The sequence below is a fragment of the Juglans regia genome, chromosome 2, assembly GCF_001411555.2.
Source record: "Juglans regia cultivar Chandler chromosome 2, Walnut 2.0, whole genome shotgun sequence".
Lineage (NCBI taxonomy): Eukaryota > Viridiplantae > Streptophyta > Magnoliopsida > Fagales > Juglandaceae > Juglans > Juglans regia.
The window spans coordinates 21,640,490-21,784,668 of NC_049902.1; the positions used below are offsets into that span (position 1 = coordinate 21,640,490).

General features: G+C 36.1%; 3 protein-coding genes across 4 annotated transcripts; all 3 read left to right on the forward strand.

The window, feature by feature from the left end:
• Positions 1-27,741: 27,741 nt before the first annotated feature.
• LOC108985436 (ABC transporter E family member 2-like) lies at positions 27,742-64,077 on the forward strand. 2 transcript variants are annotated; one of them, XM_035687014.1, is made up of 13 exons: positions 27,742-27,885; positions 27,958-28,077; positions 37,536-37,621; positions 37,721-37,818; positions 37,898-38,015; positions 38,094-38,183; positions 51,543-51,847; positions 59,880-60,075; positions 60,153-60,338; positions 60,443-60,712; positions 62,692-62,937; positions 63,355-63,490; positions 63,592-64,077. In XM_035687014.1, the coding sequence occupies exons 2-12, from the start codon at positions 27,975-27,977 to the stop codon at positions 63,472-63,474; spliced, it is 1,818 nt and encodes a 605-aa protein (XP_035542907.1). In that variant the 5' UTR covers positions 27,742-27,885; positions 27,958-27,974; the 3' UTR covers positions 63,475-63,490; positions 63,592-64,077. The 2 variants fall into 2 exon arrangements, with proteins under 2 accessions (XP_035542907.1, XP_035542909.1); XM_035687016.1 differs by having other exon boundaries at positions 27,744-27,885; positions 27,967-28,077.
• Positions 64,078-66,578: 2,501 nt separating this feature from the next.
• On the forward strand, positions 66,579-104,883 carry LOC118347680. Its single transcript, XM_035687700.1, has 5 exons — positions 66,579-69,551; positions 70,068-70,196; positions 102,137-102,304; positions 104,111-104,375; positions 104,801-104,883. Exons 1-5 carry the CDS (start codon positions 66,579-66,581, stop codon positions 104,881-104,883), a joined length of 3,618 nt encoding a protein of 1,205 aa, XP_035543593.1.
• Positions 104,884-131,790: 26,907 nt separating this feature from the next.
• On the forward strand, positions 131,791-134,264 carry LOC108984444 (abscisic acid 8'-hydroxylase CYP707A2-like). Its single transcript, XM_018956414.2, has 7 exons — positions 131,791-132,072; positions 132,165-132,483; positions 132,614-133,000; positions 133,119-133,293; positions 133,375-133,481; positions 133,573-133,691; positions 133,832-134,264. The coding sequence occupies exons 1-7, from the start codon at positions 131,870-131,872 to the stop codon at positions 133,941-133,943; spliced, it is 1,422 nt and encodes a 473-aa protein (XP_018811959.1). The 5' UTR covers positions 131,791-131,869; the 3' UTR covers positions 133,944-134,264.
• Positions 134,265-144,179: the final 9,915 nt, after the last annotated feature.

Genomic DNA, 144,179 nt, shown 5'->3' on the forward strand with positions numbered 1-144,179 from the left:
AAATTGCAAGCATTCAGAACAAAGAATAAACACTCAATCATGAAAATATTGAAAATAAAATAATTTAGAATATAAATTGTGTGTTCAATGCTAGACTATATCAAAACTCTAGAAAATAAAATTAGTTCATAATAAAATTGAAAAGAAAAAAGATAAAACTAGTGTTCTTTGTTGGAGTCGGTTGATGAAGCTTGCGGCTCTTGCCTCTGCTCTCCAGATCCGCCTCCTTGAAAGAAACTTAAAGAATAAATTCTGGAATATTTTACTCTAAAACTCAGAGTCTCTATTCTTAATTTCGTGCCAATGATATGTTTATATAGGGCACAAAAGAAACCCTAATATTTTCACAATTTCCGCCTAAAAAATAGCCTAACTTTTAGGACTAATTTTTTGCAGCCTCACATGCACTCTAGGAGTCAGAATTTAGAAATTCTTATTGGAGATAAAACTGTAGCACTTTAAATCAGCTTTCCAACCCATCCAAAATCGCATCTATCAGATATATGAGTAGAAAGTTATGATCAAAACACTCAAGCATGTCTAGGCTATCTCCCAGTGTGTTCTAAACTTGGACTTCTTGTGGATTCCTTCTGTGATTTCTTTCTCTTTTTCTTGATAAAAATTACTTTCAAGCCCTTTACTAGTTGTTACTCATGATGTTGTTTAGGATGATCTTTTAAGTTGATCGGTTAGACCGATCGCCCAATCTAACCGCACAAAGGCTTGTCGCCAGGTCTTCTCGCCTAAATCTTTTCGGCTCTCTTCAAATCTCGTCACCTCTCATCGGTCTGGATCTGTAGTCTCTAATTTTTTACAAAAATGCTGTCATTTCGCACTAAATCTTCTCATTACTTCAAATCCAATAAAATAAAGAAAAATATATAGAAATAAAATAAAATCAATAGAATTGAAGGAAAACGGATACTATTCATACTTAAAAGTATGGGTGTAACCGGTCCGGTCCGGTCCGATTTTGGATAAAATTTAGGACCGAACCGGTATGTACCGGTTTTGTATTTTTCAAAACCGATTACGCACCGATTACCCTCCTAAACCGGTACTTCCGGTTTTACCAGTTTCCGGTCCGGTCCGGTCCGATTTTTCAGTTTTTTTAAAATGTAAATTTCACAATTTGTCATTAAAAATTTGTTTATAAAAAAAAAAAAAATTTGATTTAAAAAAAACTGTTTTATACTTTTATTAATATATTAGACTATTGGTATAGTTATAAGTTATATATTAGTATTAGTTATAAACTTTTAATGATTTAGTATTAACATTTTATGTAATAATTTATAAATTATAATAAGAAATTATTTCATATATGAATATATATGTTATATATAAAATTTCACATAAAAATTTAAAATTATACATTATATATAAAACTTATATATATTAATATTTAATATATATAAAATATTTTGTATAAAACTTATATATAAAAATATTATTTTTTATTTTTTTTTAATCAACCGGTCCGGTCCGGTCCAAAAAATCCCGAAACCGGAACCGGACCAGAACCGACCGGTTTTTACGTTTTAAAAACCGGTTCCGGACTGGACCGGTTCAAAACCGATAAAACCGGTACGGTTCGGTCCAGACCGGTCCAGTTTTTCAGTTTTTCGGTTTGAATTTACGCCCCTACTTAAAAGAGTAATAAAAATCACACTTATCAACACTCCTATTCTACATCTCTTTTAGAGTAGAATATCATTTATAATTTCAAAGCCCATTAACTATTCCTCTAATGTCGTTTCTATGTCTTAGTTATAAAAAAAAGAGACAAGTCAACAACGACATATTAGGGTACTAAACATATAAACAATTTAATTTAGAGAATGTTTGGATCTGCGTTAAGAGTGTTAAAAAGTGAATAAATAATCTTAAAAGTTGTTTAACAATAAAATTAACTTATTTGGTTGTTACTTATTAAAATTCGCATTTTCCAAAGCGATGAAGGGGTTGAATTTGCAAGTAGATCATTTGCAGCATATCTTCAACAACATGGCATTCACCATCAGTCTGCCTGTCCAAAGACTCCTGAACAAAATGGCAAAGTTGAGCACATGCATCGTAGCATTACAGAACTTGGTTTAGCAATGATGTTTCATGCACAACTTCCATCTCGCTTTTGGCTTGATTGCTTCTCCACTGCTGTTTTCCTCTTAAACAGGTTGCCATCACTCAATCTTGGTATGGATTCTCCATACTCTCGGTTATATGGCAAGACACCTGACTATGAAACTTTTCGAGTTCTTGGCTCTCGGTGCTTTCCTTATCTTGGTGCATATCATAGCAATAAACTGGAACCAAAATCTTTGTCTTGTGTTTTTATTGGTTATAGCACCAAACATAAAGGGTACAAATGCTTATATCCACCTACTGGCTGTATCTTTATTTCACGACATGTTGTGTTTGATGAATCTCTGCTGCCATACTCCAAACCAACAGCTTTGTATGGTCAAACTCATGTTGAAGGGGAGTTCTGCACTTTTGCTGAACATAATGATGTACTACCTCCTTCAGCTTTTGCTTCACCATCAAACTTTTGTGACTCGACCTCAGTTCATCTCAGTTTACCCTCTCAACCTGCTACTGCATCAAAAATATTTCATGAGACTTCTCAAAGTACATTTAAGAAAAAATATCATTTTGATGCTCTTCCTAAAACGTGTTGTTTCGAAAAGTGCAGAATGCAGTTTTAATTTTAAAGAAAACTGTCAATGAGTGAAAATATCCAAACAAATTTCAATTAATTAAAAGCTTTGCCCTTTTCTCTTTTTACATGCACAAATCTACTATATATCATCACACCTCCTTCAGATAACTCCGTCCAACGTTTCCTTCATTCATCGACAGGTCTCTTAAATTTCACTGACATCATCTCTCCCAATCCTACATATCTTCTTCCAGCTCAACATCTCCTCCCTTGAGTAGTCTCCCACCTCCTTCACACGCTTGCCTTGGAAATTCCACCAGTAAGTTGTTCAGAAGAGTGATGGTCCTGAGCAATGGCAGGGATCGTCACTCTGATGCCTAAGTTCATCCTTTGTTGCATTGTAAGTTCTAAAAGAGAGCTAGAGAAAGACTTTGTACCTTCCTTGCTCATTTTCTTGGTATATGTACCTAGTTTGGAGGTTGATGTAGTTTCTCTTGCTCCGAGTGGCCTAACAACTCCTACCTCAGAGAAAGCACGTCATAACATTTAATGCGGTAACTCGTTTGGACTTTTGGATCAGCATGGTCTAACATAGGCATGTTCCATGAGAGGGCAATTTGTAGCATTTAATGCAGTAACCCCCTCTTAATTGAGGTATGGAGGGCCATTCTTACTTGACTTTCTAGTGACTTAGCTAGTCAGAGTATGTCGGGCAGTTTTGAAAGTGTTCATTCCCCTTGTGGTGCCCCACCAGGACGCGATTGAATGACCATCTCGATATGCTATTTCTCCCTTGATGGGCTGGTTCTCGCCCACAATAGAAGGTCCCTTTGGGGCCCGCCCTTACTCTCTTTTTCACGCATATGGTAACTAATCTAAGCAAGTTGAATCCACAGTGGGGCTAGGTCATTTCTCTATGGTAGAAATCAGGCCTAACAATTACCTCAAAAATTCCTATCGCATGCATGCGACGGTAATTACATCCCTTTTCTCTTCCCCTCTCTTTTTTGTACCTCATTGGCGGTCGATTCAAATTCTATAGCCAATATCGGTTTTCCTCATGTTCAAGTGATGACTGCTGCTTCACCTTCCTCATGTTCCCTCATGTAGCGCAATTTGTGGGATCCATGCATCATTTTTCAGATGTGCAGACCCTCATTGTCATTCCTTTAACGCTTCGTGTCTCTTTTGTACATATCACTTTTTTGACTTCTCTAGAGTTTTCTTACTGCATATGCTTCCCTTCTCCTTGGACCCTTTTTATTCCGCCATCCAATTGGCAAATCCCCAAATGGGTCCAACAATGTAAGCTCCCCATAGGTTGAGAGGTTCAAAGGAAGCTAATAGTCCGCAACTACTACTTCGGCAGAGTTCGACTCAAAGAGGGACCTATATGGGATCCTGGACTCAACTGGCCTGATTTCTCCTAGCGCCCATTGTGGCGCAGTCGACTCAGGTAGGGGTGATAAACAGTCCGGTCGGACCGAACGGACCGACCGTTTCAGTCCGGACCGGACCGAACCGAGACTTAGACCGGTCCGGTCCGGTCCATATTTTAGAGGACCGAAAACATTCGGTCCGGTCCACGGTCCACGGTTTTTTCGGACCGGACCGGACCGAATGAAAAATAAAAAATATATATATTTTTTTTATATATATTTTATATATAATAATTGTACAATTAACAATATAAATTTTTAAATATATTATTAATACTTGTTAATATTCTATAAATTAACAATATTTTATATATATCTTCATCTAACCTATCACTATTAATAATATAAAATTTTAAATATACTATTAACACTTGTTAATATTCTATGAATTAATAAATATATAATATCAATTAGTTAATTATATAGTAATTATATAAATTAATAATATAATTTTCATCTAATTTATTATCATTGACCATATAAAATATTTTTTTATTGAGTTTGTTACATAATCCACATTAATAAGTCACTTAATTTAATTTAGTATTTTAAATAAATTTTTTTATTAATTATTTAAAAAATTAAAAAATTAAAAAAAAAAAGGCGGACCGACTGGACTGGACCGGACCGGACCGGACCGATAGCTTCCGGTCCCTTTGGGTGTTCAGTCCGGTCCGGTCCGGAAAAATGATGGACCGAAAATTTTCGATCTATCGTCGGACTGGACCGAACCGGACCGGACCGGACCGTTTGCAACCCTAGACTCAGGGGGATTTGTAGAGCATGTGGCCCTATACTTCAGCATATTTTTTATGGGGTTACAACTCCCTTTTTGTCGCCCTGTTCATGAGGTCCAAGACTCCCTAGGGTTGGCTTTCACAATTTTTCCTAATGCTTGGAGAATTTTACTTTCTTGTTGTGTGGTGCGGCGTTCAATGTTAGAGCTCACATGTGATGAGTACCCAGATCTTATAGCCCGCGCGTTTGTCTATACACATGACATCTGACCTTTAGAGGGGACCCAATGCAGTTTTCGCTTACGGATGGGTTCCCGGGTGGTGCTTTTGGAGTCTCGCTTTTCCCACTCTAAGGACTGGCATAATAAGTTTTTATTCGTGCCTAATTTTGGTTGGGATTATCCTATGAACAAGGCCAGCCACCGTGAATTTCTAGTCTGATCCATATGGGGTCGCATTCCAAAAAACTAAGATTTCAATGTGACCCTCTCTAGGAGGGAAGAGGGTCGCTTAGATTTTGTCTATTCGTGGATTATGGGGAATCTAGAGGGGACTTAGTTTGACGCACTCCTTACCAAGAGAGCATAGACAGCTTCCTAGTCTCCCAGGAATAGTCGCGGCTTATCAGCCACCCTTCCTTCGACATGGACAAAACTTCTCCACTTCGTGGTCAAAAGAGGCTCACTGTGGTTCCTTTTGAGCAGAAAGCAAAGAAAGCACGTTGACCCTCATGACCAAGGTAAGGTTCGCGGCAGGTCGCGCCTTGGCTACAGTAACATTGTTCCAAATGATGGTTCTAGTCGTCTCGGTTTAGGCTCTGTTGCCCTTCTTCAATTGTTTGACAAATATCCTTAATTGAGGGAAGGGGACATTAACATGGTTTTGGGCCCCTGTGCTGCTAGTGCTCATGATTCTAAAGACGTTCAGGGCAGGTTGTTTACCGATCATGACACCATCAGCCAAAAGGGGCACTTTACTTCACTACAACTGTGTTTCTCGGCCTACCCCAGCACCTGGGTGCAGGCCCAACCCTCTCCATTGAGGTTTGGCCACTTTGGAAAGATCTTCAAGCAGGGTCAAGAGGACATCTATCTGTCTCTAGGCCCTAAGTGTTTTGCACCCATCTCAAACAAGTCCCTGGCCCACATGTGAGGGTGGTGTTTAAGGGATTCAAGACCCCCGCCATCAGCATCGAGTGACCCTGCAAAGGTGCAGGGAGGTGGTGAGAAAGCACATTCTCCTCCAGTTCACCGTTCCTTCTCTGGAGGTTTCAAGGCTACGACTATCATCCCTTCTTTGGTCTCGCCTACGCTTCCTTGGGGCAAGATGTTCCTCTGGGGTCCTAGTTCCTTCTCACGAACGATCCTCTGAGCCTCAGGGCCCAACAGGGGAAAAAATTATTATTTCCCCTTGTCCATCCGATATCCCTCTAGAGGCAAGGGGTTTGCTCATCACCTTACTTTGAGGAGACCTCTTTTCTCGCATCACGTCCTAGCGAGGTCGTAGGGAATGATGCTAGAAGAACGAAGGGTTAGGCCATAACTACGACATGAGTGATTTTTGCAATCCTTTCCCTTATTACCCTGTCAGGTCATCTTGGAGGGGCAAGCAGTCTCTTGCCAAGTTTTGTAGGTGAGGGACCCAGTTCTTCAAAAATGAAAGGTTATTCCTAACCGGACCCTTCAGCGTCTACCCCACTAGTTGATGACTATAAAGATCTGACTTTGCATCAGACCACTGTTGACCTTGAGTGTTTCCTTTCCACAATATGTCCCTTTACTTCTCTGTGTGTTCTTTCTAATAATATTGCTTAATAGCCCTTTGGGCATTGTAGGGGGTTCGCTCATTAGCAGCTTGGGTCATTTGTCTCCAAGCCTAACAGGAAGAGTAGGTTCATTCCTTTTATTCCATTATGGAGAGGGCTAAGGTCGAGTGGGAGAAATCGGAAGCTGCCTATTCTGAGTTGGTCACCCTCTATTAGCAAGAAATGGAGTTAGACAACTCCATTGAGAGTTGGTGGATGAGTGGGAGAAATCAGAGATATACTTTCTTGAAACCAGTTGGCTGAGGGGAGAGCGGGACTCTGAATGTGATCTTGGCAATAGGTTAGAGGAGGAGTTGAAGAGGGCGAGGGCTAGTGGCATTAGGTATACGGAGAGAGCCTTAAAACCTGAAGTTTCCTACCATGAGCTCTACTTGGAGTTCGACGCCCACTGTGGTGAGGTGGGCCGAATGGAGGCCTGGCTTGAGGCCATTAAGGATGAGCTTAAATTTCACATGAGGAATAGTCCTGCCATGACGGCATTATGGCAAATCTGCAAAGGAAGCTCGATGAATCCAGGCAGGAGGTCGAGAGGTTGGAGGCCGAGCTGGTGTCTTTGAGGGAAGAGGTTGTGCACCTCTTCCCTCAGATCGTAGCTACTTGTGACATCCATGACCGAGTGTGTGGGGCAGGCTTCACTCGTGACATCCTGAACTTGAGGGACCTTTTGCTGAAACAACCTGGGATGGATCTAAATGCCTTATAGTTGAGTACTGTGTGCCTCAACTGCAACATTTACCAATTGTTAGATTCCTTGGGTGATGATGTGATGCCAAACTCCCTTCTCCCGGTGGACAATCTTGAGTCTTGATTATGGGCATCTGTTTCTGTCCCTTTTTGTACAAAGGCTATGTCATGTCCTCTGTCTTCTCTTTGGACAACTTTGTTGGTCTTTCTTAACTTGGTCAGTTTTCTTTCGTTTGGTGGATTTTCTTCACGCTTCAATTTTATGCCTCCGATTGATTTTACCTAGCTGTGCTGAATGTTGGATCACCCATCGAGTTGGGTTAACCCTGATTGCATGCGCTTTGTTAGCCATCGACGCTTGTATGAGTGTAAGTGTTAACCCCTATCGCATGTACTCGACTTTGCTAAGGCACTGGAGATTGCCTTAACTGCTCATTAAGGTAGGCTAACCTCGATTGCATGTGCATTGTTATTCATCATCTCCCGAATAAGGGCGAGTAATAGCCTTGATCGCATGCGTGTTGCTAAAACCAAGCTTAGTTGAATTCTTGATCGCCGATCGAACTAGGCTAATCCCGATCGCATGTGCGTTGTTAGCCGTCATCTCCCGGACAAGTGCGAATGTTAGCCCTAATTGCATGCGCTTTGCTAACACCCGAGTTTGCTAAATTCTGGATCACCCATTGGACTAGGCTAACCTCGATTGCATGTGCTTTGTTAGCAATTGTTGCCTGTATGGGTGCAGATGTTAGCCCTGATTGCATGTGTATTACTAACACCCGACTTTGCTGAGGCGTGAGAGATTCACTCAACCCCTCATCAAGCTAAGCTAACCATGACTGAATGCGTGTTGTTAGCCGTCATCACCCGAATGGCTACAAGTGTTAGCCCCAATCGCATGCGCATTGCAAATACCCAGCTTTACTAAGGCGCGAGAGATATGCTCAACCACTCATTAGGCTAGGATAACCCTGATCAGATGCACGTTGTTAACCATCATTGCCTAGATGGATGCGATGTTAGCCTGAATCACATGCGTGTTGCTAACACCCGGCTTTGCTAAACTATTGATCGCCTATCAGACTAGTCTAATCCTGATCGCATGAGTGTTGTTTGCCATTGTCGCTTGGATGGCAGCGAGTGTTAGCCTCTATCGCATGCGCGTTGCTAACACTAGCTTTGCTGAATTTTAAGTTGTCCATCGGACTAGGCGTTATCCATTGCATGCGCATTGTTAGCCGTCTTTGCCTAAACGAGTTCGAGTGTTAGCCTAGATCCCATGCCCATTGCTAACACCCAACTTTGTTGAATTCTCGATCACCTATCGAACTAGGCTAACCCCAATGCCATGCGCATTATTAGCTATCATAGGTGCGAGTGTTACCCCTATTGCATGTGCATTGCTAACACCCAGCTTTCCTAAAGTGTGGGAGATCTGTTCGACCACTCATTAGTCTAGCTAACCCTGATCACATGTGTGTTGTTAGCTATTGTTGCTCATATAGGTGCGAGTGTTAGCCCTGATTGCATGCTCATTGTTAACCATCATCTCCCTTATGGATGCAAGTGTTAGCATGGATTGTACGCTCGTGGCTAACACCCAACTTTGTTGAATTCTCGATTGTCTATAGGACTAGGCTAACCCCATTCACACCTACATTGTCAGTCGTCGTAGTTGGGATGGGTGCAAGTATTAGGCCCAATTGCATACGCATTGCCAACACCCAACTTTGCTGAATTTTGGGTCGCCCATCGGACTAGGCTAACATCGATCGCATGTGCGTTGTTAGCTATGGTCACCTGGATGGGTGCGAGTGTTAGCCCCTATTGCATGAGTGTTGCTAACACCCGACTTTGGTGAATTCTAGATCACCCATCAGACTAAGCCAACCTCGATTGCATGCACATTGTTAGTCGTTGCCACCCGTATAGGCACTAGTGTTAGCCTTGATCACATGCGCATTACTATAACCTAGTTTTAAGGCATTGGAGATCTGCTTGACCGTTCATCAGGCTAGACTAAATCTGATTGCATCTACGTTGTTAGTCGTTGTCGCCTAGATGGGGGCGAGTGTTAGCCATGATAGCATGCGCATTACTAACACCCAGCATTACTGAGGCGTGAGAGGTTTGCTCGACTGCTCATCAGGTAAGGCTAACCCCGATCACGTGCACATTGTTAGCGGTCGTCGTCTAGGTGGGTGTGAGTATTAGACTCGATCACATGTGTTTGAGGCGGTATGACCCTAGTCTTTGGCTGGCTTTGACTACAGATTGTCCTTCCCATCAGGGACTGAGCTTTTCTTCTCATTGTGTCATCACTCTCGTTTCCTTAAGCAATAAGTCCCCTACCTAGAATGACTTGGGTCTGACTCTCTTATTAAAGTAATGCTTGGTCCTCCTCTTGTAAGTTGTATCCCTGATCTTCTTCCCTTCTTTCATATAGTAGATCGAGACTTTTCTCTAGCCCTTATAATTCGCTTCTTCTCTATACCACTGAACACAGTGGCTCCCTATACCAATTTCCACAAGTATAACTGCCTTGCTCCCATACGTCATTGCGAAATGGGTTTCCCCAACTGCGATTTTGACCATAGTCATGTACGCCCACAAGATCTGTGGAAGCTCTTCAGCCCAAGCCCCCTTCTTGTTATCTAGCCGATTATTTAGGATGTTGAGTATAGTCTTGTTGGTCACCTCAATTTACCTGTTAGCCTGGGGTGGCCCGATAAGGAGTATCTAGTTTGGATTCCTAACTTTGTGCACCAGTCGCAATCGAATTGGCGCCTGTTATCCTAGATTATGGTCTTGGGTATGATGAATCGACATACCATAGTCTTCTAGAGAAATTTGGTAATGACGTTAATGGTAATTGTGGCCAGCGCTTCATCCTCTACCCACTTCGTAAAGTAATCAACTACTACAACGGCGAATTTCACCCCTCATTTGCCCAACGACATGTGTCCTACGATGTCTACTCTCCACTACACGAAGGGCCATGGTGCAGTGATTGAAGACAACTTTTCTGAAGGGCGGTGAGGCACGACCACATGAGATTGGCATTTTGCACACTTCCTGACAAATACCTCTGCATGCTTCAACGTGTGTGCCCAATAATATGCCACCCTTAGAACCTTTCACACCAGGACCTTCCTGTCGAAATAGTTTCCGCACACTCCTTCATGTACTCTACCATTACATATTGCACCTCTTACAATGAGATACACCTCAAGAGTGGGCCGGAGAAGCCCTGTTTATACAATATCCATTCCACAAGAGTGAACCTGGCAACCTTATTTTTCACTTTCCTCTCTTCTCACTTCTCATCAAGAAGTTCTTTGGTTGTGAGGTACTTGATCATATCATGTGCCCACTCAAGAGCTCCTGACTTTATCTTCGATACCTTAAGCATGACCGAGGACATTTCTAGCACTTTTATCATCACATCCCATGGCAGAAGCACATCATCCATTCCTGACACTACCGAAGATAACTTATCTCCCTTCCACTTTTGAAAAAGGTCGTGTCACTCCCATACTTGTTGCAGGTATTTTTTAAGTTTTTCTCCTTTTGCCAGATATTCCCCCTTACCTGGTTCACAACTACCTGGGAATCAATGTACACATCGACTTCTTTCACACCTAGCCTTTCAGATACTACGAGTTCTGCCAGCAATGCCTCGTACTCGGCTTCATTATTTATGGTTTTGAACGTGAGTTGTATCACATAGTAGAGTTTGTCTCTAGTCTCGGTTATAAGGCGATGCGAACCAAGATGAACTTGGTTTTAAAGATCCTTTGCAAGTTTCAGATGGACCAATTACAAGGTCATGAGCCAAGAAGATTAAGGAGAAGAATGCAAGGATTGGTGCAATCCACTTAGGATGGGTCTAGTAAGAGCCCAACATTCAAGATGGGCTTGAAGGATGAAGATCTAGTTTTGATTCATTTGATACAAGCTATGGAAGAGGGCAACAACATGACTTAAAAGTTTTGGGCACTTGAAGGCTTTCAACTTGTTTAATTCATTTAAATGACTTATTTTATTAGTTTAAAATAATTGATTTTATTATAAGAAAGACTTAAGAGGGGCGCCTATTCAAGGCCATGTTGGGAAAGTTATTATTTTGTTGAATTAGGGTTTTTGGGAAGGCCTTGTATTTTGGCCAATGGCTTATTTAGAAACTTAGTTTTTAGGACCTAGGGTTTAAAGAGGTACTGTAGCGAGTTAATGTAGCTGCAGTACTGTACTCGTGGCACTATTCATCTAGGGGTATTTTTGGAAGAAAGGGCTTTATTTTGGCTAGGATTTTAATTTGGTTTTGGTTTAAATATTCTTTGTAGCCCCGTTTTAAGAAGTTTATAAAATTTGATGAATTTATTCATTGTGAGTTGAGTTTACTCCTCTTATTCTTGATTGAACTTTTGAACTTATCAAAGGTAAATCACAACCTTTGTGGCGTTCCTCATTGTAATATGTGTTTTTGAGACAGGTTCTTCGACGAGTCTAAATTTTAATATAATCTAAGTTCTTGAAACGAGTTCTTAACAGATCTAGGTTCTCCATTCATTGACTTGATTTTTACTTTCTTGGGTGAGTTTTCAAATTGATTATGAGTTCAAGGGATTCCATTCCCATGGGTTCATCTCATTTGGTATTCAGAGCAAGGTTTCCAATCAGGTCTGATTCTATTTTTTAATTCTTGCATTTTTAAATTTAATTATAGGGTTTCATTGTTCTAGGGTTGCAAACAAATAATAATAATAAAAAATAAAAAGAAACAAAAAGTAGGCTGCTGAAATTCTTAGGGTTTTTGATTTGGCTGAAAATTGCATCACTTAGGGTTTAAAAATTCTAGAGTTTCTTGCATCTCTAAATTTGTCAATTGCTTTGAGTGCCATTTCATTATTTCTCTTCTACTTTATTGTCAATTCTTGTATGCTTGAATTTAATTGCTTGATTTTCACAATTGAATATTGTTGTTTGTGATTGAATTAGAGAAAATAAAAAAAGTCGAAAAAAAGAAAGAAAAGAGAAGATAGCATATTCAAAAGTTGCTACGTAGTTATAACAAAAAGAAATAAATATATTTGTTGATTGAATTTTATCATCAAAGGGGCTGATTACATTTTTCTAATTGGTATCTTGTTTTATAATTACTCTTTCCCTAGTATAAATTCCTTGAGTCTCGTGTCAATTATTCCTTCCTTATTTCTTGTTATTGTTTCTTGGATATATATTATTGGTTGGAATAAAACAAAGTTGTATTGTTTTGATTTAGTTTAACTAGTTCTTAAAGAATTTGAGCAGAAAAAACTCTTGAGGTAAAAGGCAAGATAGTGTGAGACTATTAGCGAAAAAAAGCCAACCAAGAAGGGAACATAAGAAAGTGTGTGAGGTTTTCCACTAACATTCTTTTTGTGCAGCACATTACGATATCTCATTGGAGTGACTTATCACCAAAGAGGAGGACATATAACTCATCCTTTGTGTTGCAAGCCATGCAACAACAGTTTGATCGGTTGAAGTTTGTATTGGGTGAAGTGAGGGATAAGATGGATCATCAAGAAGCAATGATTAGAAATTTGCAAGGTATGAGAGATAGAAGAAGGCGTGAGTCAAATATTGAATATAAGTGTAAGAATGAAGAGTATGGTGAGTCTCTTGTTGAATATAAGTGTAAGAATGAAGAGTATGGTGAGTCTCTTGTTGACAGGCGTGCTCTCAATGTACAAATTAGGATGGATGAAACAAAGCAGTGGAGAGAGAACTTTTTTCATACTATATGCCACATCAACAACAAGGTATGTAGTATGATCATTGATGAGAGAAGTTGTATTAATTTGGCTAGCACTACTTTAGTTGATAAATTGAGTTTACCTACCTTAAAACACCCTAGACCATACAAGTTGCAGTGGTTGAGTGATTGTGGGGATATTAGGGTAAATAAGCAAGTACTAGTTTCTTTTTCAATTAGAAAATACCAGAATGTGGTGCTTTATAATATAGTACCTATGCATACTGATCATATTTTGGTTAGGAAGCGGAGACATTATGATAGGAAAGTGGTCCGTGATTGGTTAAGAAACATTTATAGTTTTGAAAATAATGGAAAAACAATCAAACTTGCTCCTTTAACTCCAACACAGGTCCATGAGGACCAACCAAAGCTGAAAAGTGAGATTAATAAAAAAAGATGGAGTACAAGTGTGGATGAGATTGAGGAAAAACGAAATAGTGAGACTGAAAGGGAGAGAGAAAGGAGAAAATGAGAGAGAAAAAAGATGAGAGTGAGGCTGAAACCTCAAGAAAAAGAGAGAATGGGTTAAAAAAAAATTGTGAGGCCGGGAGTTCAAAAAAAGATGAGAGTGAAAGAAAAAAAGAAAGTGAAAAAGAAAAAGAGATAGAGAGAATAAAAGAGAATGAGGCCGAAACATCAAGAGAAAGAGAGAGTGAAAAATAAAATAGAGAGGTAGCTGAAAGTCAAGAAAAAAAGAGTAGAGCCACGAGAGGGAAAAGAAAGAGAGATTGCAGAGAGAAATAGAAAGACAAAAGTGAGTTTTTATGCTAAGGGAAGCTTTTATATTAACGAATTTAACGACTATTTGCCTAGTGCTGTTTTTTTAGTTGCAGATATATAAGGTCATGATTCCTAGCGGTATGTTTAGTGGATTGCCACCTATTAGGGAGAGAACACTATATTGATTTTGTGTCAGGTGCGACAATTCCTACCCGACCTTTCTTTGAAGAACATGAGTTATTGACGCACTTGAAGGGACAAGGTAAGTTGAATAAAATGCATGCCAAGTGGGTGCAATTTATTGAGACCTTTCCTTGTGTAACCAGAGACCTTTTCGTATGTAACCAAATACACACAAGGTAAGGAAAATTTTATGGCTGATGCTTTAGTAAGAAGATATGTCCATGCCTTCATTTTAGATGCAAACTCATTAAGATTTGAATATGATAAGGAATTGTATGCAAATGATGATGATTTTGCTAGTGTGTATGAAACATATGAGAAAACATCGTTTGGTAAGTTCTATAAACTAGATTGGTACTTGTTTAGAGAGAATAGACTTTGTGTGCCTACTAGTTTTATGCGTAAGTTGCTTATGTGTGATAGACATGGTGGTTTGTTGGGTAATTTTGGTGTAAGGAAGACTTTAGAAGTGTTGCATGAACGTTTGTGGGAGTATCATGTCATTCATTGACATGTTGCATGAACATTTGTGGGAGTATCATTTATCATTCATTAACGTGTTGCATGAGCGTTTATGAGAGTATTACTTGCCATTCATTGGGTTTGCATATAATTGGAGTGATCATTTTAGTATAAGGAAAACTATAGATGTGTTTCATGAACGTTTGTAAAAGTATCATTTGTCATTCATTGAATTGTTACATGGACGTTTGCTGGAGTATCATTTACTCTTATTAGAGTGTGCATATAATAAAATCTTACATACTACTATTTCTTATTTTCATTTTGAAATTGTTTATGGTTTTAATCCACTTACTTCTCTAGCTTTGATACTTTTGCTTGTTGATGACATGAGTAGCTTGAATAGACCTTTTCAAATTTTTGAGAAAATTAATGATAATGCATATAAAGTGGATCTTTCGGGTAAGTATCATGTTTCTGCTATTTTCAATGTTACTAACCTTTTTCCCTTTGATGCAGGTGGAGATTCGATGTCAAATCCTTTTGAGGAGAGGGAGAATGATGGGCACCAAGATAAACCTAATTTTAAAGATCATTTGCAAGTTCCAGATGGACCAATTACAAGGTCAAGAGTCTAGAAGATCAAGAAGATAATGAAAGGATTGGTGCAATTCACTTGGGACGAGTCTAGCAATAGCCCAACATTCAAGATGGGCTTCAATGATGAAAATCCAGTTTTGATTCATTTGATACAAGCTATGGAAGAGAGCAACAACATGACTTAAAACTTTGGGCACTTGAAAAGTTTCAACTTGATTAATTCTTTTAAATGACTTATTTTATTAGTTTAGAATAATTGGGTTTATTATGAGGACTTAAGGGGGTAGCCTATTCAAGGGCATATTAGGAAACTTATTTTTTTGTTGAACTAGAGATTTTGGGAAGGCCTTGTATTTTGGCCAATAGCTTATTAGGAAAGTTACTTTTTAGGACCTAGGGTTTAAAGAGGTACTGTAGCGAGTTACTGTAGCAATGGTACAGTATCCGCAACACTATTCATCTAGGGGTATTTTTGGAAGAAAGGGTTTTATTTTGACTAAGGTTTTAATTAGGTTTTGGTTTAAATACTCTTTGTAGTCCCATTTTAATAAGTTTATAAAATTTGATGAATTTATTCATTGTGAGTTGAGTTTACTCCTCTTGTTCTTGATTGAACTTTTGAACTTATCAAAGGTAAATCACAATTTTTGTGGCGTTCCTCCTTGTAATTTGGGTTCTTGAGATAGGTTGTTCAATGCGTCTAGATTTTAATATAATCTAGGTTCTTAAAACGAGTTCTCAACAGGTCTAGATTCTCCATCCATTGACTTGATTTTGACTTTCTTGTGTGGGTTTTCAAATTGATTGTGGGTTCAAGGAATTCCATTCCCACGGGTTCTTATCATAAGGTGTACTCCTACCCCACCTCCAATGAGGCACATGGAGCCTTCGACATAAACCTGCTAGAGGTTTGTTATGGGTCCCAACTTGATTTCATTTCGGAAGTCGGTGAATTCGATGATGAAGTTCGTCAATACCTGCCCTTTCATAACGCTTCGAGGGAGGTAATCACTATCAAATTCGCTCATCTCAATTGACCAGTTCACTAGGCAACCAGATGTATCAGGTTTTTGTAATATCTTCTTTAAAGGTGCTTCGCTTAGGACTATTATCGGGTATGCCTGAAAGTAAGGTTGTAGTTGTCAGGGCACTATTACCAATGTAATAACCCGTATTTTTTACTATATTGTTCTTTTTAGTGAATGATTATTTTAATTAATTTAAATATTGTTTTAAAATTTATCGAATTTTCTCGTTGGATTTATTTTATAATTTTTAAGTTGTGAAATTTACTTTGATGTGCTTTCTTGATATTAATCAGTGTTTATATTTAAATTTACTCTTTGCTTTAATGAATAATTTTATTGTTAGACATTTATTACTTTATTTTATTAATATTGAGTTGTAGTGTTTTTAATTGGCTTTTATTTATTTTTATTATGTTTTTTTCTTTTGTTGGACTTTTCTTTTTTCGAACTGGGCCTATTTAAGTGTCTTTTAGTTTCTTTTGGGTCCCAAATCATTTAGCGTACCTTACCCGTGGGCCGAAATGCATGGAATGGACCGGTAAGCCCAGCCCGACGCCACCAGGAAGCAATTTCACTTCCATATCGCATGCACGTACGTGATCTTCTAGGGTTTTAATCAACTATAAATGCATGTTTTTCTCTCTAAAGAAGTGGCTGCAGCAACCCGTGCAGAGATGCACTCCACCCTACCGTCAACAACTACACTGACCTTCACCCCGCACCGTGCACTTTTGCAGTGCACCAACCAAGGCCAGCACAAGTCAAACTCGACCATGAGCACTAAGATCATGGCAAGAGACCCTTCCACCGAGAGCCACTCCATGAAAGCCAATCACGCATAGGTCCACCGCACGGAGCCACCCTGCCCAAACCTCTCAACCACCACCGAAGCTCTTCCACGCCGCAACCCACACGACAAGCCCACTGCACGAAGGAAGACGCTGTTTCACTACCACCGAGCGACCCCTGTTTTTAATACCTGAAACAGAGCATTTGACATACCGCAACTCCTCCACGCCGGTTGCCTTAGCCTCAAGCATCATCAGTGCCCAGCCATCAAGCTCACCACTGTCGACCTTCGCCTAGCCTTTTTTTGTCTGCCACGCGCCACCTCAGGCTCACGGTGAGCTTCACTCTCTCTCTCCGTCTCTCTCTCTTTTCTACGTAAGGTTCCTCTCTCTCTCTCTCTCTAGATGGTCTCTCTCTCTAACCAGTGTGTTGCCGACGCCCCCACCTCCGTAAGCAACTGCCCAGCTCGCTGCCTTCGTGCCTCCATCGCGTACGTAGCTGCTGTGTTATTCAAAAAAATTAGCTTTTACGTAAGTGTATTTCATGCTTCTAAGCTAATTTTATTTAATTACTCTTTTACCCTTTGATCTGCAACTTATGCCATGCCAAGTGTTTTAAAATTTGTATCATGTGTTAATAAACTTTTTTTTATTATGATTACAGAAAATCATTTAAGTATTTTAACATGTTATCAAGTAAATATTTATTTTAAGAGTAAATAATATTGGTGTAATGTTGTTTTTACACTTTAGATATGATTTAGTCTATTCAAAAATAGTTATGGTTTATTTTAAAATATTTTGGGATAATTATATTATCTAGTATTAAACTTTATAGTTTGTTTTCATTAATAAATAGGTCAACTTTTAAATGTTTTAGTCAAGGTTATTAAATCAATATTGATGATTTTAGAAAGCGATGTTTTATAATTCGAGATTATGAGATTTTAGGTTTTGAGGAATTAAATAGGTTATTTTAGGAGTTTAGGCTTATATATTGTAATACGTGATTAATTGAAAATTTACGAGAATTACGTGGTTATTTTATAGGTGATGCTTAATTATTGTTCGACATCTTTGAGGAAAATTCTGAAAAAGCTAAGAGGTCCAGGTAAGCGGAGTTCCTATGCTAGACTTTGCATTAAATAAAATGAATTGAGGTCCTTTTTTAAAAATGTGCATGTTTTGCTATGAAAAGAAATCTGAAAACAACCTCAGATATTTGTTCTACATTATTCATGAGATTCTGTTTAAGAAGAAAGTATTTTCTGTCATGACTGGTGTAGACATGAGCTTATTTATGACATTTTGTTTCTAAACTTTAAAAAAATGAGAGCGAATATGAAATTTTGTGCATAAAATATGTTTTATGATTTGATTATGTTCTGTTCTGAAAATGTTTTGTACTTTGGTATATGATGTAGCATCTGAAAAACCTTTGGCATGACTTTCTGATTCTGTTCTGACTTTGATTTTGATTCTAATATGGTGATTATGATTCTGTTTTGCTCTGATATGTGGCCCTGTCATGGGATACAACAGTGACTTCTGGCCTAGTTACGAGATATAATAGTGACCTCTGGCCCTGTCACGGGATACAATAGTGACCTCTGGCCCTGTCACGGGAGATAATAGTGACCTCTAGCCCGCCACGGGATATAATAGTGGTTTTCTGTTCTGAGTGCAATCGCTTTGGTAATATGGTGATTTATGTTCTGCTTGGCTTTCCGCAGGATGCACAAGCCTACCACGGGGGTTAAACATGATCTCTGTTATGATATGATGCTTTGATATGATATGATATGATAAGACGAAGATGTTCAGTCATGTTGTGCCAAATGAGTCTTTGAATATGAAAAGTTGGTTTCTGAATATGAAATATTTGAAAAGTCGCTCTGATTTTCTGATAATATGTATTTTTTTGAGATTTGCATATTGATACTGAAATGTTTTGTTTCTGCATTCTAAACTCTGTGAAAATGCTCATGTTTACACACTAGTATATGTCATCTGCTTACTGAGTTGTTGATAACTCACCCCTTATCTCCAATTATTTTTCAGATGATTTTTTAATAGACCAGCTAAGGATCAGGATTATGGAGCATCGGTGAGATGATTATTTATGCATAGTAGATTACTCATAGAAGATTTCTGAGAAGTGGCAGATTTTATTAAGAGACTTTGTAGTATTCTAATGACGTTATATTTTGGAGTTTATAAATATATTGATGAATTGTGAGTTTTAAGTTATAGGGAGTAGCTCTTCAATCCCTGCGGGACCGGGGCATTACAACCAAGGTGAACGCCAGTAACTCCATACATGGGTAGCAGGTTTCGGCTCTCATTAGGGCACAACCTGTATAATAAACTGACTCTTGTACCCATTCCTCTTCTCTTATCAAGACGGCGGATACCACATCTGGCATGACCGACATGTACAAGTACAAGATTTCCCTTAATGTCGTTTGGCTTAGGGGAGGGGGGTTAGACAAGTACGCCTTGAGTTGCTCGAACGCCCTATCGCATTATTCATTCTAGGCATGGATCTTTCTAAGTACTTGGAAGAACGGGAGACACTTGATCACTCTAATCCATTTGAATTTGATTATAGCCAAAGTATGCGCCCATTAAGCTTAACATCCGGTGGCCTGCTGTGGAATCGACTATCAAATGGATGCAAGGTAAGGAAAGCTATATTTTGGGCATGTCTTTTTTGGGTCAGTGACATTCACGCACATTCTCCATTTACCATTAGGCTTCTTCACTAGCACGACATTTGAGAGTCACTCTGGATAATGGGCTTATCAGATGGAGCACATATCCAAGAGGCGTTTAACTTCCTCCACGATCGCAACCTATTTTGACATGTTGAAACTCCTTAGTTTTTGTTGGATCTTCTTGGCCTCGAGGTCTACACAAATGTTTTTCGTTACTTTGGCATAGATGTCGAGTATATCATCATGGCTCCAAGCAAATACGTCCTTGTGATCATTCAAGAGCTATTACAGCTACTGCTTGATCTTGGGCATCATTCAAATCCCAATTTGTGACGTCATTCCTGGCTAGTCTTGATCCTAGACTATCAACTCTAAACGCTTGTCGGCTTCTCCCTACTTCAGGTGTTGCTCATCTCGCGCTTCAATCCCTTGCTCGATACATCCTTTCCCCCACCCTTGAGTTCTACTGGGGTGTTTCTAGTGCGCATACATCATTTCCACTATCCTTGAGTTCTTACACAACATTCCCTTGCCAGCACCTGCTCGCCATAAGCCTCCATGTAGCCCGCCTCCGTACGGAATTTCATCTTCAGATGATAGGTAGAGGTGACAATGTGCAATCTATTCAGGGTCGAGTGATGCACGACATTGTCCCAGTGGACAGTGGTAATGCGATATCATTGACAGGTTGTACTATCTCCCCTGAGAAACCCTTCAATGGCGTCGACGATAGCATAACTTTCCCTAGTTGATTCTCATCCTTACAAAAGCATCCCAAAACAGGATGTCAGTCGAACTCCCAGTATCTATCAAAATCTTTAGGTGGTTTAGTTGGTGATCAATAGTGTTACTACCAAAGCATTATCGTGCAGGTATTTCACGCCTTTACAATCTTTGTCACTAAAAGAGAGAGTGGTGGCCGCCCGAGTTCTCATCCCGCTTAGGTAACTTCCCTATTGCGAAGATTTTCCCATACCTCGCCTTTGTGGTATAGGCTTTTCTACTAGAGGAGGCAGAGTAGCCTCCGAAGCCTTTTGCTATGGGTCGGATTTCACCTAGGGGCGCATTTGTCCTAGTTGGGCTGCGGCTAGGGCTTTCCCTGGTGTCATCTTGCATGATCCTCCTCTACCTTAGGCTCTCACCATCTATTGGATGACTACCTTTCAAATGAGGTAGTTTGAAAGGGATCCAATATGTGCTGCGAGATGTCAACATGAACTCTGAAATGCACATGAACTCTGAAACGGATCCAATATGTGCCCTCCCAGTACTAAACGGATTCAATATGCGCCCTAAGTTTGTGTGATTTAAAAGATCTACATATATCGCAAAAATTGCAAATCCAAAATCTGATTTTTTAACGTAAACACATGGGCAAATTGGATTATTTTCAAATCTTTCTTTTATTAGATATTCATAGAGACAATTATACCACGTGTCTAGCTTGCTTTAACTCATATAAAGACTTTTGTAATTTGATAGAATAAATACTTTAAGATTTTGAATTATACGCTTTAGACATTTTATATCTTTAGAGATTTTCATATATATATATATATATATATATATATAATTATCCTGTGATATATATATATATATATATATGTTGTAACAACATACACTAATTGCATATCCAAACTTTTTGAGACTACCAAGTTAATAAAAAAAATCTGAACATAATTGCTTCCGCTACAGAGAAATATATTTATTCTTTATCAATACTAAGTTTCTGCGAGAAGCCTTGTGCAACAAGTAATGTCTTGTATCTTATAATTTCATTTTTCTCATTACTTTTACGTACAAATACTCACTTATATTCGACAAGTATTACATCCTAAGGTATTTGGACCACTAGTCTAAATACTTCATGTTTTGCTAGTGACATTAATTCTACTTGAATTGTTTCTTTCTATTTTGACTAATTATTTCCAAGTTGACATTCTTCAACATTTTTTTGTTTATTTTCATCATCACTTCTAGTGATATCTATAACAACTTTAAATGAAAATATGTTATCTACAACAATTTATGTCTATCAAATAATTCTCCCGTACTTACGTAATGTATCGAGATATCATTATTTTCAGGTACATTTTCATCTTCAGGGGATAACTTTTAAGGAGTTTTAACTTTAGGGATTCTATTTTGGAAGAATTTTATACAAAAAAATTGGATTGATCTATTACTCGTATTGCCTATTTTGTGAGTATTGCTTCTTCAGAATCATAATTTTTTTTTATTTATGTTTTTTCTTCTAGTGAGTTTTATCCTTTGCATCAATAGGTTTTTTATGCTTCAAACATGTCTTAGACTTATTAATTGTTGTATTATTCTATTGTCCTACATGGACATAAAATCTTTGTTAGAGTATTAGCAGCCGAAATGTGAAACTTCACTATATTTTTTATTATCAGTAAATGTATATGATAATTGATTAGTAATAGCTTGCAAATGAATAATCATCTGAACTTCTAGTTCACATTGACTTCTAAGAGAGTCGAGATGAAATAGCATCAAAGTATTCCATGTTATTTCTTTTTGTGCTTTTGCCAACTTTTCTCCTCCTAATGGTGGGAAGATTATTTCATCAAAATGATAATTTTCAATATGTGTCTTAAATATATCCTTATTTAAAGGTTTTAGGTGTGTAATGATGGAAGGAGAGTCAAAACCAATAAAATTCCAAGTCTATGTTGGATACTCATCTTAGTGTGTTCGGATAGTGTAATCGGAACATACACATCACAAACAAAACTACAAAACTGAAAAATATTTGGTGGTTAACCAAATGCAAGTTGCAATAAGGAATATTTATTATAGATATTTAGTCTTACTTGAACCAATGATATAGTACGCAAAATTTTATGTCTCCAAGTAGAGTTAGATAGTTTTATTTTCAAAAGTAATGGTCTGACAATTATTTGCAGACATTTAATAAATTATTCAACTAAACCATTATGAGTATGTATATAAGTAACATGATATTCGACATTAATCCTAACTGACATATAATAATCATAAAATGTTTTGGATGTATATTCTCCTACATTATCTAATCGAATAGACTGAATTAAATAATTGGAAAATTGAGCCCGCTATCTAATAATTTGTGTAAGAAATCTAGAAAATGTAACATTTCGAGTAGAGAGTATACAAACTTGTGACAATCTAATTTATGCATATATTAATACCATAAAATATCTACATGACTCATATGGTGGATGTATAAGTTCACATATATCTCTATGAATTATTTGTAGAAATGAAGGAGATTTAATAATTACATTGGAAGATGATGACTTGATAATTAGCTTTTATTTGAAATATGCTACATATGGATAATCACTTGGTAAAAGAATCTTCTGATTCTTTCAGAGATGTTCATATGAATTCTCGATTATTCGAAACATTACGATCAAGCCAAAACATAAAGATATTTGGATCAAAGCACTTTTAGTACACCACAACATGTGATTCAATTATTTTAATTGTTATATAATATAACTTAGAAGAGAAATGTAACAGTTTTTCTAATACGAGCTTGTAGCCCAAATTTATTGTTGTAATGTAAAAATATTCATCACTGCCTTCATTAGCTTCAACATGATAGCAATTACAACGAATATCTTTAAAACTGAATAAATTCCTTCTAGATTTTGAAGAATACAAAGTATTATCAATATAAAATTGTGATAAAATGATATTGGATTTTTTAATCAAGTTCAATGACCGAGATATTGTATTGGCGTTGACACTATTTAATGATAAATATTGAAAATATTCTTGAAAATATTCTTGATCTTTAATAATTGTGTGTGTTGTACAACTGTTTGCCAAACACATATCTTCACTAATCATCTTGAAATTGGTCAATTCATCAATAGAATCCATATCTTCTTATAATATACATATAATTTTATTAATGCAAATGAAAGTTTAACAAGATGTATCAAAAGATAACAACTCAAATATAATGTGATTACATAATAAACAAAGATAATTAATTTTTATGGCCATATGCATACTAATTAAAAGACCATTGTCTTCGTTAAGATCCACATAGAAATTAGAAATATCAAGATGAGTTAGGTCCATCCCAATTAGATTATCAAAATAAGTTAAATGATCTTCTGAATTCTTGCGGTTCGACGAAACTCTTTTTGGCCAATTTGTTTCCTTCATAGATGCTTGATATATGTTCATTAAATATTTAGACGTAAGACAAGTACGTGACCGTTGTCCTTTTATACTACATCTGTGATATTTATTTTTATATTTCTTTACAGGCTTATTATGCAAGCATTTGTTTTCATTTTGTTTTATCATGGTGTGGTTCTATTTCTAGTGTTATGTAGTATTTTTTTTTGAAAAACTTTGAGTACGTTTTCATTGATTTCAATGGTTTTTCTATTCGTCCACGACCATAATTTCCTTTATTATAATGAAATGAGTTTCCATTCGTTTTAGAGAATGAAGTAGAACGAGTTGGACTATAGATGATTTTTCATTAATAGTTCATCGTTTTGTTCAACTATTAGAAAACAAAATATTAGTTTAGAATATCTAGTGAACTTTCCCTTTTGATATTGCTACTGCAGGAGCACATTTGAGACATGAATATGTTATATGTTTCATTTCAAACATATCCTCATTAATGGTTTTCCTTTATACAATTTCAATTGTGAACCTTTTTTTTTTTTTTTTAAAGTGCAGAGTTGTATGCATTAATAATATTGCAACTTTCGGTGCGTCCAATCATAATGAGCTTTTGGGAGGATCACGGCTTTTTGGTACTCGCATCTCTCCCTTAAACAATTATGAGATACTTAGGCCTTGTTTGTTTTCTAAAAATATCTCATCTCATCTTATCTCATCTCACTTCATCATTACAACTTTCCCAAATCCCCACACAAAATAAAATAAACAATTCAACTTTTTCAAATCCCAAAACAACAATAATATTAAAAAATATATTCTAACAATATTTTATTTAACTTTTTAACTTTAATCTCAACTCATCTCATCTCATCTCTGAAAACAAACGAGCCCTTAGTTTTCGATTTTTCATACATATTGAAAAGGTTCTGTAAAACCACAACACAATAATGGGTGGCAAATGTTTCCATTGATATATATTGGTTACAAGAGATGTATAAGGTAACAAATAAATGAAGGGAAACAATTACAAATTCTGCAAATGTAATCTCCTCCAATCAAGGGTCTAACTATGTCTATTATGGAGGATGCTGAAAATCCGGTGCAGACTTGCTGGAGGTGGATTTCCAGTTATCCTCAACACCCCTCGCAAGCGGAGCGTGGGATGAGAACACACACGAAGCTTGGACCTGAAAAGAGAAAAGAGAGGCCGAGAGACACTTTTGGTGAAAATGTTGGCAATCTGAAGATTGGAAGGAACATGTTGGGTCCAAAGCTTCCTAGCAACAACAAGCTCGCGAATGAAATGGTAATCAAGGTCGACAGCTTGGTGCGCTTGTGTGAGACAGGATTGGAGCTTAGAAAGATAGCACTTTTGTTGTCGCAGAGTAAAAGAGGCTGGCGGGAAAGAGGAACGTTGAGATCAGGCAAAATATGAGTTAACCAAATGACTTTGGTAGCAGTAAGTGCAAGAGCGCGATATTCTGACTCACAACTGGAGTGCTAAACAATCGGTTGCTTTTAGGCACTCCAAGAGACAAGATTGTCACCAAGGATAGAGTAGTCGGAAGTAGAGCGATGAATGTCAAGGCAACCCGCCCAGTCAGCATCTAAGAAGGCCATAAGACCAGATGAAGAGGAGGGTGTGAAGGCCAAACCAAAATCAATAGTGCCCTTGACATAGCGGAGAATCCGCTTAACGACCTGAAAGTGAGCAGCAGTAGGAGCATGTAAGAACTGACTGACAGAGTTTACAGTATGAGAATGTTTGGTCTCGTGATGGTTAAATATTGCAGAGCACCCACAAGCGATCGATAGTGTGGGATCAGAAAATGGCTCCCCTTCTAAGGACATATGATGAGAGACAACCATGGGCGTATCGATGGGTTTGCTATCAAGAAGTTGAGCCCGAGAAAGAATGTCCCTAGCATACTTTGTCTGACTGAGAAAGAGACCATCATTAGAGGGAGTTACCTCGAGGTCAAGGAAGTAGCTAAGAGAACCCAAGTCCTTGGTGGCAAATTTTGAGTGAAGCTTCTTGATAAATATATGAAGAAGAGAGGAATTATTGCCAGTAATGCTAATGTCATCCACATAGAGAAGAAGATAAATTAGATCATGATTGCTGCTGTAGACAAAAAGAGAAGTGTCAGCACGGCTATAAGAGAACCCAAAATGCAAGAGAAAAGTGTTGAACTGCTCAAACCAAGCGCGAGGGGCTTGTTTTAGGCCATAGAGTGCTTTGTTTAACTTGCAAACATGATGAGAAAAACGAGGATCAACATAGCTAGGAGGTTGCTCCATGTAGACTTTTTCATGAAGGATGTCGTTGAGAAAGGCATTTTTAACGTCAAGTTGATGTAGAGACCATTTGTTGGTGACAGAAAGAGAGAGAACCACACGAACAATGGAGGCCTTAACCACAAGACTAAAAGTATCTGTGTAGTCGAGATCAGGAAACTGAGTATAGCTTTTTGCAACGAGGCAGGCTTTGAGATGATCAATAGACACATCAAACATATACTTAGTGCGGAACACCCATTAAGAGCTCACAATATTGGTGTTGGATGGTCGAGGAACATGATCCCATGTGTGATTGGTGCGAAGAGCTATAACTTCTTCATCCATAGCGGCAAACATGCAGGATTTTTGGCCGCGGATTTAAAACCTTTGGGCTAAGAATGAGTAAGTAGAGCATGAAGGAGGCTTGTAGAGTGAGTACTGAGAAGAGCTTGACACTCAAGAAGAGGAAGAAGCTGACTTTTCCAGAGAAGATAATTGATGGAGGAAAGTTTAATAGTAACCATGTGAATCATGGCGTTGAAAGACAGGGAATAAGTGTTTGAGGTCATAGGATCGATGGGAGGTTAAGCCACGAATGACTTTGATCTCATGAAAAGGTTCTGTAAACCACCACACAATAATGGGTGGCAGATGTTTTCATTGATATATATTAGTTACAAGAGATGTACAAGGTAACAAATAAATGAAAGGAAATAATCACAAATTCTGCAAATGTAATCTCCTACAATCGTGTGATCTCCTACAATCAAGGGTCAACTATGTCTATTATGGAGGATGCTAAAAATCCGGTGCTGACTTGCTGGAGGTGGATTTCCAATTATCCTCAACACATATGATGACAAAGGAAAATCATTGCTTTAGCGCAATTATGCAGGGATGCTTCATCTCCTTTCTTAATTGTATCTCCAAAACTCATTGCATCAAGATAAATCTCATCTTCAAGGATCTATGATAAGTAATTGTTGCCAGAAATATCGAGGGCACAAAATTTGAGTTTTGTAAAATTTGACATATTCTATAACAAATATATCAAGTATTGAAAGAGGAAAAAGAATTTAAAATCAAATTAACATATAAAATATAAAAATATTCATTGCATTGATATGATAACATTATACTTTATATAATATCACACAGATTAGACCAAGATTTTATAAAATGGTTTATATCACACTAAACAAATATCAATATTTATAGAAGAGAAATTTATTGTGGTTGGGAAATATTACGCAAGTATCTTGTCCAAGATTGAAAAAAAAAACAATAGTTGACTAGAGTCTCGTGTTGATAATGTAACCAAGACCTAGTTTGTTCAATGAATAAGGAATGTTTTGAAATATTTTTCATCTAATCTTATTCATCTCATTTCCTTCTCAAACATTATTTAAAAATAAATATTTTCAAATTTCAATTTTTTTAAATCTCAAAATAAAAGTATATTAAAAATTTATATTCTAATAATATTAAATTTTATTATATTTTTTATTTAACTTTTTTTTTTATTATTTCTCAAAATTTAAAAAATATTTAACTCAAATTATTTTATTATAATTCATAAATTATTTTATTACCGTTCGTAAAATTTTGATGTCTATCTCATTTTCTAAGATCCATTGGAGGGGACTCGGTTTCAATTTGGGACCGAAAGATAAGTAACACGTCTCTATTAGGGAGCCCTAGTTGTTTCTTCTGTTCGTGACAACACAAAAGCGCTCCGGAACACGTCTCTCTACTCTCTCTTCCTCCGTCTCTCCACTTCTCGGCAAATCAAAGAAAAGAAGGTATCATCAGTTCAAATCTGTTTACTAGTTTGTGGTTTTTTTTTGTATCGTAATCATTTACCGTGAAAAAAGAGAAAGAAGAAAGAGAGATGGCGGAGCGGTTGACGCGTATAGCCATTGTGAGCTCGGACAGGTGCAAGCCGAAGAAGTGCCGTCAGGAATGCAAAAAGAGCTGCCCTGTTGTCAAAACCGGTACGCTCTGATTCTTTATTTTTTATTTTTTATTTTTTATTTCAATTTCTATATGATTGATCCTGTTCGGCAAAAATCCTGTCGGCTTTTAACCAGTTCCCTTTACTCTTTGCAAATTATCGATTGTAAATCTTCTGTGAATCAATTGAGTTTGGTTGAAAGATTAACCGATTTAGAATATTAGTTTAGATGAGGGGTTTACCAATCTTTTTAATTAGTTGTTTGGGCTGTTTTCTATGGTTTCTGTGATTAAAAGGTTTTAATATTCTTCCTAAAATTCAAGATTTTTGCAACTTAAGGTTTTGGAAGAAACCAAGCTTTAGCTGAAGAGAAAAAAACCTACGGTTGATGAAAGAATATTTCCGTTTTTTAACTGAAGTAAGTTTTGCAGTGTTACTCATCGTTGGTGAATAAAGTGATAAATATATACCGTTTCTTGGATTTTAAATATAGGTTGGAGCTATCTGACTTAGCTGGCTTTGTTTTTTGCTTGGCTTTAAGAGGGCTTATTTTCTGCTTGTTCTCGAACTTAAGCGTTGCAATAATCTTTCATAGGTTTTACCTATATAAAAAAAAAAAAAAAATCTTTGATAGGTTTTTTAATAGTTTCTAAAATCGAAATTCATTTTAATTGTCTTGCACTCTTAGGAGATTTCTTAGTTTCAGAGGCTTACTAGGTGTCTCTGTATAGATATCAGAATTTGCATGCTTTTATGTACCATCATTGTATCTTGAAAAACTGATCATTAGCGGAAGTATCTGAAGAAACATAAGAAGAAGGCTTTGTAATCCTTAATCATTCAAATTGAAACCAAAGATATTTTACGGAATAGATTTTGAATTAATACAGCAACTAGAATGGTGAAGCCCCACAGATCGCTACCAAGCCAATAGTGCACAAAAAATTTCAATAGATCTATCTATATATGAGATTGGATTCATCTAAATTTGGTCATGCTAGGTTACCAAGATGAAAAGCCGCTGTTTCAATTTGGAGTATAGAAAATTGAATTCTTAGTTATTGCCAAGGATGATACTAAACTCTTGGTCTTTTAAAGAGCAAATGGGGGAAATTTCATTTTTCTCCCCCAAATTGCCATCCAATTTTCAATTGCACCCCAAACTACCATAAGCATAACCAAAAAAATTGTTACCCTTATGACTGAACCCTAAAACCTCTGAGTGAAATGTCTAAGAAGAGGTTTGGATACAAAAAACCTTTTAACTCATCTCATCTAATAATTACAACTTTTTCAAATCCTAAAACAATAATAATATTAAAAAAATAATATTCTAACAATATTTTATTCAATTTTCAACTTTCATCTCAATTCACTATCCAAACCTCCCATAAATGTCTCTCTTCGATCCCACATTGGGAAAAAAAGAATGACTCATATATAGTGGGCAAGTTAATAGGTGAAATTGTTACTTTGTAGTTGAAATTGAGCTTTATAAGTAATTTTAGAGAACTTTCAAATTGCATCTACCATCCAATTGTTTTGTTAAGCATGACCAATCCCTAAAACCATCGAGTGAATTGTGTAATGTAACTTGCTAGTCCAACATTGGGAAAAAAGGAACGACTCACATATAATGAGTAAGTTATAAAGGTTTCCATTGATGTTAAGTCCCGCATTTGGTACTTAAGAGGTGAAATTGAGCATTATTAGTATTTCAGGGAAGCTTAAAACTATCGTACTGTCCAATTGATCTGTTAAATATGAGTTGACCTTAAAATCATAGGGTGGATTGTCTAAGGGGAGGTTTGGATAGTGAGTTGAGATGAGATGAGTTGAGATGAAAGTTGAATAAAATATTGTTAGAATATTATTTTTTAATATTGGTTTTGTCTTGGGATTTGAAAAAGTTGAATTGTTTATTGTATTTTGTTTGAGAATTTGGGATAGTTTTAATGATTATATAAGATGAAATGAGATGAGATAAGTTGAGATGATTTTGGTATCCAAACCTCCCCTAAATGTAAAGCGTCAATAACCCCTAAGGGTTGGCTCAAGTGGTAAAGGCCTTGGGTTTAGGGGTATGCTCTCCCTAGGTCTAAGGTTCAAATCCCCTTGGGTGTAAACAATCTCTAGGGGCCATCGGACTGAGGGATTTTTTCCTTAAATTACCCGAGGTGCACTTGCGGGAAACTCCTTGCCGAGGGCATGTGCACCCCCGAGATTAATTGGGATGTTGTTCTGGACACCCGGTGCCAATAAAAAAAAACATGTAAAGCGTTAGTCCCACATTGTGAAAATGAATGACTCGAGTTTAGTGGGTTAGTTATAAAGTAGTTATGGTTGCTAAGTTCCACATTGGGTATTGGCTAAGTGAAATTGAGCTTTGCAGTCTTTTTGAGGTTATATTGTTAATGTGGCTAGCGCGTTTCATGCGTCGTTACATATGGCATCAAAGCCAGGTTGCAAGGCCGAACATGTGATACAAGAGCAATGTGTGACATTGTCTTGACAAGGACATCAAGAATTAAGAGGACAGGTAACACCCAATCCCACATCGGAGAGAGGAATAATTCGCAGTGTAAGTAAATTATAAAAGTGGTCATGGATACTATGTCCTACATTGGCTACTTGATGAAACTAGGCTTTGTAAGTGATTCTAGAGATGCTTCAACTTGACTACTATTTTTGGGATTTAAGCGCAAATATGACTAGCTCTTTCCCTGAATTGTTACACTAAAGTACCCCCTCCCCCCATATATTAAATTACCTAACTACCTTTTTTACATTAAAGTGATAATAAATAAATAATAATAAGTTTAAAATTACAAAAAAACATTGGGCCATCCCTTGTGAGTGGCCACCACTAGGGGTAGCCCACCCACAAGGGGTGGCTTGAAGGTTGCCACCTATTGGGTGGCTTGATAGGGGTCACCCAAGCCCTAGGGGTGGCCAACCCCTTGGGTGCACAAGATGGCTCAAGACAGAGCCACCCACTTGTGGCCGTCCTTTCTCTTTCTTTTTTCTTTCACTATATATATTTTGTGGGAATTTCACATGGAGGATGTGAAGACCAATTTAAAGAACTAATCACTACGATTGAGGTAAACCGCGCGCTTGAAACGAAATCAAGTTTCAAGAAAAACAGGGAGTTATAGCGTCTTCATTGGGCAATCAATTACGACGCTAAGGGTGGTAGCTTAACTAGAGGGAAGTCTAAAGGGAGGGCATTGTGAAGTTTTAGTTCTAAAGGAGGAAATAAGAGGTTGGGGTTAGGTTTTCTGGTAGCGTTTTAGTTCTACGGGAAACAAGGGGTTGGGGTTGGGGTCGGGCTTAGTGTATTTGGGGTTGTTTTTCTTGGTTTTTTTGGGGTCATTTGGGTCAATGGGCAAGGTGTTTTCTTGTATACATCAGTGTACTTGGTTATTCCTTTTTGATATATATAATATTTTTACTTATAAAAAAAAATATTTTTTATGGATATATTTAGGGCTGGCAATGTATGACATGACCTGCACAATTGATATAGACTTACACAAAATAATAGAGTTTGAATTTGATATAATTGGGTTTGGGTCGATCTAAATTTGATGCGATTATAATTGGGTCATATTTGGGTCGACTTGCTATGAGAGTTGACCTGCTTGACCTGATTAGTCTTACCATTGAAAAAAAGACACAATATCGCTTTAAAGCAAAGTTCAAGAATCTATAAGTGTACTATTATTTTTATCTCATTTTATCGATCAAAAAGTAAGCACACTAAACTATGAAATAGTAGCTGCCTAGCTGGATTGGAATTTGTTTCTTTAAGTAAAGATCAAGCATCTTTAATATCTGACTTGGGTGAATTGACCGGATTAACTATCTAAGTGCATGTCAAGTTAAAATACAAAAGTACAAAAGTAAAAAATGGTGAAAGTCTTGCAAATTTGCATGTGGTGGTACACTCCATCAAGAAACTATCATCTAAATCATGAATATTATATGTAGATTCTAGCTCTTTGTTTTGGCATTTTTTTGGGCCAAACGGGTCACGTCGTGTTGGGTCAACCACCAAACATGGATAATTAAATATGTCAAATGGGTTTTTTAGGTAAACCCATAAATGAGCATGTTGTGGTCAAGTTGTGGTAACTAAACATAATGCTAATAATTTGATATGAATTCGACACAACACGACCTGTTTGACAGATATATTTAAAATATTAAACATACTTTGTATCCTCAAACTAGCAGTGGTTTTGCACTTTGTATCCCGAATTGCCAAAATTGATACATTGCACCCTCAACAACAGAAAACTCACACTTTGTAGCCTCCATTTCGACCATCAAAATCATGCCTCACCACCTATTTTAAGGAAGGTATCTTGGCTTACCATTGGGTGCTCCCCTGCCAATCTCATTTTATCGATCAAAATATAAGCACACTAAACTATGAAATAGTAGCTGCCTAGCTGGATTGGAATTTGGTTTTTTTAAGTAAAGATCAATCATCTTTAGTATCCGACTTGGGTGAATTGGCTAGACCCATTTAACTATCTAAGTGCATGTCAAGTTAAAATACAAAAGTAAAAAATGGTGAAAGTCTTGCAAATTCATATGCAGTGGTACACTCCATCAAGAAACTATCATTTAAATCGTGAATATTATATGTATCTTGGCTTATCTCATTTTATCGATCAGAAAATAAGCACACTAAACTATGAAATAGTAGCTGCCTAGTTGGGTTGGAATTTGTTTCTTTAAGTAAAGATCAAGCATCTTTAATATTCGACTTGGTCTATTGACCACAAGAGGAGTCAAATAAACCGACCGGAGAGCCATACCAAGATAGCAAATCGAACTGTAGAGATGTAAAACTCTACCCATTTATGCCATTCTCCCCAAAGCCACATCTTGCAAGTAAATAATTTAGGAACTTCCAGTAGACGTGATCATAGGCTTTCTCCATTTCTAATTTGCGAAGTAACCCGGGTTCTCTAGATTTAAGTTGTCCATCCAAAACTTCATTTACAATTAAGACTGAATCTAGGATTTGTCTACCTTTGCCAAATGTGTTTTGCAGCTTCGAAATTACCTTTTCTATCATCGTACTCAATCGATTTGCTAACACTTTAGAGAGGATCCTGTAAACCCCATTAACAAGGCTAATGGGGCGATAGTCTCTAACATCCATAGACCCCATCTTTTTGGGAATGAGTACTGAGAAAGTAGCATTAATGCTTTTTTCAAAGCTGGCATTAGGATGAAAATCTTGAAAGACACGCATAAAATCTCCCTTGATCACTTCCCAACAAGCTTGGAAGAAACCCATAGTAAAAACCGTCAGGGCCTGGAGCCTTGTCACTAGCCATGCCACAAATTACTTTACCCACTTCTTCCTCCTCAAAAGGCCTATCTAGCTATCTTGCGCACTGCTGATCTAATGCTGAGTAAGTCAAACCATCCACTTTTTGTCGCCAAGTGTGTTGTTCAGATAGGAGGTGTTGGTAATACTGCTCAATGGGATTCTTGATGACTAATTGATCCGATGACACTGAACCATCTACCGTCAACATATCAATAACGTTATTTCTCCTATGAGAATTAGCCACCCTATGGAAGAACTTAGTGCACTTATCTCCTTCCTTGAGCCATAGCATCCTTGATTTTTGTTGCCAAGAGATCTCCTCCAGCAATGTTACTCTTTCAAGTTCTATGGCTACCTGGCTCTTGCGGGTTCTCTCATATTCAGAGAGAGTTTTTGCCTCCTCTTCCTCTAGTCCCTGTAGCTTCTCCAAAAGAGAGCGCCTCTATTGCATCACATTGCCAAAAACTTGTTCATTCAATTGCTTCATATCCTATTTTAGCGCTTTTAACTTTCTTGCCATTTTGAAGCTCGGAGAGCCTTGGAAATTGTAAGAGGTCCACCATTGTTTAACCCTGTCTACAAAACCGTCAGATTTAAGCCACATATTCTCAAAATTTGAAATACCTTCTACCCACTTGAATGCTTCCACAATCTAGGATCATGGGGAAGTGATCAGAGTATAATCTGGATAATCTCCTTTGAGTTACGTCTGGATATTGTAACTCCCAGTTAGGAGTTAACAAAAACCTATCAATCCTCGACGAAGATGGGAATTCTCAGTTGTTGAACCAAGTAAACGTACCTTCAGTTAATGGAATATCCATAAGCTCATGTTTTGAGATGAAATAAAAAAACTCTCTCATGGCCGGAGTGATGTGGGACACACTCGATCTTTCACTCGAGAAGCGAGTTACATTGAAGTCACCCCCTATGCAGCTTGGTAACTCCCACCAAGAAGTCTCGCCAATTCTTCCCACAATGACCTTCTCTCTGGATCAACATTAGGGCCATAAATTCATTGGAAACCGTCTTCTATTTTTATAAAAGAGCAAGTCACAGTGAACTCAACCACACATTCCTCCACCCTTTTATCGAACATAATTGGAACACCACTGGATGCACCTTTCGATAGCAAGTACAACCACCCTACATGTAGACCTCTCCATAAACTCCTAACTAATTCCCTTGTGATGAATTCCAATTTGGTCTCCTGTAAACAAATTATATCACCCTTCCATTGACGAAGTAAGTTTTTGACTTGGAGCCATTTATTATACTCATCTAGTCCCTTTATATTCCATGATATTATTTTTGGCTTCATAAAGCAGCCATCTTACCTCTCCCCTTGAGACACCGCCAGTTAGAGCTCTTCTCCCACCTTCATCTTTCATGGCCAACTTAAGTCGCTTGAGTTCTCTTTATCTTTTCTTAGCCGAGTTAAGGGATTGATCAGGTTTGGATTGTGCATATTCAGCCTCAATAGTTGTGAGTAATGCTATAAATTCATTTTCAAAAACCTCACATGTAATCCCCATCCAATGCTTAATCTCCATAGCTTTCGGAATGACCCAATCTGATACATTGGGGTGAAATGAGTTTAAAGGAATAGGTTCTTCCCCCTCAAGAGAAGTCTTGCCCCTCCCTTCGCTTTCCCCTCCTTTATTATACTAGAAAACAACCAGAGTTTCATTTGTTGAATCCTCTCTCACTAAATCTGCCCTCCCAGATTCGTCAGACAACACTTTTTCAGCTACCAGCATCAGAACAGTGACCTGCGCGACGTGGTGGTCAATCGTTGACACTGAAGTTGCCGGCGCAACTTTCTGTGGCATCCCATAGTGTTCAAGACCTCCCAACAGCAGATCCATCCCCTCGTCTACAGGCATCTCGAAAGGAGTAAGATTTACGATGCTAGGGTTGCAGCGGTGTCGGGAGACGACCTAGAAACCTCCAGCGCACAAGTCTGTGTCACCCTCGACCACGGTGGCCCTCTCGGTGGTTTGCAATGTCGCATTGATAGCCCCATCAACGTTAACTCTTCAGTCGCAGCTGTTGTCGACAAAGGTTCTCCATCGCAGATTATGCTAGAAACTTTCCCAGGCGTTGTCAGCGCAGCAAACCCCTGTCTGGTGTTGTACTGGCGTCGCTGCTATGCCGAGATTGGATGTAGAGCCCTTTTCAAAAGTAGGCCCACGTTTTAGCCTCCATTTCATTATGGTTGGGCTAGTTAGACGATTCTGGCTCAGGCCCACCTTCTTTTGCCTTTAATTATTTTTCCTTTATCGGGCCTAAAGGAATTGGGCCCATTCTAGACGAACCCATTTTCTAAACAACCCTTTAGAGATACTCGTATTTTGTAGGCCTTGGCCTAGGCCCAAGCTCATATCCACTTTGCTTATGAGTTCGTCCACCGCCTTTTTTAGTAAAGAAAATTCATCTTTCAAACAAAAAAGGGATCTTAACTCCACACTTTCCACTGTGCAAGCATAGTACAGACCTCCACCCCCTGTTTCTGGTTTGGTGCCTTGACCAACCTTCTCTGCAGCAATGGTGCTCTTTGCATGTCCCCTATTGTCCTTATCTTTTAGCTGTAGCGCCGAGAGGTGACCCTTACCACCCAACATTGCCGCCCTTTTCCCCCACCCATTACAACCTCTACATAAGATTGAACCTACTTCCCCTTCTCCTTCCCCTTATCTGTTGTTCTGTCCAGTTTTGGAGCCAACACTAGTGTCTTGTTTGCCGGGATAGGCATGGACCAAACGTGCTTCATCTCCATGGAAAGGCTCTTCCACCCCCCTTCCATGCCTGCCGGGATCGCTAGAAGACCTTGCCGCCCGCTGCCACCGTAGTCTGTAACTTCTAAGAATCGTCCAAAATTGTTAGAACGCCGGTGAGCAAACAGTGCCTTAGCACCATTGCAATATTTATGCAAAACTCTTTTTTTCCCTCCTAGAATGAACATTCTTCCACTGTATTCGCAAGCCAGCAAACGCTGGCAAAGCTGAGGATCAACTCCTTAGTAAACTTCCTATTCTTCTCAGTGATACGCCCTCCAATGATAAAACAAAAACTTGTCTCTATTAATAAATGTTTAATCAAGCCCATTGCCACTGATGAATAACTCAAAAAGCAGCTACAGAAAATTATTTCCAGCAACGGTCACTGGAGAAGATCACCCATCGTGACAATGGAGAAAACATGTACGGAAAGAAAAAGTGTATGGAGAGAAAATAGGGAAGGAATGTACTTATTAGGAAAAGTTTATGTGTGAGCATTTTAGGCAATTCCTACAAGATTTAGAGTTCCTTGACATTGAATATCTCAATTGTATGGAGGGTGCAAATTGAAAGAAATTGGTAGTATGGGCTCTGGGGTACCAAATTGTTGGTTTTGGTAGTTTGGAGTGCAATTTGAAAAGTGGGTGGAGGTTTGGAGGTGCAAAATTTTTTGGAGGGGGATCTTCAACTTGATGCTTGTGTCAATGAGGAAGGGAGATGATCAAGTGGGAATGAGGCCTCGTTTGGTTGCACAAATCATCTCATCTCATCTTATCTAATCATTACAACTTTCTCAAATTCTCACACAAAATACAATAAGTAATTCAACTTTTTCAAATCTTAAAACAAAATTAATATGAAAAAATTATATTCTAACAATATTTTATTCAATTTTCAACTCTCATTTCATCTCATCTGTGTAACCAAACGAGGCCTAAGTGAATAGGTCTAGGAGAGGTCTACAACAACATGGGTATAAGTAACAAAGATGAATATGATGAAGGGATAGATGTTAGAGACTATATTTATGTATGATCGAGTGATAAGAAGTGATATATTATATATATATATATATATATTTTGATAAGTAAATGCCTCAATTAGTTCATTAAAGTTTCTTGCTGAACATAATTAGTTGAGATTAAGGTGGAGCTTATGAATAAAATTATCAAGAATTGTGACTTTTGTATATATTGGTGAGAGAATGGCTAGCAGAAGGAGCTTCTGATTTTTTCTGCTTACATTTCTCTTGTTATTGTGCTAGTGAAGAGTGTAATTTTTCTACAACATGGAACCTATTGTATAGATTCACGTATTTTGATGTAAATATATTAGTTTTCTTAATTTTTTGTCATCTATTTTCAGGTAAATTGTGTATTGAAGTTACCCCTGCATCTAAGATCGCTTATATCTCTGAGGAATTGTGTATTGGATGTGGTATCTGTGTTAAGGTATGCATGATGAAGTTGGAATCGGTTCTTTGTTTGTTCTCTTGTTTAATTTTATTTAACAGGATGTAATTGATACGACTTAGTGATCTGCTGATGCAGAAATGCCCGTTTGAAGCTATTCAGATCATCAATTTGCCAAAAGATCTGGACAAAGATACAACCCATCGCTATGGCCCCAACACTTTTAAATTGCACAGGTTCGTTTGCACTGCTTTCTCCTGGAAAAAGGGTGACTTCTTTATCTGCAGTTTGAGAGTCAGTATATTACATTTACAGGTTACCAGTCCCAAGACCTGGCCAAGTTCTTGGCTTGGTTGGAACTAATGGCATTGGGAAGTCTACTGCTCTTAAAGTTTTGTCTGGAAAATTGAAACCAAACTTGGGCCGTTTCAATGTAATATTCTAAACTTTCATTCTGTTAATTTCCTCTTGATGGATTTATGTCGATTACTTCATGACCTTTTTTCCCTAGAATCCTCCGGATTGGCAGGAAATCTTGACATACTTCCGAGGATCTGAGCTGCAAAATTACTTTACTCGTATTCTTGAAGATGATTTGAAGGTACGGTTTTTTTTCCTCTGACACGTCCTTTTACACTTATGATCTGACTTCTTGAATGAGGAAACATTTAGTTTTATATAGAACTATCTCGCAGTATAATTATTGATGTTGGTCTTCATTAAGCAAATTACCGATGGAGGTTTTAAATATTTTGGCTCCATTTGGGTAGTTGAGTGCTACTACTTATTATTTTATCATTACTTTTCACTATTTTTTATTACTATTGACTACTATTTAATATTTGATCTTTACTTTTCATCTCCCGTTACCAAATTTAATGTGATATGAGAACTTCCCCCAACCCTTGTGAATTTCCACTCTCCAACATTGTGAGACCCTCCAATCCATGAGAGCATCGTCCTCCCCTCATTACTATACCTATCTTCTATCATTGAACGCCATAACACCTCCCTTTCATGACAAAGCACCATTTCCATTTCCTAGTAGAGCACATTGAACACCTAAAAATTTCTAATCCCCAACCGTCTTGAGGGGATCAGAGTGGAAATCTTGGTCCAATTGAGAAGATGAATGTTGGCTACGCCCCCAATACTAGTCCACAACAAATTCCTCTTAAGCTTCTCTATGCAATTTGCCACACTCACTGGAATAGTGAACATTGACAAGTACTTATCAAAAGATTACTATATTTGATATGTAGCTTTTGATTAAGGTTAGTCGGCCACCTTTCAACTGGTAGAATAGCTTCCACCCATCCAATCTATGCTTCATCTCCACTATAGTGTTGTCCTAAATTGTTTTAGCTTTAAATGATGTCCCAAATGTAGTCTTAAGTATTTATAGGCAAGGTTGCCACTCTTGTCCTAAGACTGCTGGCTAGACTACCTATATCTGCATTGTCCCCTGCAGAAACTAATACATATTTGGGTAGATTAATCTTGGAACCTAAAATAGTTTTGAAACATAGGAAAAGTTATTGTGAGTGGCTGTAACACCCCCTTCCTGTAGGATAGAAATGTTACTAACATTCATAACATAATGCCCGGTAAAGAGATTCATATCTTGAAATACCTCATTTATTGAAAAGCATCAAAATATTAAAGCTAAACTGAACATAACTGTTTTTGAAACATGAAACTGAAAACATAAAGTAAAAACATAAACTAAACTAATTCTTGTGTAAATATCACATTCCTTTCTAAGCCTCAATTTAGACGTGGATAGAAGATTATTGTGAGATGAGCTAGCAGGAGTTCACTGTTGGTGGGAGCTTTCTTGATGTGTTGGGGGTGATTTCAATGTTGTTAGGTTCCAAAGTGAAAGCTTCGGAAATAGAAGATTGAGGCCAGCAAGCTTGGAGTTCTCAGAGTGTATCTTTGACTTGAACTTGATAGACCTACCACTTGCAGGGGGCCCTACCACATGGTCGAATAATCAGACCTGGACTCGCTTGGATCGTTTCTTAATTTCACTTGAGTGGGAAAGCCATTTTTCAGGACGTATGGCAAAAGTGTTTGGTACATTTAGCTTCGGATCATTGGCCTCTCTTGCTTGATTGTGGAGGCATTCAGAGTGGTAGACAGTTTTTTAAGTTTGAGAATATGTGGTTGAAATCAGAAGGTTTTGTGGAGAGGGTCAAACAATGGTGGATTTTGTATCAGTTTGAGGGTACACCCAGCTTCATTTTTGCAAATAAATTGAAAGCCTTAAAAAGAGACCTAAATGAATGGAATAAACAATTTTTCGGTAATGTAGAGGAGAACAAAAATACCAAGTGGATGGATATACAAGATTTAGAGAGACTACAAGAGGGGAGGCCTCTTATTGAGGAAGAGCAAGCACAAAAAACTTTGCTGGTTGCAGATCTCGAGAGGATAATCTTGCAAGAGGAAATGTCTTGGCGTCAGAAGTCAAGAACACTATGGTTAAAGGAAGGGGATCGAAGTACGAAGTTTTCCATAGAATTGCAAACTCTCATAGAAGAAATAATAACATTGAGGTGTTGAAAATTAAAGGGGTGGAGTGCAGAGAAGAAGAGACTATTAAAGATCATGTGGTTGATTTCTTTTGAGAAGATCTTTACTAGTAGGTGGGGTGGAGGCCTACTCTTGATGGATTGGTTTTCGACATTATTGAACCGGAGGATGTTGCTAGGATTGAGAGGGCTTTCGAGGAGGAAGAAATATTTGATGTATTAAGGAAAATGGTAAAAGATAAGGTTCCCGGACCTAATGATTTCTCAATAGACTTCTTCCAAGAATGTTGGGAGGTGATTAAGGCTACGTATGGGTAGTGAGAATACCTGTGAAGTGTTGAGAATGTTTGTGAATAGTTATGAGTATAGATTGATGTGGGTTTGTGGGTCCCATTGAGAGTATTTTGAGTTGTTTGGATGTATGAAGTATGTGGAGTTGTTGACTTTTGGATAAATAATTGAAAAAGGTGTGAGTCCTATCAATGATTGATTTTTTTTAATGATGATTTTATTTATATATAATAGTGATAAATATTATAGTGATTTTATTTATTTATTTATATATAATAGTGATAAATATTATAATGATTTTATTTTTTATTTATATATATTTATCTTTATATATAATAGGGATAAATATTATAGTGATTTTATTTTTTATTTATATATAATAATGATAAATATTATAGTGATTTTTGGAGACACTTTGGTACGAAGATGGTTCACTGTGTTTGGCATGTGGAGTATTTTCATCCGTATGAGAATACTTGGAAAGTGTTGAGATATCTTCGCTACCCAAACGTAGCCTAAAGATCTTTTGAAGGTGTTTCAGAAGTTGTTCTCGTTTGGAAAATTTGAGAAAAGCCTTAACACCATTTTCCTTGCTTTAATACCTAAAAAGCTTGGGGCTATTGAGATCACAAATTTTTGGCCTATTAGTTTAGTGAATGGAGTTTACAAGATTATTTCAAAAGTACTTGCTAATCGCTTAAGTGAGGTTTTGGGGAAGATTGTGACTAAGCTCCAAAATGCTTTTGTTAAGGGTAGACAAATCCTTGATGCGGTTCTAATTGCCAATGAATGTTTAGACAGTAGATTGAAGGTTGATAGCTCAGGAATTATGTGTAAGTTAGATATGGAAAAAGCGTATGACCATGTTAATTTGGATTTCCTTTTATATCTACTAGGTAGGTGTGGTTTTGGTGAAATGTGGAGGTCTTGGATTAGCTGGTGTATATCCACGGTAAGGTTCTCTGTGTTGATTAATGGCAGCCCAGAGGGTTTCTTCTAGAGTTTTCGTGGTTTGAGACAAGGGGATCCGTTATCTCTACTCTTTGTTATTGTTATGGAGGCACTAAGCAGGATGATCTCGGCTTTGTTGGCTAATGAGTTTGTTAGTGGTTTCTAGATTAGATCTTCGAGCAGGGGTATTACTACTATTTCTCACTTGCTGTTTGCAGATGATACGCTTATTATATGCGAAGCTGATTGAGACCAGTTGCGGGTTGTGAATGCATGTTTGCTTTGTTTTGAAGCAGTGTCTGGTTTAAAAGTGAACTATGATAAATCCGAGTTGGTGTCGGTTGGAGAGGTTCAGAATATTAGGGAGTTGGTTGACTCGTTGGTTTGCTAGATAGCGTCTCTTCCTATGACATACCTGGGACTACTGTTGGGTATAGCTTCGAAGGCGTGCTTGATTTGGGATACACTGATTGAAAAAATAGAGAGGAGACTGGCAGGGTGGAAGAGAATGTACTTGTTATAAGGGAAGCCGGGTTAAATTGATCAAACGTGGCGGGTCATCTTGAAAAGTTACAAAGAGATTTTTTGTGGGATGACTTAGGAGAAGAGTTTAAATTTCATCTTATCAAGTGGGAGATGGTGTGCCGTCCTATCTCTAGTGGCGGTTTGGGTATTAGAAATTTAAGGTTGTTTAGTCGGGCGTTACTTGGCAAATGGTTATAGCGATATATCAAGGAACCAGAAGCCTTACAGAAAACTGTGATCGAGAATAAATATAGTGGTTTAGGGGAGAGTTGTTGTACTAGAGAAGTTAGAGGGACCCATGGAATGGGGCTATGAAAGCATATTAGAAAAGAGTGAGAGGTCTTTCATCATCACACTAGGTTTCAGTTGGGTATAGGCTCCATGATCAGATTTTGGAAGGATGCTTTGTATGATAACAGTGCTCTCCAAGATTTGTTTCCTATACTATTCCTGATAGCAAGTGCCAAAGATGCCACAGTGGCAGAGGTTATGGGAATCTTAAGAGGGAGTATTCATTGGAATATCAATTTCAATCGGGTGGCACAGGATTGGGAGATGCCGTGTTTTGTAGATTTTTAGTCTCTTGTATTCTTGTTGTCCAAATATTCAACATGAAGATGCTCTGTGGTGGATTCCTGCAGGGAGGGGTATTCACTGTTCGTTTCGTTTATAAGGTCTTCACACAAGTGCCGGAGATACAGTTTCCCTGGAGAAGGCTTTGGCGACACAAGGCTCCTCCTAAAGCTTATTTCTTTGTGTGGACAACGTCATTAGGCAAGATTTTCACTACAGATAATCTAAGAAAGATGAGGATAATCATTGTATACTGGTGTTGTATGTGTAAAAGAGAGGGTGAGTCGGTGAATCATTTACTTTTATATTATGAGGTAGGCAGTACTCTCTGGAATGAGTGTTTAAAAGGATGGAACTAGCGTGGGCTATGTCGGAATCCGTGGTGGATATATTGGCGTGTTGGACCTCTATTCGAGATGTGCATCAGATCAAAGCGATTTGGAAGATGATCCCTATTTGTATTATGTGGTGCTTGTGGCAAGAGTGCAATGAAAGGACGTTTGAAGACAGAGAGATCTATGGCGGAGCTGAAAGTTTTATTTTTTAGGATTTTTTGTACTTGGGCCATTGCTGTGGACTTTAATGGCATGGATCTTCATGATTTCTTAGTTTCTACTGCGCCTCCGTAGATAGGGCATACTGACTTTGTAATTGGCAGTTGTTGCCCATTCTTGGATTAATAATACTTGTTATACTTATATAAAAAAAAAAAAAACAGTCTTTACACTAGATCTATTCCTGGCCCTCTAGCTCTGCGTCCTCATACTCATCATCTGTGACAGTTAAACATAGAATAAAATAGAGAAACAAACAAAAATCAGTCGAATACTCAGTAAATAGCACATCATACCGTAAAAGCATAGACTTAATTTCTGAAGACTCTTCATCATTTACATACATCATCACAAATTTACAATCATACTGCACACAACTTAATTTAACATAGGCTTAATTTTGAAAAAGTTTACATACATACATATATCGTCACAAATTCACATGGCATATCTATTCATCATTAACATGAGCGGAATAATACATAATCATGGCAAACATGTAATGTGAATGCATAAATGACTGACTTCATGCATTTTCTAACAAACATATAGACTTGTTTATCTTGTCTTTCACTTATCATATGGTGACCCACGCTTGCGTCTGTGGCACATCATAACTTAACTAGTGGTGAACAGGCTTAAGTCCGTGTTTCACTTAACATATGGTGAACCACGCTTAGATCCGTGACACCGTCTTAACATAACTTATGGTGAACACGCTTAGGTCCGTCCGTGTTACCCTTAACATCTTATCTTTCTTAATGCATGAGAAGTTTGTTGGACTTCATGAACTTTTCTAGCCTAACATATACTTGTAGATAGCATAACATAATATGACATGGCATAATGTGATCTGAACATAAACATTCTATAGCATACATGATCTGAGAACTACATGAACATTTCACTACTTATATGATCTAAATACTTCAAGACATTACATAACATGGCATACATGTGATTTTCATGGCATATCATCCATCAAATCACAATCCATAATAGCATAACATACATAAGCTCACTTACATGCATATCATTATAATTCATCGAAGATCATGAAAGAGATCTAACCTTTACTTAGCTTGTAGCGTAGCGTAGACAAACATCACATTTTTATATAAAATTAGAACATTTATAGTGCACATGCAATTATATAATCATACTAATTACCTCTTGGCGCCGCTTCTTGATTCCCACTTTGTAGCGTGCTACCTATACGAGGTACTGAACGTTACTAATTTATAGGTTACATAGTATATTTTAAAAATATACTTTAAAATCCCTTAAATACTTTTTATAAAAATTGTCTTTGGGTTCATAATTATTCATATAAAACTTTGGGCTAGCTTAAATTCTGGCCCAGCTCCTATTAAAGAAAATAGCCGAATTAAAATCATTAAGACGTCGTTTTTTTGTAAAACACCACCAGCCCACTTTAAAACAATAAAACAATTTCTGTCAACTCAAAATTAACCCACTTAAATTATTATAGTTTCTGAAATAAGCCCAACAAGTTCATTTAAAAAAACTAGGCCCAATACCAACTCAAGGAAGCACTAGCCGAATGGGCTTAAGGCCCAAGGTCCACTGTAATTTCAAGGGTAAAAGCCCTTTGAGGAAGATTAGCCTCCTATAAGGCTTCTGGCCGAATGGGCTTAAGGCCCATGGCCCACTTTAATATCAAAAGCAGAATACACAAGTCTGAGAGACATTTGTGAGGGGGAAGGTGTCGTGTGATACTCACCGAGGGGGGAATCAGCTGCGACAATGGCTCTGGGTGGCTGGGAGTTTCCGGTGGCTCTACTGGGAGGTCCCTATGGTGCGACACCGAGAGAGGGAGAGAGAGAGTTTAGAGAGAGGAACTATCAAAATCAACAAAAATAGAGGGAGGGGAGGGTGGCAGACGACAGTGGCTTATCGAAAGGAGTGGGCACGACCGGGTTGGGTTGGTCGGTGATCTCTGTGGCCGTCGGGAGGTTGTCCGACGTTCCCTGATGTGGTTTACGATGGTTGGGAAGAATGCAGGGGATGTTTTATTCTCGGTGGGGAGGAAAGCAAAGACGCAGAGGACTTATGGGTCACGCACGCAGTGGAGGAAGGAAGGCTCACTGTCGGCATGCTCAGTGGTGGTTTCCGGTGAGGTAGGTGTCTTATTTGGTGAGTTTTATTTGTCTGCCAAGGCTGCTATGGTGGCTAGTGTGTAAAAGTTTCATGGTTTTTGTTGAGGGGTCTCACGGGTTTTATAGAGAGGGAAGTGGCGTGGCCGCGTGAGTCCTCAGGAGATATGCTAGTGTTCGAAGTTGGCTACACTTAGGAAACTATTCCTACGAGGATACAAACACTAAGAGGATTTTTGAAGAGTTTGAGTTGAAGTTAGTTTCAAACTAGGAACCTATTCCAATATGGGAACCTAATGGATGACTATACGAAGATTTTGATAGGGAAAGACTTTGTTTTAATTTATCTGTTAGCATATTTCCTAAAATAATGATAAAAATAATAATTAAAATTACACTTTTGGGGTCTGGATGTTACAGTGGTAGAAGTATATTGTTAGATGATAAATAATACATTTAATCAAATAACTATTTTTATCTAAAAATAGTAGTTTTAAGTTTTCATAACGCATTAGTTTTTGTTTCTCAATTTACGTGTTTTTTGTTTCTTTAGCACGTTTTTTTTTTTTTTTTATTTTTTTTTTATGATAGGGGAACTAGGGCTGAGCTCCGACTCTGATGGAGTCAGAGTTTTCGTTTCCGAACTCTGACTCCGAGTCCGACTCTGAACGGAATTGGAGTCCGACTCCGATCGGAGGTCAGAGCTCCGACCGTCTATTGGGCTAAATGAATTTCCTTTTTCGACTTTTGGGCTCAACAAAGCCCAAGTCTGAACCTGTAACAAGAAAATACTGAAAAGATAAAAAAAAAAATTTAAATACAATAGTTTAAAAACTAAATAAAGATAGAAAATGAAGATAGAAATGAAATGAAGATAGAAAATTGCAATCAATAAATGAAAAAAATTGATAATAAAAAATTGAACATGGTAAAAGTAGAATTTGATTCTTACCAAGAAAGGGGGTTCTCTCAACTCCATCCCAACTCTCAAGGGGCGTCCGTCTCAGACTCTCAGTCATCGGCAATTATATTAGGCTTCACAATTAGGTCTATAAAATCATAAAAAGTAGAAGTTAGAAACATTAAAAATAATTAAATAATCATTGAAAAGCATATAAAGTTACCTGATTCAGGCCTATAGCTCTCAGCATCAACGCCAACGGTATCTAGTCCAATGAGCGTTTCACTTATCCAATTCTGTGTGCAAACGAGGGCCTCCACGGTTGACGGTGACAACGAACTTCGATAAGCATCTAACACGCGATTTCCAGTGCTGAACGCCGACTCTGAGACAACCGTAGTGACAGGAATGACTAGCACATCTTGGGCTATACGGGAAAAGATTGGATACTTGGTGGAATTATCCTTCCACCATGTTAATAATTGAAATACAGTACTAGTTGCCTCGATAGCTTCCATAAAATATCGTTCAACCTTAGATGTACACCGCATAATATTCCTCGATGCAATGAGTTGATGATACTGCTGCATAATACGATGACTTGTAACCCCTACGGATGGGTTAGTATCGTCTAAGGAAGTTGTCGACCCTGTCGGCCTCGAATGTGATGAGCTACCAGTTTCTGATGAAGGCTGACAACTATTGCTATAGTGACTATATAGGTCATCAATATCACTTTTTAGCATTCTAATTAACTCTGCAGCCTTCACTGCCCTGAGGATGGAATTTACTCAAAATTCTAGAACGGCCAACTTATATTGGGGGTCAAGGATCACAGTCACAAATAGTAATCTATTATCTTCTCAATATTCTCCCAATATTTATCATATTTGGTCTTCATCCTTGTTGCCATAGCAGATAACAATTCCCTAGAGTCAGCACAATTATTTTCCAAGTGGAAGTGAAGTTCCGAGAGCTTGTTGAAGTACAAATTTGCAGTCGTATATTTGGATCTAGATATCCGCATTGTTATGTCATAAAATTTTTTTAAAAATTGAACAAAGTACTTCACACTAGTCCAATCATGTGCGTCTGACGCACCGAGTCCCTGTCCTGTTGGCTCCAACAAAGCATACCTCAGGGCCCCATCCTCGACCTCCATCCGCTCGAACGCTCTTTGGTACTTCTGTGCTACGTCCCACATAATTTATATAGAGTTCTATCGAGTTGGAATGTCAAAGCACAACATACTAGAAAATTCAATCTGAAGATCTTTTGCTATTGCCTTAAATTTGGTAATCCTTTGGGAGAACTTCTCACATATCGCACAATGTTGCGGGCTCGGGTAATGGAATCATCAACCTCTTTTAACCCCTCAACAACTATGAGGTTGATGATATGAGCATAACATTGTACATGAATAAACTCGTTGGCCCAAATGACATTATCTTTCACCGCCGTGTTCCACTTAAACCAATCAATTGCTGTTTCATTGGCACTGGCATTGTCAACTGTAATACATAGCACTTTTTGAATTTCTCAGTCCTTTAAATAATCATCCATCTTTGCCCCAATGGATGCACCTTCATTATCTACAATTTCTTTGAAGCCAATAATTCTTTTATGCAAAATCCACTCATTGTCAATGTAGTGTGCTGTGATACACATGTAGCAAACGTTCTATATGAACGTTCATGTGTCAATCGTAAATGACACTCTCTAGCCATTGTTAATAAACATCTTCCTCATCTCCGCCTTGTGCTTCGCATACCTCTTCATATAATCTTGCATCATCGTATACCTTGATGGAATGAGAAATCGTGGCTCAACAAAGTTTAGAAACTTTCGAAAGCCTCTTTTCTCGACTATCGTAAAGGGCAACTCATCAGTAATTATCATCTCTGCAAGCATGTCCCTCAAGATCTTCTCACTGTATTGAGGGATGACCAATTTCTTAGTCTGTGTACCATCAGTGGCTGTAGAAGTTTGGTAACTGTGGTTGGTCTGATCAGTGGCTACCAATCTCTTCGCGATCTTATATCGTTGGCAACCATTTAAATGTGCTATTAACACACTGGTGCCTTACTTTTTCTAATGTCATCCACAAAGTTGCCCACAGTGAAGGCATCTTGCTACCGGGTTCGCAATATCTATAGGAATTTTGGTGAAATGCTCCCATGTCCATGACTTTTTTTTAGAAGGCCGTGGTGGTTGATCTTGCTCAATGAGCATCTTCTCCTCTTCGTTGAACATATCCTCATCCTCTATATCTACTGGGAGTGGGAGTCGACTACTAGTACAAGATGTAGCTGCTTTAGATGTAGCTGTCATAGATGTGGCTCTAGGGGTGGAAGTACCCACCGGTGTAGGAGTTGTAGCATTGGCATCCGCCACATCCCTTGTGGACGATCGTCTCCATTAGATATAGGATCCATATCACAGTCAGAGAAGTTGCAAAAATAAATTAGAAGCAAAAAATTAGTTTAAAAATAACTAGACTATATTAAAAATTTAAAAGGCATCAACTCATTTAAGATGGAGAAAAATCCAAAGGTTCACTTCAGATATGATAAATATATGTCTAGATTAAAAAATTATAATACACCAGATCAGCATGGCAAATCAGGCTGCCGGCTACCAGTACTTCTATATTATAAAAGTCGTGCATGCGTTATCCATGTAAGAGAAAATTCTACAAGCTAGCTAGTTATTTCAAGGAAAGTTTATCATTATACATTCAATTACTGGTTGTTTCGATATTTAGGATTGACCCAAGGTTCTACTTCCCCCAATCTGTTCAGGCTTGTGCTAATAATTAATTCTCATGCAATATGAAGAATCAAGCATGTATAGGCTTGTGCTAATAATCAGGCTTGTCCTCCACAATATTATTTAATAAAATGTGATTCGTAATTCAAACGAAAGACTTGGTGAGGACTCACATAACTCATTTAATTTCTATTATTATTTTTTTTAAAGGAAATCTCTTCTCACATTTCATTAAATCAAAGATGAGATACATGGAAGAGACTCCTCCATTGTTACAATGAAATTAGAAATGGAAAGAGCATTTTTTGCTAACAAATCATGTGCTATGATATAACCATTTGATCTCCTAACATAAAAAATTTCACACTTAGCATAATGTCTTAACAAGACGCTAGCCTCAGTACTCACAAACATGTTTGCACTATTGGACAACATTATATTACATTAACTAAGACAACAATAAGATTAATTAAGACACTAAATGAAAACCTAATTAATAATGGAAAATACGGTCTGTATAATTGTAAGTCCAAGCAATAAGATAGCCGCCAAGACTGAAAGCAAAACCCAAGGACTATGGAAATAATTGTGCCTTAATGTTTCCATCCATAAATTCATCATCACCCAACCAATTTTCGATAATTTCATTTTGAAATCATCCATAAAATCCCTAAATACATTTCATATAATATATTCTCCTCATTTATCCCTAAATACATTTCGAAATCATCCATAAAATCTCATACACATTTTATCAAACACATTACATGCATACTCGTTTGCACAGTCTGTTGCCATCAACGATATTCAATTTTTGCTACATTTCCTTACAACAACACAACTTCACAAGAATCACAACAATTAATCCCAAAACAACTAATTCTAGGCAACCCAACAACATGGAAAAAAAAATAAAATTAAATCAATTTTAGGGCTTGAACTCGGAAACTTACCAGAGGCTACGGAGGCTGGCCTTAGAAGTGAAGGGGAACAGAGTGTTGCGCACTATGGAGGCGCAAAGAGGAACGACGGCAACAAAGAGGTAACGAGGCGGCGACTGGTGAGGTTCACTGGTTCAGACTTCAGAGAAAAGAAAGAGGAGAAGGAAGAAGGAAGAAGGTCCTGCGTTTTGGACCCCACCGTGTGATGAAATGACACCGTTCCACATTAAGTGGAACAACATCGTTTAATATTTTTTAAAAAATCGGAGTCGGAGTTCGGGAGCTCCGAACTCTGACTCCGACTCCGACTCCGACTCCGACTCCGACTCCGACTCCTTATTCGGAGTTACTCCGAACTCCGACTCCATCGGAGTCGGAATCGGAGCGGACGTCGGGCAGAGTCAAAATTTTCAGAAGTTTGCCCAGCCCTAGGGGGAACGACCCCATGGCAGAGCCTTTAGGACTCACCCATGGAACCTAAACCCCCGGGGAGACTAGCACAACAACCCACCGCCATGACCTCACACTTAAATCTTAGTTTGATTCCGGGAAGAATCGAACCTGTGACATGGGGCACATGCACACAAGTTCACCCTTAACACTTGGGCTACCCATGGGTGGTTGTCTCTTTAGCACGCTATATAAATAACTATTGGTCCCTTTCTTCACTGAAGCAAAGTTTGAAAGGTTTTTAATCACTTGTATGGGAAAAAGCAGACCAAAGGGATAAAAGATGAAGCTGTTGATCAAAAACTAAGATTGAGACTCTTTTAAGGGTTCAATTTATCTTATATTGCCTGAAAACATGTTAACATTGTAAAGTATTTTTTATTCGATAAATTTAGTCATTCTTGCAGGCTAGACTAGTAGATTATAATTGTGGTGCATATCATCCTAAGTTTACACGAAGTCAACAACTTATTAAGTGATTCTTTAACCGAAATTTTCATTTGTAAACAAAGTACACAAGATGTATAGAAGAAAGACACATATTTAAGAAAGAGAAAAAGATGCAAATAATCATTAGCCCATTAAAGTCTGTTGTGGTTATCCAAAGGAAAATAGGATTGAAAAAGTTTTGTGCCACGGCATGAGCTGTTCTCAGTTGTCAAAGATTCTATCATTCGTTTCCTTAAGATAAACCAAATGAGCCAAGCAGAAAACATCTTCACGCTGTTGCAATTTGCGGGCTACTGCCTAACCCACTTTAGAAACAAAATAGGTCCTCAATTCAATTTAACGTGAGCCAAGCCAATCAACTTGACTGAAGAAGTCACTCCACAGTACAGGCAATTATGTAATAATGATCAACTTCCCAACCACTTATCTTAGATATGCAACGCCAATCTATTACAACATGCATCCTTTTCTCAAATTAGCGGTGGTGAGAATTTTCCATAGGGTGGTTGTTCAAGCAAAAAATGCAGCTCTCAATTTGATCTAAACCCTTAATTGATTTGGGGGAGAAAGTTTTGCGTGTCTAATGTTACAGTTGCATTAATCTGGATAATTTTGTATCTGTTCACTTTCTATACCAAGCCCTTGGGCTTTATGAAGCTCCAAAAAGTATTGATTTATTATTTCATGGATGAAAATAATAATAACGAGACCAAGTTTGAGTGGTAAGATGCACAATGGAGTAGGGGATGTCATATTTATCAGTTTGTTTTTCAATTTAAAGTTTTGTGCAATGATCTTGTGATTTTGATCGTTCTATGAGTTGTCTTGGGGTTAGATATAGCCTATACCTTTGTTTAACAATTTTGTCTCTGCTGAGAGAATGCACATTTCTGTTTATTAGGCTATTATAAAGCCCCAGTATGTTGATCACATTCCGAAAGCAGTTCAAGGCAATGTAGGACAGGTGCTGGACCAAAAGGATGAGAGAGACATGAAGTCAGAACTTTGCATAGATCTTGAGCTGAACCAGGTTATAGATCGTAATGTAGGGGATTTATCAGGAGGGGAACTTCAGAGATTTGCCATTGCTGTTGTTGCTGTACAGAATGCAGAGATATATATGTTTGACGAGCCTTCAAGTTATCTTGATGTGAGACAGAGGCTAAAAGCTGCTCAAGTTGTCCGATCTCTGCTCAGGCCTCATAGGTTATGGTTTCTCTAGCCTTTCGTTATACATAATCTTCAATTTTTTTCTTATTTACCTTGTTGCATGTGTTCATTTCAGCTAGGTTGGTTGTGTCAGGTAATCACATTAAAGCGTAGTGTCCATTTGATTGTATAGTAGTTAAAAATTGATATTGTATGCATATGTTTTGTTTCTTGTGCTTGAAGTATTTGGTGAATGTTTTTTTGATACAAACCCATATTACCCTTAATATATTTGGTGAATGTTATATCCCTGATAATTCATTCCCTTTCTTTTGAGTTTGTAAAGATTAAGGGTAATATGGGTTTGTTGGTTCCAATTATTGTTGAGTCGAAACTTTGGGTTCTTGGTTGATGAGGGTATCGCTGTAGTTAGGATCAACGAGAGAATAAGGGTGGTCTACATGCGATTTTGTTGGAAAGGCTAATTGTTGAGTGGCTGCTTTCTATATGGCATGTGTCTATAAGAAATGAGGAGTTCAATGAAGCCCATTGTCACTCTAATAACTATGGTAAATGCTTGGCCATTGAAGAGTATTGTAGAGTTAGTAAGAAGGGGCTTAACAGCAATACCAGAAGGTCACGTATGTAAGGGGTGGATAGCTTTCAAGGTGGAATTATGCATAGGGCTGTAATCGAGCTGAGTTCAAGCAAGCATATGCTGTACAAGCTTGGCTTGTTTACAAATGTGGCGAGCTTGGGCTTGGCTCGTTTATAAGCCGAGTCCAGAATTTTGTTCAAGCTCGGTCAATTAAAGAGCCGATCCGAGTCAAGCGGCTTGAGATGATGGATTTTTTTTCAAAATAAATTACAAAATTAAATAAATTAGAAAATATACTGATACACTAAATTAAAAAATACAAAATAAAGAATTAACACAATACAAAATAATACGCTAAGACATAAGTTATAACTTATAACCTGATAGACTAATAAGGAATTAACAAAAAATAGAAAGTAAAAAATAAGAATTAACACAATTACACAAGAATAAGATATAACATGACATTCGACTTGCCCCCAAATTCCCAATAACTGGCCTCTCAAAGAACTAACACAAGTATCGACAGGTGCTTTATTAGTAATGCAGATACAAAATAAGGAACTAACAAGTACATGATCAAGCCTTTAGGTGGAGTGCTTAGAAAAAAAAAGCCTTCAAGTGGAGTAAACCATAAAAAGGTGGAGTATCGAATGTAGCCAGATTTCTTCAGCAAATAGCAAGTGTCCCATTCAGCCCTCTTGACACTAAGGTCTCGTTTGTTTTCACAACTCCTCTCAACTCATCTCATAATTACAGCATTCCCAAATTTTCACACAAAATAAAATAAACAATTCAACTTTTTCAAATCCCAAAACAAAAATAATATTAAAAAATATATTATAACAATATTTTATTAAACTTTTAACTTAATCTCAACTCATCTCATATGCAAAAACAAACGAGGCAAGTCACCAACCCGCATATACAGATGCACTAAAAAAAATTAAGCTAATTTTTAATCCCTTACATGATTACTCAAGTACTTTAAACTTAGTAATATTATCAAGGGATGTTTGACAGGAATGCTAAATTTAATTTGTCTCAACAATCAATGTGATATCTCTAACACAATACAAGAAATCTGAGAAATAAAATAACCATCAAACTTCAGCATGATAGGAAGTTACCAATCTTGAACAAGATGACCATGACAACAAGCTAGTAAGCTACCAAACCTCAACAAAATAACCATGACAGCAGCATAGAAATCTTGACAAAATCATTGTGACAGCAAGTTACCATGATAGTAAGTTAGAAAACTTGAACAAAATCACAATGACAACAAGTTACCAACTTGAACAAAATCACCATGACAACAACCTGCATACATTGATACACTAAATAAACATTAAGCTAATTTTTAATCCCTTGCATGATTACTCAAGTATTTTTAACTTAATAATACTGTCAAGGGATGTTTTCAAGACTGCACAATTTAATTTGCCATTCACAAAATTTAATCGACTGAATGGTGAGGAGTTAGAAATTACATTAACTGTCATCATTCAACAAAATCATCTTAATCCACCAAACTTTGCAAACATAGAAAAGTAAATATAGACTGTCAATTAGATAACACAATACAAATTGTGAAAATTTAAATAATGATTGGCCACTTTGCATGCTTCTCCCAGCACTGGAGGAACCGCTAAACATGTCCCTACACTCTTTGTGTCTCAATTGTAGAATTGTATTCCTTAACATACTCATCATACAACTCATGCAACACTTGAGAGACATGCTCAACATTCTTGGAAGCTTCCGACTCTTGATAAATTAAAGGGAAACAAAACTGGATTAGCACCATCTTAAATCTAGGGTCTAACGTTGCTGCAATTGCCATTAATAAATTACATTCCCCAAAAAAAAAAAAAAAAAAGAAAATTTTTTTCGAACTTAGAACTCCCCCCAAAAAAAAAAAAATTTTTTTTTCGAACTTAGAACTCATTTTTCTGACCATTGATCTCATGTAGTCATTCTCATCCCTAGACTTCTTACCCAAGATGTCCTTCATTCTACATACTTCAGAAAGAAATATGTTTGCTGTTGGGTAATCACTTCCTGATACAATATTGGTTACTTCATTGAAAATAGAAGTAGTTGACAAACATTTTCAACTTGCCCCCTATCATCAACACTTGGAACCCATTCAAAATTGCTATCTCTATCACCATATTTGGAAAACACTTCTTTGAATTGACCTGCAGCTTTCAACATTAAATATGTTGTTCCATCTTGTAGGCACATCTAAAATCAGTTTCTTTTAGGGCAATTGCAATTGTTTTGCAATTTCACTAAATTGTTTTAGCTTACTCTTTGATGCTACTAGATATTTTATACCATCTCTCACACTATCAACAATGTCCATAATCTCCCCAAGTCCATACTGCACAAGCAATTTGTTATATGCGCACAACAATGTACATGAAACAAATTCCCTCCAACTTACAATGTTTTCTTCAATCTAAAATCATCTTTCAAAATCTTAATGGCAACAGTATTAGAACTTGCATTGTCAATAGTAATTGAACTAATTTTATTCTCAATTCCTCAATCTTGAAAACACTTTTGTAAAGCATCAGCAATAAGAAGACCAGTATGTGGAGATGGTACATTACAAAAGTTCAACACACGCCTCTGAAGATTCCAATCAGTATCTATAAAATGACATGTCACTACCATATATAAAAGTTTTTTTACAAGAAGTCCACATGTCAGTTGTAATATGAACTTTGTTAACAGCTTTAAGCAAAGCCTTTAACTTCGCCTTTTCCGTCTCATAAGTTCTCATGCATTCCTCTTTTGCAATAGCTCGAGACATTTTCTCCCAATATGGAGTGTTTGCACTCATAAACTTATTAAACACGATATGTTCCTTGAAAGAGAATGAATATTCGTAGTAAAATATCATATGAGAGGCAAGCTCTCTTACCCTATTACGATCATAGGTAAAGTTTGACACAGTGAAGCCACCGTTTGCCTCCCTAGTCCCAATTGCTAAAACTTTCTGCTTTTGTTTTAGTCCCTATGTATGCCAAACAAGTTAGCAAATGTCTACATAGTGTTGTCGTAGAACTAGATTGAGATGCTTTGAACACAGTGTTACACCATTTGCATTGTGGTTGTTTAGTACCATCTTGTTCAATTTCAATAAAATCCTTCCATACAATAGAAGTCCTCTCTCTCTTTTTTCTTTCATAGGCTACTGTTTGCACTTTTGTTGGGCCCTCATTATGACTATATTAGGGGCCTCTGTATTTGCAGTATCTCCATCATCATCAGATATAGGCTCTATTAAGCTAATCCTAATGGAGTTTTCATTTTTATACTTCTCCACTGTATCAAGTTCATTCATATGATTACCATTTTCTAAAATAAATATTTTGTAAACACAAAACTAGAAACATAAAATAAGCATATAAACATTGGCCATACCGTTTATATTAATTAACTAAAATAAAAACAAACTTGCCTTGATGACTCAAGGTGCCTCCAGAAGCAAGGATATACTAAATGATGTTAAAGTCAAACAAATTGGACTTGAATCATTTTGTTATACAGCCTTGCCTTGATGGCTTAATGTGCCTCCAGAAGGCAAGGTTGATATAGTTGATATGATCAACTAAAAGATGTTAAAGTCAAACAACTTTGACTCGAACAGTTTCAATATACAGCCTTGCCTTGATGGCTCGGTGTGCTTGTAGAAGCAAGACATCTCAACAACATAAACATAGAACAGATTGGATAAGATTTATCAATCAAAACATGTTAAACAAAACACCATTTCATACTTGAAGCAAGACAATAAACATAGAACATATTGGATAAGATTTATCAAGCAAAACATGATAAACAAAGCACGATTTCATACTTGAAGCAAGAAAATATTTTATAGAACATATTGGATAAGATTTATCAACCAAAACATGTTAAACATGACACCATTTCATACTTGAAGCAAAAACATAAACATAGAATAGATTGGAAAAGATTTATCAACCAAAACATGTTAAACAAAACACCATTTGATACTTGAAGCAAGACAATAAACATAGAATAGATTGGATAAGATATATCAACCAAAACATGATAAACACAACCATGTTGACAACAAACACAGCCACAGACTACATAGCACCTCCAGAAACTTCAAATCTCTACACTCCAGTTAACAATATACACAAACAACCAGAGAGAACTCAAAGAATCAAATGAAAATTTTAAAATCTATAGTAAAAAAATATAAACATATAATAGAGGAATAAGTTAAACTCATTGTGCTGTGGACTGAAAATTTTGCTTCAAGCACAGATCTATAAGTTCTTTCTTCAGAAGGTTTTTCCCTCAAAATTTTCAGTATGAATAATATAAATCTTGAAACAGATAATATAGTGCTAGTGCAATGTGCAAACAATAGCAAGATCAAGATAGGAAAAGAGTCAAAAGCCCATACTCTGCCATTAAAAGTAAAAAATCCATTTTCATACAACAGATTGGAGTGATAGACAGAGACAATCACAACAACATGCATATATCATATATGTCGTGATTGTTGATGTATGGCAAGATAGTGTCACTGTCTCACCACTTCGGCGTACAAATCTTACTAACATGAATCACATGATTAGATCTACAATACTAGAATTTAGAAAGAGTTAGGAGAGAACTAGAGGTTCGCAATACTTAGATAACTAAATAAGTGATTCCAAATCTCCAAAGTTCCCAACGAAATGGTTAGAAACTGGAAAAGAACCTGGCTAATCGACTGATGGATGTAGGAAACATAGAACTAGAGAACCACGAACCACAAAATCAGGGATTCCGCTTGTTGGGAGTCATAAATGCTAGCATATAATGACCCATCTGTCAAGGCCCGATTGCCATCTCTGAGACTGAGATTGTAGTCACGGCTCCTCAAAAATCCAGTTGCTGGCTGCATCTGCTAGGGTTTTTTGCAGTCACAACCGGTATCGCAAGATTCACAACAGAAGCCCCTTGGGTTCTTGAATCTTGATGGCTGCAAGCCTTCAAGAATCAAGAATCAATTCAAGGCTTCATTCCATGGAAATCGAGGTAAGTGACGAAGCGTAGGAGGCTAGGGTTTCGCAATGGCTTTGAGAGAATAAGTGAGGAAGTGTGAAATGGCTGAAGGAGAAATGAGATGCAACTTGCAAGTGGGCAGGGGCGGCTAGGGTTTCATTATGAATCAACAGCTCAGATTTGGATATAAAGATCCAAGGGCCTCAATAACTCCTAATGTCACACGGGCAAGCTCTCTAACACATTACAAATGTTATATGCTATAAAACTAGATTAATATGTAACACATGTTATATACTATAAACCTATATGCATTATATACTATAAAGTTATATGTATTATATACTATAAAACTATATATATATACTGTATACATATATAAGTTTATAACATTGTCTAACTTTATATTTTATCAAACATTATAATTTATTACTCATAATATAATGTTATAGTTATATTATATACTATGATACTATTATACTAATATGATAAGGAGATTGTGTAATTTGTAAATTTATAATGTTATATATTTATTGTACTCATGTATTCATCATAACTTCTAGTTCTATAAGACTAGAAGTTAATATTATAAATTTATATATAGTATATGTAGTGGACTATAAGTCTATATACATAATTATGTATATTATAAATTATATATATATATATATATCTAACTTATGTATATTATATATATATATTGTATTATATATGTATAAATATATACGAGTCGAGCTGATGAGTCGAGTCGAGCTTCATACGAGTTTGTTCACGAACATTAATCGAGCCGGTCGAGCTTTATACGAGTTTGTATCGTTTAATAATTGAGCCTAATTCTGTGTTTGTGAACGGTCCATTTAATATTCGATTTGATTCGAACTCGAGTTTAATCGAGCTGAGTTTGAGCTGTCTGTCGAGTAGCCTTTTCATTTTACAGCCCTAATTGTGCAGGGTTGCAAAGTTTTTCCAGTCTTTTCTTGGCTTGGGCAACACTTATGTCCAACCACGGAAGAATCATAGAGGAAATCTTACGATGGTGATGGAAGCTCAAAGAGTGATGCTCTGGACATGCTCATGTGTTGAGGCGATGAAAGGGAGTAGGCCAAGCTCAGCACCTGAAGCTTTGAGCAAGGATGGAAGGAGTTATCATAAGGTTTGCAAGTCTGTTAGTGTAGAAATACAAGGAGTATGAGGAGCTATAGACACACGGGTAGAGATGTTCAAAAGCAATGTAGGTCAACTTGAGGCAGCATATATTGAGAATCCTGATGTCGTAAAAGTTTACAGAACCATGCTTTCGGTCAAATACCAAATGGAGAAGGTCATGCTTGGGCTCAAAGACTAGATGAAGATGATGTTGTGGGGTAAGGAGGACGTGGTAAAAAAGTTCAAAGAGGGCTTAGAGCCCATGGGTTGCAAAATGGCCATTAGCCTGTTTGTTCCCCTACCCAAAAATAGTGGGGTGTGCAAAAATAGTACAGGGGCCTGAGGAAAAGGCTGCAAGAGAATTTGGGCTTTATTAAATATATGGGCCTTGAATGCAAGTCTGTTAGTGTAGAAATACAAGGAGTATTAAACACGGCTAGGAGCCATTGGTTCCGAGTCAAGGCCAAACATGTGTCAGTGGTCAGAAACAAAATCTATCTACTCCGCAGGTATACGAGTCAAGACTGGGTTTGGTTCTCCAAAGCTGAGATACGATGGAGAAGAGTAGCAAATCTCTGGCCCATGGTTGACTGCATCTAGGTCAGAAAACTTAAGAGGTGATGGTTTTCGAGGGTCCAATGAATGTGAATATAGATTTGACGAGCAATGTAATGATGTTAGAGAAGTAACTTAGGGGGAAGTAGGGATGGGGGAAGGCAACTGCCGGAGGGAGGTGATTACTGAAAATTTCGAAGAGCTTGCTTTGTTAGTAGAGCCCAGAAAACAAACATCCTCTGCTGATTGAATTTTCGTTAATGGCAACGAGTTGATTCTGAGTTTTTGGATAGTTGGTCCCTTCCTTGATGGGAGGACGTGGCCACAATGCTTCTAAATTTTCTTCTTTTGTAGATTTAATAAATCTTTTGTACAAATGGTCACCCCTGTTCATGACACTTCTAAATCTTCTTCTTTTGTATATTTAATAAATTCTTGTTGGTATCACTAAACTAGCGTGCATAGGAGGTGCTCTTGTATAGGTCCTGTATACTCGGGCATTGTCTATTTTATGATCAATAAAATTTTGTTTATTGACAAAAAAAGGATTTAATAAATTCTTGTTCTCTTTCCCATTCTTAAATAGTTCTCCTATGTATGCTTCTAGTGTACTTGGGTGCATCCTTTTATTCTTTTATGAAATTTAGTATTGTTACTTGTAAAAAAAAATAAAATAAGTGTTTTCTTATTTGTGTTAGTCAGGACTTTTAAGAATGATAATCACACTGCTTAAACTTTGTAATTCAGCTATGTAATTGTGGTGGAGCATGATCTTAGTGTCCTGGATTATTTATCGGACTTCATTTGCTGTTTATATGGGAAACCGGGAGCATATGGGGTTGTAACTCTTCCCTTTTCAGTCAGAGAAGGAATCAATATCTTCTTGGCAGGATTTGTTCCAACGGAAAATTTACGGTTTCGGGATGAATCTCTTACCTTTAAGGTGAACTGTTAGTTTTGTCAATTTCTTGTCCTTTGCATGTAGCTTTACACTTGTATTTACTTTGTTGCCTGCACCAGGTTGCTGAGACTCCACAAGAAAGTGCTGAGGAAATCGAGACATATGCGCGATACAAATATCCAACTATGACCAAAACTCAAGGAAATTTCAAGCTTCGTGTTGTCGAGGGCGAATTTACTGATTCTCAGATTGTTGTGATGCTGGGTGAGAATGGGACAGGGAAAACAACATTTATCCGGATGCTGGTATTACTTGTCATCGTTTTTGTGTTCTTTGTCAACTTTAACGATTTAAGTTATTATATATAACCTGATTCTTAAGATGAGTCATCCTATTGGCTAAACTGCAGGCTGGTTTATTGAAACCTGATACTATAGAAGGTTCTGATGTGGAGATACCTGAGTTTAACGTTTCTTACAAACCCCAGAAGATCAGTCCGAAATTTGAATCCTCTGTCAGGCACTTGCTACATCAAAAAATACGTGATTCATATATGCATCCTCAATTTGTGTCAGATGTGATGAAGCCTCTTCTCATTGAACAACTGATGGATCAAAAAGTCGTGAATCTTTCAGGTGGAGAGTTGCAAAGAGTTGCATTATGTCTATGCCTAGGGAAGGTAATCATTTTAGTTGCTTCTATTGAATGTGGCAAAATGTATGAAACTAGGTAGTTTTGAATTTTGATAGCTTTATATTATCTCATTGGCATATTCCTTATGAATATTTCATTTTTGAAGAATGCAATGCATATTTCATTTTTGAAGAATGCAATGCATATTTATGGTGTTTTGGTTAATTAGTATTAATATTAATATTATGTGAGTAAATTCATGGTATGGACGATAGGGAGTTCTTTTGGGAAGGGTGTCCGCAGACAGGATTATCCTTTGATTAAGGTTCTATGTGTGATTAAGCTTGCGTTTGAATATTGAACTGAACTCAGTTGAATTGAGTTCTTTATGAATAGTTATAAATTGAGTAGTAAAGATAATTATGTGGAACCCATCTAAACTGAATTTAAAATATGTTTAGATGTTAAGATGAGTTTAGTACTTTTTATGGAAAATTGAAAAATGTTGTGGGTCTTACGTATAAAGATGTTTTAAGTTGAAAAAGGTTGTGGGTCCCATGTGTAAGAAGGTTTTGAGTTGGGATGAGTTTAGTAATTTAAGAGTTTGAGTGTTTGGATGTTAGACTCAGTTTAAAATTAGACTCAGTTGAGTGCAGTAACCAAACGAAGCCTAAATGGTCCAATTGGTTATTCATTTAGGATTGGTTTGGAGAGTGAGATGAGAATTTTTGGTTTTAGATTAAAGTTTAAAATATTAATTTAAAATATTATTTTTGTTTTGGGATTGTTTTGAGATTTGAAAAAATTGAATTGGAATTTGAAAAAGTTGAATTGTTTATTATATTTTGTGTGGGAGTTTGAGAAAGTTGTAATGATGAGATGAGATGAGACTTATTTGTTCTGTTTCAAATTTATGATTTATTTTTTTCTTTGTTGATGGGTTGCATAGAGAGTCAAGTTCTGAGTTGATTATTGATGTGATGATATATTCCATTCTTCCTAGTTCTGTGGAATTTGTTGCTTATTTTATTTTTTTCATTTTGTTTTTTATAGATTGTTAGGGGAAACATAAGAGAAAGTTCAGTAGAATTAGTTTAGAAGTTGTTCGTCGCATGCTAAATTAGATTGTTTGGGCCTTTTCCATCTCTAGGGGTCAGATTCTTGTGTTTGATTTCTACGTAGCTAATAGACATTTAACTTCATCTGCACCCTCAATTTAGTTTTGTACTATTTCTTGAGAATCTCATGGGCCGGGCTTCATTCCTTTGTGTCTAATGGATGCTAGGTTTTAAGGCCTGGTGCTGCATGGGTCACATGTAAGTCCTTCATTTTGCTGTTTTTTGGTCTTTTTGGGGGGATAAAAGACTAAAATTGTGTTTTGTTCATAGGGTTGGCAGATGCCTTGTATGTCTTGATTTCTTTCACTGTTTTTGTGACTATTTTCAAAGGGGTTATAGTTTTTATTTCTATGAGTAGATATAGAACGATGAGCCTCTGGGATTTGTTGAAGCTTTGTGTTATTGTTTGAAGATTGAAGATTGTTTTCTCTCTTCCTTATGCACTCCACAGATTCCCCTGTACATATACTTGCACAATAAAAGATGTATATGGTTTTTTATTTAATTTACTGTTATTGCTTTTGTAATTGAGCATATATTTTTTTAATGCTGGTGCTCTTGTATTTATTTGAAAACATTTAGAGTTCATATTTTGCTCTTCGCAATTTTTTTCTGTGTTTGTTTTTTATTCATTTGTTATAGTCTAATCTACGTGTACCTATTGCTAACTTAGTTCTTAAGGCACATGAACTGTTTCCAACATTTTTAACTATATTAATTTGATTGCTCAAAATGGTCATTTGTGTGGTATGAATTCCCTATGGTGGTCATTTGTTGGGATTCGGTTTCCAGTAAACAATGTAACTTTTATGCTAGCGATCTCTCATGTATGTTGACATTACAAAAACTTCTGTTTTCTCATGATTTTTTTGAATAGTTCTAATATACTCTGCTTTACTTGATTCAGCCTGCAGACATTTATCTGATTGATGAACCAAGTGCATATCTTGATTCCGAGCAGCGTATAGTTGCTTCAAAAGTCATAAAGAGATTTATCCTTCATGCAAAGAAAACTGCTTTTGTTGTTGAGCATGACTTTATAATGGCAACTTATCTGGCAGACAGAGTCATTGTGTATGAGGGCAAGCCGTCAATTGATTGTGCTGCAAATTCTCCTCAGTCATTATTGACTGGGATGAATCTCTTCTTATCTGTAAGTGTCACAACTGTTTTGTTCTCTCTCTCTCTCTATTTTACTTGCTCTATTTGGTCTTTGAGCAAAATATGCATGTGTTCGAGAGAGTGAGAGGCCTTTTTTTGGGATTTTTTTTTTTTTTTGGGGGGGGGGGGGGTGTTCGGTCTTAACTGCTCAGGCAAGCTATTTCTCTCAATGATGTGCATCCTTTGATCACTTAAGGTGTCTGGTTCAGTTGTATTTTGCATAAAACAATCCAATTCTGATTCACGCTTCCAATGTTTGCTGTACCTCCACCGTCATATTAGTTCTCTCCCAGCATACGTAAAATCCTAGAGAATTGTGGCAAGAAAACTAATACATTAAAAGATATTACTGTTCTGTGTGTGTGTTCACTATAATTCTTATCGATGCTTCATTGTGCATTTCATTCAGCATCTGGATATCACATTTAGAAGGGACCCAACAAATTACCGCCCAAGAATCAACAAACTGGAATCAACCAAAGACAGGGAGCAGAAATCTGCTGGTTCCTACTATTACCTGGATGGTTGACATAAATTTAGATGGGGTTTGTTCTTTCATATCTTGCTTTCAATCACAAGTCATGTTTAAGCAATAGCTCTTTTGGCACCTAGATAGACTTAAGCTGGGATTTTTGTTGACACGCAGTTGCCTTCGCAATATTTTAAGGGCATCAGTACGAGCAGTGGGATGTCAGCCAAGTTACTGTGTTCACAAATGAAAAGAGGTCCTTAGCTCGTCCAACGGGGCACTTAGTTGGTTATAATGAGTTTAAAGGCCATGTTATCTCTATTGATGTCAGTTAAGTATATTTTCCACTTGCTTACTGTTCACCAGTTATGTGTGACGTGAGGTGAGTGAATATATATTCTACTTGGGTCTTTATAACCCAAATTTTTGTAGTTTACTAGGTGACGAACAGCAAAACTGATGTTAATACTGAGTTATTGAGTTTACATGTTTTAGTTTTCTAGTTTCCGGGTTATCACAAGACAATTCCAGTATTAATTTGTTGTATAATTAGTTAAAACTTCCAGTGGAGATAACGAGTCTCTCGGTTCTACATCTCTAATGGGGTATTAATCCGTGGTGACTGTTGCCAGAGTTACTTTATATATTGGCCTCTTTTTTCCCCCATATAGTTTTCGGTTTGTGAGTGATCTGTATGTGATTAGTTTCATTATTCTGTACGACCATGCATGTTGCTATAGAAATGCAAGTCAATAGAAATCTCTAACTCGACGTGGTTACTCTTGTTCGACTAGTTGGTTCTAACCGTGGCGTGGAAGGAGAAAGTTGAATGTTACTCTCTTTTTACTCCCATTTCTATACGTTTGGTACGACATTATCTATCAACTTTTGATTTTTTTTTTTTTTAGTCTAAAAATTGATTAATGGTAGAAAGAGACCTGGTCTACTGCATATCGTGACATGGAGAATAGAACAAGTACCTAATGATTAGAAGAGCTACCCGTTCGGTTTCTAGAAAGAGAAGTTCCTCCCCTCTAGAAAAACCTCAATCTTCCTAATGAGTCTGTCGGCTACACGTGCTGCACTAGTAGATTCCTCACCTTAAGATCTTTTAGATTTGCTTCACCCCATCTCACAATCACCGGTGCGTGGTCTACATGCGCCACCACAGGTGCGCATGAAGAAAGTTGGCTCATCGCAGTCCAATCCATTTGATGCCGGTCTCTCTTTTATGTTTTTGTTTTTTCTAACTAATGATTTTGAAGAAGGGAATACGAATCTCTCAAAGAAACATCTCAAGACGACAAATCACAGTGCACATTTAGCTTCCACTACCTTCAATGGTGACTATAGTTTGAATAGCTGTGCGAACTATAAAAAACCATCTTTTAAGAAGGCATCTTCTTTGCAAGGCATGTGTGGGGGCCAAGTATATGGTTCTAAGACCCTTTTTTTTTTTTCCTTCACTTTTGTGCTGTAGTTGTTGTAAAGAGGTGTTTGTTGAGAAACCCTAACCCCTCATGCATCTTGTTTAGGGGAAAAAAAGTACCTATTGATTAGTGGTATTTTGCTCACCCTAAAAAAAAAAAAAAAACAAAACCAAAAAACAAAATTGTGCTGACTTGGTACCTCTTTCCATTATTGCATCCCCTTCTGTATGTAGTTAGGAATCCTTTCACTTTGCATACATAATATTTACATGGTACGTGCCAAATTCAGTGTGAAAATGGATTGTGATGACGATTTTAGGGAAAGGAAAATGATAAAGTCATCGACATTTTCTGTCGAGGCTTTCTACGGATTCGTATTTTTTACTTTTTTTAATTAATATTAAGGAAGTTTTTTTTTAATGAGTTTGTGATTTTTTAAAAAAAAATGTTTAAAAAAATGTAAATAAAAAAGTAAAGTGCAAAATGCACTATAAGTAGAAAACCTTGGCTTTAGGGAAAACAATATATAAATCTGGTTCAAACTCACTCAGTTTACCATTACTTTTTAAACAACTAATACTGCCAACCACCGTCCAAACTATAATAATAATAATAATAATAATAATAATCTATACCATCCGTAAAATGTCGACATAAACACTTGATAAAAAGAAATAAAAAATTAAAAAATTTTGGAAAAGTTAAATCGAAAACATAAAAATTGAAAAATAATTTTCTTAAAAAAACAGAATTAAAAAAATGAACAACCTTTTTATAAAAATTAAAAAATACAAAATGAAAAAAAGTAATAGCTTTTAAAAAAAAAAGATAATTCACAAATAGTCATTTTTTTCTCTTTTTCTACAAACATATAACTATTTTTTACATTCTATAAAATATTTTTTCAAAAAATTAATTTTTTTAATTTAATAGGGTATGTCTTTTTTCATATAAGGGTTTATTTTGTTCAAGGAAAAATGGGTACGATACATTCTTTAGGTAGTTTGAAACTTTGGGGGTAATTGTTGAAATGTAAACAGTTCCTCTTTGGAACGGTGTATCCTATAAGGGGGTTTATGTTACACGACAGCTAGGGACAATGAGGTGAAGAGGAGAAGTGCAGTTGCGAAGGGGCATACGAAGTGATGAGGAACGTGATGAAGACTTGTGAGAAATTGGGAAAGAATAAATCGACCAAGCCCTAGAATGTTCAAGTGATGTTATGGACTTCATGGGCCAATGGAAAGAAGAGTATTGGGCTTCAAGTTACAAGGGACGTGGCTGGAAGCTTCACCGACTGTGCCTTTGTTATTTGTTTTATTTGATGTCTAATGTAATAGCTACAGCCCATTATGTGTTAAGGGCAGTTTAGTCATTTCCTGCTTTCAGTACTATTTAGTTCTGTCACTATGGTAGAGTTAGTTATGCAAAAACAATCCAGAATATTCTCTACTCAGAAATTGGAGGAGCCTCCCTCGAAGCAGGCCTTTTTCATCTCTATCAATATACAAATTCTCATTTTCCAGTATTCAATCTCATTCATCCACTACAATTAATTTGTTACAAGTGGTATCCAGAGCCCTCGGTCCTCTTCTTACAATGGCTAAAGGTACTCGTTTCGCACAGCTACAGGAAGGATTTAACTCCTTCAAGAACTCGACTGAAGCACATATGAAGTAGACCGAATCTCAGTTTAACATGATTGGAGTAGAAATGCAAGCCGTACGTCGGCAAATGGAGGCCATGATGAAGCAGTTTACTGCTATGGCTTCAGACCTGCAAAACGTGAATAACCAAAAATCAACAAACTCAAATCCGGGTGGAGGTTCAAATCAGAATGAACAGATGGTGCTGCATACAGGGGAAGTGTACCCGAGAGCTATAAGATTGGATTTCCCAACCTTCAATGGAGGTGATCCACATGGATGGCTCTACAAGGTGAACCAGTTCTTTTCTTTTCATAATACGTTACCTCAACATCGTTTGAGACTTGCTTCTTTTCATATGGAGGGCAAGACCCTCGTATGGTTCCAAGATCTTGATGAGTCGGGGGTCTTAACATCTTGGGATGAGTTTGTTAAAGTCCTATTGCTTAGATTTGGGCCAAGTAGCTATGATGATCCCATGGAGCAATTAACTAGGCTCCGACAAGTAGGATCTGTTGAGGAATATAAAGCTCAGTTTGAGTCATTATCAAACAGATTACGAGGGCTCTCAGAACAGTACAAACTAAGCTGTTTTTTGAGTGGTCTACGTGATGATATAAGGTTGACAGTCCGCATGTTTAACCCACACAACCTTCTCTTAACATATGGCCTTGCAAAAATTCAAGAGGAGAAAACTACCTTACACAAGAAATTCATTCCCAGAACCAGTAACCATCACCACTTTGAACTAGCCACCTTAAAAATCAATCCCACCCAACCTGATAGCCAGAAACACAATCCAAAAGCTTTTGTACCTGTCCACAAGATTAGTCCAGCCCAAATGAGGGAGAGGCGAGAGAAGGGCCTTTGCTATAATTGTGACTCCAAATGGCACCCAGGGCATAGGTGCCAAAGTCCTAAACTCTATCTCATTGAGGAGATGTTGGAGGATGACACTTTAATAGAAGAACCACCAGACAGTTTGCCCTCACAATCTATTTGTTCAAATCTGCCCAGACTAGAAAAAGAGCCAGAAATCTCACTACATGCCATTATTGGCTCTCCTAATCCTAAAACCATGAGGGTTAGAGGGAAAATTGGCAGCCAAGGTGTCACTATTGTAATTGATTCAAGAAGTACACATAACTTCCCAGATACTGCCATTATCTCACGTATTCCATTGTCAGTTTTATATGAGCACAAAGTTAAAGTTAAAGTGGCTAATGGAGATCAGCTTGAGAGTGAAGGGAAGGTGATGGGGGTCAATATCAGCATCCAAGGGGAGGTGTTCCAGGTCAACATGTATTTGCTGGACTTAGCTGGTTGTGACATGGTTTTAGGCATCCAATGGCTGCAAGCATTGGGATCCATCCTGTGGAACTTCAAAGATTTGACCATGCAATTCCAACACAATGGCAAGGCTGTAATACTGAAAGGGTTGAATGCTCATCACTTGCTTGAGGAGGGGTCAATGCAGCGAACTAATCATATGGAGACTAAAGGACTTTTATTGCAGTTGATTGAAGAATCCACAACAAATCCACCACATTCTCTACCTGAACCAATTCAGCACCTACTCAACAATTACCAAGACATCTTCTGCACCCCAAAAGGCCTTCCCCCTAGCCGTACACATGACCATTCTATCACACTACAACCAGGAACAAAACCAATCTCTGTGAGGCCATATTGCTACCCCTATTTTCAGAAGGAAGAAATTGAAAAGATTGTGCAGGAACTCATGGAATCAGGGGTTATACGACCATCTCAAAGCCCTTACTCATCTCCATGCCTTTTGGTGAGAAAGGCCGATGGGACTTGGCGATTATGTGTGGATTACAGGGCGCTGAACAGTGTCACTATTAAGGATAAATATCCTATTCCGGTGGTGGATGAGCTAATGGATGAACTCTATGGAGCTAAAATTTTTTCTAAGCTTGATTTGAGGTCGAGTTACCATCAAATCAGGGTGCATCCGAAGGATGTTCCTAAAACTGCTTTTAGGACACATGAAGGTCACTACGAGTTCCTAGTTATGCCTTTTGGCTTAACTAATGCGCCCTCAACATTTCAAAGCTTAATGAACCAGGTTTTTAAGCCCTATCTCTGTCACTTTATTTTGGTATTTTTTGATGATATACTAATCTATAGTAGTGATGTTGAGATGCACTTATCACACTTGAAACTCACTTTTGAATTACCAAGACAACATCAATTATTTGCCAAGTTGAGTAAGTGTTGTTTTGGGCAAGAAGAAATTGCCTATTTGGGCCATCTCATTTCGGGCCAAGGCATTAGAGTTGATCTGGATAAATTGAAAGCCATGAAGAATTGGCCTGTTCCAAGATCTATCAAGGCCTTGAGAGGATTTTTGGGGCTAATGGGTTACTATCGACGATTTGTAAAAAGATATGGGGCAATTGCAGTAAAGCTAACTAAACTGTTAAAAAAAGACAGTTTCAAGTGGAATGAGACAGCCCTAACTGCTTTTGAACAACTTAAACAGGCCATGAGTCAACCACCAGTTTTGGCCTTACCTAATTTTCAATTACCTTTTGTAATTGAATGTGATGCCTCCGGGGAAGCTATTGGGGCTGTGCTAATGCAAGAGGGAAGACCACTAGCTTTTTTCAGTCAAGTTCTTAAAGGCCGAGCACTAGCTATGTCAACATACGAAAAGGAACTAATGGCACTAGTTTCAGCTGTACAGAAATGGCGACCCTACTTGTTGGGCCACTCTTTCGTAGTGAAAACGGACCACCAAAGTCTCAAATTTTTACTAGATCAGAGAGTGGGCACTCCAATGCAGCAAAAATGGATATTGAAGCTCATGGGGTATGATTTTTTGGTGGAATACAAAAAGGGGAGAGAGAATGTGGTAGCGGATGCCTTATCTAGGCAAGAGTTAGAAAATGAAGTGACGGTGGCTCTAATTACACTTTCTAGCTGGGATTGGCTCACTGAAATTAAAAGCCTCTATGATTTCGATGCAGAAGTAACATCATTGTTTCAAAAACACCAAGAAAACAGGTTGCCTCCTCAATATGTGGTCAAAGATGGGGTCTTATTTTATAAAAACAGAATCTATATTCCAGCCCACTCAGACCTCATTGACAAAATCCTACACTTGGTGCATAGCAGTCCCATAGGAGGACATTTGGGATTTGATAAGACCCTGCATAGACTCACTAAAGATTTCTTTTGGCCTGGTTTAAAAAGAGATTTAAAATTTTTTCTACGGAATTGCGACACGTGTCAAACAGTGAAGGTGGATAACACACTACCTAGTGGACTCCTACAACCTCTTCCAATACCATCCAACCCTTGGACAGATATCTCCATGGACTTTGTAGAGGGTCTACCCCATTCTCAAGGTTTTAATGCCTTATGGGTAGTGGTGGACAGATTTACAAAGTATGCCCACTTCATACCCATTTCACATCCCTACACAGCTAAGGTGGTGGCTCAACTGTTTGTTAAGCATATCTTTAAGCTACATGGAATGTCCCATTCCATTGTCTCAGATAGAGATCCCACATTCACAAGCAAATTTTGGAAATAATTGTTCTCATTGCAGGGTGTGCAACTGGCTTTCAGCACTGCCTACCATCCTCAAACCGATGGTCAAACAGAGGCAGTGAATAAGTGGGTCGAGAACTACCTAAGGAGTTATGTCAGTGACAATCCTAAGGATTGGTCTAATTGGGTTGCCTTGGCTGAATGGTGTTATAATTCAACCCAACATGCCTCAACCAAAATTACTCCCTTTGAGGCACTTTATGGCTACGTACCACCTAAACTGACTAGTTACCTACCAAACACAGCAAGGATAGTAGAGGTCGAAATTACCTTGCAGCAGAGGGATCAAATTTGGCACTTGTTAAGACAAAATATTGTTAGGGCTTAGGAAAGGATGAAGAAATATGCGGATAAACACAAGAAAGAACAACAATACCAGGCAGGGGATTGGGTCTATTTAAGACTACAACCATATCGTCAGTCTTCAATTCATCACAGACAAAATTTTAAACTGTCCCCTCGTTACTATGGCCCCTTCCAGATCCAAGAAAAAATTGGTGAAGTGGCTTACAAACTCCAGCTACCTAGCACTACACAGATACACAACGTATTTCATGTGTCTCAACTAAAGCCAACCCTAGCTCACAATGTGAACCCACTTCCTACCCTACCACCAGTTAACTCAAAGGGGATTTTGAAGCCAGAACCGGAAGAAATAATTTCAAGGAGGATGAGAAAAGTAAAGAACCTACCTTTAGTCGAAGTGCTAGTTCGTTGGCAAGGGCAGCCCGTGGAGGAAGCTTCTTGGGAACCTTATCGACATCTCTGTGGGGACTTCCCTCACCTTGTGGGCAAGGTTCTCTAAGGGAGAGGGATTTGTTACACGACGGCTAGGGACAATGAGATGAAGAGGAGAAGTGCAGTTGCGAAGGGGCGTACGAAGTGATGAGGAACGTTATGAAGACTTGTGAGAAATTGGGGAAGAATAGATCGACCAAGCCCTAGAATGTTCAAGTGATGTTATGGACTTCATGGGCCAATGGAAAGAAGAGTATCGGGCTTCAAGTTACAAAGGACATGGCTGGAAGCTTCACTGACTGGGCCTTTGTTATTTGTTTTATTTGATGTCTAATGTAATAGCTACAGCCCATTATGTGTTAAGGGCAGTTTAGTCATTTCTTGCTTTCAGTACTATTTAGGTCTGTCACTATGGCAGAGTTAGTTATGCAAAAACAATCCAGAATATTCTCTACTCAGAAATTGGAGGAGCCTCCCTCGAAGTAGGCCTTTTTCATCTCTATCAATATACAAATTCTCATTTTCCAGTATTCAATCTCATTCATCCACTACAATTAATTTGTTACAGTTTATCAGAGACTAATAGCAAAATGACACATCAGCTGAGCACATGGTTTCACCTGAACCTGGCCGCACCATAGAAATGGGAAAATCCCCTTTACAGCAAGGTCAGAATTGTTTGGATGAATTACATCCCTTCGAACGCAAGCACCTAGCTGCACGCTTTACAGAAGGTCGAGGATTGGAAAAGTTAGGAGGTAGTTATTTTTCCTTTACTCTTTTGTGCCATCCTTATATATCTATAATATATATAACTTTTCAAGTTGGAGTTTTGTTCCTATTAAGTAACATAATCCAATTTGCTATTATATTTAAATTTTAAATTTTAGAAAAGTTGTGATAAAAAAAGGGTTCTTAGCATTTTATTATTACTTTTTTAATAAGGAAGAAAATGTAGTTCATCTTATTTTGGTACTCATCCTTTTGACTACCCCACCTCTTATATTTTAAACAACTGATGTATGACAATCAAATGACAGGACTTATATTTTATATAAGGTTTTACTATATATCAGCTACTATTCATCCCTACACCCTACACTTGACATTTTTTTTTCATAAGGCATGGAATATGGGGTACTAAATAGTGGCTGATGAGAAGAATTATTATTTTATATATAATAACTTTCTTTCTTTATGGTGTTAGCTTTTTTTTCTTTTTTTTTTTCCCCATCTTGTGATATTTATAATGGCTTTATACTCGTTTTTGTAAAAAGACAAATAAGATGTTATTAAAATGTGTACATATTTGCTTTTGTCTTTACATGAGGACTCTCAAATCTTTGAATTATAAATTTTACCGTGGATATATTTTTTGAGTTTTGCTATGTACAAGTAAGTTTGCGTACTAATCTGCGTACTAATATTGTTGCCTTCATATTCTAAATTCAAATTAGCACTATTTTCAATAAAATCTACTTTTTGACCAAGCATATAAAATGGGTACGTGTATTAGTATGCATAATCGCTTACAATTAGATTTTTCCATGTTTTTTGGATGTCATACGCCAATGGTATAATCGAATGACTCAGGGCTCATGACCCACGGTAGTAATTAGTCAGTTATGCGTTGTTGGGAGTGCATGTCCATGGCTTCAACAGTAAATAAAGTGCGAGAAATGTAAAAGAGAGATAGAGAACACATGAATTTACATAATTCGACTTCCATAGTTTGTTAAGCTCAATGATACAATGAGAATGAAGGTAAGGAAGAAAAAGAAGAAGACGGAAGAATATGGACAGGTTTAGAAAATAATATTGTATTTCATCTAAAAATTTCTCATAAATCTCTTTAAGGTACTCAAAAGTAAAAGGAAAATGTTACTCCCACCAAGAGTGCGTACCGAGAAACACCACTGAATGACGTGGCGTCTGCTACTTGGCTAGTAAAAAAAATGAACCAATAGTTTTTTCTCCCTCTCATTTTAAACATCTCTCTCTCTTTTTGAGTCCGAACCCTCGCCGCTCGCCTCCATCCTTCCCCTTCTTCTAATTTTAAACCCTAAAACCTAACCCTCGCCCCTCTCAAATGAAACATCTCCCTGAGCTGAACCCTCGCCTCAGCTCCCATCGCCACTCTCCTCCATGCCCCCTCCCTCTAATTTTAAACCCTAAAACCGAACCCTAAAGCCTCTCTTGAGTGATTTGAAAACCCTTTCTTCAAATATAGAAAACCCTAAAGCTTGTCTCCCTCTCGAAGCCACTTGCCTCCCTCCCATTTGAAGCCCTACACTTTCGAAGCAATCTTAGAGTTCCACATTCATTTTCGACAAAAACCGAGCGATAAGGCATCATTTTCGACGTGGCCTAGGTTCCTGATAAAGTGTTAAAATTGTATGATTAAGTTGCTTAAGTGAATAAATTGTTTAAAAAAATTGAGTTAAACACTTAATTATGTAGTAGATTACAGTACTTGAGTAAATTGATAATTCCTAATATTTGGCACTTAAAAGATTTATAATGCAGCTAGTTGTATCAAGGATACACATGACACTTATATTGTTAAGTCACATCAGGTTTAATATTTCAAATTTACACTTATAGTGCTGAGCACTTAATCATATTTGCTGTGGGGCATTTTTGGAAGAGAGGCTACCAATTGAAGTAATACTCTTTTTAGAAGACTCACTTGTGTGCCTAATGGAAGATGCTTGCGACTGGAAAAAGTGAGTGGTCCCTAGGAGCGATACAGAATGTGCACATGAGACAAGCTAAGGAGTAATGGATGGGTGAAGGAACCAAACACGGGAGAGAGAAGTAGAGCACCAGAGGAGACACGAAAAAATATGGTTGGAATGCAATAAGTGGTCCCTGGGAGAACACACGAAATTGGGGCTGGAATGAAAGAGTATTTTCATGCAAGGGCCTTGGGATATACATGGGTTTTTCTTGGGAGGAAGAAGGTGGGTTTTGCTGGGAGTATTTCGGGTGTGGTCCCTAGGAGAAAAAAAAGGGTAGTGCAGTAAAAAGGGCTTTGTGCCTGGAGAAAAAGAAAAAGAGGAGTGGTAGAGAGGAATTTTGGCTAGAGGCTCCTGGGGAAAGAAAGACGAAATCGCGAGAGAGAGTTTGGGGGCTTTCGGCGGAAAATTGTCCTATGTGAGCCATGGCTCTTTTCTTGTTTCTAGTTTCATTTTCTGAAAAGATGATGCAAGGCTAATTTGGTAGCTTGGGTTGTGGGATGGGATTTGATTGGTTTTGAGTTTTAGGTTAATGAAATTTATGTTGGTTTAAACGTTATTTTTACTCTATTGCAAGCCATAAATTGATTTGAAACTAGATAGAAGCTCTTGTTCTTGCTTTGTTGTAGACGTAAGGCACAACAAAGGCTTTAGAATTTATCAAGGCTCTTTTCAATTAGATGTTATTATGGGTTGGCTGGCAATGCAGTGAAGATTTTAAAGAAATGGTGCAAATCTGAACGTGAACTCTCCATCTTCCGATTATCAATTCCTTGACTGGATTGATAGTTGAGAAAATTAAGTAAGAACCAAATAAAAAGGAGACCCATTTGCAGCACAAGTGTTTGATAAATTGCTTCTTAGGTTTTATTTCCTTTTGAAATCATAAGTATTTTCTGACTTCATTTTCATACATTTAGTTTCATACTTTTTTTTTTTTTTTATCTTATTTTCAAGGTTCTTTACATGTTAAGTAATAGGAATGAACTTGATACTTCATCATTTTGATTTGGACTCAAACGTGGATATGCTTACAACTTGCTTTTGTAATTAGATTACATAAATCCGTTGATACACTTTCTTTATACATAAACAATAAGATTTTACATATCATTTTCAAGGTTGTTTTAATACTCTTTTGTCCATGTGAAATACAATCCTGGATTTATCCTTGATACAACTTGACACTTCTAGACTTGGAAGAACACATTTGGAACAACGTCAAGTTTTTGGCGCCGTTGTCAGGGACAATTGGTGTTCATTGAAGCAATTTTGGTTGAGGGAGTTGAGGTTTATGATGTTGTGAACCTCTTCACAGTTTGGTGATACCTAAAATTTTATTTTTTTGTTTTCAGTTGATTGTTCTCTTTATTTTACAGATTTGTTTTTTATTATTTTTTATTTTTACTGTTGTATATGTCTAGTTGGGCTCGAAATCATTATGGTCATCTTATTAGAAATTTTAACAGCACACACTCTGATTTAACATCTTTTGATTCAGCATCTGATTTAGCATTTGTATCCCTTGAGTTCACATCTGAAACTCAAAGCAATATAGGTGAAAATGAGCATGTCGAGAGGGAGATTGTGAATCCTAATAGGACTTTTAGGGAATACCTGCACCCCATTCAAACTAGTGCACCTTCATGCATCATCCAACCTCTAAATGCCAACAATTTCAATTTCAAATCTAGAATGATACCTCTGCTTCCAAGGAATTTGACAGACAAACCCAGGATGGAGTCTGAAATCCTTATTTACATATCAAGGAATTTGAGGAAGTATGTGCTATATTTTTGGATTGTACATGCACAGAAGAAGTCATTAGGCTTAAGTTGTTCCCATTTTTTTTTAAAAGATAAAGCTAAAACATGGTTGAACTCACTTAGATCTCGATCCATAGGCACTTGGCAGGAGATGTAAACAGAATTTTTGAAAAAGCTTTTTCCAATACATAGGACAAATGCTTTGAAAAAACAAATCATGAATATTTCTCAAAAAGATTTTGAAACGTTTTATCAATGCTGGGAAAGGTTCAAAGATCTATTAAATTCATGCCCACACCATGGTTATGAGCATTTGATGTGTTTAGTTTCTTTTACGAGAGTTTGACACCCAAAATGTGCCAATTTGTTAAAACCATATGTAATGTGAAATTTTTCAATAAAGAACTTGAAGTAGCATTTGAATATTTTCATTATTTAGCTGAAAATGCCCAATCTTGGGATATTGTCGATGCTTATGATAGATCTAAGTGTGTTGAGTCTAGTGGTGGCAAGTTTAATTTGAAGAGGATGATGATATGCGTACTAGAATAACATTATTGTCCAAAAAATTGATGTTATTGAAATGAAAAAAGTTAATGAGGTGCAAGTTATTCCTAGAGTGCCTGAAAAATGTGAAATTTATGAAGAGTTAGGATAGTCCACTAATGAATTCCCCACTATTCCTACTTTTAAAGAGGTGCTATTAGACCAAACAAATGCTGTGAATTTGATTTCTAAACCATATGTTGAGCCTTATTATAACACTTATAACGTAGGTTGGAGAAACCATCCAAACTTCAGTTGGAAGAGTGAATAAAATGCTCCTCAAGGACCTACATTTCAAGGGGCATCTCAATACACAGGCCAACATGCCCCAATTCAAAAAAGGGGACTTGAAGAATCTGTCCAGTAGATGGCTAATACACTGCAGCAGTTCATGCAAGGACAAGCCACAATTAATAATTAGAATTCTCAAGCTATAAACGACATGAGGAGCACACTCACAAAGCTGACTACCACATTGAGCATTCAAGAGAAAGGAAAATTTCCTTTACAGCCACAACTGAACCCTCAAGCTCAAGCTCAACAAGATCAAGAAGCAATAGAGTGTTCCAACATCAAACCAGTGAAGGCCATCATAACCTTAGTGGACAAGTGGTAGACATTCATGCTCAAGGGGCAGACAAGGTAAATAAGGCTGGTAAGGTTTCTAACTCAACTCAAATTGCTGATGGAGAAAAAGAAATTGATGTAGAGGTAAATCTCTGCCCTGTTTCATCCCCTTTCCCTCAAAGACTTGTTCCTTTGCATAAAGATAAAAATCATTCTGAAATTTTGGAAATCTTTAAGCAAGTTAGGATCAACATTCCTTTGTTAAATGTCATTCAACAAATTCTTGCATATGCTAAGTTCTTAAAGGACTTGTGCACTGTTAAGAGGAAACTAAATGTCCAAAAAAAAGCTTTCTTAACTGAACAGGTCAGCGCCATTATACAAAATAATACCCTACCAAACTATAAAGATCTGGGGTCTCCCACAATTGCTTGTGTAATAGGTAGCTCAAAAATTGGTCAAGCACTTTTAGACTTAGGTTCAAGTGTGAATTTATTGCCTTATACCATATATGAACAACTAGGATTGAGAGAATTTAAACTAGCCTCAATTATTTTGCAATTGGCTGACCGTTCCATTAAGATGCCTCGAGGTATTATTGAGGATGTTTTAGTTTAGATTGATAAATTTTTTTATCTGATGGATTTTGTGGTGCTTGATGTTCATTTGACAAGTCCTTTTCAAGCACAGTATTCCTTGGAAGACCTTTTCTTGCAACATCCAATGCATTGATTAATTGTAGAAGTGGTGTTTTGAAATTGAGTTTTGAAAACATGACATTGTAACTAATCATTTTTAACACTTGCAGGTAGCCACATGACTTGGAGGAGGTTCAAGAAGTAAATTGTTGGAGGCTATTCTTGATGAAGAAACTTATTTGGAGGTTGTTAGTGAATTTTCTAGCAACAACTCTGACCAATTTAATGTTTCTTTCATAGGGAATCAAAAGGAGACATGCTGGAGGCAAAAATTCGAGCAACTTCCATCCCTAGTAGCAGCATTGAGGCCCTCTTCAGATGAGACCCCAAAGTTGGACTCAAAATCACTGCTAGCAGTTCTTAAATATATATTTTTTGGGCCCCAGTAGCACTTTTCTAGTGGTGGTTTCTTCCTTGCTCACTGAAACACAAGAGAGGAGGCTAGTTGAAGTGTTGAGGCAGCATAAGGGAGATATTGGTTGGACTATAGCAGATATTAAAGGTATAAGTCCCCTTATTTGTACTCATAGGATTTATTTAGAAGAAAATGAAAAAACTTCTAGGGAAATGCAAAGGCGATTGAACCCTACCATGAAAGAAGTTGTTCAAAATGAAGTTTTGAAATTAGTTGATGTTGATATCATTTACCCTATCTCAGATAGCAGGTGGGTGAGCCCAACTCAAGTAGTTCCAAAAAAATATAGTTTGACAGTTATGAAAAATGATCATGATGAGTTGATTCCTATGAGAATGACCATTGGTTGGCATATGTGTATTGATTATAAAAAGTTAAATGCAGCCACTAGGAAAGATCATTTTCCCTTGCCTTTTTCTTGATCAAATTTTGGAAAGAGTTGCGAATCATTCTTTTTATTATTTCTTAAATGGTTTTTCAGACTACTGCCAAATTGAAATAGCCTAAGAGGACCAAGAAAAGACCACTTTCATATGTCCTCTTGGCACTTTTGCATTTAGACGAATGCCCTTTGATTTATGTAATGCACCGCTACTTTCCAACGATGCATGTTAAGTATTTTCAGTGATATGGTTGAAAACATTTTGGAAGTATTTATGGATGATTTTATTGTTTTTGGCAGTACCTTTGATAATTGTGTTGCTAACTTACAAGCTATGTTGGGTAGGTGTGAAGAAAAAAATATGCTCCTTAACTAGGAGAAATGTCACTTCATGGTTCAAAAATGGACAGTCCTTGGGCATATCATTTCAGCTAGGGGAATTGAGGTTGATAGGTCTAAGATTGACCTGATTTCTAAGCTTCCTGCACCTAAAACATTAAAGGATGTTAGGTCATTCTTAGGTAATGCCGGTTTTTATAGGAGATTTATCAAAGGTTTTAGCTCCATTTCTAAACCTTTGTGTCTTTTACTCATGCATGCCACTGTTTTTAATTGGATAGCTGAACACCAAAATGCTTTTGACCAACTTAAAAAATTTGCTCACCACAGCCCCTATCATGCAACACCTTGATTGGTCCCTCCCTTTTGAAATTATGTATGACGCCAGTGATTTTGCCATAGGGTTGTGCTTAGACAGCGGTGGGATAATCGTCCTTTTGTCATATATTATGCAAGTAAAACTTTAAATGGAGCCCAAAATAACTATTTCACAACTGAAAAAGAGTTACTTCTTGTTGTTTTTGCCATGGAAAAATTTTGGACTTACATACTTGGCTCTCCTATGATAATTTTCACTGACCATGCAGCTTTGAAATACCTCTTGACAAAGAAAGATGCTAAACAATGTCTCATCCGATGGATCATTCTCCTTCAAGAGTTTGACATCACCATTAAGGACAAAAAGGGTGTAGAGAATGTGGTTGTTGATCATCTCTCCCGACTCCAATTCACAGAAATTGAACCCTCTTCTTCTATATCTGATTCTTTTCTTGACGATCAACTCTTGTCTATTAATGTTTTACCATGATATGCTGACATTGTAAACTTTTTGGTGACAAATCAGACTCGACCACATTGGATTGCTCAAGACTTGAAACGACTCAAAACTGAGTGACAATGGCACCCATTTTTGCAACAAACCATTTGATGCCCTCTTACACAAGTATGGCATTTACCATAATGTTTCTAACCCATATCACTCTCAAACAAATAGTCAAGCTGAACTTCCTACTAGGAAAATTAAGACCATTTTGAAAAAAAAAACTGTGAATCCTAACTGTAAGGATTGGACTTTGAGATTAACAGATGCATTGTGGGCGTATAGGACTGCATATAAAACTATTCTTGGTATTTCCCCTTATCGATTAGTCAATGGTAAGGCCTGTCACATTCCTGTTGAACTTGAACACTGCGCCTTTTGGGCCATCAAGAAATTTAATTTTGATCTTGACGAGGCTGGATCTTTAAGGAAGTTATACCTTTCTGAATTAGAGGAACTTAGGAGGGATGCTTACGATAACTCTAAGCTGTCCAAGGAATGCATGAAGTCTTTACATGATAAGCATATTCAAAGAAAATCATTTGAACCTAATCAACAAGTTTTACTTTACAATTCTCGACTTCATTTGTTTCCTGGCAAGTTAAGATCCCGATGGAGTGGCCCTTATCTGATTAAAATAGTTTTTTTCTCATGGTGTTGTTGAGGTTGTCGATCCTCAAAATGGAAATGCTTTCAAGGTAAATGGCCAAAGACTCAAACCTTTTCTGAAAAATTTTTCATCTGAGGCCACCAGCAGTTTTTTGCAAGATCCTACTTACCCTGCTACTGCTTAATACTTCTCTTTGTTTTATTTTTTTTTCTTTCTTTTATGTTTTGCTTAGTTTTTTTTTGTTTTGCAAATTTTTGGTTTTATATTTCTTTTCCCTTTTACTGTCATTATCCTACAGCTCATTCTGGTAACCCTCCTCCACTTTTCAAGCCTGATTCTTTCAGTTTTTACTCATTGAGGACAATGCTAATTTCTAGTTGGGGGGTGGGAGCATAAGTAATTTTTTTTATGGTTTTTTTGGTACTAGCATGCTTTATGTGAAACATTTTTTATTTAACCTCCAAGAACATTTGAAAGGAACTGATTTTTTTTTTTATGACTCAACAGGTTTTAGAATTACTATTTTTCAAACTTTTATACCTATGAAAAGATCTATTGGAATTATGAGCTACTTTAGTATTTAAGGATTCAGATTTTAGCTCAAAATAGAAGTTTATCCAATTTTTAGTTGATTAGGCCAGAGGTGATTTGCTAAAAACTCTACACATACACTCAAAATATCTTAGTTGACACTACTATACCATGAATTGGAGATCAACATTGCAGCTGTATGGAATTTTGATGAACCATATACTAATGGCTTAGGAAGAAACTCCATTTTGCTTTAAAGTGAAAAACGAAAAGAAAAAAAAGAAGTATGAAAAGGGAGAATGAAAGCATGAAAAACAAATGAGAAAATGGACAAGCTAGGAATCAAGAGAAGTGGTGTGTGATGGAAAAATGCTACCTATTACTGGGGTTCCTACCAAAAAAACAAAATGGGCCTTTTAAAGTGTAATAGGGTGAAAGTCACCATTACAATGGTTTTGAATTAGAGTAAGACCAGTTGGTCTTTCTTGATTAGATGCTGATGTTGGAACCTTTAAATGGATTTTGGTAATCAAACTTGAAAATCTGACCACACACTTGCGTACTCAGGATTAAGCATGCTTTTTGCATTTTTCTCCTTTGGATGATTAGCTGGATAATGTATAAATTTTTGTGGAGAACTAATGTTTGATTTACATTAGCTCTAATGCTCTAAAGTCAAATAATTTGACCTATGGCACAGATTTTGGGATTGAGTAATTTTGAAGTAAAGTGAATCTACTTGCTCTTTTGACCGTTCAATTTGCTAGAGACTAGCAAAAAGCTAGTTTGGAGGTGTGATAAAATGTTAAAATTGCATGATTAAGTTGCTTACGTGAATAAATTGTTTAATCAAAACTGAGTTAAACACTTAATTATGAAGTAGATTGCAGTACTTGAATAAATTGATAATTCCTGATATTTGGCACTTAAAAAAATTTATAATGTAGTTGGTTGCATCAAGGATACACGTGACACTTACATTGTTAAGCCACATCAGGTTTAATATTCCAGTTTTACACTTATAGTGCTGAGCACTTAATCATATTTACTGTAGGGCATTTTTGGAAGAGAGGCTACCAATTGAAGTAATAATACTCTTTTTGGAAGACTTACTCATGTGCCTAGTAGATGCTAGTGGCTGGAAAAAGTGAATGGTACCTGGGAAAGGTACAGAATGTGCGCACGAGACAAGCCAAAGAGTAGTGGATGGGCGAGGTTCCTTGTATGTCATGGGTTGGATGAATTTGGCATAGTAGTTGATTGATTCTTGAAGGTCATATATGGATTTAGAACATGGAAAATATGATTGTTTGAACCCTTTTGATTGTGAACATCTTCCTTAATTTTACAATTTCTAACTTAGAATAATTTTTATTATAGCCGCACCATTTTCCCAAGTAGCCGAAAAGTTTGTAAGTTAGCTTCTAACTTACTCTTAAGTAATTTATTTATGATTCTTGTATAAACGCACATTTATATTAAATGTCATTTTGAGCATGAAACATCATATGATACATCATTGAGCATTTAATTACTTGCTTACATGACATGTGAAATTTCTCAACATTTTAACATATTGCATATAAATGTCATTTTCACATGAAGCTCTCTACTTATGCACATGTCATTAAATGCATTTTCAAGTATAGCATGAAAATAAATTTTGTTATGACCCCAAAGGCTAGGATGTTGAATTATCCTTGTGGAACTCCTCTATCTACTCTGGAGTTAGTAAAAATGGACTAGTAACCCTTAGGTTGACAAAGAACCGTCAACGGGCTTTGAATGGATTCTTTTTAAAGAATGTCAAAGCGAAGTAATTTATAGTGCCTAATGCTAGTATGTGCATACGTTATGATGTTATGTTATAATGATGATATGTTATGATACCAATGCATTGGGTAACGAATCTGCAAACAACGTAGTTTTAACGTGAGTTGTACTACTATTACCGGCAGGTACTCATAGTGCATATAGGGGAGCTGTGATGATACCATACATTATGTTATGTTAAATATGGCTTTAATAACAATGAACTATTATGTTTTTGAAAAGATGAAGTGAAAAATGTTCTCTGTAAGAAAATGTGCAACAAAGTGTTTTCGAAAATGTTGAGGAATTTCGATTGGAGACAAATACTAATTTCATGTTTATCATTTATCATGCATATCTTATCTATGTACATGTTTTTTATTTAACTTACTGAGATTTCAAGTAATCTCACTGTGGTAGTCCCACTACCATTCCCTTTAGAATAGTAAAAGTTGTGTCAAAACCGGCATACGACGAGCAGGATGGACTGCTGGCTTTAGATTGTTGAGGATGAGCCTGATCCTAAGAAGAAGCTGGATTTGATCTTAGGGTTTATAACGATGGCTCTATACACCATAAAGCCGATGAGAGAGTTGATCTGGCTATGTAGTATCTGTATTAAGGAGATTCTATCTCCCACTTTATGTCCAAACTTATGTGAACCTCCTAAGTGAGGCAGTATCTATTTATAGTTAATTAATCATTTGGGATGTTTAAGTTCATTTTGACATAAAATTTATTTTTAGTCACCCTTATTCCGTTGTGATTATTGCATACTATTAGTTATACACTAGGATGCATTGCATATTAACTCTAATGAACGGGGGTATGTAATCATGTGTTGCATGTCTCAACACTCCAAGACTTCGTTACATCCTAAGTGGTGACTTTGGGGCATCACAGAGGGCTACCACACCAGCCAGAGTTCTTGCACTTACTCTAGGAGATGCTAAAACATCTAATAATGTGGTTACAAGTACCCTTCTATTATTTTCTAGTTATGCTACAGTCTTGTTTGATTCGGGTGCCACACACTATTTTATATCATGTACCTATGCTTGTTTGGATGTAAGAGCACCAAAGAGTCTTGATTGTTCACTATCTGTTGCTACACCCACCGGTGAACACATAGTTTACGACACTATATTTAGGAATTCCCCCCATGGAAATTCATGGGAGGCATCTCCTAGTAGACTTGGTGATATTTGAGATGTTGAAGTTCGATGTAATCTTGGGGTTGGACTGGTTATCTCAAAACCATGCATGTGTAGACTACTTTAAAAAGGAAGAAGTGGTTTTCAAACCCCCAAGCAAAGAGGACTTCAGTTTTTGCTCAAAGCTAGGGAACACCTCACCTCGGTTGATCTCGGCCTTGCAGGCGACCAAACTACTAAGACAAGGATGTTCAGGGTTCCTAGCTAGTTTTATAGCACCACCTACAGAGGGACCTAAAATTGAAGATATTTCCATTGTCAAAGAATTTCAAGATGTGTTCCCAAACGATCCTCAAGGATTGCCTCCTGTCGAGAGACCAACTTCTTGATTGACCTTCTGCTAGGGACTACACCCATATCGAAGGCACCATATCGTATGGCCCCAGTAGAGCTAAAAAAGCGTAAGGAGAAATTGTAGGAGCTTTTGGATAAGGGTTTTAATTGCCCTAGTGTGTCACTATAGGGTGCTCCAATTCCTTTTGCGAAAAAGAAGGATGGTTCGATGTGACTTTGTATTGATTATCAAGAATTGAACCGGGTGACAGTAAAGAACAAGTATCCACTACCAAGAATCAACGATTTGTTTGATCAGTTACAGGGGCCCAAGTTTTCTCCAAGATTGATCTACGTTCCGGTTACCATCATATTAAGATCAAGTCTAAAGATATTTCGAAGAAGACATTCAAAACAAAATACCGACATTACGAGTTTCATGTCATGCCATTTGGTTTGACGAACGCACCCGCTGTAACGCCCCATTCCCGAAGGTCCGGAGAGTTAACTCTTAATACCTAAAATCAACTTAAATAATACAACCATAAAGTCCAGAAAATTCCATAAAACATTAATCCAGTTAATTAAACCAAATATCTAAGTTCCTCCATAGGGACAATAAAGAAAACCTCAATAACATAAACTAAAAACTCTCTAAAACTCGAAATTATCCTTAACTCATCAGATCAAAATGACCGAAAAATAAAATCAGTTTACTAACAACGACTCTCAAATAAGCACTTGTACCCTCAAGTACTTATTCCACTTCGATCATCACACCTTGCTAAAACTTCCTACTCTTGTTCTCCAACTGAACCATCAAAATTATCTGAAAAATATATGGAGATAAGGGGTGAGTTATCGACAACTCAGTAAGCAGAGAACATATATCAGTGTATAAACATGAGCATTTACAGAAATCAGAATGCAGAACAAAACATTTTCATTTTTAGAGTGCAGAAGTAGAACATGTTATCAAAATATCAGAGCGAAGATTTAGAAATAATTTCATTCAAAATATTCTTTGGCATAACATAAAAGATCATCATCATCATCCGAACATCATATCAGAACAGAGGCCATGTATAATCCATGTGGTAGGGTTGTGCATCTGCGGATAGCCAAGCAGAACATGAAACACTCTGTCATCAAGGTGTGCACTTAAAACAGAGACCACTACTATAACCCGTGGCAGGGCCGTATCCACTATTATTACCCGTGGTTGGGCCGTATCCACTATTGTAACCCGTGGTTGAGCCGTATCCACTATTGTAACTCGTGGTCGGGCCGTATGCCACTATTATCACCCGTGGCAGGGCTGTAACTGAACAAAACCGAAACAGAATCAAATTTAGAATCAGAGAGTCATGCCAAAAGTTTTCAGAAATCAAGTCTTATCCAAACAGAGTACTGAACAAAAATCTTCGGAACAGAACAAAATCATATCACAACATAATTTATGCACAAATTTCATATTCGCTTTCATTTTCAAAGTTTAGAAACAGAATGTCAAAAATAAGCTCATGTCTACACCAGTCATGACAGAAAATATTTTCTTCTTAAACAGAATCTCACGAGTAATGTAGAACAAATAACTGAGGTAGTTCAAATTTCTTTTTATAACAAAACATGCATATTTTCCAAAACAGACCTCAGTTTATTTTATTTAATGCAAAGTCTAGCATAGGAACCCCGCTTACCTGAACTTCTTAGCTTTTCAGAATTTTTCTCAAAATGTCGAACAATTAACAATCGTCACCTATCAAATAATCAAGTAATTCCCGTAAATTTCCAATCAATCACGTATTTCAGTATTTAAGCATAGGCTTATAAAATAACCTATTTTAATTTCTCAAAACCTAAAACCCTTAAAAGCCCAAAATATATCATCCCTTTCTAAAATTGCCAATGTCCATTTAATAACTTCGACTAAAAATATTTAAAAGTCTAACTTATTTACTATTGAAGTGTAATTATAAAATCTAATACTAGCTAATGTAATTACACTAAAATATTTTAAATTATAGAGCGATCATATAATAAACTAAGTCATAGTAAAAATACAACATTACCGATTATTCCTTTGAATGGAATAACAAATTTAAAGCATTTAAGAGACATTTTTGACTAACATAATAAAAGACTTATCTGCCATAAAAAAAAAACCTTCGTAACAGCCAACCCAACCCAACCGAAAAATATATAACTCAAACCACCTAATGCTTGCCACGAAAACTCACTAAAATTGGAAAAACTTTAAGCCAACTAAACGCTAACGACACTATCGGGGTCCACTAAAACTGGAACTTGCTTTCAAATTTGAAAAAGAAGGGTGCAGCGACGAGGCTCACCGAGGAAGGAAATGTGTGACGGCGTAGGGACAGGCTGAGGCCGACGATGGTGAGGGCGGTGCCTGGCAGTTACAAATGATAGAGAGAGAGAGTGAGATAGAGAAACACGGTGAGAGAGGGACAAATTCATGCAATAGAGAGTGATACACGGCGTGTGCATGGAGGTGTTACCGAGAGAGAGGGTGGTGGTTTGAGTCGGCGGCAGTGTAGCAAGGTCCGTATCCACTATTGTTACCCGTGGTTGGGCCGTATCCACTATTATTACCCGTGGTTGGGCCGTATCCACTATTATAACCCGTGATTGGGCCGTATCCACTATTGTAACCCGTGGTTGGGCCGTATGCCACTATTATCACCCGTGGCAGGGCCGTAACTGAACAGAATGGAAACAGAATCAAATTCATAATCAGAAAGTCATGCCAAAGGTTTTCAGAAATCAAGTCTTATCCAAACAGAGTACTGAACAAAAATCTTCGGAAGAACAGAACAAAATCATATCACAACATAATTTATGCACAAATCTCATATTCGCTCTCATTTTCAAAGTTTAGAAACAGAATGTAAAAAATAAGCTCATGTCTACACCAGTCATGACAGAAAATATTTTCTTCTTAACATAATCTCACGAGTAATGTAGAACAAATAACTGAGGTAGTTCAAATTTCTTTTCATAACAAAACATGCATATTTTCCAAAACGGACCTCAGTTCATTTTATTTAATGCAAAGTCTAGCATAGGAACCCCGCTTACCTGAACTTCTTAGCTTTTCAGAATTTTTCTCAAAATGTCGAACAATTAACAATCGTCACCTATCAAATAATCAAGTAATTCCCGTAAATTTCCAATCAATCACGTATTTCAGTATTTAAGCCTAGGCTTATAAAATAACCTATTTTAATTTCTCAAAACCTAAAACCCTTAAAAGTCCAAAATATATCATCCCTTTCTAAAATTGCCAATGTCCATTTAATAACTTCGACTAAAAACATTTAAAAGTCTAACTTATTTACTATTGAAGTGTAATTATAAAATCTAATACTAGCTAATATAATTACACTAAAATATTTTAAATTATAGAGCGATCATATAATAAACTAAGTCATAGTAAAAATACAACATTACCGATTATTCCTTTGATTGAAATAACAAATTTAAAGCATTTAAGAGACATTTTTGACTAACATAATAAAAGACTTATCTGCCATAAAAAAAAAACCTTCGTAACAGCCAACCCAACCCAACCGAAAAATATATAACTCAAACCACCTAATGCTTGCCACGAAAACTCACTAAAACTAGAAAAACTTTAAGCCAACTAAACACTAACGGCACTATCGGGGTCCACTAAAACTAGAACTTGCTTTCAAATTTGAAAAAGAAGGGTGCAGCGACGAGGCTCACCGAGGAAGGAAATGTGTGACGGTGTAGGGACTGGCTGAGGTAGACGGTGGTGAGGGCAGTGCCTGGCAGTTACAAATGATAGAGAGAGAGAGTGAGATAGAGAAACACGGTGAGAGAGGGACAAATTCATGCAATAGAGAGTGATACACGGCGTGTGCATGGAGGTGTTACCGAGAGAGAGGGTGGTGGTTTGAGTCGGCGGCAGTGTAGCAAGGTTCGTATCCACTATTATTACCCGTGGTTAGGCCGTATCCACTATTATAACCCGTGGTTGAGCCGTATCCACTATTGTAACCCGTGGTTGGGCCGTATGCCACTATTATCACCCGTGGCAGAGTCGTAACTGAACAGAACGGAATTAAATAAATAATTCATAGTCCAACTATACCAATATTGGGTCCGGGTGTTACACCCGCAGCTTTCATGGACATGATGACTAGAGTTTTCAGGGTCTGTATCGATCGATTTGTTGTTGTTTTCATCGACGATATCCTTATTTACTCCAAAAGCCAAGTTAAACATGAGGAGCATTTGAGGACTGTGTTACCGAATTTGAGAGAACAATAGTTGTTCGTGAAATTCAAAAAATGTGATTTTTGGTTGCAAGAGATTACCTTTTTGGGGCATGTTGAGTTGAAAGAAGGAGTTTCAGTATACCAGGCCAAAATTGAAGCAATTGTGAAATGGGCCGAGCCAACCAATGTAAATGAACTAAGAAGCTTCTTAGGTCTTGAGGGGTACTACAGGAGGTTTGTTAAAGGATTCTCTAGCATTGCATCCCCAATGACTCATCTAACGAGTTACTAAAGAATGTGAAAGGAGTTTCCAAGAGCTAAAAAATAGATCAATGGCAGCACCAGTGCTCATCGTTCTCGGAAGTAATACATGATTTGTTATTTACAATGATGCTCTCTGAAGGGATTGGGTTGTGTTTTGATGCAACATGGAAAGGTTATTGCTTATGCTTCTCGGCAACTCAAGAGTTACAAGCAAAATTATCTAACATATGATTTAGAGCTTGCAGCAATTGTCTTTGAGTTGAAATTGTGGAGGCACCATATCTATTGGGAAACATGTGAAATCTATACAGATCATAAGAGCCTGAAGTATTTCTTTACACAGAAAGAGTTGAATATGAGGCAACGCAGATGGTTAGAACTTTTGAAAGATTATGACTAACTACCAACTTGGGTAAGGCTAATGTAGTGGCAGATGCTCTTAGTCGAAAATCGTCCTCTGGTACCCTTGCTACTATGTACACAGAGACATATTTTATTGCATATGGATTGAGCAGGGATTGAGATGATTATGGATGCACAGACCTGATTAAGTAGCTTGACTTTGGGTTCGTCGTTGATAGACCGGATCAAGGCTGCCCAAACCAGTGATCCAAATCTATTGAAGATCAAGGGAGAGGTACAAGAAGGCAAAAGGCTCGAATTTGCAGTATCTGATAATGGCACTTAAAGGTTCAAGGGAAGAATAGTGCAAATCCATTTTATTTAGTTGCTAAACCAAGATAAAGATGTCAAAAGCTTTGCTAAAACACACACAACACATGCCCAGAATGCTTAGAAAGACTACATTGGGTCATTATTTGTTGATTTACACTTCGATTATTTGAGACTCTAATGAACCATATCCTAATGGCTTAGGAAGAAATCTAAAGTGAATTAAATGAGAAAATGGACAAGCCAGGGATCAAATCAAAAGTTGATAAAAAAAATAGAAACAAAGATAAAAAGAAAGAAAAGAAGTGAAATAAGAAAGTTTTTATACATGCTTTACATTTGTGTATTGGAAAAGGCTTCCTATTACCAGGGTCCTTACTAAATAAGAAAGTAGGTGTCTTTTAAAATATAATAGCGTAAAATCCGCCACTACAATAGTTTTTAATTAGAGTAAGACCATGTGGTTATCTTAGATTAGTTGCTGTGATTGAAACTATTAATGCCTCTTGGTAGTCGATCTTGGAATTCTAATCTTATTCCCATGCACTTGAAGGAAAGCAAACTTTGTTACATGTAATTCTCTTGGTTGATTAACTAAATGGTGTATAAATCTCTCAGTTGATACTAAAATTCAGATTAATCTATCTCCAGTGTTCTTAAACTCAACAAGTTTATTTTATGGCATGAGATTTTCAGATTTTCTAGAATTGTAGTTGGTAACCTCCCCTTTGTATGATTTCATTCACTTTATTTGCTAGAGACTAGCAAAAAGTTAGTTGGGATGTATGATAAATGGATAATTATGTTGTTTTTATTACTCTTAATATAGTGGGTTAAGTGAACTTTATTCATTAAAATAATAGTATTGATCAAGCAATGTGCATTAGCTCTTCCTGGCTTGTGAAATGACCGTTTACACCTTAAGTAGATATAAACTTCATGTTCTCCTATCAAAAGCACTTAACTAACATGTACATGGTCTAAATGTTATTTCTATCAACTATTGGGCTGGCTAGTGTTTAATTACAACTTATATGAGCCATGGCCCATTATAGGAGTGAGGCCCATAAGTAATCTAAGTAAAGGAAAAGAAAGGGGGAGCACGTATGTTGGAACCGAAGGCAAGCAGAGTAATGAAAGGGAGAGAATCAGTTACGTGTGTGGAGGAGAGGAAGTCTGTGGTGATGAGAGAGCAGAATAGCAGAGGATTCGGGTATAAAAGGTATGGAAGATTCGAACCAAGGGAGTTAGTTAATTTCTGACGTTGCTGTGTATTTTTACTAGGGAGAGGGCATTTTTCGTGGGGTTCTAGGGTTTTTCATTTGGGTGTAATTTTGAGTTACAATGGTGATGTTCGGCTAATTCAAAAGCCTGGGTTGCGGTAAAGCTTTCTATTGTTCTTCATTGCTTGCTGGATTTTCTGTAGTTTCGATTGCATGCCTTACTTTGTCTGAAATTGAATTCTGGAGAGGGAAGTTTGATGAAATCTCTTGCTCTTGTTCTTGCTCTGTTGTAGACACAAGGCACATCAGAACCTTGAATTAATCAAGGATTCCATCATATGCATGTTATAGTAATTTCGATGGATGCTTAGTGAGGATATTTTGTTTTAGGTACTGGCATATTTACTTTGAGCTTATATTTCTCACATTCTGTTTTATTAACACCTTCATTGGGTTAGTAAGAGGAGAGTAATGCCCAGAAAACCTTGTAAATGGTGGAAACAAAGGATGTCTTAAACCGTAACCCAAGTGTTTGTCAAATTGATTCTGTGAACTTGTCGATTTTAGCTATTGATTAGTAATTTTGTTGTGTCTTGATAAAACTAAAATTATATTTTAACATTTTTGGAACCATTCAATTTTTAGAAATCAAATTGTGCATGATTTAATTCATATTTTAGAGCAAAGTCATAGATTTGGGATCCTCCAAGCTCCACCATACATTCCATTGGCAACAAATCCTTTACTGTGTATAAACTACTTTTTATCTTTCCAAACTGTTTTAATAAACATAAAAATCCAAAAAGAATTTTACATAGCATTTTACATCACCATATTTTTACAATAAGCCTTTACAAATACTTTGAAAATCATTTGTCCCTATGGACTACAATCCTGGACTTATCTTTAATACAACTTGACACTTTTACACTTGGAAACACATTTAAGACCACGTCAATTTGCCTCTATTTTCCAAGACTACATGTGATCTGGTTGTTCACTGAATTAATGTTTACCTCTTAACTCATTATCTACATATAATCTACATATGATTTTGTACAATAATACTCTCTCTAAGGATGGATGCCACATTTGATGAAGATCCCTTCTTCACCACCCTATTGGAAAGTGGTGAACAAGGTATCTCCAACACCCAAATGGGTAGCAATCATGATAATGTTGTACTCCAACCAACACGACTGGAAGGTGAAAAAAGGCCACCTAGTAAGAAATTTGCACGAGGTGTGTCTTTCACCGTACAAGAGGACAACCTGTCGAGTTGGTTCAACATTAGCATTGATTCTATTTGAGGAACTGACCAAAAATCTACACAAATGTGGGATAGAATTTTGGATTATTACAATGAGTATAAGAAACCTAGCAATCCAGAGCATTCTGTTGTGTCACTAACCAATCAATGGTCGGTGATCCAAAAATGCACAAATAAATTTTGTGCTAATATAGCTTTAGTAGAATCATTGCATCCAAGCGGTGCAACTGAATAAGACAAGGTATAAATTTTGAACTGTTTCAAATATGCAAATTATTTAGAGAATTTACATTTTTACATTCTCCCTTAGCATATTTAGATTAAAAGGGCCAAGATCATGTATAGAGAGGTTGAGAAATCCAGCTACACCATCAAGGAACACTATTGGTGTCTATTGAGACAACAACCAAAATGGCAGTAACATATGTCAATGTTGTCAATAAGAAGGAAATCACCTAGGAAATGTTCAGCTATTGCGGACTCGACTCCAGTAGGAGACAATGCAGTAGGTGAGAACGTTTAGGTCATTATTGAGAGACCTCTAGGCAGGAAGACTGAGAAAGAAAGGGAGAGAATAAGGAAGGCTAGAGAAGCTTCGAACTCTGAATTCCATGCCACCTTAACTCGGATGCATGAGGATAGAGCCATGTGCATGCTAGAAAGAAGACAAGAGGCCAGCAATGCAAACTTTGATAGGTCTGAATTAATAGCCCAAAAGAAGAGAAAGATTGATATGGAGATAATGAAATTGGATCTTACTGGCATGAATGCAATGCAACAAGAGTATTTTCAAAATCTTCAAAAAGAAATTTTTGAGGAATCTAAGAGGCAATTTTCATCTTCATCTCCATCTCAACCTTTTGCGGGTGTGTAGCCATTTCTTGTCTATATTTTGGGCTGTTGTTATCTATTTAATATGGTAATACTACATGTTTTGGCTTGTTTTAGTGGCTAGGTAGCCACATGTGTTGGAAATACATGGGTAGCCACTATGTGCAAAGGAAGAGCTATATTTTGGGCGATAATGTGGGCACTGTTGTTGTTATATTTTGCATATTGCTATAATGTGGGCCTCATGGGTACTGCTGCTGATATATTTTGTGGGTAACTATTATATGTGAAAGAAACTTCTTGGTTTTGTGTTAATTTTTGTAAATTTTGGGCAGTAACTATATGCTTCTGTTGTTATATTTCCTGGATTGTTGTATGTGGTCAGCAACTATGAGTTGTTTTATGCTTCTTTTTGAGCTGCTAATTCTTTTTCTCTCTTTGTAAAGCTTGTGATTTGATTTGTAGTTGTCTTGAGAAGTTTTGTTTGTAGTTGTGATTTTATTTTATCTGTAAGTTTTGGGCAACAATTGTGTAAGTGCTGAAAGTATAGATTGTTGGATTGTGAACAATAGTGGTAGTGTTTAAATGATAGTAGTAGTAGCATAATTTGTTGTTCAACTAGAAATGCTTGTGGCGGAGAGTTGTGAAAATAAAAAAGAAAATAATTATTGTGGTTTGTTGGGGAGAGTTAGAGATTATGAAAATAAAAATTAATTAAATTGTATTAAAAAATATATTTTAAAAATAATAATATTTTTTATTATAGAGAATGAAATGACTAATTCAATGATGAGTGGGACTTTTGAGTCATTAATCAAAAGTCAAATGGTCATCATATTAGCTAGATTTTGACTTAGAGATAACTAATCCAATGTGAATGCTATTACTTCTTTAAATTAGAGATGAGCTTTTGGGCCTTTAGCCATTGGGGCCAGATGAGCAGACCATCACCTTGATGCCCTCTAATGTTTAAGTGGGTTAATTTTCTTGTGGGATTTAACTTTTAATTGGGTTGACCTCTTTTTGGGTGATTTTTATGTTGAGTTGGACTTACTTTTAAATTAGATAAAGATATTAGCCCAAAAACTATTATTATTACAAAATATATGGAAGTGACTAAAATATAGGTTATAAGTATTAAATTAAGATTTTATTATAGTAATAGCCTATACAAGATTTTAATATTGTTAAGCTTATTTTGTGAACCGCATGTTTAAACTATTATTTTTGTAGACTTAAATAAAAATATATATTCCATATTTAATGATATTTGAAAGATTAGAAGTTATATTAGCATTTAAATAAATATATGATATTAGTAGTTATTAATTTTAGTATATAAACAAATATTTTACTAGATTAATTCCCTTGGCATGCGATTAATTAAGTCAAATGCCACGACACATTTTCTAGAATCGTAGTGACAATTAGTGTTTCGTATAGGTAACGAACTAGGAAATGAGATTCAAGAAGCAAACTAAGAGGCAAGTAGCGTGATCATATATAAATTTATGTGTGCTGTAAATATTTTGTTTTTGCATAAAAATTTTGATGTTTACCTATGGCTACGAGCCAATCCAAGATTAGCCCATTTTCATGAACCTCGATGAATTACGATGATATGCTTGTGAATGAGACTATGTATGCTATGCTAATATGGATTGTTGTTAGAATGGATGATATGTCATGAAAATCACACGTATGCCATGTAATATTCATGTATTGCTTAGATCATGTTATGCCATATCTATGCTATGCTATGTTGCATAAGACTCATGTTAAATATGCCATGTTTAATGTTATTCCATACACAAGAGTATGCCATGCCAAGTAAATTCATGAAGTCAACATGTTCACATGCATTATGAAAGTTAGTAAGAAGACACATGAATGACAAGCAAGCTTTAAGATTGGTCTTATGTTATGGGTGGATGTGCAGGCCATGGACTTAAGCGTGATTCACCACACGTAAGCTATGATATTTTGAGGTAACACGGATCCAAGCGTGTTTCACCACATGCTATGATATGTAATGTAGTGCCACAGACTTAAGTGTGATTCACCATATGTTATGTGATGAGAAGGACTCAAGCGTGTGTTTCATTACATGTTATGATACGTTATATGGTGCCACGGACCCAAGCGCGGTTGGTGATTAAGTGAAACAATTGTTGTAGGTGAGTATTTAAGTTAAGACTTTTGACCTGAAAATCACTACAAATACTCACTTACACATCACTTTTTACTAAAGGGACAGTCTGAAGTCAATAAGAAGGGATAAAGGGGTAATATGGTCATTTTACACTCAAGATACCCATTACACATTCGCACTACACTTAGGATAGTTTCAGCTGCTCTATTACTCGAATCCTAACTCTCTGCGTTGTGCTTACAGATTCTACACTAGAAGGAACCAGATGGAATTGGAAAGGATTCAGTTGAGGGCGCAACAAAGGATGGGAAGAGTGAGAATAAAAGGCAAAGGAAGGGGAATCAGTTTGGGGTCGTGGTTTTTGGTACGAGAGAAAAATAGGAAAAAATTTAGTGTTTATTTTCTTTCTTGAGTTTTCTTTAGGAATGCTGTTCATTTTTATTTTGGTTGAACTTGGGAATCCTAAGATGAAGGGGAAGTAATATCTGAACCCTAAGTCAAGGGAAAGTTTTTAAGGGTTTTGATTCCCAGATTATGGTGATTTGTTTTTTTTTTCATTAAGTTTGTTTATCATTCTCAAATCAAGTCAAGGTTTGGAGTTCTTTTCACCCTTTTTTTTTATCCTTCATTGATTGAGAGCACGTTTGATGCTTGAAAGGTGAAATTCACATTTCTCTGAATGTATTAATTGAAACTGGGATGATATAAATTTATTGAGAATATCTTTTATTATTTCCCTTGCTGTGCATACATTATTTCCATTATCCAAATGCTTTATCCTAGACTGGTTTAACATTTGCAGAAGACTGTAGGATAATGAAATTCTTTAGATTATTCATTGTGAGAGGGTTCTCCGAGACTTAGGTTTATTTTTCCATATAATCAAATTTCTTGTTTGTTCATTTAATCTGTTTGAGTCTGTTCGACACAAGTTTTATTTTAGTTTCTTTAGTGATTCGATTTAGTAGAAGAGTAGGCCAATCTTACTTCACACCTATTGAATCTTTGGGAAGCTGGGAAAAGAGCAACTCTATCAAAGAACTGCCTCTTGGTTAACACAATGACCAAAAGGCCCGGGGTGTTCTTAGATAGATACATCCACCATTTCTTTTCTTTTTAGTCCTGAAGTATAAGTTGTCTTAATTCTAGTGAAATCAACATTGGGACCTTCACTACACATCAACACAGCACCTCTTGTACTTGAGAGGTAATAAAATTAGAGAACCAGTTGGTTTACCATATGTTATGATATATTATATATGGTCAACGACATTTAGACCAATACATACATGTTATGATGGCCACTAAATATGTGAAAGACAAGATGAATAAGTTATATACGAATGATAGGAAATGCATGGAGTCAGTTAAGCATGCATCATGTTACACATATTGCCATTATTATGTTAATTCCGCCTATGTAACTAATGAATAGTCTAAATGTAGTATGTATGTATGTCTATGCTTGAATGTTTTCTAAATTAAGCCTAATGTTAAGCTAAGTTAAGTTTACAGTACAATGTGCTATTACCGAGTCTTCGACTCGTTTGTTTATATGTTTTTATGTTTTAATATCCCAAATGTTAATTGCATGAATGCCGAGCTGGAGTGCCAAGAGTAGATTAATTTCAGAGACTTATACTTGAATAAGTATTATTTTCACAAGGATTTAGCTTATAATTAAGACATTTGCACAAGGGATTACCATAGAGAACTAGCTTATGCCATTTTCATTATGTTTCAGTTTTTATGTTATAAAAGATTGCCATGCTAAGTCAGTTTGATGATTCAATAAATGAGATATTTTTATAATCTCGAATCTCTTTACCAGGCATTATGTTATGAATGTACGTGACAATTATTACCTGCGGGAAGGGGTGTTACACAGCTGGATATGTATATAATTATTTTTGGAATGAAGTGACTTGTGGATATTGTAAGAATATATATAGTTTTTAGACTTCTGGTACTATAGTGTTTAGCCTTCATGCTAAAACCTTGCTTTTCCTCTGAAAACCAAATATCTATTTTCTTACATGTGCACTTCCTAGTTAACATTGTAGACCTAGCTAACCCAATTTGAATCTTGATCAGTACCGTGTTACTAATCGGTTGGCACCTTTGACACCACATATTCTCGCCAAGTCCTTTACCATAGATGGGGGTGCCACAACTCAAATCTAACCCATGCACAGCTTGTTTTTGGTTCTCATATAGGAATCGAACATTAATGATTCCTGGGCCGCTAAACTGCGTACACAGCTAGCTCCTTTGTTTTATGCAAATAGATTTTTTTAATTATTTATTTCAGGATTTAAATTCATTTTTGTCTGATTTTGTTTATTGGCAATCATGGTTACTCGATCTCCACCCAAATTATAATTAGAAGCTAGCTAGGTTGCAATTAATAGTACTACTCATCATGCATGTGTACGTATTGCAAACTTTACTTTAGTTAAGCCAGTTAGGACCATTAATGATTATCATTCACTTAAAATATAGGCCTCTAATGCTACTAGCTACTTGTTCCAATAAAAAATTTAGTAATCATGATCTAATTTTTTACAGACAATAAAATTAAATAGTTCTTGAGCAATTGCTTAGACATGCGTTAGAAACCCGTACGTACATCATACTTTTAAGTATTATAGATATCTCGAAATCACATAATTAATTAATTAATTAATTAAGCACATGATATATTAATGTTATTGTATCCAGCAATGTCAAGGAAGTTTAATTTATAATCATGTTGGGGTCCAATGCCCTTGCACTTGATCCTAGGACACGTACGTATAGTTCAATTAATTCCAAATTTGTTTGTACTTTCCTACGTCCATACATATATATATATAATACTCATTATTCTTCCTAAACACCTCCCCCTTGTCATTGATTAGGTAGCATAGATGTAATTCTTAAGCAAATATTTCGGGAATCATGAGCAATCGATGAGTCAGAATATGGAGGGATATGCTTAATTAATTTGATGTTTTCGGTTTTTTTAAAGCTTGAATTTCTCAACTCCACCCTAGCTAGTCAAACGGCCTGACCCAAACGACTTTGTATACAAGTCAACCAATAAGGTATCCAATCATATCGTTTATTGTTTAGTTAATTATTGTTAAAAAAAATACATAATTCAAGTAAAATATAAAATTTTATAATGTTATTCAAGCTGCATGCATGATCAAATAAATAATTACTTTATATATATATATATATTATATCCAACTGGCTTTGTCTGGTTTTGACCTAATTAATTAATAATCTATATATATATATATATATATATATGCAGCTGATCCGAGCAATTAAGCATGGAAGGTTCATTGAAAGCCAGCTACTCCTGTACGTAGTGTGATCCTGCGTATAAATTTGTTTCTGGTAATCAGCTGCTTCCAACGATGTAGCTCTCATTGATTGCAGAGCCAGAGATCGATGCTACCAGCTACGTGCATGTATACTGAAAATCAAAAGCAAGCACGTGTCTACAGTTGCATGGGTTAGCACACCAAATTAATATTCTAATGGTCAAATCGGGTTTATAAAACTGTTAGATTATGACAGATCATGAGCCACATTAGGCATCCACGAAACCATTTTCAATCTGCATTATTCTCTCAGTACTACTACTCATCGGTTTGTCTTCATCTGAAAGTGATCTCTTTAATTAAAGCATGCCCCGGAGCACTTCGAGAACAGCCACTTCTTATCTGTAAAGACAGATAATGACTTGAAGTACAGGAACAGGAGGAGGAACGTGGATTATATATATTGTCTATTAAAATAAAAGAAATTTTATCAAATTAAATTTATAAATTGAAAAAAAAAATCTTATATTTATTTTATAATTTAATATATCATATTAAATTATGTTCATTCATAAATTTATTCATATTATTTTCTCATAAACTAAGCATTTTATTTATATAAAAATTCTATAAATACGCACGATCGAAGTACTCATAAATATTTGAGCAGCAAGCTAGCTAGCCAGCATGCAGCACTTGATCGGCGGCCAGCCTCCATGGTTTGAGAACATCATGATCGAGAATTTGTAGTTTTTAATTAGGAGTGGTTTCCAGTACTCCAGAAAGTTGCAAAGCACCAGATTAAGAATTGATCAGTCTACTTGTGGGGAAGGTGATGTTGATTGGTATTTTGTCTGATCCACTGCTCGTACTGTCTTATTCACTAAGAATAATGAATATATTATATATAGATCCAAAACCCTATAAATAGGCGACTAGAGGTGGCTGGTGTGGACATCTAAATTATAAATAAAATGTGAAAAGCAGGTGTGCATTATTTATAAGCAAAAATAGACCATTTTTTTGTTTAAGGGGGGATTACATGAGTACGTCGGCACCACATGTATGGGGGACGTTCCCCATTTTAGGCGTCAAAAAGTTAAAACTTATCTGGTATCAACCAACTCTCCGGCTCACAAGTTGCAATAATAAATAGAGATTGATGGCCTTTGATTCCTTTATATATAGATATTCTCCAAGTGGTTTTCCGCAAACTGGGGCTGACCCTGGTTTTGTTTCAGGCCCATGGTATAGGCCAGATTTGAATTCATGCATTTTGAATTCTTTACGCATAATGCATGGATGGGTCGTCACGTACGAATGTACAAGTACCATGACTAATTGCACACGTCAAAGACAGCTCGTTTGGCCCTACGAAAATCATTGCATGTTTTGTAGGGTCGTATTTCAACATCATCATTTTATATCTAGATCGACAATAATTTTTTGCAAAGAAAAATATCGTTTCTTCTTTCGGATAATTACAAATTACAAATTGTCTTGAACTGTGTTTTCACATGCAATATATATATATACTACAAAAAAAATTATTTAGTTATTTTTTTGTTAAAATAAATCTGTAAATAGTCATTCTCGTTGTATATAATCGTTACAAATGATCATTTTTTTATATATATTATATATATATCTATCCTCCATATATATCAAACTCAGTGTAGTATATAGTAGTCCAGTTGAAAAAAATAGCATCTAGTGATTAAGATAATTACAGTACTACTAGAGAGGTTATGATTTGGATTAGTGACGGAATTGATTAGTATTATAATTTTGCTCTGTTAGCTAGCTGGGAAATTTGACATCATGATCATATTCTTTTGCATACAAGTAAAGGTTGCAATATTTGCAATGATGAATATGATCAAAATGTACAGGATCATGTAAAGACAATTGATCTGATCTCAGACTGAGCTTTAATTCATGATATATATAATATATTTGTTGGCAGCACCTGGCAAGGTAGAAGTCGTGAAAATTATTTGAGTAGAGTACTTTGTTTGTGGGATTTGCCTGGCCATTCCAATAATGGGCCAATGGCCGCTTGCAACACAGACTACTCTTTTCTTTTTTTTCATACGAAAAAGGTAATTAGCGATGATGATGACGATGACAATCGATACCAGATCTAGCGAGGATGGGACTTTTTTGTCTAGCTGCGATCGATTCACGGTCTATATATTAAGAAGCGATATTAAAGGATCTTGTTTGCGATCCTAATCTTAAGCTTTATATCATACTACGTAAATCAGCTTGAAAGCCTACAGATGATCAGTACTGATCAAAACCCTACAACTTTTTTGCTAGGCATATCAAGGTGAATATATATATATAAAAAGCCACGTCAGTACGTACGTACAAGTGCTCTCTCTCTCTCTCAGCTCTCTCTCTCTCTGCATAAATATATAAATAAATGATATATAGCTGGAACCAAGTAGGTTTGAAAAGGCGAGATGTAACAATCCAATTCTAAAGACTCAAAATTGACTTCCACAGTCCAACTTTTGTTTATTTAAACGTCTAGAAAACGATAAATATGTACATATGGTGGCTATAGCTAGACGTTGAACTATGGGTCGACAAAAGATCTGTTGAGGAATAATCCCATATTGGTTGTGGATAAGGTCTTGGGCATGTTTATAAGCAATGAGCAATCCTCTCTTATACAACCGGTTTTATGAGATGAGTTAGGCCCATGAATTTCATCATGGTATCAGAGCCTGCCACAGGACGAGTGTGGGCCCACACTACTTACCCCGTGACAAGGACCAGAAAAAATACTGGCCTGCACGTGAGGGAGGGTGTTGAGGAATAATCCCACATTGGTTGTGGATAAGGTCTTGGGCATGTTTATAAGCAATGAGCAATCCTCTCTTATACAACCGGTTTTATGAGATGAGTTAGGCCCATGAATTTCATCAAGATCATTTTAGTGCCACTTAGAAAACATGTGTAGGGGCCACTAGATTTATAAAATTCTCATCTTTTTTTTTTTTTTTTTTATTATCGGTAACTAGATTTATAAAATACTTATCTATCAACAACCAACCATCAATCGGTACACATTAATTAAACGAGAAAAAAAACTCTATGTGCAATCACTTTAAAAAAAATTTCAGTATAATTGATTAATTAATTAGTTGCATGCGCGCATTATTAATTAGATCGAGCTAAATGATCATTAGATTAATCTTAATCGTGTCATTATATACTGTACATGATAATGTACTGTCATATAATTTCAAATGGTTTCTTATATCAACCGCCATTTAAATACTTTTGGAATGTGCCACATGACCCAATGTGACAGAAATAATGACAAAGATTACATATGATGAAAAAAAATATTACTCTTTATATAATTAGCTACAACGTCATTGGTGGGCCATTAGTTTTCTTGAGAAAAATATTGGTTATGGATTTGAAATGTTTGTTATGTAAATTTGGTTAATATCATTTTATTTGAAGTTGGTACAAGAGATTTCATATTGATTGTGATCATTAGTTAGAGATTTACAAACAAGAGGATACAGATCATGATGAGTTTGACTGGATGTTCAAAATTCAATGACGGATTCTCTTCAAGCTAGAAAGAGTAATGTAGATTACATGGCTATCAAAGATCATGACAAGGATTAGAGAAAGAAGAAAATAACGCAAAACATCCAGAAAGTGGTAGAGATCTAACGTCGGACCATGCATATGGTTGATCGAGAGGCCGGAAGACATGATACATTTTCTAGATGTTAGCTAGCTAGCTACACATGATGCGGTTGAAAGAGAGGCTGGCCGTGTTCGCTCGATTCTGGCCAAAGGTGCAGTACTCGTGCATGACATGCAATCCTAGTCCACTCTAGTGGGCAACACGTGCATGCATTAATAGACACCTCGGTTGAGCAAACTTGCATAAATCTGTTTAATTTATGGGTAATTCTAGTTTTTAATAGTCTTAAATATTAGAATATTTGGTTTTTAAATAAACTTGAAGTACTTGGGACTTATTTTTCCTAAATTGTTTCCCTATTAGAATATTTATCTTAAGGCCGGAATTTCCTTTTTCCCGCCCGTACGTGTGATCTATAAGATTGTATTTATTTGAGATTTATCTAGAGTTGTATGATCTATAGGAAGGATATTGCGCTTTTACAACAATTTAATTGTAGCCTCATACAACAATATTTTAAATGTGCACGGATTATTAAGGACTCGTGGCATTTGGGGTCGAATAGAAATAATATGATGGAGGTCTGTAGAAACACCTATTTCTCCCCATAAAAGACCTAATAGGAGGAGTGAGGTAATTTCTTATAAAGCCCAAGATGAGTTTGTTCTTAAGCCATGTGGGACTTCTCAACACGCCCCCTCACGTGTGGGTCGGTATTTCCGATACCATCATCATGAGTAAGTCACAGGAGCACATCATTAGTCATAGGTTAACCTGCTTTGATACTATGTAGAAACACTTATTTCTCCCCATAAAAGACCTAATAGGAGGAGTAAGGTAACTCCTTATAAAGTCCAGGATGAGTTTGTTCCTAAGCCGTGTGGAACTTCTCAACACGCCCCCTCACATGTGGGTCAGTATTTCCGATACCATCATCGTGGATAGGTCGCAGGAGCCCATCATCATGAGAAGCTTGAGGTGTGGAATCAGTCTACTTTTGGGAATGTTAAGTATCAACTGGACAAAGCTAGAAACAGATTAAACCAGTTGCATGATTTAGACCCATCAGAGATTGACATTGCCAGGTTGAATCCTGCAAGAGAAGATGTTCAAGTCTGACTAGAAAGGGATCAAGAAATCATGTAGAGGCAAAGATCAAAGGCTCACAGGTTAAAAGAAGGTGATCATAATACTAGATATTTTCATTCCAAAGCTTCCTAGAGATTGAAGAAGAATTTTATCATAAGACTGAAAGATGATAGAGGTGTATGGCACGAGGGTGATCAACTCGATGGATTGGTTGTAGAATACTTTAGATCTCTATTTAGTGCATCTGAGCAAAGAGGACAGCTAGACATTTTGGAGGGTATGGAGCACAGATTATCTAATGAAATGAATGTAGAACTTACAAAGAGTTTCTCTGCTGATAAAGTTACTGCTACTTTACAACAAATGCACCCAACAAAAGCCTTTGGACCATATGGGATGTCCCCTATTTTTTAACAAAAATTTTGGCATGTCATTGGAAAGTATGTCACTTCAACTGTGCTACAAACTATGAATTCAGGTGTGTTACCTACGGATCTTAACCATACTTTGATTAGTCTAATTCCTAAGAAGAAACGCCTTGAGATGGTTGCTGATTATCGTCCTATTAGTCTATGTAATGTGATTTATAAGTTGGTGTCTAAGGTGATTACAAATAGACTTAAAAATGGTGCTGCCATGTATTATTTCTCAATCACAATGTGCTTTTGAGACATAAGAGACAATGGAAGATGGGATACATGTCCTTGAAATTAGATATGAGCAAGGCTTATGACAGGGTAGAATGAGATTTTTTAGAGAATATTATGTTGAAGTTAGGTTTTGTAGACAGCTTTGTTTAGTTAATTATGAGATGTGTTAGAATTGTCTCTTTCTCTATTTTGATTAATGGGGTACCACATGGGCCTATTTGTCCTAGCAGAGGGATAAGGAAGGGGGATCCACTATCCCCTTATATATTCCTCTTCTGCACAAAGGGTTTAATCAGTTTGTTGAAGTCTGCTGAGAGGGATAGTTCAGTCCAAGGTCTGGGAGTTTGTAGAGGAGCACCTCGTATTAACCATCTACTATTTGCTGATGATAGTATCATCTTTTGTAAAGTGGATTCTAACACTAAGGAAAATATTCAGTCATTGTTGGATAAGTGTGAGCTTGCATCTGGCCAAAAAATCAACAAAGGAAAAAATGCAATGGTTTTTCCAGGAATGTTTTAGAGGACAGTCAAAGGGAGCTTCTGATACTTTGGGGTGTTAACTCTTTTCAGCGGTATGATAAGTACCTAGGTCTGCCGAATATGGTGGGTAGATCTAAATCACGAGCTTTTGCTGAGATTAAAACTAGAGTTTGGCATAAGTTGCAGAGTTGGAAGGAAAATTTGTTATCATAAGGTAGAAGAGAAATACTTATTAAAGTAGTAGCATTGTCCATCCCTACATATGCAATGAGTTTTTTTAAAATTCCTGTTAGCTTTTATATGGAATTGGAGAGGATGATGGCAAGATTCTGATGGGGGCAAAAAAAATAATGAGAGAAATGTGCATTGGGTCAGTTGGGATAGAATGTGCCAATCAAAGTTCAGAGAAGGTATGGGTTTCAAAGATTTAAAAGTTTTTAATATGGCTTTACTGGCTAAGCAAGGGTGAAGGATTTTACAAAATGAAGATACCCACTGCACTGAATTTTTAAGGCAAAATATTTTTCCAATGTCAGATTCTTTGAATCTAAGTTAGGAGCAAATCCCTTATATGCATGGAAAGGGATTTAGAAAGCAAAAAGATGGCTTCTGGCGGGCTGCAGATGGAAAGTAGGGACAAGGAAGTTATTAAGCTATGGTCTGATGTATGGATCCCTGGTCATAAGCCTTTGATGTAGGAACTGGATACAATGCAAGGGAATCATATGGAAGCTACAGTGGATTCACTTATTGATCAAGAGACCAAGTGGTGGAAGGTGGAGTACATTAGAGCTCTCTTCAATCCAATTGTTGTTGTCGATATACTGAAAATCATGTTGTCATCAAACGAGTATGAGGACAAATGGATATGGACACAAGAGAAGAATGGAAATTCCAGTGTTCAAAGTGCTTATAGGTTTATTCATGAACAATACAGAAGAAATCAGGGGGAAAACTCCAAGGGTACATATCACTTTAAACTATGGAGGTGGCTTTGGAAGATGCAGATCCCTAGAAAAATCAAGACTTTTGCATGGAGAGCATGTAAAGATGTTCTGCCTACACTCCAAAACCTTAAAAAGAGGAAAATTGATGTAAAGGATAAATGATGTTTTTGTAAGTCAGGCTAAAAGGTTGTTCTACATGCTTTAATCTTTTGTCCAACAGTTAGAGATATATAGAAGAAGTATTTAACTTTTATGCAGAATATGGATACATGAATGGATTTCATCGTTGTTGCTACATATGTGATGGAAAAGGGCAATCAATCATATTTTTCTATGTTTTTCCTCATTACTTGGGGATTATGGTTCAGGATAAATAAAATGTAGATTGATAGAGTTTTACTTGAGCCTCTTCAAGTCATTAACCATGCTTTGTCTTTGCAGAAAAAGAGCTCATGATTACATCAATAGCAAAGGCTAAAATGATGTGTTGCTGGAAACCACCACCAGTGGATGTTGAATGTTGATGGGGTTATTTTTTTTTTATATGCAAAAAGCTGGTGTGGGTGTTGTGCTTAGAGATGACAAAGGAAACTTGGTATGGCTGCTAGTAAGATGGAGAATGAGGTAAATGATCCTGGAACTATTGAACTTTTGGCTTTACTTTGGGGCTTACAACTTTGTGTCCATTTGGATTTCTTCAAAATTATAACTGAAAATGATTATTTGCTGATGGTTAAAGAAATGAAAGAAGAGCAAGAATCCTCTTGAGCAGATGGTAATCTCATTAAGGAGGCAAAAAGCCAGTTGCATTATTTTAGTGAAGTTGAAATTCAGCATGTGCATCGCATGCAGAATAAGGTGGCTCATAAATTAGCATGTTATATTTGGAATGTTAATAATATAGAAATGTGGTGGGTTGATGTTCCTATGTTTGTTGCTCAGGCTCTATGGATTGATAAGAACGGCTTGTATTGATTGATTTCTTTATGAATGAATGTTTCGTTATAAAAAAAAAAAACATGTAGCCTCATATTAATATTCATATATAGTACTCATGTGCATGCCACAATATAGCATGTTGTGCACATATTTTTAACACAACATGATGGCCAACCACAACAAGAGAAATAGTTTTTTGGGATGAAACATTTTGTCCCAAAAAACACCATTTTTGTCTCAAAAAGTTTTTTGAGATGAAAAAAATTTGTCTCTAAGTTGTCTCAAAATCTTTTTGGGGATGAAATTTGATTTTTCGTTTCAAAAAAAATACTTTTAGGGACGAAATTGGGGAAGCTAGTCATACGTGTTCAAACGAGAATTTTTTTCTAAGATGAAATATTTTTGTCCCAAAAACCAATTCGAATGGAAATCATTCCGTTCGAACAAACTTGAACAGTTTGAATGGTACAGAAACTTGATTCGAACAACCAAATAGATTTGATCCTGTTCGAACGGATAGAAAAAGTTTTGTTCGAACACAATTAATATGAACGATTGCTACCAATTCAAATATAAAACGATTGTTTGACTGGGAGTCCGTACCAACGCTAGGATTTGCAGTTTGAACGGACTGGATTTTTCTCAGGTTATTCGAATGATTTTATTTTCCGATTCGAACGCAAGGTAAAAAAATTTACCGTTCGAATTAAGTATTTTTCGTTCGAACGGTACTCATAATACATAATTGTTTTTAATTAAAAATACAATACTAATATTAAATAATATAATTTAAACATCACATTTCTTCAAATGTTCTGGGATAGAATAATAAAAAGACAATTAAAGAAAAATAAGTTCTAGGATTGTGGTGGTGGCATAGAGTTTTGGGATATCATTGTGGCATAGAGTTTTGGGATATCATTGATTGCCACCGTTCAAACATTTTTTGGGATTGAATCTCTAGCTTTTTCTGCATGTTTTCTTCTAATATTGCGTCTAATCCGTTGCTTGATCTAATCGGGTCAGCAACTTTTTTTTCTTGGACCTCAAATGTTCTATTTCAAGCCTTGCTTCATCTAATTCCTAAGTTTTGTCATTCGATCTGACTTGAGAAGATAATAATGATGTTGATGATGGCTTCATGCAACGTCCTAAGCCCCTCAAATATCCAGAACGTGGTCCAAAAACTTGGAAAAATATCTAAGCATTGTTAACAGATGATTCATCATATGGATCTGCAACAGTTTTCTTAAGTGATATCATCTTGTCCTACAAAAAAAAATAAAGTTAGTATAAGTAATAAAAATATTATTAGACAATTGAATTGAAAAAAACTTAAACTTACATAATTTGTTTATGCTTCGAGACTGGTCCAAACACTATCACGATTTTTATGTGTTTTAGCATACAATTGGTTCAGATTATAGTCAGCAGGACTTTCTTCTTAATGCAAAAGGGAAATCTATATTAGAACTTAAATTAGAAAAGTATATATGTTAATATTTACGGGGACTAGTATAACGTTACCATTTCTTTTAGATAAACGATGAAAAGATCGAGAACTCGCATGATGGTGTATTGTTAAATTTGATCTCTTTGCTTTGTTCGGAATACTTCGTTGCTAAAAAAAAAATTATGTATATATGTTTAATACATCTATCATATACTATAAAAAAGATAGAAGCAAAATTACCTGATAAGCAGGATCTTCAAACATATTACAAACATTTTCTCCCATTCGTTTGGTAGCATTGCTTAGAATGGATTTTAACGCACCTCTGTTGCAGTACTAAACTTCTGATAGTATGCATGGCATCAACCTTTATACATCCAAAATGCAATGGACATCAACTCCTCAATCGTTAGTCGATCATCTCGCCGGCCAAAATTAAGTGCAAACTCATCATTTAAAAAATTGTAAATAATTAGTATAAATACAAACTAATATTAAATTAACATGTTATATTTAACTTTTTGCTAAGTAACTTATTATCAGGCAACGATTTTTTATGTGATCTTTCACATATTGGGAAACTTTAGCCCCGGAGGATGTAGCGCCATTGGTGCATATGTGAGAGTAAGGGTACCAACTTAAAAAGCAAACCAAGCTGCCAAATCCCCAAAGCCACCGGTGTGATTATCAGGAATATCAATTTTAATTTTTCTCGATTTCCTTACTTTCTCTATGCAGACACCCATTGTAATGCCTCAACCTCAGCGCTGACTTACAACAGCTATATATACGTACAGTAATTAAAGCACATTTTAATTAAATACTAATATCTTGAAAATGTATATTACTTAAATCGAGCAATAAATGTAGTGCTTAATTTGGTAAAATACCTTCTTCTAGGTCTGGTGATGTTGACCCACCATTCATGGCAAGTGAACCAATTACGGAGTCGGTAATAGATGGAGATGGCACACAAATTGCTTTGCGTTTGGGAGGCATATATGTTTAAGACTGTAATAAATTATTATGAATAATAATAGGGTTAATACCCTAGTACTACCCATCTACTACTCTTTTTGTATTTGATTTTTTTTTAATTTTTTATTTTACTTAATGATTAAGGAAGTGAGTATTAATAAAATTATATATTTTTTAAATCTTTTCTTAATTAAGGATGTTAAAAAAATACTTAAAATAAAATGATAAAAAAAATATAAAAACTTGAAATATACTTGGGTAGTAGATAGGTAGTAATAGGATAGTAAGTCTATCACTACCCAATTATTATTCTAAAAAATGTTACAAATATTATAACAATGATATTTACACAAATATTAATTTCATTCACTATCAGATTTTAGCATCGAGCGATCTAGATTTATGTTACAAATAGTTTGAGGAGAGTCGATTGATCTACCATTATATTTCTTCCTCCAGATTCGATCTGAGTCACGCTATTCTAATGAAGGCAGTCTATCATTTGTGCTGATGATCTCTAACATTCTAGTCCGATAAGGGGTTAATGTGCGAATGACTAAAAGGAGGTAGCCACAGATCAAACCTCTTAACAAGATGACATTTAGCGGGAGAGAGGGTCACTTGCGGAAGACTAGAGCTAATATTCCAACAGCACAAGATACGATGAGTGATCCAACTTCTACTCCTGCCGGTGTTCAGAGACAGTCTGCTGAAGCTACTTTGGATGAGGTACGATCTTTGTTCGAGAAGAATCATCGACTTTTGATCAAGGAGATCGTTGAGCCCATCATAGAGAAGCTTTAGGAGATGAAGGGATGCATATCTTCCTTACAAGAGGATTTTGAGCTACTTACTAGCTAGATAATTTTAGTTTTTATTTCACTTTTTTATGTTGTATTGAACATTATATTTTTAGGATGTAATTAGTATATGATTTTTATTTTTGATATTTGCTAGCTTGTTTATTGTCAATTTTTTTTTTCTTATTTTACTAAAGTAATATTTGTTTAACTAAAAATCTTATTTAACATAAAAGAACTCATTAAAATATTTTTAAATTAATTATATAAAATTAATTTATTAATATGAAATATTTTAATTCATCATAAATAATACTATATAATACATCTATATTTTTTATATTTTGAAAATGATAACTAATAAATTAAAAAAAATATTTATTTTTAAGTTATTTTGGATGCCTTTCAATAAATTATTATAATTAAAGATTCCCGTTCGAATGATTATTTAAGCATTCAAACAAAGTTCATACCGCCAAATTTTCCCACCAAAAAATGCTCATTTGAACATAAAATTTCAATCCGAATGATTTTGAACTTCTCCCAAAAAAATTATATGTACTTTCCCATCAAGATTATTATTTGAACAGACATTAACTCTCTGCTCAAACATATGTTTACCCATTCGAATGTATTTCTATTTTTGAGACAATATTTTTCTTACATATCCATTCAAACGCCTTGAGACGAAATTTAAATTTTGTCCCAAATAAGTACTTTTAGGGAAGAAATTTAATTGATTCCTAATAAATTTCATCTCTAAAAATTAAATTTGTTATAGTGAATGCTTAATTAGCATGCACCAAAATTAATTAAGTTCCATTTCCCACTAGTTTTTTTTTCCTTGACAAACACAACTATATATATATATTAATTTATGAGCCTACCCTATTTGGAAGCAAAAATGAGGTAAATTATTTAGGAGAATAATATTACTCATCATTTCAAATCTCATCATTCTCTCATGATCATATAATATAATATTAAATGATTAGATATTATTTATTATATTTTATTTATAAATTTTTTATCTAATATCATATTATAAAATAAAAAAAATAAATGATGAATAAATTTTTTTCTAATCTAAAAAGGAGCCGTATTAGTTCTCCTTCACCGTTGTTGTTTATTGAATAGTCCACTGTCCACGTACGTGATCAAGTGGAATCATGCAATCATATGCATGCATGCATTCCCGCCCACATGCATGATGCCATTTTGTCTGCTTTCTTCCAAGGTCAGGATTATTGGCTTACCGATAAGAAAAAACAAAAACATAATTTCCTCCAGGAAAACAATTAAGAAAAGAAAAGGTCAAAGATGAAAGAAAGCAACGTCTGAACGCGAAGCTAAATGCGCGTGCATGTCCAAATTAAGGGTACTTTGAATGATGTACGTACGGTCTTCTTCCTCTTATAATTGATATTCATTATTGATATAATAAAAATAAAAATAATAATCATATAATTATTTCTTTCTCTGAGCTTTTGATTTTTGATTAAATGGTCAACGTATATTAATTTTGAATAATGTTATATTCAGTTATAAAATATATAAATATCGTATAATTATTTTAAAAAAGAGTAAAATTTATTATTAGAGAATTAATTTCTTTTCATGTAAATTTTATATTTATTTAATTTTTTTAAAATGATTAAACGACAGTTGCACACTCATAATTACAACAATTATATTTCATTAATTCTACCTTTTGATGCATTCAACAATATATGGAATTTTAAAATTTATTCTACCTTTTGGTGTGGGTAAATTTTACCTATTTTTTAAAGAAGTTAGTAAATTTAAAATTTATATAAAAAAGTTATTTTTTTAATTATGAAATTCACTTCTTTTTTTTTAATTGAAATACGCGAGCTTAGTGCACTCTTATTGGATTAGCCAAAGTTAAATGACAGTTTTGATGAATGTAAGATAAATTTAACTTTTGACTATTCCATTCACATAAATCTCTACATTGGAATAATTATTTTTTTATTATATAATAATAAAATAATATAAGATGAATTTAGTTTTGATTATTCACATTAAATCTCCACATTAGATTATAGATTTATTCATTATATGATAATGAATAACTACTAATTTCAAAAATATTTAATTTTTTTAATTATTAATTTATTTAATTTTATCATATTTTACTATTCTACTTATTATATGTTAATTAATAATCATGTTCTTATTAAATTAATATATCACTAAGTCTAATTAATATATTAATTGTAATAAAATATGTAATAGAAAGAAAGGGAAAGAGAAATAATTAATAAAATATGTATTTGATGTATGTACAGTAACCTTCAAATTTGGAAAAACTTTTGAAAGTCACTGTAGCTAAATTCTAAATATTTAGAATTTGACTAATCCAATGTGAGCATATTTTACTTTTTAATAGCTAAATACTCATTAGATTTAGGAGATGTTTAGATTCAGAGATGAGTTGAGATGGTTTGTGAATAGTAGAATAAAAGTTGAATTATTTATTATATTTTGTGTGGGAATTTAGAAAAACTTTTTTGGAATTTGAAAAATTTGAATTGTTTATTATATTTTGTGTGAGAATTTGAAAAAATTGTAATGATGAGATGAGATGAGTTGAGATGGGTTTTGAATCCAAACCTCTCCTTAACTTTTGTCTAATTCAATGAGAGTGCTCTTACACATGCTGAACATGTGCCTATCATTACTATATTTTCAATCTATATGTGCAAATGTCATTGTTGTTATGTAAAGTGAAATTATATAATCATATTCTTTCCATTAATACATTCGAAAAAAATTGCAGAATCTATATAAAGTCATAAAGGGGCCATTTCTTTTGAGATCTCTCACAAATAGGGTACAAGTAAAAGAATATTTTTTTTTAGCTCCCTTCATATGGAGCTTAGTCCCGTTTGAATTTAAAATTGATCTCAATTCATCTCATCTAATTATTATAATTTTTCTAAATTTTAACACAAAATATAATAAATAATTCAACTTTTTCAAATCCTAAAATAATAATAATATTAAAAAAAATATTCTACATGTATTTTAATCAATTTTTAATCCGAGAGTGATGCTCGTGGGAAAATGAATATCTTTAGTGAGAAAAATCTTTTTTCCGACCAATTTGTTCCGTGGTGGCATATAATTGGTGAATAAATGGTCTTTCCCCACCAACTCCACAAGTTCATGGGAAAATCATTCTTTTTCCCATGAATATCGGTGACGATTAAAACTTTTTTTTCTGTGACAAATAAGTAATCACGTTACCTTATTACTAGCTCCTTGTAAGGCTCATTCTGCACTGATCCGCTCTCACTTATCTTTCCAGCATTGACATATTCAATTTTCCCAGCACTTGTAGTTGCAGAGACATTTACTGACATTGAACCAAATTTAATTAATTCAAAAGTTAGGAATTAGAGTTTGAACCAAAGTTGGGGGATGCAATTGATTAATTTATAGATATGTTTCCCAATACAAGAATTTATTAAAATCAGCTCATGCCTTTCTTTAATGATTATGTTTTCAGTTCATAAATTAAGGAAATTAAACAGTTTACATCCATATGGTGTCCAAAAGGCCCTTTACAGATGAGATCATGAAACTTACAGTCATAGTCTCCCCCATCCTATTAGTTGACCAGCCATGTATTTAACCAAATATTTTGTCTCATTGCAAATAAGGTTTGCAAAAGATTGTGATATTGTTATCATAAAAGCACAAAAGTAATCCAAACAATAATAAATAAATTAGTTTAAGCATCAGGTAGTAAAAAAGAAGATTTGCAATGAATCTAACTCATCAAATGTTTAAAATTAGCCTTAGTTGGAGGGGAAATGGAAAGAAAGGCAATGAAATTGTCCAGTGACATGCAAAATCCAAATTAGAACCGCTGATGCAGAAGCATGTATGCATTAAGATAAGATAAAGAAAAGGAATTGAATAATATGGAAAAGCAGCAGGCAAAAGGAAAAATTAGTGGAGAGATTTTGCTTTCCCAAGTTCATGTTGAAAACCAGAACATGAATTAAAGACTTGGTTTCTAGAGTGCAGGTGTGAGAGAGACTTACCACTGCGAGAGTGGTGAAAGCATCTACCAGTCCGTGGACAACTTCGACTTCAAACCGCGCAAACCCCTCCGCTCATACCCACGAGGAGCTCTTAGCCAGTAACGCCACATGACCATGTGCTGTCTTCAATGGAGCACAGGGTCCAACCAGCCACTAGACAAATCCACGAGGTCAGCGACGTTGGAAGCTCCACCGAGTCTTCTAGGGTTGAAAGTAGTAGATGCAAGTCGTGGGAGTTGTTACCAACTTGTGTATGTCGACCCTCTCCTTTCTGCGAAATTATCTCCCCCAAGCCCTAATTGACCCAACATGGAAATGGTCGATCACGGGAGGATTTCATGAAATGGGAGAAAATAAGAGAGGCAGAGAGAAATTTTGGTAGATTATGTCTAAGGTGAGAAGAAATTTCTCCGCTGAAATTGGACGAAAGGGAGAGAATGAGTGCTAGCTCCAATTTCCCACCATGCTGTTCATTGAAATGGGTTTGCACATGTTAAGCCGTGTTGTAACACCCTAGCCCTCTGGACTTTTTTTTTCTTCTTCTTCTCTGTTTTTCACGCAGCCCCGATGTTGCTTGAGGTGAGCTTCTCTTCCACATGCATTTTATCCTTCCGACGGTTTTTCACTTTTAATTTTTTGCACTCCCAAAAATTTCTCCACCCCGATCTCCATCTTCCCCACGTCCACACGGTTATGATTTTCTTCCCTTCTTCCATTACTCAAATCCCTCTCATTAATGCCTATTCATTTCTTTAGCAGTTTGTATTTTGTCCACCCTCGCAAAGCCTTGCCTTGCCTTGCAAAGCAGCATCACCCTCCCACGCTGTTGCGCACCATCACCACTAAGGCGCCGTCACAAGTGGCCCTCATCGACACCGTTGCATGTTGGTCAGTATGCCGAGGCTTCCCTCAAATGAAGCCGAAACTTGGGGCCAAGTGCAGCGAGCACTACACCACAGCCAGTAACCACCACAATCCCGACTTGAGGTGCCTTGCTCCTTCACAGCAACCAACCACCGGAAACCACTTCCCACAGCCACAACAAACAGCAACCCACGGTTTTGCCAAGCCAAAACACCCCTGTTTTACTGCACCCTCACGAGCTCCCCTCAACCCACGGCCTTAACCCATGCATGGCAACAACCCGATGGCCATCGTGTGAAAGCAGCCCAGCCGAGGTCATGCCAAGGAGAAGCACGGTTTCACAACCAGTGCCTGCGGGTCCTGATCTCCAATGAGCGTAGGTGCAGCTTTGGTGTCGCCATTATCCCCAACCATAAAGCCACCATGAAATGTCGAGAACCGCTGCCACGCTGACCTGCATCTCCATGACCAGCCACCGTTAAGCTTGGACGTGAAGCGCTCTATTTTTTACACCGAAACAGAGTGATTGTTTTGCCCACTGTGAGCCGCCAAGCCACCCTCACTCCTCGCCTCAACCATGAGCCACCCAGTTGCACCACCTCGCCGGAATCAACAGCAGGAAGCTACACTAGAAGCCTACCACCAGCCCTTATTCGCCGCACTTTTCTCTCTTGATAGGCCCGATTATCTCTCTGTTTCTCTCTCCCTCACGGTTGACCTCTCTCTCTCTCTCTCTCTCTCTCTCTCTCTCTCTCTCTCTCTCTCTCTCTCTCAGTGCCCCGCTATTGGGACAACCACCTCCCACCACAACCCAACTCCACCTCGTCCCCTTTCCCCATGGTGTCGCTGCCTCTTAGTTTTCCTTAGGTAAGTGCTGCTACTGCACGTGGTCCTCTGTTTTGTGGTAGTTACTTAAAAATGAAATTTTTGTGTCTTAGTTAACCTAATAGATGAGATGTACTATTACAATTTTGCCCCTTAGTATGAGGTCTCCAGATTTATTATTTTCGGATGTTTAGGTTAATGGATTTATATTTTAATGAATTGATTACGTATATTCGGTTTGAAATCATGAGTGTTATATTACGTGCATGTTATATTTTTTATTTAGACGTAGACGTATGGATTTATAGTAGTAAGTCAGTACACTGATGCTTTTAACAGAGTAATTATAAGTTGATCATGTTTTAGTTTTATATATTAAACTCACTTTTTATGATTTTATTTTTAAATACAGATTAAATAAATATTTGAAATAAATTATTAGTATTAATATATTTTTTTTTCGAAGTACATAGTAGTGCAAGGTTTTTATTTTGAACCCTTTAAAGAGAAACTAATTAGTCTACTTTTATTAAATGAAATATTTGCTCTCCTACTTTAATCAGTTTTGTTTTAATGAGTCTTTAAACTAGAAATGTATTTTATGGCATAATTGTATATATTATTAATATTATTATGCAATTTTAGAAAGATTCCGAGTTTAATAAGTATGGATATTGAGGACTTAGGGAAGTGATGGTATTTTGCATTTAAGAGAAATTTTAGGTTTTTGAGGACTTAAAATAGGTATTTCAGATGTAATATGAGAATGTCTGTTCATTAGAGATTCATTTAAGTTACATGAAATTTTATAGATGACGATTGACAATTATTTAGTACTATTGTGGAGAAATTTTGGAAAGCTAAGAAGCCCAGGCAAGCGGGTTCATATACTAGTTTTGCATAAAAGAAATGAAATGAGGTTGTCTTTGAAATAAAAATGTTTATTTTTTAAAAGAAATTTGAAAATAACCTTAGATGTTTATTCTGCATATGCATAAATTCTATATAAGAGAAAGTATTTTCTATCATGATTGGTGTAGATATGAGCTAATTTTGTGCATTTTGTTTCTGAACTATGCAAAAGAGCGAATATGAAAATCTAAAAGTTTTTGTTATGAATAAATGAAAATGTTTTGATTCCGTTTATCTCAAACATGTGAAATGATCTGAAACTATTCAATATTTTGTTTTGATATGATGTGTCATCTGAAAACCTTGGCATGAAGTTCTGATTCTGTTTCTAAATGTGATCTGCTTCCGATGATGTTCCGTTCTGATTCTGTTAAAACCCAGCCACGGGTATAATGATGGTTTATAACCCTACCACGGGGTGAAAGATGGTATACGGCCCAGCCACGGGTATAATGGTGGTTTATAACCCTACCACGGGGGGTGAAACATGGAATACGGCCCAGCCACGAGTATAATGGTGGTTTATAACCCTACCACGGGGGGTGAAACATGGAATACGGCCCAGCCACGGGTATAATGGTGGTTTATAACCCTACCACGGAGGTGAAACATGGTATATGGCCCAGCCACGAGTATAATGGTGGTTTATAACCCTACCATGATAGTTAAACATGGTATTTGTTCCGATGTGATGCTATGAGATGATATGAATATGATATTTTAGTTTGGATATGCCAATGGATTTTCTTTTTGGGAATAAGTTGTCTTTCTGGAAATTTCGCTATGATATTTTGTACCAAGTTTTGTTTATGCATTTTGAAAGTAAACATGTTGTTTCTGCATTTTGAAAGTAAATGTTTTGTTCTGCATACGGAACTTTATAAGTACTCGTGTTTACATGCTAGTATATGCTCTCTGCTTACTGAGTTATTGATAACTCATCCCTTATCTTCACAATATTTTTTAGATATTTTGATAGTTCAGCTAAGGATCAAGATTATGAGGCATTGGGTAAGATGATTTAAGTATAGTGGTTTAAGTATAGGAAGTTTTTATGAGTATTGTCGATTTTTATTAAGAAATTTTATTGTGTTATGATGACTTGGCATTTTGAAAAATTGGTTATATTGAGGAAATTAGATTGAATTGGATTTTCGATATGATATTGGAAATTTGGAGGTTTTTTTTTATATTGTTGAAATGTGAGTTTAAGTGTTGGGAAGTAACTCTCCTACCTGTACAGGACCGGGACGTTACCCGTGTAAAATGAGGGGTTTTTTTTTTTTTTGCAGCGAAATATGTTGGTGGCAAAAGAACTTTTTTACAACAATTTTAAGTTATCCGTCAGCATGTCAATGCAACAGAGTAATTCTTTTTCCACAAACCCGGTTTGTGACATAAACCAAGTATTTCCCACCATGATTTGTCTTGGAAAAAGATTTTGTGGGAAAAAGCCTATTTTATTGTAGTGTCAACTCATTATCCAAATCTCACCTTAATATTTGTACATTATCAACTTAATGGATATATAGCCGAATACTCTCAAGAATTTTTATTTATATATTTAGAAAATAGAATAACTAATAACAATATGGTAGAATACTTCAAAACATTATTCGAAACCCCATTTTCTGCACCACATAATTATTTCCCAGATTTTGTTTTTCTCAGATCTTGATAACCAACAAGCATGCATATAATGCCCTAGCTATAAATAACCAACCCTACTCCATACATTAAAAAATATATTTTTGCTAGCACGTAAGTCGGTGTGTTAACACATGACCACTTATAATAGAACCCATTATAAATTTAGAAAAATAAAACACCAATCATTTTTTAGTATAACTGATATGAAAAGCTTCCACATCAATGATATGTTGGGTGTGTAAGAATTTAGATTTACAAATAGATTTTCTCTAACAAATAATGATTTTTTCCTTTGAAAAATAAATATTAATCTATGGAGGATCTAATATTAATTAGTGGACGGTAGCCTACCTAGACATATGAAATGGAATTGATAATATTTATTGAATGAAAAGATTATTGAATATTTAATATGGTTTGAGAAGTCTATACAAGTTATAATAAATATTATAGGACCTATGCCTTTATATTCTAAATTTTTTAAGATCTTTGTTCCACACATTACTTAAATGACATAATTTGATTTGGAAAATAAATTTTAAAATTTGAATCTTACAAATTAGATATTACAATTTAAGTGATGTGAGTAGTATCCTTTACACACCCGGCTTGATAATAGAATAATTCTTCTTGTATTTATCTCTATATCCTATTTGGATACAAAAACACTCTCAATCCATCTCATTTCATCATTACAATTTTTTCAAATTCTCATATAAAATATAATAAACAATTCAACTTTTTCAAATCTCAAAATAACAATAATATTAAAAAATAATATTCTAATAATATTTTACTTAACTTATCTCATCTCACTATCCAAATCTTTTAATCCAACATATTTCAATATATAATTCATATGTTTATTTCATGGACAATGCTAGGGGGACGAAAAATGGTGCCCCATGTATATATTGTATCGATTGTACAAATGTATTTTTTTAAAAACATTTTTTTAATATTTTTAAAAATAAAAAAATATCAATTTACTAATAATATCTTGCTTAACTATTAAATAAAAATAATAATATCCGTCAAAATGGAACACCATTCTCAGTCGTCCTATCATTTTCCTTATTTCATATCACTATTAAATTAAATTATATTTTTTATTTTTGCTCATCCAAAGCAATATATAGTCCCACTCAGCTCCAACCGTAATTGACCACATGCAAGTCTCACTATGGATGAATAGAATGTACGGCCAAACTTGGTATACGCGCTTACAGAGAGGCAATCGACAACCCAATAATCATATATAACGACACTCCGGCATGGAAGGGGCCCCAGAAAATAGGACAGCCAGCAAACTTATGCTTAATTTGTACGTGGACCCCGCCATGAATAGATAAAAAAACACAGCATTGAATTCTTAAAGAAGCCCAGAAGGTCCCGGAAAAATTATTTTCTCCAATCAGATAAGATCAGAAACGTACGTACATGTACACCCATCAGTACGACTGGAAAACATTTTTACAACATTATTTTATTAAAATATTTTTATTTTATAACATATATTATGAAATATATTATAAAAAAATATTATATAGATATTATTACTCTTATTTTTATTATAAATTTTAAGGAGGTTAATTAAAAAGATTAATAAAATGATAAAATAATAGAAATGATGATGTTGATGATTATATATATACAAAGGATTGTTACATATATTAAGTAATTTTATAAAAATAAATTTATAAATTAATATAATTTTAAATGATAAAATATTAGATTTATTTTATTATAATCTAATTTATCACATCAAATCATATTAATTTATAAATTTATTTTTATAAAATTTATTTATGATAATAACATTTCTTTTATATATATATATATATATATATATATATTTATAGATATATACATGCAGGGGTGGCATTCAGGGGAGAGCCAATGATCTGGATCACGTGCATGCACTTCCAAATCATGGTGTTTTTGCTGGCTTTTATTAATTCTCATGGAAAATAGCTAGGATTAATGGTGTACGTACAGGTGTCTTGCTGTTGTACAAACTATATATATACGTTGCTTCTGTTCATCTAGACAGAGTATTCATGGGTACCATGCACTGACTCCGAGACTGTTCGTCTCATACATACATACCCGGCCCCACAGTAATTTCCACTTTTTGTACGATTTGAGGACACTTCAGGCAATAGACAGAGCCATGGAGATGAGGTGTAGGTTGCAGGATGCATGGATCACGTGCATGTGGACCGGGCATCACTTACTAATTTGAAATTATTTTATTAATCAATAAATTATACTAAATTTATCGATATTAATTACCATGTAGGGCACATGCCTCGATAGTTATATTTCTATTATTAGTATGATAATCTTGTTTAAAATATTTATTTCTTACAAGTCTTTAATTTATTTCAAATCATATATATTTTTCAAGGTCCAAGGAGACAATATAATGATTCCATGTTATGCTCATTGACTTGCAAAATGCAACTCATTATGCATCCTAATAAATTATTATCACGTATCCCATAATTAAATTAAATATCAGACACGTGGTGTAAATCCAATGGATCCAACTAGGGATGTGTCTCTCTTAAAATTTAAAAAATTATTTTAGTCATAAAGAGATTACATAAAAATAAATTCACAAATTAATGTAGTTTGATATAGTAAATCTAACTATAAAGTTATTTTTATTATAAAGTAAATCTAACGAATTTTATGAAGTCACATCAATTTATGAGTTTAGTTTATGTAATCTCTAAAAATAAGGTTTATTCATAAAAGTCAAAACTAGTTATGAAACCCACAAGCCAAGTTTAAATAGTTAAGGAAATCCGAGAATCTGAGAATTTTGCTCGAAAAGGCAAAATTTAGATTATTGTATAAAAATAAAATACAAAACAATTATATTGCCCAAAATCTTACCCATAAGACTCATCTCTAAAAGCGATGGCCAAATATTCTAATTTTAGGTTGAAATGGAGACCACTAGGTGTGGCATGGTTACCATGACATGTGTGCTGAAAAAAAATTTTTAAATTGGAGTCATATGTGCGATTCTGATATTCTTAATCAAAATTATGGCCAAAATTATTGACACGTGAGTAATATTGCTTCAATCCGCGCAATCTTCACTTTTTTCCTGCCCTATTTATGTTAAATTGTATTTTCGAGATAGTCCAGCGCTATCAACGTGGAATCTTCTAACTTAACATCATCGAACTCAAATCTCTTGCATAAGACCTTTTGCACATACCACAGTTGAAAAGTTATGTATAGATGTTATAAATTATATAGATTTGTATATATAGATAACTTGAAATTAGAGAAATAATCGGAATCTTCACATCCTATTAATACAATTGAGAAAAATATATATTTTCTTAAATAAATTGCTATTCAGTATTTTGTGAGTAAAATATCAGCTAGGCACCTTGCTCATGCTACCTCCAATTTGAGCTGCATGCTAAAAATTTCCTTTCTTGACATCTACATTATTCTTTGTGCTGTTTTTCAATAACAGTGATAGAATCTAATTTGAGCTGTTAAAGATGTAAAGCAATTAATGGAAGACAGAAAGGATGGAAGACTTTCAAAGTCAACTTGAGGATTTTGTCTATATATTAATTTGCAAATCATGTCCTGTACTACTGCGTGCTATATATTTTTCAGGCATGAGTACTGTCTCTTTAGGTACTTAATTTGCAAGGCAGTGTTTCTTTTTCCTGGGAATTAGTACTTCTTCTTCTTCTTCTTTTATTTTTTTAAACAAAAGAGAATCTTTATTCATGCATTACACAAGTATATCAATCCAAAGAGCATTTGCAATACATTTTGGAATCAAATGCCACCGTGCCAAAGAGTGTGCTGCACCATTTGTTGTCCTGCCTTTGTGATGAACAGATCAACTTGGCCAACGCTGCAATATACTCCTGATTTCATGAACAATATTGCCCAAAATAGACAATGAAGGACCCTCCATGTTCAACTCTTGCATCACAAGAAGGGAATCACTCTCTATGTGCAAATCTGTAAGTCCCATAGGAATACATAATTGTAACCTTCTTAGAATAGCGAGCAACTCTATCTCAAATGGATAAGTGACCATATGCTCTGGTTTACTAGCTACAAAAATAACATGGCCGTTATCATCTCGCAGTACCATGCCAACTAATAATCTGCACAGATCACTAAAAATGGATCCATCAACATTGAAACTTCAATAGATGGGGAAATTGTGTGTGGACTCTTCCGCGTGGGATTGGCATAAAAGATGATGATCATGATAGTTTGGAAAAGATTAGTCATCTATGGAAATATATATGTGTGAGTGTGTAAAGAGTTCAAGATCATTTATTTCAAGTGCATTAATCGTTCATTCTCACGTTCGGAATCGTATATAAGCAAATTATTTCTTTTTTATTTTTCTAGTTTAAATGCTCTAAAACGTTTCAAGTGTGTAAAATATATGGAAAAAACTACTTCCACAAAGAATGTTTACCGAAATCTTGTACCGAATTTCAATTTATTTTAATTTTTTTTACTTAATAGTTAATAAAGTATTTTTTAATAATTTGTGATTTCTTTTTAATTTTTAAAAATATTTAAGAAGTTTAAAAAAATATTCCGAAAAAAAAAGTTGACTACTCGGTTCCTCACATGTGATGTTGGTGTTTGGTAAAACAAGCCAGGGGAACGAGCATGCGTACAGACGTAATAATCTCAGACATACAAGCAAATGCATTACTGGTATATTAATGTTACATACAGTCAGAGAATGCAAGTGCCGTGCATTTGTTTTGAAAAAATGATATATACATCATCAGCCTTCTGTTTGCAATATTTCTTTTCTGTTTGCATTTCTGTTAGAGTTGACCATATGTGATATGATCTGTAAATTTAACATGAAATGACATGAAATTTTTAGATGCTGTAAAAATTGCACAACATGCCAGAAGTAGAGAAATAGTCATTTCTAGCCCACTGAGTCGACTAGGCCTTGATCAGTGTTGTCTGGGGGCCCCCAGCAGTGTTCGGTGCGGCTGAGGTGTGTACATCCATGGTGGATAAGTGTAGAGAAAATAAAGGAAGAGAGACACAAAGATTTATATGATTCGGCACTAGGCCTACGTTCATGAGGGTTTGGGAAGGAGAGTTTCCACTATAATGTATTTATTTATAGTCACTCATGATCTCTCACATCTCACTGTACAAAGAAAACAGGAGATCCCATTGTTGGAAAAGAAAACTCCACTGGTGTGCTCCTTTCCTGGGAAGAAGAAGAAGAGGTAGAAGATGAAGTCGAAAGAGTCCGTTGGTCATCAGGCTGAAGGCCTTTTATCCATCTCCCTATTGCGCGTGTTAGTTGGCAGTGATGGGACCGGACCCCTTGCATGCGTAAGCTCCCCTTTCCCTCTTACGTTCCCTCTGACTTGTTGTGAAGCCCCTGCCACCCACCTCCTACACGTTCCCCCTTGTCCCCCACTCCTATCCTTTTGTCTTATCTCCTAATATGGCCTGGTGGCTAGGCCTTATATTAGGCTTTAACATTTTATCCCTCTATAGAAGCCCGCGATTTTTGAGGGCAACTTGTTCTAACAAAAGTTTTTGAGAATCTTTAAGATAAAATATGCCACAAAATTCATCAACAAGAAATAAAAATAATATGCTTGTATTAAGTAATAAATGCCCCCATAAGTGAATTCAAAGGAGGGGTGTATTCAATCGCATATGATGTGAGCGCAGAGCTCGGATGTGGCAGGAGGTTGGCTCGACCGTATAAGGTGTGAGCGCAGAGCTCATATGTGGCGAGAGGCTGGCTCGACCGCATAAGGTGCGAGCGGAGAGCTCGGATGTTTGTTGTTATTTGTAAAGTGTTGGAGTTTGTGTGAAGTAACCCACACAAAGTGGTCAGAGGGCCCATCGACCCCCTGGGTCTACGTTAGGCGGTTGCCGAGCCCATCGGCTCGTTCCCGAAGGTAACTCGCGCTAGGCGGTTTGTGGAGCTCAAAGGCCTGTTAACTCCGAATGATTTGTCGTTAGTGTTGGAGTTTGTGTGAAGTAACCCAAGCAAAGTAGTTAGAGGGCCCGTCGACCCCCTAGGTCCACTTTAGGCAGTTTTTGAGCCCGTCGGCTCGTTCCTGAAGGTAATCCTCGCTAGGCAGTTTGTGGAGCTCAGAGGCCTGTTAACTTCGAAGGCTCGGTCTCGGAGGAGACCCGTTGGCAGCGGTTATGCGCCATGATGAGTCTAGAGACTCGGTTTCTAGCACGAAGGTCGGTAATTCGAGGAACTTGAGCCCGACTGGCTATGAAGGGGTAGAGCTCGGGAGGCCCTGGTCCTTAGCCAATTCGTTGTGGCCAGCCGAGGGACTGGGCTTGTGGTGCATGAAGTTCGGCAAGTCAATAGACTTGTGTCCGACTGGTTGTGAAGGGGCAGAGCTCAGGAGGCCATGGCTCTTAGCCAATGCATCATGGCCAGCCGAGGGACTGGGCTCTTGATGCATGAAGGTCAACAACTCATGAGACTTATGTACGATTGGCTATGAAGGGGAAAGCTCAAGAGGCTTTGGCCCTTAGCCAATGCATCGCGACCATGCATCACACGAAAGTCGGCGAGTCAAGTGACGCGTGTCCAACTAGCTGTAAAGGAGCAAAGCTCGGGAGGCCCTAGCCCTTAGCCAATGTGTCGTAGCCAGCCAAGGGTTTGGGCTTGTAGTGCACGAAGGTCGGCAAGTCAAGGGACTTGTATTTGACTGGCTGTGAAGGGGAAAGCTTGAGAGGTTTTGTCCCTTAGCCAATGCATCACGACCATGCATTGCATGAAGATTGGTGAGTTGAATGACTCGTGTCTGACTGGCTGTGAAGGGGTAGAGCTCGGGATGCCCTAGCCCTTTGCCAATGCCTCATGGCTAACCGAGGGACTGGGCTTGCGGGTGCGAGGCACTTGTCAATGCTAAATTGCTCTGTCGGAAAGAGGCGAAGGTTGGAGATGTGTCACTGTTGAGGTTCGACTAAAATAGTCCGGATGTGCCCATTGGGAGAGTCCTCTAGGAGAGTCCGGGTGAGCCCTTTGGTGCGAGCCAAGTTTTTAAATTATTATTATTTGTCAGGCTTTTTTTGCCTACTGGTCCGAGCCAAGTTTTGCAGTGCATGTGGTGTTCATCTGAGCCCTACAACTGGGAGGCTGAGTGGTCCAAGTTGGGAGGTCTGTCCGAGCCCATGCATGCTTGTTGGCTATGTCCTATGGGGCGAGTGGTCTGGTTTGAGCCCATGCATGCTCGCTGGTTGAGTCCCATGTGGCGAGTGGTCTGGTCCGAGCTGAGTTGCCGAGGAGCTAGGCAAGCCGTGTGTCTTTAAGTAAAGGTAAAAAAATAAAAAAGTTTAAAATTAGAATATAAGATTTAATCTTTATTTATATTTTTATAGAAATTTTAATCTGTATCTCCTTATCCTTTTGATTTTGCCAGTAAGATTTTATCATCAAGTCGTCATTTTTATTTTGCCTCATGCACGCACGCTACAAACACATGACGCTTATGCTAATTATCATATATAATCAAAACCACAATTAATTATTTCAAACCTTTTACTAATATAATTAGATTTTGAACCTTTTTTTTTTTCCTAATCTAAGCTGGATTTTGAGACATGAGTAATATTAGATATAAGTTTTAAGTAGAAAAATCTTATACAAATTTTTTATAAAATAATAGGTCTTATTAATAAAAAATAATTTTTTTATATTTTTTTTAAAATAAAATCTATTTTTTTATAATAATTTATATAAAATTTATTTATTTAAAATTTATATAAATTATTTCTCTTTGAGACATTGACAAGTATTAGTTTTCATTTAATGCTATTTTGTCAGGTATCATGCGTACGTGTACGAAGTTACACCATACAGGACATGATTTGTTTGAAAGGTCAGCAGATACATGATATTAACTTAATAGGCACATAGCTTCGTGATACAAAAATGACTTTTCTAGATCATGCTCCAAATCAATCAAAATAAATAAATGGTTTCATATAAATCTTAGGAAACCATTTATTTATTGTGGGTTGGATTGGGAAAAAGTCATAATTATAAGGTGTAATCACTCAGGATAGTGGCTCAATAGTTATTGGATTACTCATCTTGAATTTAAATATGAATATGTATTCATCTTATAAAATTGATATTAATTGCTTAAAGATTCATTGAATCTTTTTAGTGAGGTTGCAGTCTAAATTAGAAGTGTCAAATCGTATTAACGAGTCATAAGTCATATTTATATCGTGTCAATATATGTACATTATATTTAATGGGTCAACCCGAATACGATCCGCTAATAATTTCGTGTCAAAATCTCAAACCCTAACACGACTCATTAAGGTAACGGGTTGACATGATACGATTCGTTTTGACCCGTTACTGAATACAAAATAGATTGACACGATACGACACAACCTGACTCTATCCATTTCAACCCGTTCATGTTAATGGGTTGAACAGACCCATATTAATCCTTTTGACCTGATTGATTTTATATAAATATTAAAATATAAATAATATTACAATCCAAACAATAAAAATATCAATATTAAAATCTCAAAAGCACCAAATATGATAAACACACAATTACATAAATATGATAAACATACATTGTAATAATATTAAAGTTATAATCTCAAATATGATAAACACAAATTGTAAAATATTAATGTTATAATCTCAAATATGATATAGATGTAAATTCAACTTTCTTAATGGGTCAACCCGTTTTGACCCGAATTTATTAAGACAAAACCTAAATATTTTTTTATCGTATCGTATTCGTATTAGATTAACGAATCGTCTCACATATTATTACAAATAGTCTAAGGTACGACTTAAATTCGACTTTAGAGATTGCCTGCAGTTTTCCTCCATTTAGGTCCCTCGTTTCTAGTTTTTAGCGGATAAGGTACTGCGATGATCATGTCCTACAGAGAAGTTACATCTAGTTATCCCTCCTATCATTTGTATTTTAGAAAAGAGCATTATAATGGGCCTAAAAGTTAGGCATTAAGTTAAAACTTATAGAACTTAAATGTAGACCTCCACCGTATATTTAATCACCATTAAAAATCATTAACAACATATTCTATAATAGGAAATTATGAAATTAAGATTTAGATTCCTTAGACTTCTTACTAGTATTATAATATCTAAAATAAGAGAAAAATAGACACATAAAGTAAGTTCAATGACATTTATAGCTATTGAGTGAATTTTTCAAGTAAAATTAAATATTCAATAAATATTGTGTGGCTAATTTCACGTGTCACTCTTCTAAATCCCAAGAACTGGGCGCCAATTGCCCTACTCAGATTGGGCCTGAGCCCACAGCCCAATATCCAAGGCAACCCCTGTTTAAAAATATTTTAAAAAAATAAAATAATATATAAAAATAATTAAAAATCTTAAATACTGTAAAAAAAATAAGTTAAAAAACTAAAATTTAAATACAACGATTAAATCAAACTACAAATTACAAACGATAAATTTAATTTAAAACTACAAATCCCAATAAATTTAAATTTACAACACCAAAATATTAATAATGTCAGATTTCATTCAAATATTAAATAGCTACAATCCCTTGCATCAGTTTTAACAATCCATCCATTTGAGTCGAAAACTCAATAGTGATTTTCAATTTTCCTGCATGAAGTTTTATTGATCAGATGCACTATCTTTTCTTTAGTCATTTAACTATAGACTTCTAAATCATCAGCCAAGTGATACATGACATAAAATAGGATACATTATTAACTCACATCCACCTCTAACTCTGATGAGTTTTGCACGATGGTAATTTCCATAAGTTTCTCATCAATAAAGGGGTCATCCCAAAGTGCGTCCATCTCAGTCATCTATAATTAGTCTAGGGTTTACAGCTATGTCTACAAAATCATATAAATCATAAATTAAATAATGAAAACATTAAAATTATGTAGAAAAAAAAATAATTTAAAATCATAAAATTACCTGATTCAAGCCTATATCTCTCGACATCAACGGTATTTACTCCAATGGGTGTTGAACTTAACCAGTTCAGTGTGCAAATGAGGGTCTTGACGGTGGTTGGAGACAATGAACTTCGATAAGCATCCAAGACATGACCTCTAGTGTTAAACGTCGAATAAGAGACAATCGTAGTGATATGAATGACTAATACATCCTTGGCTATTAGAAAAAGGATTGAAAACTTGCCAGAATTCACATTCCACCAAGTTAATATCTGGAATGTATCACCAGGTGTTTCAACATTTTCCATAAAGTAACGCTCAACCTCAGATTTATATTGCATAATATTCCTCGATACACAGTTTTGATGATACCGTCGTAGTCGTAATAAATTTGAACTTTGTGCATGTGTGTCATCCCGGCAAGATATTGAGTCAGTCGGGCGTGAGGAGCTTCCGCCTTCGGTTGAAGACTGACTACTGCTATTATAATGGCTAAATAAATAATTAATATCACATCTAAGCGATCTAATAAACTAATTAGCGTCCTCATCACCTAGGACGTCCCTAATCCAATCTTCTACAATTGCCAACTTATATCGGGATTCAATGATCGCAACCACAAATAATAATCTACTTATCTTCTCCACATCCCCTAATGTTTATTATATTTATATTTCATTCTCATATTCATTGCATTCAACAAACCCACATAGTCAGCATAAGTGGTAATAAAGTCCCGAGAACTCCTTAAAGTACGTGTTCATAGTAGGATATTTTGTCCCAGATATCCATATAGTTATGTCATAAAATAATTTCAAAAATTGAAGAAAATATCTAATATTGACCCAATCAACTGTGTCCGGCACATCAAGCCCCCTTCTCCCCCCAACTAACTCCAGCAAAACATACATCATGCCTCCATCCTCGACCTCCATCAGCTCGAACATTATTTGGTACTTCTGCGCTATATCCAACATCATGTATGTAGAATTCCATCGAGTAAGAACGTCCAGTTGCAACATACTGAAAGATGGAATCTCAAGTTGTTCGGCTATTGTCTTAAACTGGCAGAACCGTTGGGAGAAACCCTCACATATCTCACAAGGTTCTGGACTATAATAATAGAATCATCAACTTTCTTGAACCCCTTAGAAACTATGAGGTTGATGATATGGGCAAAATATCATACATGAATAAACTGGTTCTTATGAATGATATTTTTCTTTATCGTTGTATTCCGCCTAATTCAATCAATGCTAGTGTCATTCGCATTGACATTGTCAACTATGATACAAAACACTTTTCTGATCTCTCAATCCTTTATAAAGTCATCCATCTCCTTACCAATGGTGACCCATTGTGATCAACAATTTCTTTGAAATCAATAATACGCTTTTGCAACGTTCACTCACTATCAATAAAGTGGGTTGTGATATACATGTAGCCCACATTCTGCATGTAGGTCCATGTACAAGTGGTAAATGACACTCTCTAGCCAGTGGTAACAAACATTTCTTTTATCGTTGCCTTTTCCTTGGCATGCCTCTTCAAACAACCGCGCATCACAGTATACCGTGAAGGCATGTGAAATCGTGACTCTAAAATGTGCACAAATTTGCGAAAGCCTGCCTTGTCAACCATGATAAAAGGCATCTCATTAGTGATGATCATCTCCGCAAGAACATCCGTCAACATCTTCTCACTGTTTGAGGGATTAATAGCTTCTAAATCTGCATGCCATCAGTGGTCGTAGAAGTCTCGTAATTCAATTTCGTCTGATCAGTTGCCACCAGCCCTTTGTATATCTTATACAACTGACAGCCTGTAAGATGTGCTATTAATATTGAAGTGTCTTACTTCTTCAAATGACAATCGCATTGCTGCCCACAATAGTGGTATCGAGCCTGCGGGTTCTCATGATCACCGAGAACTTTGGTGAAATGTTCCCATGTCCATGAAATTTTTTTTTATTATGTCGTTCTGGTGGATTGGCCTCAACATTCATCAACGCTTTCTCCTTATTAAACATATTAATGTCTTCTAGATCTATTGGGACTCGACTATTTGCATAGGAGGTAGCTGCTCTAGATAGGGGTATACGACCTAAAGTACCTATCGGTGACGTCATTGGCTATGTGCCATCCTCTTATGGAGAATCACGACAAGATGATGTAACATCCATAATTTGAGCAAATAATCTGAAACAATTAATAAACAACTATCATTTAATATGTTATGAAAATTATCTACAAATTGGAAATACATTGAAAAGGAAAAACATATATGTCTATTCATGTTTGTGATTTTAAAAATAAGTAAAACACAAAAAAATGAACGTCCGCTCGAGCGACACTTGAGTGAACGTCACATGGAACAAAAACATCCGATTTTTCCAAAATCTAATCCCTCAATTTTTTAATTTAATAACCTAAAAATTGAAATAATTGAAATGAACAACAAATCATATACATTTCACAATGGGAGGAGGAGGAATAACAAATCACAAATCACATTTTTACAATTTGAAGAGAAACAACAAATCCGTTGGAAGAGGAGCAACAAATCATTCTTACAATTTGTGATGAACTCCGGAAGGTGGCTTGCGTCAGCTTCAGGTGATGACAGACAGTGGGGGAGGTGAACTTGTGTGACTGTGGAGACAAAGAGACTGTAATCTGTTGTAGTGTTGTGCCTTGTGCGAAAGTGAGGGGGGAAGAACGGGGGTTTTGCGTTTTGGACCCCCTTCTTAACTAAACGACGTCATTCCGCTTTCAAGCGGAACAACGTCGTTTAGTTACACTTACCTGACCAAAAAGTCCCATTGTTGAACGAAACGAAGTCGTTTTGACCGTGTGTGTGTTTTTTTTTTTAAAAAATCGAAGTTTGTAGCCTATGTGTTTTTGATTTTTTTTTTAGTTATAAAAAAAAATTTAATTTTTCATTTGTAACGAGTTTTTTTTAACTATTTATCTCTCTAAACGATAATATTTTTAAAATCGGTGCTTTCCTAACAATAATATTTGAAAAAAAAAATCATATTTTCACAAATGGAGAATTAAAAAAAATTGGATCATTTGAATGGTGACACTTTTTTTCAAATTTCAACTATAACAAATATGAACATAAAAGAAAGTGTAGATGATTGAAAGAAAAATTTATTATATTGATTAGAATAAAATATTTATAAAAATTGATTTAGGGATGAATAATAGCTCCCCATATTTAGAGAGTTACTGTTCAAATCCCAAATCGTTTCCTTAAAATAGATAGCTAGATGGAGATGAGATTTTGGCAAAAACTTAAAGCTTTTTACCATAATTTAGAGAATTAGGACCTTTAGGCATCCCAGTGTAGATGCTTTAGTTTCCTATAAATTTTTCCAAAATTTGGCTAAAAAAATTTTGTTTTTAAATATTTTCTTAAATTTTACTCATATTTCATAAATCTCATATATCTCATTTTATATCATTTATTTATTTTATTAAAATAATATTTTTTATTAATTTTTTCTCTCACTTCCATTTACAAACTTAACTGCTCACTATTTTATATTTTTTTTATGTTTTGAATTATTACTCTAACGAATATTTTAAATAAAAATTTAAATTATTTTTTTTCGAGTATGATAATATTTTTGAAATTATTACATTTTTAAGAGTAATATAATTTTTTATGATATGGTTTATAATTTAGAAGAGGGAATAGGAGTAAAAAATATAACTAAATAAATATAAATTCAAAATAAAAAGAGAAAAAGAATGGAGCACTGTAACAATCCTAAAATCAAAAGTTATGTTAGGGAATGGGATGTAGCTCAAATCTTGTTCCCTTTTCAAGTTTTTTTTCCTAAAATTTCGCGTAGCTTAGTTTTTTTTTTATCGTAGTGTTTGAGCATTGGCATGGACTTCATTAAAAATCGAAACACCTTAAAAATTTGAAGAAATGTAGATAAAATCAACTATATTGGTTTCATCAAAATGCAAAAATTTGAATTTTGAGCTACAGTGATTGAAGATGTACCGTTTATTATCAAAAGTAATATTTTATTATAGAAACTAAAACTAACTTCTTTCTTGTGTAAACGGTGTATAGTAATATAATAGTTTATTTTTTAAATAATAACCCAATTAAATTCGTATAGGTATGGGTTATAGCTACAATAATTTTTATTTGTTATAATAATATAATATAATATTATTAGTTAAAAGATTCGATGCTCCCATTTAATTCCGAGCCAGCAAAAAAGTTACCGATGCTATTAATTCGTTGCCCTCCGTTTAATTTTTAATTAATAACTGTTGAGTTTTTTTTGGATAGTGTAATTGTAAAATATGAAATTAAAAAAATATTATATTATTATTTTGATGAATCTAATTGATTAATCTAATATGAGATTATAGATAAGAAGATTTTGAAATTACAAAAAATGTATTTTTTTGTCAAATTTTAAAGATTGTTTTGAGGAAGCCAATGATCTTATTAAAGTTGGCAACAAAATCTCAAAAGTGGAACAAATCGATGCGTCAGCGACTCAGCGTGCGTCAAGCAGAAAGTACAGTACTGAGAGTAAACTTGCCTTTTCTGTTCGCTCAAGGGGCATTGCGCATATGCAATTCGGTTTTTTTATTTTTTTATTTTTGGGTTATTTAAGAATAGAAAAACCAGAATAACCCAGAAGCAAAATATTTCGTGAATGGCCTGCGGCCGGCCAAGTCATACTAATTACCCTCACTGGGGACCCACGCCACATACCTCGGGCCCCCACACGCTCTCTCATCCCCTCCCTCTCTAGACTCGTCTCTCTCTTTCTCTCAAAGACCGAAACATGAATGAATGAGCTGTAGGAGATTCCGTGTGTCAAGCTGTAATTGAAAGACCCTCCTCTCCCTCTCTTTCTCCCCCTTTTCCCTCTCTTTCGCCCTCCCCAAAACACTATATATACCCTTCCCCCTTCTTCACTTCTTTCCTCACACCTACTTGTCCATTATTTTCAGCTCCCAATCCTACTCTCAGTCACACCCACAAGAATCTAGTCGTCATGGAATTTACATCCATGTTCCAGTTTTGCTTTCTAGCCTCCATTTCCCTCATCTTTCTTATTCATTATCTTATCAAATTCTACAATTCAAGTCGCCGGAAACTGCCTCTCCCGCCCGGCACCTTGGGTTGGCCTTACATAGGCGAGACCTTTCAACTCTACTCTCAGAACCCAAATGTCTTCTTTACCTCAAAACTAAAGAGGTTGGTATATACACCCAAGTCTTGACGTTTCACTTGATTAATTTAATAGCTACTGGTTTTATTAACGGTGGACTTTTCGTTTTGATACGTAGGTATGGCTCAATCTTCAAGACCCACATATTGGGGTGTCCCTGTGTGATGATCTCTAGCCCGGAAGCCGCGAAATTCGTGCTGGTGACGAGAGCTCATCTCTTTAAGCCCACATATCCTGCAAGCAAAGAGAGGATGCTGGGGAAACAAGCCATCTTCTTTCACCAGGGAGACTACCATGCCAAATTGAGGAAGCTTGTTCTTCGTGCCTTCATGCCCGAAGCAATCAGAAACATCGTCCCCGACATCGAAGCCATCGCCAAAGATACTCTCCAATCTTGGGAAGGCCGGTTAATCAACACTTTCCAAGAAATGAAGATAGTGAGCTCCCCAGCTTGAAATTTCCCTGTAAACTCAATAAACAGAGCGAAACAGGGCTCCTTTCTCTGTTTCAAATTGTGTTCTGTTACCTGTAATCCTAACCAACTTCATGTGTTCTTTTGCTTTGCAGTTTGCATTCAATGTTGCCCTGCTTTCCATATTTGGAAAAGATGAGGTTCTCTACCGAGAGGATCTGAAGCGGTGCTACTACATTCTTGAGAAAGGGTACAACTCAATGCCCATTAATCTACCAGGCACACCCTTCAACAAATCCATGAAAGCAAGAGAGGAGCTTGCTCAGATCTTGGCCAAAATCCTCTCCACCAGGAGGCAGATGAAGCTCGACCACAAGGACTTGCTCGGATCTTTCATGGGTGAAAAAGAAGGCCTCACTGACGAGCAGATTGCCGACAACATCATCGGAGTCATATTCGCAGCTCGTGATACCACCGCCAGCATTCTGACATGGATCCTCAAGTATCTTGGCGAGAACCCCAGTGTTCTTCAGGCAGTCACTGTAAGAATCCTCAACTAAAAATCAATAATCTTTTCATGACCCAGATTCTCAAACATCAAGAAAACAATGAGGAGTTCACTTACATTTTCTAGTGCTTGTGGATTTTTTTTTTTAACAGGAAGAGCAGGAGGCCATAATGAGGAGTAAAGAAGGGAGTATTGCGGAGAATGTTCTCTCTTGGGCAGATACCAAAAAGATGCCAATCACTTCGAGAGTAATCCAGGAGACACTTAGGGTTGCCTCAATTCTATCGTTTACTTTCAGAGAGGCGGTAGAAGATGTGGAGTATGAAGGTCAGTTACTGCAAAATCTACTTTTAGTAAATATATTCTTCATTCCTTTGTACTAATTTGTGTTTGGAATTTCTTCTTCAGGATATCTTATACCCAAAGGATGGAAAGTTTTGCCACTCTTCAGAAACATTCACCACAGCCCAGACTTCTTCCCAGAGCCTGAGAAATTTGATCCCTCAAGATTTGAGGTAAATTTTGATTCAACAAAATGGATTCGATTTACTAATATATTTTACATTCTAGAGCAAGATTCTAATTTGTTTTTGAATTATCTGACAGGTTGCTCCAAAGCCCAATACTTTTATGCCATTTGGCAATGGGATACACTCCTGTCCTGGGAATGAGTTAGCAAAATTTGAAATATTAGTCATTCTCCATCACCTGACCACAAAGTACAGGTAGGTAAACTTCAATAATAGGATCAATAGTCTTTGGCCTTTTTCCCCAGTTGTTATGTCTATAAAAGGCCAGCTTCTAAAAATAGCATTTCTTGGGAGTTTCTGCGTTCTGACATGGTTTCTGCATCAATTATCTGCAGGTGGTCTATGGTTGGTACACAGAATGGGATTCAGTATAGCCCTTTTCCTCTCCCCCAGGATGGTTTGCCCATCAGATTCTCTCTGAAGAAAGAGACTACTCCAGAAAGCTAGTTCCAAGCACAATAATGACTTTCTATATACAGAAAGAAAGGAATCTGCAATTGAAGAAAGAAAAACTCGTCCATTAATTTTGGGACAAGACACCCAAAGGAACAAATTTAAATATTAGAATGCCAAAGGAAAGCCAAGTGTACAGAAGAGCATTCTTTTTCTTTTCTTTAAAGGGATGAGGAGAAAAGTTCCTCAGGGTTTAGGTTGGTTTATATAGATCTAGGAAGGGTCTTGTTATTTGCTTACGTACCAATATTATGTGCCGCAAGGCATCGGTTTTAAATTCAATGACCAAGATTTTGATTCCACGTGATTTGACAAGTTTGCGTTTCCTGGCTCTACCCGTCTCTGTTAAATGTTCATCACAGTAACCTTCTTATATATTGATGTCATCGCATTATCAAGCACTTTATTAACGCTAAAATAGCATTGGCATAATAACTTATTCAAAGAAGGGCTGGCTCCCACCACACAAAGGCCCCACATTTGACATTACAATTTGATTTTCTTGATTTTGGTACATGTGAAAGAGAAAATTTCAGCACAACTTAAAGGCCAAGAGATGCTTCTATATATCTCACAAGGAGGCCTGACTTGGAAATTAAAGCACAACAAAGAGATGTTGGAGTATAGTACTGTACACACAAACGTCGTATTAACGTAGTGTTTCGTATGCCTTTAGGCTAGGTTCCAGCAATTCGAGTCTGCAAAGCTGAGCTTGCGAAAACGAAGAAGAAAGAAATTGGGAGAAGGCGTCATTGGGGTCGGGGAGTCTCCGATGCCAAAGTCAATAGAATATATTAGAAGTTTGTAAAAATTGAGAGTCTAGAGAGCTTTTCTCGTACCTGGGGATCGTTTTTTATACCAGGAGTCTGGGGGGACCGATCGTGTCTGCCCTATGGAGCCCATGTCCATTAATGCGGCGTGCCTCTGCGACAGCGTCATTAATGTAGCGTGTTGCTTGGGTAGTGGTGCCATTAATGCTGCGCGGCTTCCTGATCGCTTTATTCTGTAGGCTCTGTTGGCTGTCCATCGATGTTCATTTGTCAGAAGATAAAAGGTTCTCCGTCTTTCCCGTTCTGTCCTGTATGAGTCCCCTGAGTGGGATGCGGCTGAGCGGCGTCAGACCTGTCCATCCAATCAGCCATCATTACTTATTTTCCCTTGCAGGCAAATTGCTTCGTGGGCAAGTTTGGGCTCTGGGGTTGGGTATCGGGGCAAAACCCATTACTCTCGGTTAAGCGCCTAATGGACTTATGAGTGAGGGGAAATCTCCCTACAGTTACCTTGTCAATTCCTACCAAAACTTCTTCATTTCCTTCATTGATTAATCAATTTTTGCAACTGCGGCTATGCAGCCTTTTTTTTTTCCGAGACAGGGAGTTGTGGGTTTCTCGGTGCTCACGTGTCTCACCTATGATTTCTAGCCATATCCGAGTGGCCCTTTCGTCTTTACACAATACTTGGCAACAATTCACCTTAAGCTTTTATGGTTGTGTTTCGAAGATTCACATCCGCATTAAATGATGTCTCTTCAGTCCCTTCATCACTAATTGCATCAGGCGGTTACTTCTTTCCCACGTTGCATGACTGTATATGCGCTGCTGGAATCTCGACGATCATGGGATTCTAGAACTCTATGGGGCGCTTGGGTTCCTACTGCCTCAGGATGTCAACCGTTGAGCTTGCCTATATAAGGTCCCCTCTTGCTCAACAACGGGTTATACTGATGGCTTAGAAAGGATGAAGACTCATATCCTCCGGAATCCCCAATGTAATCTAAGGGCTCTGAGTGTCCGGGAGCTTCCCTCGGATGAAGTGTCCATGGAACGAGCTGCTCTCCTTGGGAGAGATCTAATTCCAAGTGCCCTTAGGGGTAACTCTGTTGGACGTATTCCCGCCCATTGATGGTTGATTCTCCTCAGTTGCAATTCGACCGGCTCCTCTGACAGGTCTTGCTCTTCTCTGATGTTCGAGGTTCCAACTCCAAACCTCATCTTCCAAAGCTCAACCTCGCTTTCAGCCTTCATTTTCGCACACTCCAACATGCAACACTTCTTTTTAATCTCCAAAATTACCCTATGATCTTCATCTTACCCTCCTGTCTTCACCTCCAACAATTTCTCATACCACCACAGCTGGTGGGTGACTCTCAGCGGCGTATTAGCAGTTGCTGTCAACATATGGCCTAATTAGATGCCTCATTATATCCCTTGTTGATTTTCTTCAAGGTAACCTCTGGAGTTATCGGCATGTCGTAATGATGGAGATCCCTGTCTGCCACTTCTACTAGAGTATGATCTGATCAGGCTTCGGTTTGCTTGTGCCTCCATGACTTTCTATTGTATCTAGTTGACTTATGTTGTATGTCATTGTAAGCTTGCTGCTTTATGTAGTAACTTGCCGCTTCACGTTATAATTTGTTCATTGTAAGCTTGCGGCTTCAAGTTGTGTCACTTCATGTTGTAACTTATTCATTGTAAGCTTTCGGCTTCATGTTGCGACTTGTCCATTGTAAGCTTGCGGCTTCATGTTGTCAATAACATTATCATTTTTACTTTTTGTTCATCTTTTGTGGCCATTCACTTTCGGGGTCACCCCTTTCTTTTTTTACAGTCGGATTGAGAGCTTTGATGCAGAGAATTTATAGGGTCCACGTTGGGTAGAGGGATTGCCATCATTCAGAGCTTTATGGTTCACCCCGCCAAGGTTGAACCCACCCCCGACGACCCCACCGACCGACGGCTGCCCGTTTATATTGTCCTCGTTTGTCTTCGTTAGTCAGTTATCCTTTTGGTGCCTTTAGCGATATTGTTCATGAGGCCAATGTCTCTCCACTTTTTCTTTGAGCCAATTTCTTTTTTTTGCCGTCGATCTCTCGAGTGCGCTTTCCCCGCCTAGTCCTTTAGTTCTTCTATTTTGCGTTGTCGTGCTTTATTTTGATATGCAATTGAAGAAAAGAATTGTCATCAACGTATGTTGACCATCGTCCTTTAATGCAGCGTGCTTTTGCGACACCGTCATTAATGTGACGTGTTGCTTGGGTAGTGGTGTCATTAATGCGACGTGGTTTCCTGATTGCTTTATTCTACAAGCCCTGTTGGCTGTCCATCGATGTTCCCTTGTCAGAAGTGTAAGAGGCCCCATGAGCGAGATGCGGCCGAGTGGCGTCAGGTCTACCCATCCCATCAGTAATCATTGCTTATTTTCCCTTGCAGACGAGTTACTTCTTGGGCAAGTTTGGACTTTGGGGTCGGGTATCAGGGTGAAGTCCATTACTCTCGGCCAAGTGCCTAGTGGGCCTATGAGTGAGGGGGTAATCCCCTTACACTTCGCACCCTCGTATTAGTTAAAATTTTACGATTCACATGACAATCACGAATATATGAGTTAGAGTTTGTCGAAGTCCAAACATGACTCTGAAAAAACTCCAATCTCGGATTCTACCTTTTAATTTAAAAGTTAGTTTTTGGAACTAAACGCATTTAGTCTCAAATTCCTTTTCCCTTTATCTTCAAAATTCACTCAATTCTCTTAATCTTTCTCTCATTCAGCCATTACTCCGGTAAGTTCATCTATCTTCTAATATTTTTCAATTTTCAAATCATTGTCTTCCTTTTAGTTTCTCTTTCTATCATTTTCGTCCTCTCTCACAGATCATCATGAATTCCGGTCTCCTCGACTGCATCATTACACGATCCATGAAACTCATATCCAATCACTCATTCAGATGGTCTTTGGATATTAATCTTGGCTTGAAAATTCAGGAACTTTACAAAGAAATTTTGACTGTGCTTCAAGTCTACTATTACAAGATCCATAAATTAGAGAATGATGACCACTAATCATTTTAGAGAGAAATATTCAAGCAGAGTCTTGGACTCTACTCTTCATTGTCAAGTCCCATAATGATCTAGGACTCTTTGGTTTCTAAAGGAAATCTTTGGTGTGGTATTTTTTTCCTTCACGGTAAGAGTAGTGCTACATGTGCGTACAACTTTACGCACAATATTATACACATTTAGTATCCGTCATATTTGATCAATTTTTTCTTTTTTAATTCAAATTTTAAAAATTTTACCATTTCAATAACTGACACATCAACACGCATGGTTATGTGATTAAAATTATAAGTATAGATAGCATTTTCCTCACGGTAATTTGGTTTGCTTAATATGTTTTGTCAAGGAAATTATGAAGTCTTGGAAGTGATTCAGATTTTTGAAGTAAATTGAATTTAGATTGTGATTTGGTCATGATCTTGTCTCGAGATGAAATGCTAAATTGTTTCTTCTTATTTTAGATGGATTTTGGAAAAATAATTGAAATTAAGTAATATTGTTCCTCGTCATTTTATCATATCGTATTAAATTATTGAAAAACTAATCATTTAATTGCCACATCAATAGACGATGAAATGATGATAGTTGAAAGGGTGAGATCAGTTAGAAAGGATAATGAATATAAATTAGCTTTAAAATCTAGTCCACGTGAGGAGCCTTATAATTAGCTTATTCGTTCTCATTTTTCAATTGTCAGAAATCCACCTTCAGCTCTTGAGCCTTATAATTATCTTCATCTCACCACAAATCTATCCATTTTCAATATGATATTCAGTCAGCTCGGTGCTGTATACTAGAATTTGGGTCCAATATTTACATCTATTTTGATGCTCTGCTCCAACACTTACAAAGCAAAATGGAGTGTGTGTATATATATACACTTTCATTTTCTCTATTTCCAGTTATCTGGTCCCTACTTCAACTCTAGTCATTTGGTCCTGCCACTTGTACTGTTGAACTCTTTGTATTGTTTACTTTTACTATTTGTATTGATTACTTTGGCTCCTTCTTTGCCTATAAAAGGGGAACCTCACCTCTTGAGAAGATCATCTTCTTCTTCTATTACTAGCTACTTCTCATCTCTTCCTTTGATACTACCCGGATTTCTCTAGAAAATCCTTATGGCTTTTGAGTTTGTTAAGATATCTTTATCATGAAATAAATTACAAAAGGAGCGCATCTTTTGGTATTAGAGCCAAGTGGCTTCTAATAGATTGATTACTTCTCTTCATTCTGCTTCTTTTGTTATCTCCAAATTTCTGCTCCGTGCTTATTCTTTCCTTTTTAATTCTTGGTTCTGTTGGCACCACCCTGTCTGTAATTGACTTCCTAGAACCGTGTCTGTAAGGTCCGTTTTGCCAGGAGAACGTGTAGGGCAGGAGTGGGTGCAAGGTTGGACCAAGAGTATGTGTTACGAAATGCAACAGAACCATGAGTGAGAATAGGTTTAGTGAGTGTTGGTTTTGTTTTGGTTGGTTACATAATGAATAGAATGTTTAGATCTAATTCATCTATTAGTTCCAGTATACCACCTAATATTATTAATGAAGAAAAATTTTCTGTTGAAGAAACTGATTCTGTTGATTTCAATCAATGGAGTATTCCAAAGATTGATGCTAAATCTTTTTATAAAACCACTTGGGTTCAGTCTGCTTTTAAGATTGAGTTCAATGTTAAAACTGTTAAACAAACCTATGTTATATAAAAAACTCATGAAAAATGTTGCCTATTTAACAGAAAATCGATTCAAGATTTTCTGGTAAAAGGTTACAAATTTTTGCATATTGATTCGGTTCAAGTTGCTGTTAAGCCTCTAACGAGGAAATGCATCAATGCTTCAATACTTTTTTGTTTACGAGATGCTAGATTCAAGAAATTTGAAACTAGTATTCTTGGCATGATTCAATCTTCTCTATTCAGTGGTCCTGTCCACTTTGATTGCCTTCCCGATTTAACCCTTGCTTTGGATGATCCTAATATTTTGAAGGCTTTGACTTTAAATATTTTAACTTCTGGTTATGAAATGGAAGAAGTTAGCAAACCTCTTGCCATTGTTTATTGCATTTATTATAGGATTTTAAAGACTAATTTAAATTCTAAAACTATTTTGAAAACTTCAGGAAATAAAACTTTGTAAATCCAGAGTTCTACTTCTGATGCTAATATTCAAGTTCAAAAAATGATCTATTGGAAAGATATTTCTCTTTTCAATGAATGGACTTTAGAACATGAAGTTCCTGCATTTAGAGTTTCAACTGATAAACTTAATCTTGATTATACTTAGCAATATTTGGATGGCATTGTTAAAATTAGTTTTGATCAACCTCTAGTAAACAATGAAAGAATAAATTCTTTCGCCAGAACTAGATCCTCTTTTGTTGGTTTTGTTTCAGAAAACCCATAAAGAAGAGACCAAAATCTCAAAAAATTTCTTTAAGATTTTGTAAAACCAGCCCATCCTATTAACCCTGATTTAAAACTGAAAGGTCTACCTCATCTGAAGTTACTTCTGCTTATTATACTACTAAGGACGCCGAAACATCCAAAGGTAAAACCATAAAGGAAGAAGTGGATAAAGAAGAAGAAAATGCTTCATCTCTATCTCCTACACCTTCAGATATGGTTGTGCCTATTCATCACAGTCAGCTTACTGTGATAAATAGAGCTTTTGAAATTGATTGAATTTCTTTGTTTAAAGAATATAGTTCTACTGAAAATCGTGATAAGATAAAAACTTATCATGTAGAAGGCAAGGCAGTGGTTAAATCTAGCCACCCTTTTTTTGAGACAATAATTATTTCTCATAAGGGAACTGAAGTAAAAGCTTCTCCGCTTAAGATACCCAATACTGATCCAAATGCTAGTATTACAATGGAGACAAAAAAGATTATTGAACAAAACAATTTTGTTAACCAGACTCTCCATGTTATAGGACAACAATTAGAAAGAACAACCCTATACCAGTGCTTTAAATAGCAATGACAGAGAAGTTGTTATTGTTGAAACCACTGAAGAATCATCTAACAATGATTCATCTACTATTAAAGATGTAGCTTACTTGAAAAGAATTTTCAAGATATTGATTTAAAACCTGAGATCGCTAGATTTTCTTCGAAAGGACCTAAACCAACGAGTCTGATGAAGAATTTGTATTCCAAATCAACACCTCCTGATTTACAGTTTGAAGAAAGAATGTTTCAAACCTAGTCTTTTTATTCTGCTGACAAAATTTGTGAATGAAATATTGACGGATTATCTGAACAAGAGATCCTCAATACCATGAGTAAAATTTCTATGGTTTCAAAAGCTTATAATATAAACAATCTCAGACAACTTGAGATTATAACTATTTTAACTACCAGTTTTTCTGGAATGCTTTGACACTGGTAGGATGAACATCTCATAGCAGAAGTAAAGGAAACCATTCAGAATGCTATTAAGCATGATGACGAAGGGTTGCCGATTTTTGATAAAACCATAGGAATGAGAATTCCTGATGGTATTAATATTTTGATTTACACTATTGTTAAACATTTTGATGGAACTCCCTCCAACATTACTAACCGTATTATTGATTATTTGAATAATTTGAGATGTCATCAAATGTCTGATTATAGATGGTATCAATATGTTTTCATGTCTAGAGTAATGCTTAGAGATGATAGTCATACGCCTTACTGGAAAGAAAAATTTATTGATGGATTACCTCATTTATTTGCTCACAAAGTTAAGGATGAACTTACTGATATCTCGAGACTCCTTAATTATGATGATTACACCTATGATGATATCTTCAGCACAATTAAGAAACTTGGTATTAGTATGTGTAATGATTAAAGAATACTTTGTCAACAGATGAAGAATAGAAAGAAAGCCAAATATGCAATGAAGAATTTATGTGAACAATTTGGCCTTCTTCCTATTGCTCCATCTAGTAAAAAACAAAAATATTCTAATAACTTTACCAAACCTCATGGAGGGAAAAAGAGAAGGAACCGTGATGATTTTTACAAAAATCTTTTAATAAAAAACCTTTTAGTAAAAAAAAAAAGAGATTTCAAACCCCTTCAAAAGGGAAATGTTTTAATTGTGGCAAATCTGGACATTTTGCTGATAAATGCACCAAGAAGCCCAATAAATTAAAAAACAAGCTTAACCAGTTGAATATTAATGCCAATGATCAAGAAGATTTGTTTTGTCTCCTAGAAACAAAATTTTCCTCATCATCTAACATCAATGAATTCAGTTCTAGTGATTCTGAGTATCACTTAGAAACTGGATCATCTGATTCTCACAATATTAAGCTTGGTTGTAAAGATTCTTGTTGCAAATCTTTGGGTAAAACAATCAATGTTTTAACCAAGGCAGAAGAACAATAAAATCTTTTATTAACCTTGATTTCCCAAATTACTAATCTTGAGCTTAAAGAAGAATATCTTCAGAAACTCAAGAAGACGATGCTCCATCAAGAACCTGACTTCTAAACAAAAAATTAATTTTCAAAAAAATTTGGTAAGATTTGAAAAGAAAAAACCTAAAGCAATTTGATAAAAAAATTCATTCTGATAATGAGCAAACAAATGATTCTGATTCCAATAAAAAAAAGAGAAATCTTCTGAGAATCATATCAGTTTAATTCATCATACTATTCCTCCTAAACGGTTTTCTAAAGTTACTATTATTGTTTGCCATGAATTTCAATTTTCTGTGGTTGCTATGATTAACTCTGGATCGGATATGAATTGTATCCAGGAAGGAATAATTCCGAGTAAATATTATGAGAAATCTACTGAGAGATTATTCTTGACAAATGGATCTCAGATGAAGATCAAGTATGAGCTTAATACTGCTCATGTTTGCTAGGATAATGTTTGTTTTAAAATTCATTCTGTGCTTGTTAAAAATATGACTGATAAAGTCATATTAAGAATTCCTTTTATTTTTTCTTTGTATCCATTTCTTTCTGAAATGATGATATTAGTACTGATCATTTTGGACAAAAGGTTAAGTTTAAATTTGCTTCAAAATTTGAAATTGATACAGACAAAAGTTTGAAATCTTTACTTTTTGCAAAAAAAAAAAAAAAAAAGCATTTAAATTTTCTACTACAGGAAATCAAACTCAAAAAGATTTCAGAACAACTATCTAATACTTTGCTTAAGTAAAAAATTAGTATTTTATCAAAAAATTGGTTGATAATGTTTGTTCTGATCTTCCAAATGCCTTTTGGAATAGGAAGAAGCATGTTGTTTCTTTGCCTTATATTAAATAATTTTCTGAAAAGAAAATTCCAACTAAACCTCGACCTATTCAAATGAATAGTGAGACTTTAGAATTTTGCATAAATGAAATTCATGATTTGCTTGCTACGAAAATTATTAGCCATAGTAAGTCTCCTTGCTCTTGTGCTGCCTTTTATGTCTAGAAAAATGCAGAGGTTGAGAGAGGGACACCCCTCCTAGTGATTAATTACAAACCTTTGAATAAAGGCTTAGAATGGATTAGGTACCCTATTCCCAATAAAAATGACTTAGTTCATAGGTTATGTGATGCATTTGTCTTCTCCAAGTTTGACCTAAAATCAGGTTTTTGGAAAATCCAGATTAGTGAGTTAGATAGGTATAAGACTGTCTTGACCACCCCTTTTGGATACTACGAGGAATGTGATGCCCTTCGACCTTAAAAATGCCCTAGTGGATTCCAAAACATTATGAAGATATTTTCAATTCATTGACCCATTTCACTATTGTTTACATTGACGATGTTCTTATATTTTTCAAATCTATTGATGAACACTGGAAACATTTGTATTCATTTCTAGATATCATTAGACAGAATGGTCTTGTTGTTTTTGCTAAAAAGATTAAATTGTTTTAAACCAAGATTAGATTCCATGGTTATGATATTTCTAAAAAAAAAAATCGACCTATTAGTTGTGCTATTGAGTTTGCTAATAAATTTCCTGATGTCATTTTTGATAAAACCCAGTTACAAAGTTTCATTGGTTCTCTCAACTATGTTGCAAAATTCTACAACGATAAGAGAAAACAATGTCGTCCACTCTTTGAGTGGCTACATTCCAACCCTCCCCCTTGGACTAAAATTCATACAAATCTTATTAAACGAATCAAGTTACATGTTAAAACTCTTCCGTGTCTTGGTATTCCTACTTCTAGTTCCTTTAAAATTATTAAAAGATATGCATCTGACATTGGTTATGGTGACATTCTGAAAGAAATTGTTTTACTAGACTCACCTAAACAAATTGTTCACTTCCATTCTGGAGTCTGGAACACTACACAACTTAATTATATTACTGTTAAGAAAGAAATTTTATCTATAGTACTATGTATTTATAAGTTTCAAAGTGATTTGTTAAACCAAAATTTTTTTA

Coding starts and splice junctions, on each gene's coding strand:
- LOC108985436 (XM_035687014.1), top strand. CDS start 27,975: ATGGCGGAGCGGTTGACGCGTATAGCCATTGTGAGCTCGGACAGGTGC. Junction 28,078..37,535: donor CTGCCCTGTTGTCAAAACCG/GTACGCTCTGAT, acceptor ATCTATTTTCAG/GTAAATTGTGTATTGAAGTT. Junction 60,713..62,691: donor TATGTCTATGCCTAGGGAAG/GTAATCATTTTA, acceptor TACTTGATTCAG/CCTGCAGACATTTATCTGAT.
- LOC118347680 (XM_035687700.1), top strand. CDS start 66,579: ATGGAGGCCATGATGAAGCAGTTTACTGCTATGGCTTCAGACCTGCAA. Junction 70,197..102,136: donor CTAAGGATTGGTCTAATTGG/GTTGCCTTGGCT, acceptor CATCGTGGATAG/GTCGCAGGAGCCCATCATCA. Junction 104,376..104,800: donor TCAGGGGGAAAACTCCAAGG/GTACATATCACT, acceptor TTGTCTTTGCAG/AAAAAGAGCTCATGATTACA.
- LOC108984444 (XM_018956414.2), top strand. CDS start 131,870: ATGGAATTTACATCCATGTTCCAGTTTTGCTTTCTAGCCTCCATTTCC. Junction 132,484..132,613: donor CTTTCCAAGAAATGAAGATA/GTGAGCTCCCCA, acceptor TTTGCTTTGCAG/TTTGCATTCAATGTTGCCCT. Junction 133,001..133,118: donor GTGTTCTTCAGGCAGTCACT/GTAAGAATCCTC, acceptor TTTTTTTAACAG/GAAGAGCAGGAGGCCATAAT.